We start from the raw sequence: 144,179 nt of genomic DNA, 5'->3' as shown, positions 1-144,179 counted from the left end.
TGAACACTGTCCTAAGATGGTGCCCACCTTATATACCTCCCTCTATGTGTGAGCCCAGGTGACTAGCAACCAATGGGCTCCTACCTATGCCCAGAGACCCACCCCTATCTGCTCCTACACCACTGGGTGTACTTTCCCCTCCCCACTCCAGCCAGGGACAGATGCTGTCGTGCCTGCACTTCTGTCTAGTGGGAGCACCGTTGAACTGTCCCTCGGAAATGGGGTGTGTGTGGTGCATGCAGCCTACCGAGTCCTGGTCCACACTCCATCCTTACCCAGGAGTGGAATATATCACACCTCTGGTTTGAGGTGCAATACCCCTGTAGCAGCCGAGCCCTCGGGGTGCTACATATGCATGTGTCTGATGATGTGTCACACACCACATGGCCAGATAAGGTTGTAAAATGTTAAAATGACATTTCCCAGTGAATGCATTTGTCTTTGTTGAAAGCAATGCAAAAGTGCAAAAACGCATCAAAAATGCTATATGTGAACATAGCCCAAGGTGTGGAGAAGTATCTTTGGTTTTGGTTATTTATTTTGCCTTATATACAAGTCATTACCCTTAATATATTTCCCAGGAAAATCCATGTTGTTTTTGTATGTTTTATTGTGAATCCGTAAAAGTGGCGTAATACTCTGACAACGTTGTTGATAGCAGTGACCTGGGAGTCAGAAATGCTTCAGGGGTCTTTCCCCATGCTGTTCCCATGTCATTTCAGCACTGTTCCCATCGATTTGGGCAATTTTTAGGCCCTCTGCAGACCGCCGGGGGGAGCCACCTGAAAAATGCTCGAGTTTCCCATTGACTTACATTGGGCTCGTTGCTTGGGTCGAGCACCCGAGTATTCCAATTTGCTCGACCCGAGCAACGAGTACCCGAGCATTTTAGTGCTCGCTCATCACTATTGTTTATATGTTCTTTTGCAAATGAACATATAATGGATGCAGGAGAGGTTTTCTTCTGATGACTTTTCCATGAAGGCTATATTTGTGTAGGTATCTCTGAACAGTAGAAGAATGTACGACATTTCCAGAGTCTGCTCAATCTTTCTGAAGGTCTTTTGCAGTCAAGCGGGGGTTACTGATTTGCCTCTCTAGAAAATTTTGCTTGGTCTTCCAGACCTTATCTTGACCTCCACTATTCCACTATTCCTGTTAACTGCAATTTCTTAATTACATTTCAAACCGAGGAAAGGGCAACGTTATATATAATTATATATACAGTAGAGACCAAAAGTTTGGACACACCTTCTCATTTAAAGATTTTTCTGTATTTTCATGACTATAAAAATTGTACATTCACACTGAAGGCATCAAAACTATGAATTAACACATGTGGAATTATATACTTAACAAAAAAGTGTGAAACAAATGAAAATACTGTATGTCTTATATTCTAGGTTCTTCAAAGTAGCCACCTTTTGCTTTGACGACTGCTTTGCACACTCTTGGCATTCTCTTGATGAGCTTTAAGAGGTAGTCACCGGAAATGGTTTTCACTTCACCCTGTCAGGTTTAATAAATTGGATTTCTTGCCTTATAAATGGGGTTGGGACCATAAGTTGTGTTGTGCAGAAGACTGGTGGATACACAGATGATAGTCCTACTGAATAGACTGTTAGAATTTGTAGTATGGCAAGAAAAAAGCAGCTAAGTAAAGAAAAACGAGTGGCCATCATTACTTTAAGAAATGAAGGTCAGTCAATGCGAAAAATTGGGAAAACTTTGAAAGTGTCCCCAAGTGCAATTGCAAAAACTATCAAGCGCTACAAAGAAACTGGCTCACATGAGGACCGCCCCAGGAAAGGAAGACCAAGAGTCACCTCTGCTTCTGAGGATAATTTTATCTGAGTCACCAGCCTCAGAAATCGCAGGTTAACAGCAGCTCAGATTAGAGACCAGGTCAATGCCACACAGAGTTCTAGCAGCAGATACATCTCTTCAACAAATGTTAAGAGGAGACTTTGTGCAGCAGGCCTTCATGGTAAAATAGCTGCTAGGAAACCACTGCTAAGGACAGGCAACAAGCAGAAGATACTTGTTTGGGCTAAAGAACACAAGGAATGGACATTAGACCAGTGGAAATCTGTGCTTTGGTCTGATGAGTCCAAATTTGAGATCTTTGGTTCCAACCACCGTATCTTTGTGCGACGCAGAAAAGGTGAACGGATGGACTCTACATGCCTGGTTCCCACCGTGAAGCATGGAGGAGGAGGTGTGATGATGTGGGGGTGCTTTGCTGGTGAGACTGTTGGGGATTTATTCAAAATTGAAGGCATACTGAACCAGCATGGCTACCACAGCATCTTGCAGCGGCATGCTATTCCATCCGGTTTGTGTTTAGTTGGGCCATCATTTATTTTTCAACAGGACAATGATCCCAAACACACCTTCAGGCTGTGTAGGGGCTATTTGACCAAGAGGGAGAGTGATGGGGTGCTACGCCAGATGACCTGGCCTCCACAGTCACTAGACCTGAACCCAATCGAGATGGTTTGGGGTGAGCTGGACCGCAGAGTGAAGGCAAAAGGGCCAACAAGTGCTAAGCATGTCTGGGAACTCCTTCAAGATTGTTGGAAGACCATTTCCGGTGACTACCTCTTGAAGCTCATCAAGAGAATGCCAAGAGTGTGCAAAGCAGTCATCAAAGCAAAAGGTGGCTACTTTGAAGAACCTAGAATATAAGACATATTTTCAGTTGTTTCTCACTTTTTTTGTTAAGTATATAATTCCACATGTGTTAATTCATAGTTTTGATGCCTTCAGTGTGAATGTACAATTTTCATAGTCATGAAAATACAGAAAAATCTTTAAATGAGAAGGTGTGTCCAAACTTTTGGTCTGTACTGTATATATTTTTTTTATTTTTTTTTGCCTAAAATACAAAAGAAATGTGTCATCTTCATCTTTAGGCCTTTTAGAGATCATTTCATCTTCAACTTACTTAACTGTTCACAATAACTTTAATTTTGACCAGGGGTGCCCAAACTTTTACATGCCACTGTAAGCTACTGCAATGCCCTGCACATGTAAGTGACATAGCGAATCGGAAGAACTATACTACATTTCTAATTGGAGGTATTTCCTAATATTATTATTATTACACTTACTACATATTGGGATAAGATCTTGGAGATGGGAATACCCCTTTAAGTACGACACTTTAAAGTTTGTTGAAATCATGTGACTTTTTCTCTATAAAGGTGAAAAGGACCAAAAAAAATAGGGCAAATTCATGGAACATTATGCACTCATTTTGATGAATTTGTTACAAAATCCTCTAGTGCAAAAAGACAGACGAAACAGAATTTATTTTTGTAAGAATAAATGCAAATGATGAATTGTCTTGACTCTAGAACATGATGTGCAGCCCTTTTAAAGGAGCTTCTGACGCGCCCCCTGGGACATATTCCTTTTTGAGGGGAATACCCGGCACCGGATCAGATGGGGGGTTGTAGTCTCCGAGCGGCTGTGACCCGGCCCGTGCCCAGGGCGTCAAGCTCAGTGTTATGTGGCAGTCCTACAGATGTTATTAAGAGTTCTTTTGTGTCGACTACGCCACCCGTTGTGATGCGGTCACTGTGGCCGCCGCTGCAGCAGGGTCCGCTGAGGCTGATGGTGGGTGCGCAGCTTGGTGAGATATCCCCCAACGGGAGGGGTATAGCCTCAGAGGGGACAGGTGCAGAGGATGGGGGTTGTGGTGGTGTAGTGCAGACGGCAGTGAAGACAGAGTCGGGTTGTGCAGTTAAGGGTGTTTACTTACTGCAGATGTTGTACTGGTCACTCCAGCTGCGAGTGACCACCCGAGCCGTGCTGCGTCCACCAGGTCCTGGATCCAGCCAACCCCCAAACAAGTCCGGAGCGTGGCCCTGAGCTCTCTTTCTGTCCCGTTCTCTGGCCGTCCCCACCAGTAATCCACCTAGGTCCAGCTCCCTCGGGCCTTCTGTTGGGACACCCTTGGCCCTGGGTTCCCTGACCCTTCATGTGGTGTGCCTTCGGGGTGGATGTGGTGGGTGACCGTGGCAGATGCTGCCCACGGTCTCCGGTCTCTGGCTGGGGAATGTTTTTACCCCCACCAGCTTGGGTTCCGGTACCCTGATGCCGACTCTTCACCCGGGGATTTTAGTTGGGATCTTGGAGTCCTTTTCTTCTGTGCCTCTGGGTCTCTCTCTTTTCTCCTCTCTCACTCTGGGTCTTTCTTCTCTCCTCTGCTCCTGACTTGTTCTCCCTGCATCTGACCCTGTTCTTAGTTGGTGCCCACCTTATATACACCCTCTATGTGTGAGCTCAGGTGACCAGCACCCAATGAGCTCCTATCTTTACCCAGGCTGCTCCCCCTATCTGCCCCTACACTACTTGGGATGTACCACCCCCCTCCCACTCCAGCCAGGAACAGACTCGGTCGTACCTGCACATTTCTAAGTGGGAGTACCGTCGGCCTGTTCCTCGGAAATGGGATGTATGTAGTGCATGCAGCCTACCGAGCTCAGTTCCACACTCCATCCTTACCCGGGAGTGGAATATCACACCTCTGGGTTGAGGTGCAATACCCCTGTAGCAGCCGAATCCTCAGGGTGCTACATTCCCCCCTGGTAAATCACAGCACGTCCTCGGGCTGTAAGACATAACACCAAAACATACAAAATTTTTTTTTTCCATATAAACATAATAAAACATATAAAACATTATATATATAAAACTTTTCATATAAACATTCTCGTAGTCGTTTCTTGTTTCAGGTTCCTCCTCCGGACACTGTGCAACGTGTGTCCGGGAAAAGTGCGACAGTCTCTTAGAAAAACTGGTTTTCCTATAAAACCGGTAGGGGGCGCTTTAGGAAGCGCAACTATATACAGGGGAAGTTGGCCGCTCTCAGTCCTCGGCCAGGTAAAGGGAAGGGAATGGCTGCTCACAGTCCTCAGCCTGCGGGATTAAGGGGTTAACGGGTAAACAGTTCACTCAGCTGGTCCCAACGGGGACTATATATATGTATCAACAGTTTCTTTGGTACCCGGTCGGGTAACTATTTACATCTACTGCTCTGGCGCACTCAACGGCGTCTTCCTCCTGCTCTTTGCTTGTAGCTGGTTGTAACTTCAGACCCGTCCGGGTCCTCTTGCTCCTCCTCCCCGCACTGCAACTCCTCCTCCGTCAGGCGGTGTACGTGGAGGGCGTAAGGTCCTTTGGCACACTTGTGCCGGGTGAAGGTGACCTCGTCCCCGATGTAAAGGTCACGACCTCTGTGTCCCTCCGGCAGGTGGGACTCAACGTCTCTGCGCGTGACAAAGACGTCGCCGGGGGTGTTGTTGTCTCTAATGAAGCCCCACCCATGCTGCTGGTTGAACTTTATTACAGTCCCGGTGGTACGGGGACTGTGCGCTGCACGGGGGTCCCTCCTGGTCCGGCTCTTCTGCTCGGCACTCCGTATTTGGGCCTGTTGTTCCCGGACCCGCCTCTCTCTCCGCTCCCTCGCAAACTCCTCGAGCTGTTGGCGGCAGCACTCAGCACGCTCCGCTGCAGCTGCCCTGGTTTCCTGAGTGAACCCCATTAGATCTTCTCCGGTGGGGTCCCACTCAAACTGCGCTTCCGCTAGCGGGGGCGAGATCCTTATTACGGGCTTCGGAGCCGGAATCAGGGGTGCACACATGGCCCCAATCCTCCTCTGGTGCTCCAGTTCGTAATACTTCTGGGGCCAGATGAAAGGCTGCCCGTCCGGCCACGTGTGCTGGGCAAACAGGTCCTCTCCCAGACGCGGCACCCCTGGTTTTACGGGTGCGGGCGCGGTGGTGGTGGCGCCCGGGTTGCCCAGGCCTTGCGGCCAGGCCTGGGGCACCTGGAAGGTGAAGGGCACCGTTAATACGGCGGCGCCCTGGGCTACCTGGCCTTGCGACCAGGCCGGAGGCTCCGCGGAGGTAGGGGGCGCTGTTGGTGATGCGACGCCCGGGAATTCTAGGCCCTGCGACCAGGCTGGTGGTACTTCCTGCTTGGTCACGCTCGGGGTCGAGGCGTGTGACGTCACAGGGGTCGCGGCGGCGGCTTCCGGTTGGGGCCTAGTCTGCGTCGGTGACATGGCGTTTTCGGGCACAGCAGGGGGACTTTCGGGCTCTGCGACGGGGAGCTGGGGCAGGTAAGCGGTGTCACGGCTTGGGGTATAGACGTCCCCTTTACCTGCCTCCATGCGTTCGGCTCCCTCCTCGGCGCCATCTCCGGCCTTGGGTCCTCCCGCGCCATCCTCAGAGGCGGTCTCCTTCCTCCTCTCGGCTGGGGTGCTCCGGGTCTTGGTTTGCTGGGCCATCTCCCGGCTCCACTCCGCCAATATCTCGCGCTGTACCTGGGCCATCCTCCGTGCGAGGCCCTCCAGGGCAGTCTGTGCACACTCCCGGTCTCGGGGGAGCTGTGCAAGGACCTCCACTAGGCCTAGTGGGGTCGTGGTGTCCAGCAGGCTCCTGACCAACGGGTCGGTGCTGCTCTGCTCTTCTTCCAGCAGGCTCCTGGCCAGCGGGCCGGTGCTGCTCTGCTCTCTGGACATCTCCGGGTGAGCTTCTCTGCTACTCTTCGTTAGACCTCTTGCCTCCGGGTGCGCTCGCTCCAGACTGCTCCAGGCGGCACCCATCTTCGTTCTTTTCTTTCGTCTCCTCCCACTTCGAGGGCGGTCCCGGGGCAACTGGGTGACTGTCAGCTCCAGGGGCGGTTCTTTCACGCTGACAGACACCTCTAGCATCACAGTCTCTGTTGGTGGGGGCGGTTTCCACTTTTGGCGCCATTTTCTGTCCTGGCCCACGATGGGAGGCGGCCTCCTGCCCTCCTTTGGCACGCCCATAATGGCGTCCGCTGCTCTTCTAAGGCGGGAAATCTTCGGATTTGGCGGGAAGCGTCGCCCAGTGGCGGGAAACTCTGCAGATGGCGGGAACAAGCTGGAAATGGCGGACAATCGGCTGGAATCGACTGGTGATGGGGTCCGATGGCGTGGACCCTCCGGAACCGGCGGGAGACTTCTTTCTGAGGTAAACTTGCACTTTTCTTCAGGCACGCAGTACCCGGGTGTTGTGGGCACGTAATCCTGCCGACTACGCCAAAGTTGACGCGCCCCCTGGGACATATTCCTTTTTGAGGGGAATACCCGGCACCGGATCAGATGGGGGGTTGTAGTCTCCGAGCGGCTGTGACCCGGCCCGTGCCCAGGGCGTCAAGCTCAGTGTTATGTGGCAGTCCTACAGATGTTATTAAGAGTTCTTTTGTGTCGACTACGCCACCCGTTGTGATGCGGTCACTGTGGCCGCCGCTGCAGCAGGGTCCGCTGAGGCTGATGGTGGGTGCGCAGCTTGGTGAGATAACCCCCAACGGGAGGGGTATAGCCTCAGAGGGGACAGGTGCAGAGGATGGGGGTTGTGGTGGTGTAGTGCAGACGGCAGTGAAGACAGAGTCGGGTTGTGCAGTTAAGGGTGTTTACTTACTGCAGATGTTGTACTGGTCACTCCAGCTGCGAGTGACCACCCGAGCCGTGCTGCGTCCACCAGGTCCTGGATCCAGCCAACCCCCAAACAAGTCCGGAGCGTGGCCCTGAGCTCTCTTTCTGTCCCGTTCTCTGGCCGTCCCCACCAGTAATCCACCTAGGTCCAGCTCCCTCGGGCCTTCTGTTGGGACACCCTTGGCCCTGGGTTCCCTGACCCTTCATGTGGTGTGCCTTCGGGGTGGATGTGGTGGGTGACCGTGGCAGATGCTGCCCACGGTCTCCGGTCTCTGGCTGGGGAATGTTTTTACCCCCACCAGCTTGGGTTCCGGTACCCTGATGCCGACTCTTCACCCGGGGATTTTAGTTGGGATCTTGGAGTCCTTTTCTTCTGTGCCTCTGGGTCTCTCTCTTTTCTCCTCTCTCACTCTGGGTCTTTCTTCTCTCCTCTGCTCCTGACTTGTTCTCCCTGCATCTGACCCTGTTCTTAGTTGGTGCCCACCTTATATACACCCTCTATGTGTGAGCTCAGGTGACCAGCACCCAATGAGCTCCTATCTTTACCCAGGCTGCTCCCCCTATCTGCCCCTACACTACTTGGGATGTACCACCCCCCTCCCACTCCAGCCAGGAACAGACTCGGTCGTACCTGCACATTTCTAAGTGGGAGTACCGTCGGCCTGTTCCTCGGAAATGGGATGTATGTAGTGCATGCAGCCTACCGAGCTCAGTTCCACACTCCATCCTTACCCGGGAGTGGAATATCACACCTCTGGGTTGAGGTGCAATACCCCTGTAGCAGCCGAATCCTCAGGGTGCTACACTTCCATTAAAGTATGTTTACTAATGAGTGAATTAAGAATGAATTAATCGTTGGTGGAGCACTTTGAAAGCCACACAAGCCTGAAGTTTTCCATTGAAACCTTTCAATAACAAAAGTCAACAAAGACCTTTCATCCATCGTAATATTACATTGAGGGAGAGTGTTTTAAGCTCCCATGGAAATAATAACTGCAAAATAAAAGGTATGTTTCTTATGTAATCATGAAATAGTCACAGCAACAATACTGGAGAATGGGGATTCTAAAGACTTTCCTACTGGAACCATTACATAAAAAATGATGTAACTGTGTTGTCAATGAGATACAACTAACTAAGGGAAACAGAAAGACAAGACTCCAATGGGCAAAAGAGTGAAAACACTTGCATTACTAAGTGGTTAACAAAAAGCACTGCCTGGTAAAACGAATACAGAGTTCTGCAGCACCATACTGATAAGAATTTGGCAGAAGAAGCACGAGGCTATGAATCTTCCTGTCGGATGTGAACAGTTCTGGCTGGTGGAGGTGGAATCCTGGTGTGAGGAATGTCTTCTTGGCCCACCCTTACGTCTCTGAACCTACGAAATCCTTTACACCAGGGGGTCACAGGTGGCTCGCGGATCCATGATGTGTGGCTCACGGCTGTCTGCCAGCTTGGTGCAATAGTACCAGGTCTAGGAAGCAGCTATGAAGTGCAGGTCTTCAGATGGTGACTTTTGTGAGTAGGCCCACATAGAAGGGAAGATCTGGATGCACATATACTGGGGATGGAGAGATATATTAAATAAGTGCTATGCTGAACATAGGATGATACTGCCAGATAGAGGGGTGCTTGATGATGGGCGTAAATGCTGAATGGGGTAAAGTGGGAACCCCTGGATGTAAATATACTGCCTCAGAGTGATTCCTATGGGAAAGTTTTGGCTGTCACTATACCAATAATGGGGGAACTGGGTGTTGCTCTGTAGAGCGGCATATGGCTCTCTAAGGTAGGAAAGGTTGGGGACCACTGTGTTAGACAGTAGGTATTTTGTAATCATTCTGGCTGTCCAAGTTCATTCCTTAAAGGGTTAATTCTGCTCCACTCTCAAAAGGTGAACAGGCCAGGTGACATCACATCTACTAATACCAGTGGCGAAGTGTGTGCGATCAGCAGGTATTGTGCACCTATCTCATTCATAACAATGGGCGAGGTCAGTGATACCTGCCATTCATGCGGACATCCCGGCTCGTACCGGTAGACATGATGTCATCGGCCCCACTTCCTTTTTGATGCTAAAGTGAGCGGAGCAAGAGTAACCCTTCAATGGCAACTGTTCACCCTATGGCAGAAGAACTCTTTTCAGCACGATAATGCACCATGGCACAAGGATCATATAGTCAAGGATTGGTTCCATTAACACGAAATTGAGTTCTCCAAGCTACTCTGGCCTTCAAAGTCCCATATTTTAAAGGACTTGTCTCAGGTTTGTAAATGGTTCAAATTACAGTGCTTGTAAAAACAAACGACTTTGCAATTTACTTCTCAAGAACTTGTAATTTTCTAGTTCACAACTCGTTGCCTAGGTTACCAGCTATCTCTGCAGTGGCCAGTTTCCTAGGCACCAAGTTTGTGCTTGCAAGCTTTTCGCTATTCAGCTTGGAAGTGCTTCTATGAAGCGGGCTGGATCACTGGATCCGGCTAGCTTTAGTTCCCCTGCCCCTGTCTGATGTTACAAACATCATTTGCTAGCAGCAATAAAGAGCAAGCAGTCTGGTCCAGTGACTCACCCATGCTCTGGCCCAAATTGTCAATCTTCAGGAGTTCAAAGTATGTCAGTACCTCCATTTAATTTGTGGCACCTGCATGGGGCAAAATTCCTGCAGAACCATTTCAACATGGAATGTCTGTAGTTCTGGGGTCTTCTCTGTACTACATACAATACTAATCAAAAGCTTGGACACACCTGTTCATGCTGTGGTTTTCCTTGATCTTATTAGAATGTGAATATTGTAGAATCAGAAAGATACATGAAAAGTCAATAGGACTTACCTGTATTCCTCATGAAATGGCTCCTTTAAATAATGTTGGTCTGAAGATACAAGGGTGCCAATGCTGTTGCAGAACGCCGGCCCAAAACTTAGTTTAATGAAGGAAACGGCATATCCATATTCCGATTGAAATGTAAAAAACTTCTTTATTTAAATATACATTAAAAAGGTATCAAAAGCATGTATTCCACATGATAGAAAAATTGACGTGTTTCTGGAATGTTAGCGTCCTTAGTCACCAAAGCAACCAATCATGTGAGACTATAAATGACCACAATACATTTATATAATATGTTACATAGACTACTGCAAAAATCGTACTTAAAATATGAAAGACAAATAAAGTTTAACATTCATACCATTAGGTTGTTTAACCTCTAATTCCAAAATCTAATATGCTTCCCTTAATAACAATTGTCTAATCCAGTTTCCACCTTTTGGTGGAATGTTTGACGCTGAGTCACTTTTCACCGGCAACTGTGAGTCAGGATAGTCAATTGAGTCCAAGGTCAATAGCCAGGAGGGTACATCATAAACCGAGGGATGAGACGAAGGCGTAGTCAGGTAACAGTCCAAGGTCAAAATACTGGGAGGATAGCGGATCAGAGCAAAAAGAATTAGACAAACGGATGGTTAGAACGAGGTTCAAGGTCAGGCAACGTTAGATCAATAAGCAGATCACTAGGCACAGGGAAAACAATCACACAGAGCTGACTCTATGGCTGACAGCTATGTGGGACTGCCAGCTCAGTTAAATAGTTGCACAATCAAGGGAATGTGGAGCATCTGGTGAGACTTCAGCATCTTCCAGTCTCAGATTGAATGGTCGAGCTGTCAATAAAAGCACAGACAGCTCAGCACGCCCCTGCAGCAGACTGGACAACTGAGCTGTTAATCACTGTGTCCTAAGACACAATGAGGGGTGGAATCAACACAGAATGAATAAACAATGGTATCTAAACACCCTCCAAGATCAACTTCTCCGAACAATTCAGGAGAAATTTGATGAAAAACAAAGGCTTTTCCAGCATGATGGAGCAAAAGGTAAAAGTGATCTATAAGTGGCTCGATGAACAAAACATTTAAATCATGGGTCTGGTCTGTAAGGAGATGGACATATTGCCCTTTTCCCCTTTGAAGAAATCAGTGTTGTGTATGATGTAGAGTTTAGTGAGTATAATGTCATGCGTTATTGTGATATGGTGTATTATAATGTTTTGCACTGTACTGTGAAGAAGCTGGGCTCTGCCCAGCAACAGACAGTGAGTAAAGTAACACATATTTACTTGTTAGGACTAGCCCAGAGAGGAAGGGTCTATATAGCAGGATCAGAGAGGACTTCTTGGTAGTGACTCAGACAGGGCCTAGCTTGCAGCTAGAGCAAACATTTGGTCTGAGTGCTCAGCAGGGCCGCATGCAGTGGGTGTTCTGTGGTAGGAGAGAAAGGAGATCGGAACAGAGATAGCATGATCCTGAGGAACAGACCAAGACAGAGAGAGAGTTACAGAGACGTAGAGAAAAGGACAGTTCCAGCTCAGAGGACTGACAGAGAGCAGAGTGACCCAGTGAGAAGGGTCGGGAGAAGGTACGCCTAGCAGCATGTCACCGAGTAGCTTACAGCTCTTAAAGGTCAGGACAGAATAGAAAGTGAGATGAAGTAAGTGCCCCAGGTGGTAGTTCCCTAAGGGTCAGGGAGCTTGAAGCTAAGTCCGGTCATATTGGCAAACCCTCTCCTCTTCGAAGAGAATCAGGCGCGGAACCGCGGGAAGAGGAAATAATTTTCACTGTACTGTGGTGCTAATCTGGGTGGTGGTTAAGGAAATGAGACCAGTGAAGGCAGGAATGTGTTAGGCCGAGGAAGTAAAGAGACTGTGTATTGAGATACTCTGTATTAATGAAGAAACTAACGAGAAGTTGTGTACCCGCTATCCTGTGTACATAGTTGCCATGCAACAGCTGTTTAATAAAGCATCGTTTGTTAGGAACTGGTGGTGTACTTTCATTAACTGGTTAAACATCTGGTCCTGGCAAACCAGCATCATCAGTTATATGTGGCCTGTAGCTCTCTCACAGAACAAATCTTCACACCCAGCCAGGAAACCCACCTTCATGAAACGTGCCGGGGCATAACAGACGAGTACCTCACCCATGGCTACCGCCCCATGACACATTACACGTCCATGGCAAGGAGACTCCCCAGATGTCAATCTCATTGAGAACCTATGATCAATTCCTCAAATAGTGGGAAGCCAAACAAACACACAGAAATTGTGATAAACTTTAAACACTGATTAGACACCAAGAAACTGATATCCAGCATGCCAGAACAAACTGCATAAGTTTTGAAAAATAGGAATCAACGTTGTAAAAATTGAGCCTTTGCATAAATTTGATCAATTTGTCAATAAAAGTGTAAAAACTTATGACATGCAATTGTACTTCAGTCAGCATAGAAATAAATCTAAACAACTCTAGTGACAAACTTTGTGAAAACCAAAATATGTGTCAGTCTCATACAGCCACGACTGTATATAATCTATACATACAGTAGTGTTCAAAATAATAGCAGTCCAATATGGCTAACCATATTAATCACTGTTTTTGGTATAAATTATAGTACACATGTCAAACAATTTACCAGTTGTTGCAGTAGATTCTAAGAAAACCAACAGACTCAGCATTCATGATCTGCATGTTTTTGAATAATGAGTCTGTGCATTTGAATAATTAATTGAAAGAGGTGTGTTCAAAATAATAGCATTGTGGAGTTCAATTAGTGAGGTTAATCATTCTGTGAAGGAACAGGTGTGAATCAGGTGGCCCTTATTTAAGAGTAAAGCCAGCACGTGTTGTACATGCATTTTTCCTTGAAAGCCTGAGAAATATGGGTCGCTTGAGACATTGTTCAGAAGAATAACGTACTTTGATTTAAAGTTGATTGGAGAGGGAAAAACTTATAAAGAAGTGCAGACAATGATAGGCTGTTCAGCTAAAAAAATCTCCAATGCTTTAAAATGGAAAGCAAAACCAGAGAGACGTGGAAGAAAACAGAAGACTACCATTCCAATGGATCAAAGAATAGCCAGAATGGCAAAAGGCTCAGCCAATGATCAGCTCCAGGATGATCAAAGACAATCTCAAGTTACCTGTGAGTACTGTGACAGTTAGAAGACGCCTGTGTGAAGCCAATCTCTTAGCAAGAAGTCCCCACAAAGTTCCACTGTTAAAAAAAAAGACCTGTGCTGATGCGGATGCAATTTGCCAAAGAACACATCAACTGGCCTAAAGAGAAATTAAGAAATATTTTGTGGACTGATGAAAGTAAAATTGTTTTTTTTGCATCCAAGGGCCGCAGACAGTTCGTCAGACGACCCCCAAATTCTGCATTCAAGCCACAGTACACTCTGAAGACAGTGAAGAATGGTGTTGCAAGCATCATGATATGGACATGTTTCTCTTACTATGGTGCCGGACCTATTTACCACATACCAGGGACCATGAAACAGTCTGAATATATTAAAATACTTGAAGAGATCATGTTGCCTTACATTGAAGAGGATATGCTCCTGGGCCTTTCAACTAGACATCGACCCTAAACACACCAGTAAATGAGCAAAATCTTGGTTCCAGTCCAACAAAATTGAGGTTATGGAGTGGCCAGCCCAATCCCCGGTCCTTAATCTGATAGAACACTTGTGGGGTGACATCAAAAATGCCAGGAGTTGGTTGACTCTATACAACGTACAGTGGTGGCCAAAAGTATTGGCACCCCTGCAATTCTGTCAGATAATACTCAGTTTCTTCCTGAAAAACACAAAAAGAATTGTCCTAAAGCCAATTTGGATATAATTCCACATCAAACCTAAAAAAGGGGGTGGACAAAAGTATTGGCACTGTTTGAAAAATCATGTGATGCTTCGCTAATTCGTGTAATTAGCAGCACCTGTAACTTACCTGTGGCACCTAACAGGTGCTGGCAATAACTAAATCACACTTGCAGCCAGTTAACATGGATTAAAGTTGACTCAACCTCTGTCCTGTGTCCTTGTGTGTACCACATTGAGCATGGAGAAAAGAAAGAAGACCAAAGAACTGTCTGAGGACTTGAGAAACCAAATTGTGAGGAAGCATGAGCAATCTCAAGGCTACAAGTCCATCTCCAAAGACCTGAATGTTCCTGTGTCTTCCGTGCGCAGTGTCATCAACAAGTTTAAAGCCCATGGCACTGTGGCTAACCTTCCTAGATGTGGACGGAAAAGAAAAGTTGACGAGAGATTTCAACGCAAGATTGTGCGGATGGTGGATAAAGAACCTCGACTAACATCCAAACAAGTTCAAGCTGCCCTGCAGTCCGAGGGTACAACAGTGTCAACCCGTACTATCCGTCGGTGTCTGAATGAAAAGGGACTGTATGGTAGGATACCCAGGAAGACCACACTTCTTACCCCGAGACATAAAAAAGCCAGGCTGGAGTTTGCCAAAGCTTACCTGAGAAAGCCTAAAACGTTTTGGAAGAATGTTCTCTGGTCAGATGAGACAAAAGTAGAGCTTTTTGGGAAAAAGCATCAACATAGAGTGTACAGAAAAAAAAAAGAGGCATTCAAAGAAAAGAACACGGTCCCTACAGTCAAACATGGTGGAGGTTCCCTGATGTTTTGGGGTTGCTTTACTGCCTCTGGCACTGGACTGCTTGACCGTGTGCATGGCATTATGAAGTCTGAAGACTACCAACAAATTTTGCAGCATAATGTAGGGCCCAGTGTGAGAAAGCTGGGTCTCCCTCAGAGGTCATGGGTCTTCCAGCAGAACAATGACCCAAAACACACTTCGAAAAGCACTATAAAATGGTTTGAGAGAAAGCACTGGAGACTTCTAAGGTGGCCAGCAATGAGTCCAGACCTGAATCCCATAGAACACCTGTGGAGAGATCTCAAAATGGCAGTTTGGAAAAGGCACCCTTCAAATATCAGGGACCTGGAGCAGTTTGCCAAAGAAGAATGGTCTACAATTCCAGCAGAGCATTGTAAGAAACTCATTGATGGTTGTTCGCAGTTATTTTGGCTAAAGGTTGTGCAACCAAGTATTAGGCTGAGGGTGCCAATACTTTTGTCTGGCCCATTTTTGGAGTTTTGTGTGAAATGATCAATGATTTGTTTTTTGCTTCATTCTCTTTTGTGTTTTTTCCTTGCAAGCAAATTAAATGAAGATAATAATACCAAAGAATTTGTGATTGCAATAATTTTTAGGAAGAAACTGAGTATTATCTGACAGAATTGCAGGGGTTCCAATACTTTTGGCCACAACTGTAGATGTGAATCAGTTCTAAAAAAAACTGTGGGTTTACAACTAAATATTAGGTTAGTGATTCACAGGAATGGTAAATCCTCAAAAAAAAGAGTACATACTGTGAGTTTGTAAAGACTAATGCAGATGTGGCGCCCCAGTGGGTCCACAGAGGTACTGCATCTCATCCAGAGGTGTGGTACCCCACTCTCAGGTAAGGAGGGAGCACTACCCGGGACCCAAACACCCACATCCAACACCACACCACTTCATTAGGGAAGGGCGAGATTGTTCCAGAGGGAGAGCACAGTCCCTGGTCCCTGTCTGGAGAGTGGAACTAAGTAGAGGAGGTGGGTGGAGGAAGTAGTTTAGGGGAGCACAGGCAGGACAGTATAAAAGGAAGAGAGAAACATCTAGAAGGAGTCAGAAGTTCTGCTCAGGGGAGCAAGAGAGAGTCTCCTGTTCCCGTGCTTGGAGCAGGAGTTTTGAACAGTTCCAGAGGAGTAGGGCCCCAGCCAGAGAGGGCCAGGTGGAAAGCGAGGAGAGGAGACCGGAGCTGTGAGGAGGGCTCCAGAGAGAGAGAGAGAGAAGGGATCCCAGGGGCACGGGGGGGGGGGGATTGCCGCCTCTCCCTGCAGAGGGCTGTGTGATCCCATCCATTCAGCTGCTGCAGCTCTGTGCTGTGTGAGCCCATCCATCCAGCTGCTGCAGCTCTGTGCTGTGTGAGCCCATCCATCCATCAATCCCAGCTGCTGCAGCTCTGTGCTGTGTGATCCCATCCATCCATCCCAGCTGCTGCAGCTCTGTGAATACAACACAAGTGTGAGAATGCTGGGCATCATAGTAAAGTTCAACCTGGACAAGGACTTCATCCGGGAGCCTCAAGTAGCCACGGACCTCTTCGTGAACAAGCGCGATGTGGAGTCCAACCTTCAGCAGGGACAACCGGGACGGGATTTGTACCCTGGAGGCAAGGTCACTTACACGCGCCACCACGGAGAACGGGGGTGGTACGCCCTACATGTGCATAGGGTGGTGGAGGAGGAGAGCACACCCCTGCCATCTGAGGCTGATGAACCAGCTGGGCCATCCAGTGGTGGACAAATGTTCCCACGGATGGAACACCATTACTGAACTGCACTAGTTAAAAGTTGAAAACCTGTAAATAGTTACCCGGAAGGGTATTGATATAATCATTTTGTGTCTTTAAAAGAAAGTTTTTGTTTGTTTTGTGTGTACCCGGTTAAGTTACAAGGACATTATAGGTTGTGGACAGTGAGCAGCCAGAACTTTTATTGTAAAAAGTTAGCACTTCTTAAGGTGCTTCTTATTGGTTTTATAAGACCACTGAACAAAAACCCGTTTGGCGTGGCCGAAGACGTGGTCCAACGAGTGGATCAGCTATGCCCTGCAGCCACGCCCAGGGCCTACGTTGTGGGTTTTCGGATGGGTCCCTCATATTGCACTTACACCAGTGAGATGGACACCATGATAAGGATCTCACTGCAGTCTGCTGAAAAATGTTTTATGTGTGAAAGAGTGTTATTAAAAGTGTTTTAATATTGTTTTATATACCTGATAGTAATATGTAACGTTCAAGACAAGTACCTCCCATAAAGGGAAGAAAAGTTATTTATGTACTGTTCTTCTATGTGGATGCATCCTAAAAATTTTTGCATGTCTTAAATTCTTGTTTTTACTCTGTTCCAGCCCGCGGACGTGCTGTGTTTAACGGGGGGGAGAGTCTCCTGTTCCAGTGCTTGGAGCAAGAGTTGTGAGCAGTTCCAGAGGAGTAGGGCCCCAGCCAGAGAGGGCCAGGAGGAAAGCGAGGAGAGGAGACCGGAGCTGTGAGGAGGCTCCAGAGAGAGAGAGAGAGAAGGGATCCCAGGGGCACGGCGAGTGCGGGTTGCCACCCGTGCGCCCGAATTCACGCTGACATGGAGAGATCAGGCCGCAGTAGGGGACCGGCCCCAGCCTAGTGGAGTACTTTAGGGCTCAGCTAGCAAACTGGAGGTTGCAGTACTTCATGTGCTGTAACCACATTCCACACACAATCGCCGAAAAGGTGGCCATATAGGACCAAGGGGACAGACAGGACGTCGCCCGACAAGGCCCGCGGCCACTGACTTGGGACACTGGGTGTGAGGCGCAGGGCAGGAGAGCGAGAGCCAGCGCAGTGAGACGACCTGGAGAGGTACACAGAAAGGGGTCCCGTTCAAGTGCTTCTTAGATACCTGAGAGTTGGCTGGATCACTTCCCTGGAGGACACAGGACGACGTGGGTGGTTATAATCCGGCGGTTGTAACCTGGAGCAACTTAACAACTGTGAGTAAAGCCTGAAGACAGCACCCCACTGTGTCCTTGACTAATTACTGCGTTACTTGCCCTCCACTACACTGTCCCTGCCGATAACATCTACCTCATAAAATCATCTATACTGCCCTGGGGTTTAGCTCTGCCCGTGGAGAGCTGAACCAACTCTCCTGCGTCACCATCAGCTACAGTGGATCTGCATCGCAGAGGCGGCCCCATATAGCCGCATACCACGGATAGCGTCACGAACATTATCCTCAAAAACTTTATTCCCCTTTTCTTTAATTATTTGACCGCCCGGGGCCACGGACCGGGTCACTGCCACCGTGACTACTCCGAAAAGGACCGGCCTGGCTATCTAGTACCCCACGGCCCCAGGGGGCGCATCACAGGCACTGCTATTTTTAGAACAGCCCAGTGTTCAATTTTTGCTATTTTCTGCAAAGTAGTTAAAAATTATATACATTTCTCTCCATGTTTTGAATTAGAAAACAATGTGCAATGTTCCCAATGCAAGGAAATAAAAACTAGTATAAAGATTTTGTGCTTAACTCGTGTTTTTGAACACGTTGCTATTATTTTGAACACTACTGTAGGTTGTGCAAAACTTTTAAGCAGGTATAGAAAAAATGCTACAAAGTAAGAGTGCTTACAAAAATGGAAGTGTTAATAGTTTATTTTTATTAATTAACAAAATGAAATGTCAAATGCAATGTCAATGAACTGTAAGGCGGCGGTGTACACACCGTGCAGTAACTGAGGCAGTGACCCAAGCAAGTCCAAAATAAACAGCTTTTATTCAGCAACTCACGGGTAAAACAGAAAGTCCTCCTTTTCGCAGCCGGGTTAACATGAGTCCATAAACAATGGTTGACGTGGGCAACGGCCGCGCCGGGCCGCTCAGAGCCTGACGGGTGCAGAGCCTTCCCAGGCATGGGTTCAGCTACTCACAGGTCCGCTGAGCTTTCCTGCTATCCTCCTAGCAGGTTCCAACATAGAACAACACTAATCCTTAATGCAGGGGTTTTAAAGGACCTGTGGCAAGAGCCACTGGAAAACCTGGGTTGGAGGGAGGAGGCCGCCCCACTGCCTCCTGTGACCTCCTCCAAGAAATGAAGGCCCTGCCGGGTTTTACTTAATCTGCCTTAGCCAGATAGCCTGACCAGGTCAATGCTCACCTTCATTCCTGCATTGCAGCAGCAGGTGAGTTTGTGACTGCAATGCACTCCAATGAGTTTATTAGGTCTCTGTACACATTCTAGGGATATATAACGTCCCTTGTATACGATCCCAGTCACTGCCTCACAGAACAAAAGATGAATCTAAATCAAATAAAGAAATCAATATTTGGTGTGACCATCCTTTGCCTACAAAACAGCATACATGTACGAGGGTCAGTCAATAAGTAATGCCTCCTCCCAATTATATTAGAACTCACTGATGGAGGTGCTCCACCCTCTGCGTTTACCTGGCGTCTGAATACTTTTCTTTTAAAATCCGCTTATAATAGGGAATATCTTTCTAATGAATTAAAACACTTTCTCGAAATTAATGACAATGGAGAAGTTTCTGACGAGACATTATGGTTATCGCAAAAAGCATTTATGAGAGGTTTATGTATAAAATTAGCTTCATGAGAAAAGAGACGCAGAGAGTGCGAAGTGCAATCGGTCATAAATAAAATTAAAATTTTGGAAAACAACCAAAAACAAAACAAATCCCTGGCAGTTAATAATGCTTTACTGGAGAGTAGAAATGACCTTCGGAAACTCTTATTATGTAAATATGAACATAATTTAAAACGGGTTAAAGCAAAATACTATGCTATAGGCGAAAGAGCAAGCGCTGTACTGGCCCGTAGAGTGAAAAAAATGACTGCTAAGGGGAGAATTGACCATTTGCTCCAGCCGAACGGGGATAAAATTTATGACCCAATAGAGATAGCCAATGCATTCGCGGACTACTATTCCCATCTGTACATTCTGAACATGGATCAGACCATCTGTCATCCCTCGCCCCCACATATAGAACAATTTCTAAAATCTATAAACTTACCGAAAATCTCACAATCCCAACTTGAATCATTGAACTCGCCTATACAGGTTGGTGAAATAAAGTGTGCAATTAAAGCATCTAAATTACACTCCACTCCAGGGCCAGATGGCTTTGCTAATGAATTTTATAAACTGCTCTCGGAGCAGCTATCCCCATACCTGCAGCGACTATTTTTACACTGGAGAGACAAGGGTAAAATTAACCCATTATTTTTGGAAGCGACTATAGTTACCCTCTCAAAACCAGGCAAACCCCCAAATAAACCTGAGAATTTTCGACCTATTTCACTACTGAACTGTGATCTTAAATTGTACTCTAAGATCCTAGCTCAAAGAATTAATACGGTCCTCCCTCAGCTGGTAGCACCAGATCAAATGGGCTTTGTGCCGGGGAGGCAAACCAGAGACGCAACTCGACGGGTTCTAAACCTGATCCACAGAGCAGAAAAATCTGGGGTCCCCAGTGTGCTCGTTTCGTTGGACTCAGAAAAAGCGTTTGATCGAGTACACTGGGGATACCTCCAAGCAGTCTTGACTAAATTCGGGTTAACTGGACACATACAAAAAAGATATAATGGCATTATACTCCTCCCCGAGTGCAAAGGTATTAGCAGCTGGCTTTAGTTCAGACCAGTTTCATATCTCGAATGGAATCCGCCAGGGGTGCCCATTATCGCCTGCAATTTTTGCATTGGTAATGGAGCCCTTGGCGCAGGAGATTCGCACTTGTAAAGATATCTTCGGAATAAAAATAGGGTCCGTGGCTCACCCAGTTGGTCTGTATGCAGATGACATAATTATCTCTGTAACACACCCCGAGACTTCCCTTCGAGCACTGCTATCCATTCTCTCTCGGTTCTCAGGAATATCTCTCTACAAATTGAACTCAACAAAATCAATGGCCCTTCCAATTGATTGCCCCTCAGAACTAATTTTTAGTTTAAAAAAATCTTTGCCATTTACATGGGCTAAAAACTCCATTATCTATCTGGGAATTCACCTAGTCTCTCCCTCAAAAAACTTAGTCACTAAAAATATTTCAGAGCTACTAAACTCAATCAAACCAGAGCTCAAAAGACTGAGCAATTTAGAACTTTCTTCGATGGCCCATATACAAACGTGTAAAATGACCTTTTTACCTAAAATCCTATACCTTTTAAGATGTATACCACTTCCCATACAAAAAAAACTACTGGACGAAATCCAAACTTTACTACTTCGTTTTATATGGGGTGGCAAAAAATCCAGATTCCAGAGCTCCTTGCTGTATTATAAATTGGGAGAGGGAGGCTTAGGACTACCGAATATCTACCTCTATTATAGAGCATGCACGATTGACGCTCTTAGAGAGTGATGGGACACTAAGTCCAATCTCTCCTGGGTTCAAATGGAAAAATCGGACACCAAATTTCATTCCACTAGACTCATGTTGGAAGCGGAATTCTTACTTCCGAGGTCTCAATCTTGCTCCCTCCCGACAGTGATACATGCCTTTAAAATGTGGAGAGAGTTGATTTTTAAAAAGATTATGCACATTCCGTTGAAATATATCTCGCTTAGGAGCGTTGATTTGGTGGCCCCATTCTCCTACTTCCGCCGTTGGGAAGATTACGGTATTTCTAATTTGCAATCTATTTTTTCAACTAGCTCTATCATGACGTTTGACGAATTATCCGCTATATATCAACTCCCCGGTAATCTTCACTTTTCCTATCTTCAACTGAAAAGTTTTCTTTCTTCCTCTCCAGCAATTGTGTCGCGGCTAGCTCCATCTACAATACAACACTTTGTTTTGGGGAAGAAAGGATTCTCTAGGGGTGTTTCAGTGGCATATAATTTCCTCAACTCTCCCCCTAATAATGCTAAACTTTCGTACATGGTTAAATGGGAATCGGATTTGGGCACTTCGTTTACACTTGATCAATGGCAATTAGCCTTATCATGGCCCCTTAAAAGTTCATCATGCATAAACCATTTAGAAATTGCAAAAAAAATCCAACTCCTTTGGTATTTACCACCAAACCGTATAGCTCACCTATCCCAAGATACATCCTCCTTATGTTGGAAAAAATGTGGAGGAGTAGGCACACTTCTGCACTCTTGGTGGTCATGTCTTAAACTAAATAATTTCTGGAAAGATGTATTTAAGATATTATTAGTGTTGAGCCACCCCCGTAGTGTTCGAGTTCGGTTCGGTTCGTCGAACACCCGTGTGTTCGCCGAACTGTTCGTCGAACTGTTCGTCGAACACCTTCGAACACCGTTAAAACCAATGGCAGGCAAACAAAAACACATAGAAACACATAGAAAACACCTTCAAAGGTGTCCAAAAGCTGACAAACTGCTCAGAAGACATAACTAACACATGGAAAAGTGACAAGTACATATAGTCATGCGAAAATAAAAGAGGTGGAGGAGTAAAAGGAGGGGGAGACACAGATATAGGCATGTCATGCCCTTCTAAAATCCAAAAAGTGAGAAGCCGACACGGCCAGTCCGCTCCTGCCCGTGCCACCTCCGTGTCGCCGGGTTTGTGCCAGAGCCGCGGTGAACCCTGACGGCCAGCCCCCCTCTCCCAATACTGGTGCCTGTCCGCTGGTGGGTCGAGCGAGCCCCCCTGTGGTGGAGGCAGCTCTAAGCTTTTTAATTTAAATTGTCTCTCTAATTTGAATGAATACACTTTAAATCCATTTACAAGGATCTATTGGAGGGCAAGTCTCATGCCAGCAGCCGCGGTAATTCCAGCTCCAGTAGCGTCCACTAAAGCTGCTGCAGTTAAAAAGCTTTTATAAGGATCGAGCTCGGCTGTCCACCGCAAGGCATCCTACTGCCAGTCCCAGCCCCTATGCCTTGGGGTGCCTCCTGATGCTCTTCACTAAGTATCCCATGGTCCCGAAGCATTTCCTTTGAAAAAATTAAGTGTCTAAACTACAGGTGGTGCAGCTTGCTTAACAGCCGGGATAATCCGCTGACTAGCAGACACTGCTACTAGGCACAAAGTATTTCCTGGGCTAGATGCAGTTAAAAATTTGTAATTAGATACTCTCGTTGGATGCTGAGAAAGCATTCCATAGAGTCTCCTGGCACGCCATATATGATTCTCTTAAAAAGCTTGGGGTAGGGGTCTAGGGGACCCTTTTATAGCCAAAATCACGGCCCTGTATCGCAATACGTCACCTAGGCTGAAGATAAATGGAACTGTAGCACCCTAAGGGCTCGGTTGCTACAGACGTATTGCACCTCACCCTGAGGTGTGATATCTCACTCTCAGGTAAGGATGGAGTGTGGATCAGGACCCGACACCTGCATGCATTACACCACATTGCCGTGGGGCAGGGCGACCAATATGCCCCTGAGATGGGCACGACAGTCCCTGTCCCTGGCTGGAGTGGGGGGAGGGAACACTGAGGAAGGGGAACCCTGTAGTGCAGGAGCAGGGAGGAAGCAGTTCCTGGGTGCATTGAGAAGGGAGTATAAAAGGTGGGCACCATCTTAGTTCAGTGCAGAGAAGTCTGAGCAGAAGTGGCAGGGAGCAGGGGCTCTGCATGAGCTCTGCTCCGGAGGCGGGCCTAGTAACAGAGGCCCAGGCCTGGAAGAGGGAGAAGGAAGGAAGAGGAGCGGAGAAAGCTCCAGGAACGAGGAATGAAGGGATCCCAGGGGTGCGGACGGGCGAGTCGCCACCGCACGCCCGAATCCACCTGCGTGGAGGGGTCAGGCCAAAGGGGGAGACCGGTCCCCGAACTAGTGGAGGCAGGAAACGACCCTCAGCTAGAAACCGGAGGCTCTGACATTTTATGTGGCGCAGCCCCTCGCTACACCCGCTAGGAAGGCACCACATAGGGTCAGGGAAACTGGCGCCAAGTTTACCAAGAGGAGGCCCGAGGCAGCCGGACAGAAGTGTTGGTAAGAAAGGCCAGACAAAGGACACACAAAGGGGGTCCTGTGAAGTGCTCCAAAGTTATCTGGGAGTTGTCTGAGCCCCTCACCTGGTGAGCACAGTACGACGTGGGCAGCCGTTACCTGCAGACGTGGTCTGGATAATAAGAACTGTGAGTAAAGGCCCTGAACTGCATCACTGACTCCGTGTCGTTACTGCTGCTGCCCTGCACCATCACCCCCATCCTCCGCATACACTGCCCTGAGGCTATACTCCTCCCGTGGGGAGTTATGCTACGCTCTGCTGCACCCACAACACCAGCCTCAGCGGTCTGCCCTGTAGCGGCGGTTCACTCTGACCGCAATCCACGGGTGGCGTAGTCGGACATTTAAACATCAAAACCACATAAATAGTTCCGCCACTGGTTTGACCGCCCTGAGCCACGGAACCGGGTCGCCGCCACGAAGACTACAACCACCAGCATCCACCAAAAAGGGTCCGGCTCCGGGTGTCCCAAGGCCCAGGGGGTGCATCAGAACATTTTCATCACCTTTCACAATCACCAATGGGACAAGGCAGTGATGTCCTCTGTCCCCTCTCTTATACATCCTAGTGACGGAGCACCTGCTCTCATCAATTCGCCATAACCCCAATATTAGGTGGATTGAGGTGGGAGGCACCGAGTACAAGTGCTCTCTATTTGCTGATGATGTCCTAGTATATATCACTCAATCACATATATCCATCCATGCTGTTATGGCTGAAATAGATCACTTTGTTACATGGTAAAATTTTAAAATCAATGCAGCTAAGTCTGAGGCCCTCGATGTCTCCCTCCCCAAATCCATATAGGATTCCATCCAGTCCAACTTTCCCTTTGCCTGGCCCTCACAGGGTATCAAATACTTAGGAATTCCTATTCATAGAGACCTCTCCCATCTATGTTATCTTAATTTTGGGCCCTTTATTGAACAACTCCATACAGACCACGGTTGGCAAGTTAGAACTGTAAGATTCACTACGTGAACCACTGGTGTTTTGTGGAAAAGCACATGTACACTGCGTTCCAAATTATTATGCAAAAAGTGTTTAGGAGTGATAAGGGAAGAATTTGTTTGTTTGTCAGTTAAACTCATTGATGGTGATGTGTGTCAGGGCTCTTTATATCACTGTAAGCAATTGCAGACACCTGTGCTAATTAGTTTGGCAGGTGTGTCCAATGAAAGGCAAGACTACTTAAGAAGTCTCTCTCACATTATTAAGCAGCCTACATTTTCTGCCAAAATGGGAAAGAAAAAGGATGTGTCGGCTGCTGAGAAGCAACAAATTGTGGAGTGTTTAGGTCAAGGCATGACTACAATCAACATTGTGCGATGATCAGGATGAAGTGTCTTGGCAATCAAGAAGTATGTAGCTGATTCACAGTACACACGTGTGCGTGCTGATAAGGGCAAATTGAGGACTCTTTCCTACAGGCAATTACGTCAGGTTGAAAGAGCAGCGGCAAAAAAGCCTTGTCATAGCAGCAGACAAGTTTTTGAAGCTGCTTGTGCCTTCAACGTCCCCCGAACAACAAGATGCAGGGTCCTTCAGAGGTTTGCAGCTGTGCATGCGCCATCCTGTCGACCTCCTCTATCCACTTCACACAAGCAGAAACGGCTCCAGTGGGCCAAACATTACATGAAGACTGATTTCAAAACTGTTTTGTTCACGGATGAGTGCCGTGCAGCACTCGATGGTCCAGATGGATGGAGTGGAGGATGGCTGGTTGATGGACACCCCACGCAAACACGGCTACAGCGCCAACAAGGAGGAGGTGGAGTAATGTTTTGGGCTGGAATCATGGGGAGAGAGATTGTCGTCCCCTTTAGGATCCCTGAAGGCGCTAAAGATGAACTCCATAATGTATGTGGATTTTCTCAAACAGCACTTCCTGCCATGGTTCAAGAAGAAGAACCGTGTATTTCACAGCAAGATCATTTTTCTGCATGATAATGCACCATCTCATGCTGCACATAAAACATCTGCATCTCTGGCTGATATGGGCATAAAAGGGGACAAACTTATGGTGTGACCCCCATGCTCCCCTGACCTCTACCCCATTCAGAACCTTTGGAGCATCATTAAAAGGAGTGTCTATGATGGCGGGAGGCAGTTCACATCTAAGCAACAGCTCTGGGAGGGTATTCTGTCCTCATGCAAAACAATTGAAGCAGAAACCATCCAAAACCTGACAAATTCAATGGACGAGAGAGTTCAGAAGCTCCTTTCGAACAAAGGGTCCTATGTGAAAATGTAACATCACCTAGAATAAAGTTTTGAGTTGAAAACTGTTTGATTTCAGTTTCTAACAACCTGCTAATGCTTATAATTTCAAAAATGACCATTTTTTTGGTCTTTATTAAAATGAAAAGGTTGATCGAAAAGTTTGGGGGATCTAAGAGTGTGGCAACCCAGTAGTCATGATTACTTCGAATTCTGACAATATGAGGGTCATGCTGCAGGTAGTGCAGCAAGAAGGCACTTATGTGCCTTGCGCATCTCGGAGCCCCAAAATTATTTTCCGGGCTAGATGCAGCTAAAAATTATTTTTAATTTTAAATCTGGTGAAGCTTTAGTATAGATGGCCTAATAGGATCAGTGCTGCACACTGCTACAAAGCCCAAATTATTTTCCAGTCAAGATACAGATAAACATGATTAGTAATTTGAAAGCTTAAAACGGTTGGTAGGGTGATTTTAACCAATCATCAAGCTTTTACTCTCCCCAGGATGACACAGGGGTAGAAAAGTCGTTTCGGATCCATGATTTGTTCATCTTTATGAACGTGAGTCTGTCTACATTATCAGTGGAGAGCCGCGTGCGCTTATCTGTCAGCACATCACCAGCAGCGCTGAACACACGTTCAGACAGAACGCTGGCTGCGGGGCATGACAAGATCTCCAAGGCGTAAGTGGCTAGCTCCGGCCATTTATCCAGATTGGAAGCCCAAAAAGAGCAAGGGTCCAGTGACACAGTCGTGGCTTCAATGTTTACTTGGAGATACTCCTGTACCATCGTCTCTAGGCGTTGACTATGTGTCAGACTTCTTGTCTCCTGTGGCCTTGCAAAGGATGGGCTAAAAAAGTGGTGAAATGATTCCGCAAAATTGATGTTACCAGCAGATACTGTGGTTCTGTTACGGTTTGAGTGCTGAACACTTGACGGTCCCACGGTTGGCAAGTTGGAACTGTGAGATTCACTACGTGCACCACTGGTATTTTGTGGAAAAGCACATGTAAGATTCTGCAACAGTCTCTGCTGATACTCCTGCATGCGTGCATCCCTTTCTATGGCAGGAATAATTTCTGCAAATTTACTTTTGTACCGGGGATCTAACAGTGTGGCAACCCAGTAGTCAGGATTATTTCTAATTCTCACAATTCGAGGGTCATGTTGCAGGTAGTGCAGCAAGAAGGCACTCATGTGTGTTGCGCATCCAGGAGCACCAAGTCCCTGTTGTGTTGGTGGCGAGGTAACAATCATGCTTCCTTCCTCTGTCCTCTCCCCCCAACCTCGCACAACAGAAATGTGATCAAGGTCTCCCTCATCTGATGAGTCTTCCATCAGTTCGTCCTCCACTTCTTCCTGGGCTCCTGCACCTTCCTCACTAGTTTGGCTGCTACCATGCGCCCTGGTAAAACCATCTCCCCCACCCTCACATGCCTGCCGCCTTGGTGCTGCCGACCGTCTGGACCTTGCAGATGTTAGCCCTTCCGCATACAACTCCTCCTCCTCTACTTCCTCCACCTCCTCTTGTGCCACCACCTGACTCCGAATTCTGTTTAACATGTGCTCCAGCATGTAAGTCACCGGAATAGTCATGCTGATAATGGCATCGTCAGCACTAAACATCTTCGTCGCCATTTCAAAACTATGCAGAAGGGTGCATAGGTCCCTGATCTGAGACCACTCCTCCAGCGTGATTTGCCCCACCTCTGAATCTCGTTGGCCCAGGCTATACGTCAGAACGTATTGCACCAGGGCTTGTCGGTGCTGCCACAGTCGCTGCAACATGTGCAGAGTTGAATTCCACCGGGTAGGCACATCGCATTTTAGCCGGTGAAGTGGCAGGCCCAACGACTTCTGTAGAGATGTAAGTCGCTGAGCTGCGGGATGCGAACGGCGGAAGTGAGCACGCAGCGACCGTGCCCTCTGCAGAAGGCCATCTAGTCTGGGATAGTGGGCTAAAAATTGCTGGACAACCAGGTTCAACACGTGAGCCATACAAGGCATGTGTGTGACATTGCCCCGGCGAAGGGCCGCACCCAGGTTTTCAGCATTGTCGCACACGGCCTTCCCTGGTTTCAGGTCCAGTGGAGACAACCATTCATGAAATTGGTTCTCCAGAGCTGACCACAACTCCTCAGCTGTGTGACTCACATTTCCCAGACATTTCAATGTAAAAACCGCCTGATGACGTTGAGCCCTACTGCCAGCATAGTAAGGAGGTGTGCAGGATCCCTTCTGCGCAGTTAGAAAGCTTGTGGCATGACCAGACAGGCTTTGGGTGCAGATGGAAGACCGAGAGGAGGTTGAGGAGGCAGAAGCAGTGGAGGAACTTTGACATAAAGAGGATTGACGCACAACTCGTGGGGACGGCAAGACTTGGACAGCAGCCCCTTGTCCTGCTGTCACCATAGTTACCCAGTGCCCAGTCAGCGACATGTAACGCCCCTGTCCATACCTACTCGTCCAAGTGTCTGTGGTGAAATGCACCCTGTCACACACAGAGTTTCTCAAAGAAGCGGTGATGTTATGTGCGACATGCTGGTGGAGCGCAGGCACACCTTTCTTTGAGAAGTAGTGCCGACTGGGCATCTGGTACTGGGGCACTGCGACGGACATAAGGTCTCGAAAATCCTCTGTGTCCACCAGGCGGAAAGGCAGCATTTCTGTAGCCAAGAGCTTGCAGATGGTGAAATTCAACCTCTTAGCTTTCTCATGGCTAGGAGGAAATGGTCTTTACTTGTCCACATCTGAGGGACCGAGGGCTGGCTATTGTGCTTAGACGGGGTTGATAAGGGTGTCCCCGGAAAACTGCCGGTCTGTGAGGAAGATGCAGGCGGACATGTTAGGTTGCCTTGATCCAAAGGTGGTGCTATCGATGTCGGACAGCGCTCAACACCAGCTGGTGTTACCACCTCCAAAGAAAATGATGACCTGCCAATCACGCTGGCTGTTGCGGGTAAAGAGGTGGCAGGTCTGCGCCCCAAAACAGGTGTGACTGCTGTCCCCCCAGTCACAGAGGATGAAGAGGCCGCGGATGCACAAGATATGGCAGACGGTGGTTGGCCCGGCCGGCTAGGCCGCATTGTAGCACACTGAGCTTCCCACTGCAACTTATGCTTCATGTCCATGTGCCGGTTCATGCATGAAGTACTCAAACTATGTATTTTTTGGCCTCTACTTAGCTTTTGCTGACAAATGTTACAGATAACACGAGTTGGGTCATCTTTATCGATCTGAAAAAATGCCCAGGCTATGCAAGGCTTAGCACCCATGCGACCTGAAGAGCCACCACGACTTGTGGTGAGAGGCAGAGTTGTGTTTGAGGATGCAGTTGTTGATGTGCTTCCAGTACTACGTCTCTGTCCAGGAAGGCGCAACCTGACCTCGTCGTCACTAGCATCTTCCTCCACCTCCTCTGCTGACCTCATCTCTTGGCTGACTGTGGGTTGACAGTAAGTGGGATCTCCGACCTCATCATCATCACCCTGTGCGTTATCACACCCGTCGTCCTCAGAGCCAACCTGTTCCTGCCCTGACAAAAAACTAAAGTTGTCGCTCCAATCAGGTATTTGAGTCTTATCATCGTCTTCCTCATTGTCTCCACCAACAGGAGTTACAGTTTGGGAATGAGGGTCTACATTATGGTGAGAACCTTCTGCGTCTGGTCCTGGATCCGACTCATAAAGATTCTGGGCATCAGTGCAGATCGTTTCCTCGTCTGGATTCACAGAAGCGCTGGAGTCGACCTCTGATTCCCAGGCTATAGTATGAGTAAACAGCTCTGCAGACTCAACTATCTGTTCTACCTCATACTCAGACGGGCAGCTGGAGATTTGGGAGCTGTGAGGAAGCAAGTGCGATTTGGGTGACACCTTTGAGGACTGGAGTATTTGTGATGTTGAAGTTGATGTGGAGGAGAGCCCACTTAAAGGAGCACTTGATATCCGTTGAAGCACCTGCTGTTTTTGTGCCTCATCTGGAATTTGTAGCGATTGGCGTGGCCGTAAGAAAGGGATCTTATCACATTGTCCGCTAAAAGAAGTAGACATTTTAGTTTGGCTGGAAGATGGTCTTTCTTCTGCAGATGTTACTGTTGCTTTAACACCTACCCCACGGACACAACCTTTTTTCCCCTTCCCAACACGCCTATTCCCCTTTCCACCAGCAGCAGGCCTTTTTCCACTCATTTTGGTGGTTAACTAATTCACAACTCTGGAGTTGTTTGCACAAAAAAACAATGGATGGTAACCGAGCAGAGCTGAGTGGCCAAACTGTGGTATTAGGCCAAAACTATTGGCTGGGTTAGATGCAGAAAAAAATTATTTTGAATTTGCAACCTGATGGAGGTCAGTATAGATGGATTAATAGAACAAGACCCACACACAGCTAGAAGCCCAATATTTTTTCAGAGGTAGATGCAGGAAAAAAATATATTCAGTTTGCAACCTGATGGAGGTCAGTATAGATGGACTAATACAACAAGTCCCACACACAGCTAGAAGCCCAAATATTTTTTCAGAGGTACTGTAGATGCAGATAAAAATTAGTTTTAATTTGCAACCTGATGGAGGTCAGTATAGATGGACTAATAGAGAAAGTCCGACACACTACTAGAAGGCCAAATATTTTTTCAGAGCTAGATGCAGAAAAAAATTATATTCAGTTTGCAACCTGATGGAGGTCAGTATAGATGGATTAATAGAACAAGACCCACACACAGCTAGAAGCCCAATATTTTTTCAGAGGTAGATGCAGGAAAAAATATATTCAGTTTGCAACCTGATGGAGGTCAGTATAGATGGACTAATACAACAAGTCCCACACACAGCTAGAAGCCCAAATATTTTTTCAGAGGTACTGTAGATGCAGATAAAAATTAGTTTTAATTTGCAACCTGATGGAGGTCAGTATAGATGGACTAATAGAGAAAGTCCGACACACTACTAGAAGGCCAAATATTTTTTCAGAGCTAGATGCAGAAAAAAATTATATTCAGTTTGCAACCTGATGGAGGTCAGTATAGATGGATTAATAGAACAAGACCCACACACAGCTAGAAGCCCAATATTTTTTCAGAGGTAGATGCAGGAAAAAATATATTCAGTTTGCAACCTGATGGAGGTCAGTATAGATGGACTAATACAACAAGTCCCACACACAGCTAGAAGCCCAAATATTTTTTCAGAGGTACTGTAGATGCAGATAAAAATTAGTTTTAATTTGCAACCTGATGGAGGTCAGTATAGATGGACTAATAGAGAAAGTCTGACACACTACTAGAAGGCCAAATATTTTTTCAGAGCTAGATGCAGAAAAAAATTATATTCAGTTTGCAACCTGATGGAGGTCAGTATAGATGGATTAATAGAACAAGTCCCACACACAGCTAGAAGCCCAAATATTTTTTCAGAGGTACTGTAGATGCAGATAAAAATTAGTTTTAATTTGCAACCTGATGGAGGTCAGTATAGATGGACTAATAGAGAAAGTCCGACACACTACTAGAAGGCCAAATATTTTTTCAGAGCTAGATGCAGAAAAAAATTATATTCAGTTTGCAACCTGATGGAGGTCAGTATAGATGGATTAATAGAACAAGACCCACACACAGCTAGAAGCCCAATATTTTTTCAGAGGTAGATGCAGGAAAAAAATATATTCAGTTTGCAACCTGATGGAGGTCAGTATAGATGGACTAATACAACAAGTCCCACACACAGCTAGAAGCCCAAATATTTTTTCAGAGGTACTGTAGATGCAGATAAAAATTAGTTTTAATTTGCAACCTGATGGAGGTCAGTATAGATGGACTAATAGAGAAAGTCCGACACACTACTAGAAGGCCAAATATTTTTTCAGAGCTAGATGCAGAAAAAAATTATATTCAGTTTGCAACCTGATGGAGGTCAGTATAGATGGATTAATAGAACAAGACCCACACACAGCTAGAAGCCCAATATTTTTTCAGAGGTAGATGCAGGAAAAAAATATATTCAGTTTGCAACCTGATGGAGGTCAGTATAGATGGACTAATACAACAAGTCCCACACACAGCTAGAAGCCCAAATATTTTTTCAGAGGTACTGTAGATGCAGATAAAAATTAGTTTTAATTTGCAACCTGATGGAGGTCAGTATAGATGGACTAATAGAGAAAGTCCGACACACTACTAGAAGGCCAAATATTTTTTCAGAGCTAGATGCAGAAAAAAATTATATTCAGTTTGCAACCTGATGGAGGTCAGTATAGATGGATTAATAGAACAAGACCCACACACAGCTAGAAGCCCAATATTTTTTCAGAGGTAGATGCAGGAAAAAAATATATTCAGTTTGCAACCTGATGGAGGTCAGTATAGATGGACTAATACAACAAGTCCCACACACAGCTAGAAGCCCAAATATTTTTTCAGAGGTACTGTAGATGCAGATAAAAATTAGTTTTAATTTGCAACCTGATGGAGGTCAGTATAGATGGACTAATAGAGAAAGTCCGACACACTACTAGAAGGCCAAATATTTTTTCAGAGCTAGATGCAGAAAAAAATTATATTCAGTTTGCAACCTGATGGAGGTCAGTATAGATGGATTAATAGAACAAGACCCACACACAGCTAGAAGCCCAATATTTTTTCAGAGGTAGATGCAGGAAAAAAATATATTCAGTTTGCAACCTGATGGAGGTCAGTATAGATGGACTAATACAACAAGTCCCACACACAGCTAGAAGCCCAAATATTTTTTCAGAGGTACTGTAGATGCAGATAAAAATTAGTTTTAATTTGCAACCTGATGGAGGTCAGTATAGATGGACTAATAGAGAAAGTCCGACACACTACTAGAAGGCCAAATATTTTTTCAGAGCTAGATGCAGAAAAAAATTATATTCAGTTTGCAACCTGATGGAGGTCAGTATAGATGGATTAATAGAACAAGACCCACACACAGCTAGAAGCCCAATATTTTTTCAGAGGTAGATGCAGGAAAAAAATATATTCAGTTTGCAACCTGATGGAGGTCAGTATAGATGGACTAATACAACAAGTCCCACACACAGCTAGAAGCCCAAATATTTTTTCAGAGGTACTGTAGATGCAGATAAAAATTAGTTTTAATTTGCAACCTGATGGAGGTCAGTATAGATGGACTAATAGAGAAAGTCCGACACACTACTAGAAGGCCAAATAATTTTTCAGAGCTAGATGCAGAAAAAAATTATATTCAGTTTGCAACCTGATGGAGGTCAGTATAGATGGATTAATAGAACAAGACCCACACACAGCTAGAAGCCCAATATTTTTTCAGAGGTAGATGCAGAAAAAAATATATTCAGTTTGCAACCTGATGGAGGTCAGTATAGATGGACTAATACAACAAGTCCCACACACAGCTAGAAGCCCAATATTTTTTCAGAGGTAGATGCAGAAAAAAATATATTCAGTTTGCAACCTGATGGAGGTCAGTATAGATGGACTAATACAACAAGTCCCACACACAGGTAGAAGCCCAAATATTTTTTCAGAGGTACTGTAGATGCAGATAAAAATTAGTTTTAATTTGCAACCTGATGGAGGTCAGTATAGATGGACTAATAGAATGATGCTATGCCCAAAAGATTTTACTTCACTAGGTGCAGTAAAAAAATTGGTATTCTATACACAGGTGGTATATCTTGCAACACAGATAGGCTACTCCACTGACTAACACACTCTGCAATAGGCCAAAAAGGATTAGCTTTGCTAGATTCAGCCAAATGCTGTGAAAAAAACTTGCACAGCACTGGCACAGACCTGCCTGGCAAAAACTGATAGGAACTCATGTAACCTAGTCCTGAAAAGGACTCCAATTACAATTAGTCTTTACTCCCACAACCTATCTATTTAAGAGCACAGACCTCCCTGATAAAAGTCGTAGGAAATGCTGTAACCTAGTCCTTAAAAGGACTGCAATCACAACTATTCCCTACTCCCAAGCTATCTGTATATTTGTGCGAAAATTGGCTTGAAATTAACAAGGTATAGCGCACACAGCAACAGCGGTGCCGTCTAACACGCAGCTGCAGCAGTGAGAAAATGGTGGCGACGGGGAAAATGGCTTGGTCTTATAGGGCAAGGACATGTGACATACACTGCCAATGACACATGCCCTTGCTTGTGTGAAAAAAAGCACTTCGCTCCGTGTGTGCGCTGCTGATAGGCTGACAGATTGCACCTCCCCACTGCAAATGCGGGAAAGAGAAAAAAAAATGGAGATCTTCATTGTTCCTGCAGAGATCCATCCCCTGCCCCTCCCCCCACCCCGCTGTACACTCAAACTGCGTATTAACATTAATTTTCATCATTACTGAGAAAAAATCCAGTTATGATTTTGGTGCACGAACAGTTATCGAACATAACCTCGAACAGCCGAATTTTTCTCAAATTGTTCGTGTTCGCCGAACGGCTCGAACACCGCCCAAAACAGCTCGAATTTGAGATTGGCGAACAGTTCGAGTAGAACAACGCTCATCTCTAGATATTATCACTCGGTGCGGGAAAGGACGTCCCAATGAATCCAGCATTGGCCCTATTGAACATAGGCATTACCGATCTCCCATACAAGAACAGATGGCTCTGTTCCTTTATATTAACCACGGCCAGACAAGCCCTGGCCTCTAAGTGGAAATCCCAATCTGCTCCATCAATGGACGACATCTGGTGGAGAATGGAATCATATAACTCTTATGAAATGATTCTCTCATGGGACAGATCGAAAAAAGATAAGACCCAACAACGCTGGTGTGCATGGCCGGAAATTAAAGCACTTTTTCATAACCAAAAATCTTAGAGGTACTTTGCTCACGGTAGTCACTTTGGAGAATACACCCTTTTTTCCTGGTTCCCCCCCCCCCCCTTTTTCCCTTCTCCTTTACTGAAAGGTTGGCGTATATTTTGCTGCCTTTCCTCTCTCTTTCCCCAGGTTCACGTCACTAGAAGTTTCTTGTTATTTTCTTTTAGATACTTTATGGTATTTTATATCGCATGTGATGTACCTGATACCCCTCTCTTAAGTTATGTTTAAAAACTTCAATAACACATCTGCATCTCTGGCTGCTATGGGCATAAAAGGGGACAAACTTATGGTGTGACCCCCATGCTCCCCTGACCTCTACCCCATTCAGAACCTCTGGAGCATCATCAAAAGGAGTGTCTATGATGGTGGGAGGCAGTTCACATCTAAGCAACAGCTCTGGGAGGGTATTCTGTCCTCATGCAAAACAATTGAAGCAGAAAACATCCAAAACCTGACACATTCAATGGACGAGAGAGTTCAGAAGCTCCGTTCGAACAAGGGGTCCTATGTGAAAATGTAACATCACCTAGAATAAAGTTTTGAGTTGAAAACTGTTTGATTTCAGTTTGTGATAACCTGCTAATGCTTATAATTTCAAAAATGACCATTTTTTTGTTCTTTATTAAAATGAAAAGGTTGAAAACTCTGCTGTGCATAATAATTTGGAACATGCATTTTGAGTGCAGTTTGAGTTTTTTATTTTTTTAAAAATATACTGTTATCATAGGCAGTTTGTACAAAAACCTTTCAATTGTACTCTAATAGTTATTTGACTGGAAAATTACAATGACTGCAATTCATATAGGTAATTTGGGAAAATATGAGAAAATATTATTTGCATAATAATTTGGAACACAGTGTATATACTGTGGCTGTGGGTGGTGGAGGATGTGGGGGGAGCTGCAGTGGCAGAGGAGCGGGGTACAGGAGGCAATAGCCTGCTGCTGCATCCCACACTGTGCCCGCTGCTAAAGAAAATGAATATTCACTGCTCCCCACGCCAGAAAATGAACATTCGCTGCTCCCCACACCCATGGGAATATTAATTTTCCTTGATAGCCCGCACACTGTACCTGCAGCGCAGCTCCTGGTATGTATGGTTCCCTTCATCCCTCATCTTGGTATGTATGGCACCCTTCATCCTTCATACTGGTATGTATGACCCTCCTCATCCCTCTTCCAGGTATGTATGGCACCCTTCATCCCTCATCCTGGTATGTATGGCACCCTTCATCCCTCATCCTGGTATGTATGGTCCCCCTCATCCCTCTTCCTGGGAGTGGGTTGTAGTGAATATTCATCATCTTTAATAGCGGGCCCACAGACTGCAGAGCAGCAGCAGGAGCCGCGCTGCAGGTACAATGTGCACGCTATTAAGGAGAATGACTGGTCACTACTCCCCACGCCCATAGTCCCAGCATGGGGAGCAGTGACTATTAAGGCAAACCATCTCAGTGTGAGGGCTCATGACAGTTATTACATGCACGGCTCACACAGTGAGATCACTGTTGGCAGCAGAGCAGGACGCAGCGCTGGAGGAGAGAGGAGCTGATTATAATTGTTTATTCTTTTTGTGTGCAGCGTGATGGGGATCAGGGGGAGCCAAGCATACCAGGATGAGGGTTGCAAAGATACCAGGAAGAGGGATGAGTGGGGCCATACATACCAGGATGAGGGATGAAGGGTGCCATACATACCAGGAAGAGGGATGGGGGGGCCATACATACCAGGATGAGGGATGAAGGGTGTCATACATACCAGGATGAGGAATGAAGAGTGCCATACATACCAGGATGAGGGGTGAAGGGTGCCATACATACCAGGATGAGGGATGAAGGGTGCCATACATACTAGGAAGAGGGATGAGGGGTGCCATACATACTAGGAAGAGGGATGAGTGGGGCCATGCATACCAGGATGAGGGATGAAGGGTGCCATACATACCAGGATGGGGATGTGGGGGGCCATACATACCAGGATGAAGGATGAAGGGTGTAATACATACCAGGAAGAGGGTTGAGGTGGGCCATGCATACCAGGATGGGGATGAGGGGTGCCATGCATATCAGGATGGGGATGAGGGCCACGTATAACAGGAAGGAGGGGGCCATATATACCAGGATGGGGGATATTAACAGAATTGGGGGACATTACCCCTATAACAGTGTCAGCAGCAGGCCCCCTCCCCCTTAGCAGGGCATCATAACTAGTGATGATCAAGCATGCTCATTGCTGGAGATTTACGAGCATGCTCGGACGAGTACCTATTATCTTCAGCGTGCTCGGGGGGTTAAGTTTTCGTCGCTCCGTGTACATGATTTGTGACTCTTCGACAGCTTTAATACATGTGAGGAATGCTGGAAAAACAGGCATTCCTCACATGTATTAAGGCTGTCAAACAGTCACAAATCATGTTCACGGAGCGACGAAAACTTAACCCCCGAGCTCGCTGAAGATAATAGGTACTCGCCCGATCATGCTCGTAAATCTCGAGCAACGAGCATGCTCGATCATCACTAATCATAACCACATTTTTTGCTTCAATTTTATTTTTCTATTTTCCTCCTCTAAAACCTAGGTGCGTCTTATGGTCCGGGGCGTCTTATAGTCCAAAAAATGTGGTAGTTCTTAATGACACTGGCTGTACGTTTGGAGTTGTTGTCCTGATGCAAAATAAATTTGGACAATCAGACATTTTCCTGATGGTACTGCATGATGGAAAAAAATCTGCTGGTATTTGTCAGCATTGAGGACACAATCTTGATCAAATCCCCACTCCATTTGTTAAAATGCAATCCAAACTTACAAGGAATCTTCACCATGCTTCAGTAATGCTGCAGACACCCATTACTGTACTACTCTCAAGCCCTTCGGCAACCAAACTACCTTCTGTTACAGCCAAATATTTCAAATTGTGAATCATTAGTCCAGAGCACCTGCTGCTATTTTTTGGTACCCAAGTTATTATGTTTTATTGCATAATTCAGTCACTTGGCCTTGTTTCTATGTTAAAAAATTTGTTTTGTAGCCCCAATTCTTCCACGAAGACCACTTCTGGCCAGACATTTCCAAACAGTAGATGGGTGCAGCTAGGTCCCATTGGTTGCTGCCAATTCTGAGCTAATGGTACTGCTGGACATTTTCCGATTTCAAAGCGTTCCACTTGATCCCTTATTGCTAATGCAGGATTGGGGTGCACATTACAAGCACCATGTCTACCTCATTATGATCCCCTGATGAACCCCTAGAATGAAGAGGGGGGGAATGTGTCAGAAATTTTGGGGCTATTTCTGATTCAGATAAGTGTGATAAGTGTGGTTTATTTATTTAAACATTCTACTTTACTAAAACAATTGCTGTGAATGAAGGGACTTTATTTCCTTTTAAGGCCATATATATTTATTATTATTGCTGGAGAGGAATTGAGAATCTGTCCTTCCTTTTCCTGGCCTCTGTACTTGACCATCAGGGATATTGTTCTAATGCTGATATTTTGATTATGAGAGGCATCGATGCAGGATTTCTGTGATTCACAAAATTTTGGTGATATCAATGCTTTAATATACTGTACTGTATCTATTGACAACTTCTTGCCCAATATAGTTATTATTGTGTTTAAATAGATATATTTACTAACCACTGTTTGCCTGCATAATATAGGTCCTCATTGCTGACCTCCATTAGGGGCTAATCTTTACTCACTATATATTCCTGTATACATTTTGTGTCCTTTTTCACGCTGTGTTGTGTTGCTCAGGTAGGCTTCTTTAGGGATAATTAGGGTCAGTCCATGGTGAGCGGGGGTGCCATATCTTCTACACTAGGGAGCCAACCTCCGTGGTCAGGTAGGGGTACCTTAAGGATAAACGAGGGACTATAGGGCACCACTCTTCCCAATCCTATGACCTTGAATTTTTAATTTTATATGTATGCTTGACCGTGATGTTTATATTTCCAGAATTTTAACATTAATCTAATAAAGGATATTTTTTAGTTGTTTTTTTTCTAGTTTTGGTATACCATGTTTTGATGTTCTCAATGCTGAGAAATACAGGCAGATATGTATTCATCATGCAATACCATCAAGGCGGCATCTGATTGGCGCCAAATTTATTCAGTAGTAGGATAACAACCCCAAACATACAGCTTGTGTAATTAAGAACTATCTTCCTGTAAAGAAGAACAGAGAGTCCTGGAATCTCAACATCAACAAATATGTGTGGGATTACATGAAGAGAAAGTAAAATTTGCACATCCTACATCCACAGAAGATGTGTTGTTATTTCTCCAAGATGTTTGGAACAACCTCCCTGCTGAGTTCCTTCAACATCTGTGTGCAAGATTAGCTAGAACAATTGATGTAATTTTGAATGCAAATAGTGGTCACACCAAATATTAATTTTATTTAGATTTCTGATTTGTTCTTTCACTTTGCATTTAGTGCACTGAAAAAAAAAAAATATTCTATCTTCTTATTGAAAGTATTCTTATTTTGCAGCATTATCCCACACATACAGTATATACACTGCTCTAAAAAACAAAGGGAACACTTAAATACCACATCCTAGATATCACTGAATGAAATATTCCAGTTGCAAATCTTTATTAATTACATAGTGGAATGTGTTGAGAACAATAAAACATAAAAATGATCAATGTAAATCAAAACTAATATCCCGTGGCGGTTTGGATTTGGAATGATACTCAAAATCAAAGTGGAAAATCAAATTACAGGCTGATCCAACTTCAGTGGAAATGCCTTAAGAAGACAAAGAAATGATGCTCAGCATTGTGTGGCCTCCACGTGCCTGTATGACCTCCCTACAATGCCTGGCCATGCTCCTGATGAGGCAGCGAATGTTCTCCTGAGGGATCTTCTCGCAAACCTGAATTAAAGCATCAGTCAACTCCTGGACAGTCTGTGGTGCAACGTGACGTTGGTGGATTTAACGAGACATGATTTCCCACATGTTCTTGATTGGATTCAGGTCTGGGGAATGGGCTGGCCAGTCCAAAGCATCAATGCCTTCATCATGCATGAACTGATGACACACTTCAGCCACAAGAGGCCTAGCATTGTTATGCATCAGAAGGAACCCAGGGCCCATTATACCTGCATATGGTCTCACAATGGGTCTGAGGATCTCATCCCTGTACGGAATGGCAGTCAGGGTACCCTGGCTAGCACATGGAAGGCTGTGCAGCCCTCCAAAAAAATGCCTCCCCACACCATTACTGAACCACTGCCAAACCAGTCATGCTGGAGGATGTTGCAGGCAGCAAATTGCTCTCCACGGCGTCTCCAGACTCTGTCATATCTGTCACATTTGCTCAGTGTGAACCTGCTTTCATCTGTGAAGAGCACAGGGCGCCAATGTTGAATCTGCCAATCTTGGTGTCCTCTGGCAAATGCCAATCAACCTGCATGGTGTTGGGCTGTAAGCACAACACCCACTTGTGGATGCCGGACCCTCATACCACCCTCATGGAGTCTGATTCTGACAGTTTGAGCAGACACATGGATGTTAGTGGCCAGCTGGAGGTCATTTTGCAGGGCTCTGGCACAGCTCCTCCTGTTCCTCCTTGCACAAAGGGGGAGGTAGCGGTCCTGATGCTGGGTTATGTCCTCCTACTGTCCCCTCCACGACTCTTGGTGTACTGGTTTGTCTCCTTGTATCTGCTCCATGCTCTGGACACTGTGCTGACAGACACAGCTACCCTTCTTGCCACAGCTCGCACTGATGTACCATCCTAGATGAGCTGCACTACCTGAGCAACTTCTGTGGGTTATAGACACCGCCTCATACTACTGTACCTCTAGGGGTGAGAGCAATAACAAAATGCAAAGGGGACCAAAACAACAGCCAAAAAGGATGAGAACAGAGAAATGGTCTGTTGTCATCACCTGCAGAAACACACCTTCATAGGGGGTATCTTGCTAATTGCCTATCATTTCTACCGGTTGTCTGTTCCATTTACACAACAGCAGGAGAAATTCATTCACAATCAGTGTTGCTTCATAACTGCACAGGTTGATTTCACAGAAGTGTGATTGACATAGATTGTGTTGTTTAAGTGTTTCCTTTATTTTTTTGAGCAGTGTATACAGTATATATATACAGTTGTACTCAAAAGTTTACATATCCTGGCAGAATTTCTCCTTTCTTGGCCTTGTTTCAGAGCATATGAATGATAACAAAAAAACTTTTTCTCCACTCATGGTTATTGGCTAGGTGAAGCCATTTATTGTCAAAGTACAGTGTTTTCTCTTTTTAAATCTTAATGACAACCAAAAACATCCAAATGACCCTGATCAAAAGTTCACATACTCTGGTGATTTTGGCCTGATAACATGCTCAGAATTTGACACAAATGGTTTTTGAATGGCTACTAAAGGTAACATCCTCACCTGTGACCTGTTTGCTTGTAATCAGATTCTCTATGGGGTTATTAAGGTCAGGCGAGTTTGCTGGCCAATCAAGTACAATGATACTGTTGTGTGTAAACCAGGTATTGGTACTTTTGGCAGTGTGGACAGGTGCCAAGTCCTGCTGGAGAATGAAATTTCCATCTCCAAAAAGCTTCTCAGCAGAGGGAAGCATGACGTGCTCTAAAATTTCCTGGTAGACGCTGCGCTGACTTTGGTCTTGATAAAACACAGTGGACCTACACCAGCAAATGACATGGCTCCCAAAACTGATTGTGGAAACTTCACACTAGACCTCAAGCAGCTTGGATTGTGTGCCTCGCCACTATTCCTCCAGACTCTGGGACCTTGATCTCCAAATGAAAATTGGAACTCTGGGACCTTGTGGAGTGTGTCAATGACTGCCTTCTGGACATCTGTCAAGTCAGCAGTCTTCCCCATGATTGTGGAGCCTACTGAAACAGACTAAGGGACCTTTTTAAATGCTTAGGAAGCCTTTGCATGTATTTTTTGTTAATTATATAATTATTAATTTACTGAGATAATGACTTTTGTGTTTTCATTGGCGGTAAGCCATAATCATTAACATTAACAGAAATAAACACTTGAAATAGATCACTCTGTTTGTAATGACTCTATATAATATATGAGTTTTACTTTTTGCATTGAAGAACTGAAATAAATTAACTTTTTGATGATATCCTAATTTAGTGAGATGCACCTGTAGTTGCGGTGGAGCGGGATCGCAGGGCTCTCCATTCCCTCCCTCCTTCAGGAACCATCGGTGGCGGCAGCAGAAGAGGTGAGATGCTGTGGGCTGATGTCTGGCCGGGGGCCGCGGCCTCTGTCTGGCTGGGGGATGGTGAGCGGCGTGTGCGGCCATCTTCCTTTAGTTGTAATCTACAGGAAAATGGCTGGTCGAGCCGGTGCATGCGCAGACTGGTAGCTCGGGCGGCCATTTTCCTGTAGATCAGTGATGGCGAACCTTTTACAGACCGAGTGCCCAAACTGCAACCCAAAACCCACTTATTTATCGCATAGTGCCAACATGATCATTTAACCAGAATACTGAGGTTTTAGTTTAGAAAAACAACTCATACAGAGAGCAGGCGAGGGGAACTGAAAGCAGCCACAAATAGGAGCAGGGGTATGAGACTGCAAATATAAAGAATATGCTCCCCCTTCCATCCTGGTATACAGTGCCTACAAGTAGTATTCAACCCCCTGCAGATTTAGCTGGCTGACACATGCGGAATTAACTTGGCATTGTGACATTTGTACTGTAGATCAGCCTGGAAGTGGGAAATGCACTGCAGCAAATTTTTTTTTTTTTTTTTTTTAAAAACGTTAAAAGTTAATTCAGAGTGTCATTTATTATTCAACCCCTCAAACCACAAGAATTCTGTTTGGTCCCCCTAAAGTATTAAGAAGTAGTTCAGGCACCAAGAATAATGAGCTTCACATGTGTGGATTAAAGATCTCTTTTGCCAGCCTTTTCTGACTATTTAAGACCCTCCCCAAACTTGTGAACAGCACTCAGACATGGTCAACATGGGAAAGACAAAGGAGCATTCCAAGGCCATCAGAGACAAGATCGTGGAGGGTCACAAGGCAGGCAAGTGGTACAAAACCCTTTCCAAGGAGTTGGGCCTACCTGTCTCCACTGTTGGGAGCATCATCCGTAAGTGGAAGGCTTATGGAACTACTGTTAGCCTTCCATGGCCTGGACAGCCTTTGAAAGTGTCCTCCCGTGCCGAGGCCAGGCTTGTCCGAAGAGTCAAGGCTAACCCAAGGACAACAAGGAAGGAGCTCCGGGAAGATCTCATGGCAGTGGGGACATTGGTTTCAGTCAATACCATAAGTAACGTACTCCACCGCAATGGTCTCCATTCCAGACGAGCCTGTATGGTACCTTTACTTTCAAAGCGTCATGTCAAGGCTCATCTACAGTTTGCTCATGATCACTTGGAGGACTCTGAGACAGACTGGTTCAAGGTTCTATGGTCTGATGAGACCAAGATCGAGATCTCTGGTGCCAACCACACACGTGACGTTTGGAGACTGGATGGCACTGCATACGACCCCAAGAATACCATCCCTACAGTCAAGCATGGTGGTGGCAGCATCATGCTGTGGGGCTGTTTCTCAGCCAAGGGGCCTGGCCATCTGGTCCGCATCCATGGGAAGATGGATAGCACGGCCTACCTGGAGATTTTGGCCAAGAACCTCCGCTCCTCCATCAAGGATCTTAAGATGGGTCGTAATTTCATCTTCCAACAAGACAACGACCCAAAGCACACAGCCAAGAAAACCAAGGCCTGGTTCAAGAGGGAAAAAGTCAAGGTGCTGGAGTGGCCTAGTCTGTCTTCTGACCTTAACCCAATTGAAAACTTGTGGAAGGAGCTCAAGAATAAAGTCCACATGAGACAACCAAAGAACCTAGATAACTTGGAGAAGATCTGCATGGAGGAGTGGGCCAAGATAACTCCACAGACCTGTGCCGGCCTGATCAGGTCTTATAAAAGACGATTATTAGCTGTAATTGCAAACAAGGGTTATTCCACAAAATATTAAACATAGGGGTTGAATAATAATTGACCCACACTTTTATGTTTAAAATGTAATAAAATTCAACTGAGCAACATAACTTTTTGGTTTGTAAGATTTATGCTTCTGTTCATAAAACCTACTCTCGAATGCAGTTTGAAGGCTCTAACTTATTTGCATCTTATCAAACCAGCTAAATCTGCAGGGGGTTGAATACTACTTGTAGGCACTGTACATGATGCTCCCCCTTCCATCCTGGTATACATGATGCTGCCCCCATCCTGGTATACATGATGCTGCCCCCATCCTGGTATATATGTTGCTCCCCCATTCTGGTATATATGTTGTCGTCTCCCAACTTTCATCCTGGTACATGCCCCACCCATGAATATGCTCCCCCATACTTGTATTTGTGCTGTTGCTCATCGCATAATAAAAACAGACAAACATAATAAACATTCCTACTCACCTTCCTTCCTCTCCCGCGCCGCGTCCTGTCCTGAAGCCGGCAGCTGATTTCAGCGTCCTGACAACGGGGCGAATGACGTCACTGCCATGCGCCCAGTCGCTTGTACGCTGACGCCGGCTGCTGGCAGCGTGTATTGCAGCGCACGGGTTTGGCAAGTTTGTGCGCTGCAATTGTGTCACCCTGGCCTGGATGCCACAAAATGTAATAAAGCTGTGTCTGAGAGCAAGGGGGAGGTTCTCTACTCAGGGGAACATTAGCATGCAGTACCTCCTGTCTCAGGCCAGTAGGGGGAGCAGGCTGCCCCTATAAAAGCTGGTGCTGGGGGCAGGGTTAGAGAGAACTTGAAGGCCTGTCTCAGGACTGAGACTTGTCCCAGAGCAGAGCAGGGACAGAAAGTTGTATTGCACTTAAGAGGAAGTGTGGCAGGAGGAGAGCCACAAGCCAGAGACAAGAGGCGAAGTGAGCCTGTCTTGGCAGATAGAGGACTTAATCTACCAGACTTTGGTGTCTGAGGCTGGGAGGATTCCACATCCTACAGCAGATAACCAGTCCGCAGGGGACTGTATATTCCTTGGCCTAAGAAGCCTGGAGGCCCTGCCACAACAGAAGGGACCAGCAAAGCCGTACCAGGCTGGGAGCAGAAAGGAACCCACGTCGCAGGCCATACAGGCGAGAATACACGGAGAGCTCGGAAACGTGGGCTGTTACCCTATAACGAGGAGATAGCCAGAAGGAGCACAGAAAGCACGGTAGGCCTACACCCTCACCCTGACCATGGCCAATTTCCCCGTTGCTCTCAGACATCCAGGTCCCCTCCTAGCTGGGACTGTTTGTGGGTCAATTTACCTGTTCTAGTAAAGACCCTGGACTGCAACCTGTTGTCTGTGTGCTCCTTGCTCCTCCAGCACTATCAGCACTGGGACTCTCACTACCATCACTCCCAACATCCACTACACTGCCCTGGGGCCGCACTCTTCCCGTGGGGAGTCACACCATCCCAGCTGCATACATCATCAGCCCCAGCGGTCTGCCTTGCAGCGGTGGTTCCTAATAACCGCAAATCCACGGGTGGCGTAGTCGGACATAATCAATAGCACATAACGGACTACCACTGGCCTGACCACCCTGAGCCACGGAACCGGGTTGCCACTACTACTCCCATCGATTCCCTACTGCCCGGATCCGAGTGCCCCATGGCCCAGGGGGCGAGTCACAATACACTTCAGCTAGATGTGTGTCAGAGAATGCACATCTAGCTGAAGTCGGTGGGCTCCAAGTACTCACCCGTCTGGCCCGGTCCTAGTGCCCTTAGGGAGGGCTCTGCATGCCCTCTCTGACATGCGTGCCATAGGTTTGCCAGCACTGCTGTAGATCACAGCTTCAGGAAGATGGCTGCGCACACCAGAAAGCACGCCGCTCTGCCACGCCGCTCTTCGGTCCCCAGCACCGGCCCTCAGCCAGGCACCGGGCCTCAGCCAGACACAAGGTCTCAGTCAGACACCGGGCCTCAGCAATCTCACCTCTTCTGCTGCAGCCGCCAGGTTCCTGAGGGAGGGAACGAAGGGTCCTGTGATCCTGCTCCACCACCACCGCAACTCCCCGCTGCTGGAACACCGGCTTCCTGAAGGACCTTGCCTCCTGTAACCCTCGCTTCACCGCCCCCCAGGTAAGATACCTATTCAGACTATAAGACGGGCCCCCATCTTATAAAAAAAATTTTTTTCCTATATTCCAGCCCAAAATTTGGGGTGCGTCTTATAGTCCGAAAAAATACGGTATATATTGAGAATGAAGTAAATATTGAGCACGTCACCAATCTAAGTAAATATACTGTAATTGTAAAGGTGCTATCGATATGAAATTCTCATCTGTCGGTAACAACCCATCCAATCCACACAGGCAAAGAAATCAAACCATAGATGTCCATAAATTAAGCTATGTGTAATAATGAGAAATGAAACAGGGAAAAAGTATTGAACACGCTTATTGAAATTTATTTAATACTTCGTTCAAAAGCCTCCTGTATGGGGAAACTAGTCGCATGCATTGCTCAGGTGTGATTTTGGCCCATTCTTCTACATAAACACTCTTCAAATCCTGGAGGTTGAACTCTGGGCTTTAATTCTTCTCATAAATTTTCTATTGGATTCAAATCGGATGATTGGCTGGGCCATTCAATCAGCTATATTTTCTCTCCCTGAAACCAATTGAGGATTTCCTTGGCTGTGTGTTGGGAATATTGACTTGCTGAAATGTCCAACCTCGTTTTATCTTCATCATCCTGGTAGATGGAAGCAGATTTTTATCAAGAATATCTTGGTTCATTTGTCCAATTATCTTTCTTACAACCATATGAAGTTTGCCAGTGCCGTATGCTGAGAAACAGCCCCACACCATGATGTTAACTTCACTGTTGGCATGGTGTTTTTGAGGTGGTATGCAGTGCCTTTTAGCCTCCAAACATGGTGTGTATTATAGCATCTAGAATTCAATTTTGGTCTCATCTGACCAGACAATATTCCCCCAGTATTTCTCAGGTTTGTCTAAATGTTGTTGAGCAAACTTTAAATGTGCTTCAACATGCTTTTTGTTCAGTAATGAAGTCTTGCGTGGTGAGTGTGCATACAGACCATGAAGGTTGAGTGTATTTCTTATAGTTTTCTTTGAAACAATTGTACCTGCTGATTCCAGGTCTTTCTATAGCTCTCCACGGGTGGTTCTTGGCTCTTGGACAACTCTTCTGATAATTCTTTTACTCCTCTGTCTGAAACCTTGCGGGGAGATCCTGTTCGGGACCTTTGTATGGTGAAATTATGTTCTTTCCACTTTCAGATTATGGCCCCAACAGTGTTCACTTGTGCTGTTTGACCTTTTGTTAAATGCTGTGAGTGAAAGCTCAATATAATCAATGAGCACAGTTTATTACAGCAGATCAATGGTTTGTAAACATTTGCCTTCAGGTACTGAGCTTTCTGACTTTCCTCTGTACTGTTCTTATACCACAGCCAGCCAATTAGGGTTACACATAGAAATGACTACTATAATACCTACAGTGCCTAATCGGAACGAAAATCATTATGGTCACAATAATTTTTATAAGAGGCTAGTGAATGGGGATGGGAGAAAAGGAATTACCCATTTTAGGGTCTCACATTGCTAGTATGACAGCACAGCACTATCCCCATTGTAACATAGTAACATAGTTTTTAAGGTTGAAGGAAGACTAAGTCCATGTAGTTCAACCCATAGCCAAACATGTGATCCAGAGTAAGGCAATAAAAAAAACCCATGTGGCAAACACTAAGCTCCACATTGGGGAAAAAAATTCCTTCTTGACTCCATACGGCAATCAGACTAGTTCCCTGGATCAACGCCCTATCAATGAATCTAGTATATATAACCTGTAATATTACACGTTTCAAGAAAAGCATCCATGCCCTTCTTAAGTTTTAGTAGTGAATCACTCACTACAACATCATGCGGCAGAGAGTTCCATCGTCTCACTGCTCTTACAGTAAAGAATCCGCGTCTGTGATTATGATTAAACCTTCTTTCCTCCAGACGTAGAAGATGCCCCCTTGTCCCCGTCTCAGGCCTCAGAGTAAAAAGATCTGTAGAAAGGTCTTTGTACTGTCCCCTCATATACTTGTACATAGTAATAAGATCACCCCTAAGCCTTCGTTTTTCCAAACTAAATAACCCCAAGTGTAATAACCTGTCTTGATATTGCAGACCCCCCAGTCCTCTAATAACCTTGATCGCTGTTCTCTGCACCTGCTCTAGTTCAGCTATGTCTTTCTTATACACCGGAGACCAGAACTGTACACAGTATTCTAAGTGTGGTCGCACTAGTGACTTGTATAGAGGTAAAATTATGTTCTCCTTATGAGCATTAATGCCCCTTTTAATGCATCCCATTATTTTATTTGCCTTTGCAGCAGCTGCCTGACACTGGCCACCAAACATGAGCTTGTCGTCCATCAATACACCCAGGTCTTTTTTCAGTGAAAGTTTTGCCCAGTGTTTTACAATTAAGCATATAATTATACATTTTATTTCCTCTGCCCAAGTGCATTACCTTACATTTATCCCCATTAAAGCTCATTTGCCATTTATCAGCCCAAGCTTCTAGTTTACATAGATCCTCCTGTAAAATAAAATTGTCCTCCTCTGTATTGATTACCCTGAAGAGTTTAGTGTCATCTGCATATATTGAAATACTACTCTGTATTTCCCCTACAAGGTCATTAATAAATATGTTAAAAAGAAGCGGGCCCAATACTGACCCCTGTGGTACCCCACTGTTAACTGTGACCCAGTCTGAGTGTGTTCCATTAATAACCACCCTTTGTTTCCTATCACTGAGCCAGTTCTTAACCCACATACATATATTTTCCCCTATCCCCATTGTTCTCATTTTATGTATCAACCTTTTGTGTGGAACCGTATCAAAAGCTTTTGAAAAGTCCATATACACAACATCCACTGCATTTCCTTGGTCCAGTCTGGAACTTGCCGCCTCATAAAAGCTGATTAGATTAGTTTGACAGGAACGGTCCCTCGTAAACCCATGTTGATATTGGGTCATGAGGTTATTCTTCTTCAGATACTCTAGTATAGCATCTCTTATTAAACCCTCCAGTAGAGGTTAAGCTTACTGGCCTATAATTTCCAAGTTCAGTTTTTGTCCCCTTTTTGAATATTGGCACCACATTTGCTATACGCCAGTCCTGTGGTACAGACTCTGTTATTATGGAATCTTTAAAGATTAAAAATAATGGTCTATCTATGACTTTACTTAATTCCTGCAGTACTCGCGGGTGTATCCCATCCGGGCCCGGGGATTTGTCAACTTTAGTAATTTTCAGATGCCGCCGTACTTCCTGCTGGGTTAAGCAAGTGACATTTAATGTAGAATTTTTGTTATCACTGATCATGTTTTCTGTCATGCGATTTTCTTGTGTAAATATTGTTGAAAAAAAATCATTTAGAATATTGGCTTTTTCCTCATCCTCATCCACCATTTCACCCAGACTATTTTTAAGGGGGCCAACACTATTATTTTTTAGTTTCTTACTATTTATGTAGTTAAAGAATATTTTGGGATTATTTTTACTTTCTCTGGCAATGAGTCTCTCTGTCTCAATCTTTGCTGCCTTGATTTGGTTTTTACAGAATTTATTTACATTTCTGTATTTATTTAATGCCTCATCACTACCTAATTGCTTTAGTTCTCTAAATGCTTTCTTTTTGTCACTTATTGCACCCCTTACAGCTCTATTTAGCCATAGTGGTTTCCTCCTATTTCTTGCAGGTTTATTCCCATAGGGTATATATTGTGCACAGGTCCTATTCAGGATGCTAATAAATGTCTCCCATTTGCTTTGTGTAGTTTTATGTCTCAGGATATCGTCCCAGTTTATTGCACTAAGATCATCTCTCAACTGTTGGAAATTTGCCTTCCTGAAGTTGAGTGTCCCTGTAATCCCTCTATTACACATCTTATTAAAGGATAGATGAAAACTTATTATTTTGTGATCACTATTACCCAAATGACCCCCAACTGGTATATTTGATATGCGGTCTGGCCTGTTGGTTAATATTAGGTCTAGCAGTGCCCCCCTTCTTGTTGGGCTGAACCAGTTGTGAAAGGAAATTGTCTCTCATAGTTGTCAAAAACCTATTACCTTTGCTGGAACTACAGGTTTCTGTTCCCCAGTGTATTTCAGGGTAGTTAAAGTCCCCCATAATAATGACTTCTCCTTGAGTCGCTGCTTCATCTATTTGCTTTATGAACATATTCTCCACTTCTTCCATTATTTTTGGAGACTTATAACAAACCCCTATCAGTAATTTATTATTTTTTCCCCCTCCCCTTATCTCCACCCACAGGGACTCAACATTTTCATTAGATTCACATATATTCTCACGCAAGATGGGTTTTAAGGATGATTTTATATATAAACACATACCCCCCCTCGCTTGTTTGTACGGTCATTTCTGAACAGACTATAGCCCAGTAAATTAACTGCCCAGTCATGGCTCTCGTCCAGCCATTTCTCAGATATCCCCATGACGCGCTCCCTGGGCCGTGGGGTACCCGGAGCCGGGCCTGTAGATGCTGGGAGTTGTAGTCACCGTGGCGGTGACCCGGTCCGTGACCCAGGTGGTCAATCCAAGGGTAGTAGATGTATATAGGTTATATAATGTCCGACTACGCCACCTGTGGAGTGCGGTTAATAGAGACCGCCGCTGCGGAACAGTCCTCTGAAGCCGGTGGTATAGCAGCAAAGGTGGTATAACTCCCCACAGGAAGAGTTAGCTTCAGGGCAGTGTGTGTGAATGATGGTGGTTGTGCAGGGTGTCGCGGTGCAGAAATAACCACAGAGTCCGTGCAGTCCCAGGGTCTTTACTGGTAGCAATTAGACAGGCCTGGACTGGAGTACTGGCTAGAGATAAGAGTCTGGTCAGTCTGGGAGCAAGCATAGAGCCCTCCTGGGCAGGTGGAGTTGTAGGCCTGCGTTCTCACTATTCTCTTTGGCTATTCTGCTTGTAGCTGTGATGTAGCCCATGTCCCTGAGTGTAACGTGCGGTGTTCACCCGTATGGCTGGCAGCTCGGGCCTTGTGGATGCCTCGCTCCTCCGTAGCGCTACTGGTCCCTCGGTGCTGCTGAGCCTCCGGGCGTCTGATGGGGCCAGGAGACCTGCAATCTCCTGCCCCACGGTATCTGCTGCTGGACCTGAAGGGTCCCACAGCCTCGGACTCAGGTGTCCGGTTCTCTGTGTGCTCCAGCTAGGACGAGCTATCTCCAGCTCCAGTCCCTAGCTCCTCTCTCTTCAATGTCCTAAACTCAACTCCCTGCACTGAACTAAACTAACCCCGCTTCCAGATCCAGTTGCCAAGGGGAGGAACTCCCCTTGCTGGCCTGGAGCCAGGAAAGTGTTGCATGTATAGTGTTCCTGACCAGGAAACCCCTGCTTGCTTCCAGACATGGCATTACCTCTTTTGAGGGAAGCAATACCACTGTGGCAACCAGACCCTCTGGGGTGCCACATTCCCCCCTAGTTAATTTCAGTACTCCGGGACTGAACATATATTTTTTTTTTTCAAAAGTAACAATAGCATTAACAATAACAGGCACATTAGAATATTTACAAACATTATAGTCCTTGATAGGTTACAGCATAATCTGCAACCAGGTGTCCATTCCACTGCGCAAGGTGTAATTTGAGGGACCCGTCCAAAACCCTCCACGGAGGCCCTGGGGTGGCTGCAGGGCATAGATGATCCAGGTGTTGGACCACGTCTTCGGCCACCTCCAACGGGTTTTTGTTCAGTGGTCTTTCAATAAGGGGCACTTTAACAAGTGCAACTATATACAATGGAGAGTTCTTTGGTTATTCACCGTCCATATCCTAAAAGTCCTTGTACCCTTTTTCGGGTAACTGTAAAAACACACATTAAACATTTAAAATTTTTCTATACTTTAAACTTTGCATTTTAAATTCTCCAACGAGCAGGGGGCTGACCTCTTGTACTTCTGGTGGATCTACGGAGTACACTATCTGTCACTGCTCTACCCTAGTCCCTTGTGTCTACCCCTGGTGTGGTGGGTTCAGCGTGGACTACACTACTAGTATTTTGAGGTGACACTGGTAGGTTGGGCAACTTCCTACGGATTCTTTGGCTCACCGTGGGTACGACAGGTTCACTATTAGCAGAGGGTAGATTCTCCTGGTCTGCTGTTGATGAAACTTCTGCCTCTGGGGCCAACTGTTCTTCCAACTCTTCTGGGACTTCTAGAGCTTCCTGAGGGGCTGGTTGGAGAAAGGTAAGGACTGGCACAACAATTGCATTGTTCACTTGTGTCCACGACCGGGGAAATTCTCCGAGTACTGTTTTGACCATTTCTTCCACTTCCTCTGTGGGTTGAGGGCTATCCTGGTCTTCTTTAGTGTGTTGTAATTGCTCGGGACATTTCTTCAAGTGTCCCAGACAGCATTCCATCAACTGTTGGAAGGTTCCTGGTGCGTTGCAGAGCCCGAACGGCATACAGTTAAATTCGCTGAGACCCATCGGGGTGGTGAATGCGGTCTTCTCCCGGTCCGCCTTTGCTACAGGAACCTGCCAGTACCCGCTAGTGAGATCCAAAGTAGAGAAGAAGTTAGCAGATTTTAATGCAGCTAAGGACTCTTCTATCCTTGGTAACGGGTACGCATCTTTGTGTGTGATACGGTTGACCTTCCTGTAGTCTACACACATTCTCACGGTGGGAATACAGGGTAATCCCATGACGGTGGAACACAGGGAGCTCGACTTCTTCCAGATCTTCTGGATCTTCCCCTACGTCCGGTAAGTTCGGCATTCTAGACAGGGCATCCGCATTGGCATTTGAGCGTCCCGCCCGGTATTTGATGGTGAATTCAAAGTTGGACAGGCGGGCCATCCATCTCTGTTCCAGGGCACCGAGCCTTGCAGTGTCCAGGTGTGTTAACGGGTTGTTATTCGTGTACACCAGGGGTCTCAAACTCGGCTGGGTATATGGGCCGCAAATGGAAAAAATTTGAATTTGGGGGGCCGCATTTTTTGTTCAATGTGACATTTTTAGTGATACCATTTTTTTTTGTATACACCTTTTGAACATTTTTGCCGTGTTTATTTTTTTATAGCTTGGGTCCTTATGGATGTGGTGATAATAAACGTGTACTTTTTTGTGTTTACTTTAGTTTACATATAAAACAGCATTTTTAGTGCCCAATATTTTTTCATGCTTTATTTTTATTTTTTTGATTTTTACAATTTTGTTTCCCGCAATTGGCCACATACAGTAAAATTGTCTTACAATTAGCATCATATAGTAATAATGGCAAACATCTTGTAGTAATGTCCCCATCTTGTACTAATGTGCCCCAACCAGGTCCCCATCCTGTGGCTATGTGACCCATCCAGGTCCCCATCCTGTGGCTATGTGCCCCATCCAGGTCCCCATCCTGTGGCAATGTTCCCGATCCAGGTCCCCATCCTGTGGCAATGTTCCCGATCCAGGTCCCCATCTTGTGGCAATGTTCCCCATCCTTGCCCCCATCTTGTACTAATGTGCCTCATCCAGGTCCCCATCCTGTGGCTATGTGCCCCATCCAGGTCCCCATCCTGTGGCAATGTTCCCGATCCAGGTCCCCATCTTGTGGCTATGTGCCCCATCCAGGTCCCCATACTGTGGCTCTGTGCCCCATCCAGGTCCCCATCTTGTGGCTATGTGCCCCATCCAGGTCCCCATACTGTGGCTCTGTGCCCCATCCAGGTCCCCATCTTGTGGCTATGTGCCCCATCCAGGTCCCCATCTTGTGGCTATGTGCCCCATCCAGGTCCCCATCTTGTGGCTATGTGCCCCATCCAGGTCCCCATCCTGTGGCTATGTTCCCCATCCAGGTCCCCATCTTGTGGCTATGTGCCCCATCCAGGTCCCCATCTTTTGGGTATGTGCCCCATCCAGGTCCCCATCTTTTGGCTATGTGCCCCATCCAGGTCCCCTCTTGTGGCTATGTGCCCCATCCAGGTCCCCATCTTGTGGCTATGTGCCCCATCCAGGTCCCCATCTTGTGGCTATGTGCCCCATCCAGGTCCCCTCTTGTGGCTATGTGCCCCATCCAGGTCCCCATCTTGTGGCTATGTGCCCCATCCAGGTCCCCATCCTGTGGCTATGTGCCCCATCCAGGTCCCCATCTTGTGGCTATGTGCCCCATCCAGGTCCCCATCCTGTGGCTATGTGTCACGGGTGTGTTGCCACGAAGATCGTCACGAGTACACAGCCTGACTTCTCGCAGCTGACTTGTTGGTGCTTTGTGTTTTCTCGGCAGTGAAGGAGTTAATTCTCTCTCTCTCTGGGCTAGCTGAGGTCCAGCCTCGCCCAGCTGCAATCAATGCTTCGTTAGTGAGACTCCTTTATATTCCTGCAGGTCTGTTTGTGAGGTGTCGGTGAAAGCTTTTCATTCAGACTTACAGAGCGGATCGTGGTGTTTGGAGTTGCTGAGATAAGTGTATTTGAAAGTGTTATTTCCCTTTCCTCGCTTTATCATTTATCTCCTTTCCCGTTGGTGTTCCCTCTGTTGTAGTTTTGTTGAAGTTGTATGCAAGGTGGTTTTGGTTTTTCCCTTGTACTGTCTCGTTCGTCTAAATACTGTGTGTGGGCATATTATCGCTGGTTCCCAATTGTTGTGATCGGGGTCCTTCTCAGGACTAGATTACTGTGGTGCAGGGATCCTCAGGAGGTAGGGGTTACGCTGGCGGCCTGGACCTCTGTACCTTTAACAGTACCTCCAGGATGAGGGATTAGTCAGGGCCCCAGCTTAGGGTCAGCTTAGGCCCCCTACCTCCAGTATTCTGTGACAGTGTGACATTTTCACCGACCAACTTAGTTTTTCTCCAGCTACCATGGATCCAGTAGCCGGTCTAGCTCAGCAGTTGCAGAGTTTGTCCATGGGGCTGGCGGACGTTAGGTCCAAGGTTTTGCATCCTCTGGAGCAAGCCGGACCAGAACCTAAAGTAGCTCTCCCTGACAGGTTCACTGGGGGGCGGGACAAGTTTTTTGTTTTCCGGGAGGCATGCAAATTGTACTTTCGGCTGCGGCCTCGGTCATCGGGCAGTGAAGAACAAAGGGTGGGAATTGTCATCTCGCTCCTACAAGGGGACCCACAATCTTGGGCGTTCTCTCTTCCCCCTAGCTCCCCAGTTCTCCAGTCAGTGGATAGGTTTTTCGCTGCTTTGGGACTCGTATATGATGACCCAGATCGGATCTCCCTTGCTGAGTCTAAGTTACGTAGGATTCAGCAGGGAGATCGTCCGGCGGAGGAATTCTGTTCGGAGTTCCGTAGGTGGGCCACGGACACCCAGTGGAATGACCCGGCTCTTAGGAGCCAGTTTTGTCATGGTTTATCCGACAAATTACAGGATGTGTTGGCACAGTATGACTCTCCCGCGTCACTGGAAGCCGCTATGGCCCTTGCTATTCGCGTTGACAGACGGCTTCGGGAGAGGTGCGGGATAACTCTACCCCCTGTAATGTCTCCACCTCTTACAAGGTCCCCTCATATGGTGGTTCCCCTGGTCAGTCCGGAGGAGCCTATGCAATTAGGAGGGACATCATTTCGGGGAAGGGGACCGGTGGTGCGCCATAAGACAGGAAGGTGTTTCCTCTGCGGGAAAAAGGGACATTTTATTGGGGGGTGTCCATCCCGCCCCTTGCTGAGTAAAGAGTCGTCGAAAAAACTGTTGATCCCAGGTTGTGTGGTGGACGGCAATCTGGGAGTAGGTATTTCGTCCCTAGGTTCGTCTCAGTTTCTCGTACCGGCGGAGGTGGTGGTGGGTACGAGAACTGAGAGGATATCTGTTCTTCTGGATAGTGGGGCCGGGGCTAATCTGGTTGATGCTCGGTTTGCCCGGGTTCAAGGTATGCGATTGAGTGAGTTGGCTAAACCCATCCCCATATTCTCGATCGATGCCATGCCTCTCGGTCAGGGAAGTTTTTTGCAAGCTGTGCATGGCGTAAAACTTCAAGTGGGGGCAATACATAAAGAACTGTTGTCTTGCTACGTGTTGGAGGGTCTTCCCACTCCTATAGTGTTGGGCCTTCCTTGGTTAGCTAAGCATAACCCTGTTATTAATTGGCAAACCAGAGAGATAAGCCAATGGAGTAAATTCTGTAATAAAAACTGCATGAACACGGTCATCGGTGCGGTTACTCCTTGGGTCTTACCTCCATTTCTGGCAGACTTTGAGGATGTATTCTCGGAGAATGGGTGTCAGGAACTACCTCCTCATCGCGAGTATGACTGTTCTGTAAAACTGCTCCCTGAGGCCAAGTTACCTAAAGCTAGGTTGTATAACCTTTCTGGTCCTGAGAGGCAGGCCATGAAGGATTATATTTCTGAAAGTCTGGCTAAGGGGCATATTAGACCTTCATCTTCACCGGTGGCCGCGGGGTTCTTCTTTGTTAAGAAGAAAGATGGAGGCCTACGCCCTTGCCTGGATTTCCGTGAACTTAATCGGATTACGGTCCGAGATCCGTATCCGCTCCCACTTATTCCCGATCTCTTTAATCAGATCGTGGGCGCCAAATGGTTCTCTAAGTTGGATCTCAGGGGGGCGTACAATTTGATTAGGATGAAGGAGGGGGATGAGTGGAAGACGGCTTTTAACACTCCGGAGGGGCATTATGAGAACCTTGTCATGCCATTCGGTCTGACTAATGCCCCGGCGGTGTTTCAACACTTTGTTAATGATATTTTTCGCCACCTGGTGGGACAGTTTGTTGTCATATATCTGGATGATATCTTAATTTACTCGCCGGATCTGGTGTCTCATCAGGAGCATGTTAGACAGGTGTTACAGATCTTGCGGGATAATAAACTGTATGCCAAGTGGGAAAAGTGTGTGTTCGCCGTACAGGAACTCCAGTTTTTAGGCTTCCTGGTTTCTGCGTCCGGTTTTCGTATGGACCCTGGGAAAGTGCGGGCAGTTCTTGAGTGGGATCGGCCGGAGAATCTTAAGGCACTACAACGTTTCCTGGGGTTTGCTAACTATTACCGGAAGTTCATTCGTAATTTCTCGTCCGTGGTTAAGCCTCTCACAGACATGACTAAAAAGGGGACGGATTTTTCTAGGTGGTCTGACAAGGCTTGTCAAGCATTCTCCTCCTTGAAAAAATGTTTTGCCTCGGCACCCATACTCATTCAACCTGATGCGTCTCAGCCATTCTTTGTAGAGGTAGACGCTTCCGAGGTAGGGGTGGGAGCAGTATTGTCACAGGGTTCGTCCCCTGGTAAGTGGCATCCGTGCGCCTTTTTCTCTAAAAAATTGTCGTCCGCTGAGAGGAATTACGATGTCGGCAATAGGGAACTCCTGGCCATTAAGTTAGCTTTTGAGGAGTGGCGCCATTTTTTGGAGGGGGCAGTTCATCCGGTCACCGTCATCACCGATCACAAGAACCTGCTATATCTGGAGTCCGCTAAACGTCTGAATCCCAGACAAGCTAGGTGGTCATTGTTTTTTACCAGGTTTAATTTCGTCGTTACATATCGTCCTGGGTCTAAAAATGTAAAGGCGGATGCCTTATCTCGTAGTTTCCCTGGGGCCGGGAATACGGACGACCCGATTCCTGTTCTTCAGGAGGGGGTGGTGGTTTCGGCAGTATGCTCTGAGCTGGAGGAGGAGATATTGGAGGCTCAGGGGGACGCCCCTGTTGGACCTCCGGGGAGACTGTTCGTTCCAGATCAGTTGCGACAAAAGGTGATCGAGGCACACCATAACTCAGTTTTTGCAGGACACCCGGGGAGTAAAGCAACTGTGGATCTCCTCTCGCGTCGGTTTTGGTGGCCTAACTTACATAAAGAGGTGGTAACTTTTGTCGCGTCCTGTGGGGTTTGTGCGCGCTCTAAGACCTCACATACCCGTCCGTCTGGGGCCCTCTTACCTTTGAAGATCCCGGAGCGTCCTTGGACTCATCTGTCTATGGACTTTATTACGGACCTCCCTCCGTCTTCGGGTAAAACGGTCATACTCGTTGTAGTGGACAGGTTCAGCAAGATGGCACATTTTATCGCTCTTCCGGCTCTCCCTAATGCTAAAACTCTTGCGCAGGTGTTCATTGGGGAGATTGTGAGGCTTCACGGGGTACCCTCCGAGGTGGTGTCTGATCGGGGGTCTCAGTTTGTGTCCAAGTTCTGGAAGGCGTTTTGTGCACGGCGGGGGATGCATTTGTCATTCTCGTCGGCTTTTCATCCTCAGACCAATGGTCAGACGGAACGTATGAACCAGAGCTTGGAGACATATCTTCGGTGTTTTGTGTCAGAGAACCAGGAGGACTGGGCTTCTTTCCTACCTCTGGCAGAGTTTGCTCTCAATAATAGGCGAAGCGAGTCCACTGGTAAGTCCCCGTTTTTTGGGGCATATGGTTTTCACCCCCAGTTTTGTACTTTCAGTAGGGGGGGCTCTTCGGGGGTTCCGGAGGAGGAACGATTTTCCTCATCTCTCGCTTCAGTATGGAGAGGGGTGCTGAAGAATCTGAATACTATGGGGAACCGATACAAACGTATGGCTGATAGGAGGAGAGTGTCTGGTCCGGACCTAAGTGTGAACGATCAGGTATGGTTGTCTACCAGGAATATTAAACTTAAGGTTCCCTCCTGGAAACTGGGTCCCAGGTTCATCGGGCCGTACAGAATCAGTTCTGTTATTAATCCGGTGGCATTCCGTCTTGACCTCCCCCCTACGTTTAAAATTCACAACGTGTTTCACAGATCATTGCTTAAGAGGTATGTGGCGCCGGTGGTACCGTCACCTTTACCTCCCCCTCCTGTGGTTGTCAATGGTAACTTGGAGTTCCAGGTATCGAGGGTCATTGATTCACGCTTTAATCGCCGGTCCCTTCAGTACTTGGTTCATTGGAAGGGGTATGGTCCTGAGGAGAGGATGTGGGTTCCTGCGTCGGATATTAACGCAGACCGATTAGTTCGGGCCTTCCACACGACTCACCCGGATAAACCTGGCCCTGAGGGTCCGGAGGCCCCTCGTAGAAGGGGGGGTACTGTCACGGGTGTGTTGCCACGAAGATCGTCACGAGTACACAGCCTGACTTCTCGCAGCTGACTTGTTGGTGCTTTGTGTTTTCTCGGCAGTGAAGGAGTTAATTCTCTCTCTCTCTGGGCTAGCTGAGGTCCAGCCTCGCCCAGCTGCAATCAATGCTTCGTTAGTGAGACTCCTTTATATTCCTGCAGGTCTGTTTGTGAGGTGTCGGTGAAAGCTTTTCATTCAGACTTACAGAGCGGATCGTGGTGTTTGGAGTTGCTGAGATAAGTGTATTTGAAAGTGTTATTTCCCTTTCCTCGCTTTATCATTTATCTCCTTTCCCGTTGGTGTTCCCTCTGTTGTAGTTTTGTTGAAGTTGTATGCAAGGTGGTTTTGGTTTTTCCCTTGTACTGTCTCGTTCGTCTAAATACTGTGTGTGGGCATATTATCGCTGGTTCCCAATTGTTGTGATCGGGGTCCTTCTCAGGACTAGATTACTGTGGTGCAGGGATCCTCAGGAGGTAGGGGTTACGCTGGCGGCCTGGACCTCTGTACCTTTAACAGTACCTCCAGGATGAGGGATTAGTCAGGGCCCCAGCTTAGGGTCAGCTTAGGCCCCCTACCTCCAGTATTCTGTGACAGTGTGACACTATGTGCCCCATCCAGGTCCCCTCTTGTGGCTCTGTGCCCCCTGTGCTGTTCTTCACACACATAAAAAAAAAAAAGATGATTCTCACCTGTCCTCCGTTCCCTCGGCGGCCTTCCTGCAGATGTGGCCCGCAGGCACCACAGAGTCAGACCCCTTGACGATCCCGACCTGGTCCAGGAGGAGCCGCCGACAGCAGCGCTGCATTGCCGCACAGAGACTGTCTCCCAGCACAGCATTTCCAATGCCAGCCGCCGGCCAATCAGAGGCCAGCAGCTGACATCAGCGTACGGCAATGACGTCATACTCACTGCGCCGACACGCAGATATCAGCTGCTGGCCTCTGATTGGCCAGCGGCTGTCATTGGAAATGCTGTGCTGGGAAACAGTCTCTGTGTGGCAATTCAGCGCTGCTGTCGGCGGCTCCTCCTGGACCAGGTCGGGATCGTCAAGGGGTCTGTGCCTGCGGGCCGCATAAAGCAGCCTCAGGGGCCGCATGCGGCCCGCGGGCCGCGTGTTTGAGACCCCTGGTGTACACGGTGAATTTGGAGGAGGCAAGGTAATGCTTGAAACGTTCGGTCACTGCCCACACTACTGCCAGGAACTCCAGCTTGAATGAGCTATAATTCTCAGGGTTCCTCTCCGTGGGCCGTAGCTTTCGGCTGGCGTAAGCGATTACCCGTTCCTTCCCCTGCTGGATCTGGGACAGTACGGCTCCTAGCCCGATGTTGCTTGCGTCCGTGTGGAGGATAAAGGGCTGGCTGTAGTCTGGATATGCCAGGATTTCATCCCCCGTGAGGGCCATCTTCAGCTGGCAGAAGGACTCCTCTTCCAGCTTTTCCCACCTGAAGGGCGGCTTCTGGTTTTTGGCTTTCCGAGATTGACCTATCAGGAGGTCCTGCATAGGGGCTGCCATTTTGGTGAAACCGGGAATGAATCTTCGGTAGTAGCCTACCAACCCGAGGAACTGCCGCACTTCCTTTATGCTGGAGGGTCTTGGCCAGTCCTTAATCACTGTGATCTTATCAGGGTCTGGAGCCACTCCGTCAGCACTCACCACGTGTCCCAGGTACTGCACCTTTGGTTTCAGGAGGTGACACTTGGAGGGTTTCACCTTTAGGCCATAGTTTGCCAGAGCTTCAAACACTTCTGCCAGGTGTTTCAGGTGGTCCTCGTAGGTCTTGGAATAGACGATGACATCGTCCAGGTATAACAGGACCGTCTCGAAGTTCCGGTGTCCCAGACAGCATTCCATCAACTGTTGGAAGGTTCCTGGTGCGTTGCAGAGCCCGAACGGCATACAGTTAAATTCACTGAGACCCATCGGGGTGGTGAATGCGGTCTTCTCCCGGTCCGCCTCTGCTACAGGAACCTGCCAGTACCCGCTAGTGAGATCCAAAGTAGAGAAGAAGTTAGCAGATTTTAATGCAGCTAAGGACTCTTCTATCCTTGGTAACGGGTACGCATCTTTGTGTGTGATACGGTTGACCTTCCTGTAGTCTACACACATTCTCATTGTGTTGTCTTTCTTTTTCACTAAGACTAGTGGAGCTGCCCAGGGGCTACAGCTGTCCCTGATTACCCCAGCCTCCTTCATGTCTCTTAGCATCCCCTTGGCGTGTTGATAGTGTGCAGGGGTACGGGTCGGTATCTCTCCTTTATGGGAGGATGGTCTCCCGTGGGGATGTGATGTTCTACCCCCTTTACTCGCCCGAAGTCTAGCGGGTGTTTACTAAACACTCTCTCGTACTCTTGAACCACCCGATAGACTCCCTGTTTTTGGTGTGAGGGAGTGGAGTCAGTACCCAAATGCAGTTGCTGACACCAGTCCTCCATTGGTTTCTTAGAGCCGTTACCTTCCTCTGGTTGAGATGGAGGCAAGGGTTCCACGGCCTGTACAGAGTTCTGGTTGATGGTGAACAATTTGGCTAGCGTGGCATACCGGGGCAGGTATACTTCTCTCTCCCCGATATTTATGATGCGGACAGGCACCCTCCCATGGCGTACATCGACCACCCCCCGTGCTGTCAAAATGGTGGGCCTACTGTCTGAGTAGACGGGTTCTACCATTGCTTGGTAGTCTATACCTCTTAGACCAATAGCTGCCCGGCACCAAATCATCATCTCACTTTTTGGGGGCATGGCAATAGGGAACGGGTCACACATTCTCACGCTACCTATCTCACCACCAGATAGTTCCACTTGTTGCCGCTTCATCAGTGCCCGGATCTCTTTTTGGAGCACACGCTGCTGGCTGGAACTGGCGTTCTTGGCAACCTGTTGCAAAATAAGAATCACCTCTGCAAGACAGTTTTCAATTACGTTAGTACCTAGAGTGATTTTTGGGTGACTCTCGCGACGGTCAATGTCCACAATGATCAGTCCTTGTGCCGGCAGTTCAACCTTACCAACCTTGATGGTCACCTCTTTAAATCCTATCTGTGGCACGGGCTGCCCATTGCTCGCGATAATGCTCAGGTCGTCATCTGGGTAGCGGGTTATGTCCGAGTCATTCCAGTACCGCTTGAAGAGCACGTACGGGATGGTAGTCACCTGTGACCCGGTGTCTAGTAGGGCACTCATAGGAATGCCATCCAGTACCACAGGCAAGACCGGACGTCCCCCTACATATTTATCACGCCAGTTCAATGGGCCTGATGATCTTATGCCTGGGGGTTGGCCCTCTACCCCAGGTTGTGCCCGTTTAAATGACAGTACCTTGCCATATGTCCGGGTTGATTGCAGCGGCGGCAGATGGGTTGTCCATCCTCGTTGTATCGGTCGCTGGGTCTTCCTCTGGCCGGTGGGGTCCTCCTCTGTCGATGCCACGGGACGTCCTCCGGTCCGGATGCCAGCTGGATCTTTCCTGGAGAAGAGACCTGCAAAGACTGCATAGTTCTGGTTAGCGCGGCAACGCTCTTAGTCAGCTCTTGGACCTGATGGTGCAGGTCTGTAGCCGGGTTATTGTTCAAAGCCTGCGCATCAGCTCCCACAGGCCCTGCAGACAAGGGCGCCGCGTCCTGGTGATAAGTGATAGCAGGGCGCCTGTGGGTCACAGCGCCACCTGGTGCCGGTTCTCGGAGCACCCGGATGGCTCTGTCCTTGAACTGTGCAAAGTCCAGGTCAGGGTCCTGTAAGGCCATTGCCCGCAACTGGGTTCGGTGGGCATTGCACAGTAGACCCTCAATAAATTGTTCGGTCAACAGCTTGTCTTCATTTCCCACGCTGTCAGGGTCTGCCTGCTTAATGGCTCTCAGGGCCTCTTATAGGTTTAGAGCATAGTCTCTTATACTCTCATGTGCCCGCTGTTTGCACCCGTAAAATCGGAGCTTTATTTCGGCTGAGGTGCGGGTGTCAAATGTGTCTTTCAGCCGGGCTAGTATTTCTCTGACAGTTCTCTTCCTCCTAGGTGGCCAGGACTTTACCTCCCTTTGGGCTGCCCCGATTAACTGGGCCACCAGGATGCTTACTTTTTGCTCCTCCGTGAGGGGGTATACCTGGAAGAGGCTATCCAGTCTTTCCCTAAAGTCACTTAGGGTATGTGACTCCCCTGAGTACTGGGGTAGCCAGGTTGCCCCCGGGATATAGGGCATGGTGAAAGGCATGACCGCAGCAGCGGTTGCGCTGGCGGCCGGTGTGGCGGTGGAGCTCCCCTTGGTGTCCGACATCCTCCTTCCCCCCTAGTGGACCGTGGCCTACCTTGCGATGCTCTTCTTCCGTAGGCCGCGGCTCCGCAGTCGATCGTCGAGGACCTGGCTTCGCGCTCCGATGACGTCAGCGTCGCTCTTCCTCCCTTCCAGGACCTTGCGCAGCGTCGGTGCGTGGGGCGGAGCTTCGGGTCTCGCGCGCTTTCGGCGTCCACGCCCCTTTTCTTCCTGCTCGGCGTCCTGAAGATGGCGTCCGATGGCGGGAAGCAGCTGCGGATGGCGGGAAGACGGCAGAAGACGGCGGGAAACGGTCCAAGATGGCGTCTGATGGCGGGAATCGGCTTCGGATGGCGGGAAACGACTCCGGACGGCGGGAAACTTCGCCACAGGTAAGTTACAAAAGTCTTTTTCAGGCACGCAGTACCCGGTGGTTGCAGGCACGAAATCCTGCCGACTACGCCAAAGTTGACTCGCCCCCTGGGCCTGTGCTGGGGAACCCAGAACCGGGCCTGTTGTAGGATGCTAGGGGTTGTAGTCTCCGTGTGGCGGTGACCCGGTCCGTGGCTCAGGGTGGTCAAACCAGTGGCAGTCTATTGGTATTGTAATTGTCCGACTACGCCACCCGTGGATTGCTTTCAGTGGGGACCGCCGCTGCGCTGCAGACCGCTGAGGCTGATGTTATATGCGCAGCCAAGAATGGGATGACTCCCCATGGGAGAAGTATTGCCTCAGGGCAGCTAGAGTGAATAATGGTAGTGATGGTGGGAGCGTCCCAGTACTAATGGTGCTGGTGCGGCGATGAAACACAGAGACGTGTGGTTGCAGTTCAGGGTCTTTACTGATGTTATAAGGCAGACCCTCCCGGGAGTACTGGCTAGTATAAGGGGCCTGGTCAGTCTGTGAGCAAGCAGGATCTCCCCTTGCCAGGCGGAGTTGTAGGCCTCCCCATCTATCTGCACTCTTCCTGGCTACCTTGCTGTAAGCGGTTACAAGTAGCCCACGTCCCTGAGTATATCGTCTGGTGCTCACCCGTATGGCTGGTGACTTGGGGCCTTCTGTTAGCCTCCGCTCCTGGATGGCGGCGCTGGTCCCTTCTTTGTGACTGAGCCTCCGGGCTTCTATGGCCAGAGGACCTGGAATCCCCTGCCGGCTGGTTTCTGCTGCTGGGTGTATATCAGTCCCCACAGCCTCGGACTCCGGTGTCCGGTTACTAAGTTACTCTGCCAGGGCGAGCTATATCTCTGCTTCCAGCCCCTGATCTTCTGCTCCTGCTCCTACAGAGCTCCTAGTTCTTGCTTTCCCTGTGTCTGCTGTCCTCCAGACCAGACTGCGTCTCTGTCTGGGACTTCACTCCCTAATCCCGCCCCAGACCCAGTTTATAAGGGCAGATTCCTCCCCTCCCAGGTCTGGGTGGGCCGTGTTGCATGCTTAGGGCTCCTGACCAGAGAAACCTCCCACTTGCTCTCAGACATAATATTTCTATTATTGTGGCAACCAGACCCCTGGGGTGCCACAGATGGACCTCTGCGCCTCCTGCAGGTTTAAAGCATAGTCCCGTACACTGTCCTGCGCCCATTGTTTGCACCCATAAAACTTCATTTTTATCTCAGCTGTAGTACGGGTGTCAAAGGTGTCCTTTAGGCGGGCCAGTATCTCTTTCACAGTCCCTTTGTCTCTGGCTGACCAGGACTTCATTTTTCTCTGGGCTCCTCCAATTAACTGGCCTATGAGGATGCTCACTTTCTGCTCCTCGGACAGGGGGTATACTTTAAACAAGCTGCTCAGTCTTTCTTTAAAGTCACTCAGGGTGTGTGACTCTCCTGAGTACTGGGGCAACCACGCCGCCCCCGGTATATATGGCATGGAGAATGACATTACCGCGGCAATAGCCGCGCCTGCGGCTGAAGTTCCCTCCATATTGGGCGTCTTCCTCCCCCCTAGTTAACCGTGGCCTACCTTCTTTCACTTTGCTTCAGTAGGCCGCAGTTCCGCAGGCGATGGTCTCCTTTGAGGACCTGGCGTCGCTTGCTTCTGACGTCAGCGCTTGCTGGGGCTCCTTCCAGGACCTGGCGCTGCGTCAGTGCGTGAGGCGGGACTTGGGCTTCGAGCGCTTCCAGCGGTTACGCCCCTCTTCTTCCCGCGCGGCGACCCGGAAATGGCGGACAATGGCAGGAAACAGCGGTAATTGGCAGGAAACTTCGCCACGGTATGTGACACAGTTCGTGAAGGCGCACAGTACCCGGTAGTAATGGGCACGAAATCCTGCCGACTATGCCAAAGTTGATGTGACCCCTGGGCCGTGGGGTACCCGGAGCCGGGCCTGTAGATGCTGGGGGTTGTAGTCACCGTGGCGGTGACCCGGTCCATGACCCAGGTGGTCTATCCAAGGGTAGTAGATGTATATAGGTTATATAATGTCCGACTACGCCACCTGTAGAGTGCGGTTAATAGAGACCGCCGCTGCGGAACAGTCCTCTGAAGCCGGTGGTATAGCAGCAAAGGTGGTATAACTCCCCACAGGAAGAGTTAGCTTCAGGGCAGTGTGTGTGGATGATGGTGGTTGTGCAGGGTGTCGCGGTGCAGAAACAACCACAGAGTCCGTGCAGTGCAGTCCCAGGGTCTTTACTGGTAGCAATTAGACAGGCCTGGACTGGAGTACTGGCTAGAGATAAGAGTCTGGTCAGTCTGGGAGCAAGCATAGAGCCCTCCTGGGCAGGTGAAGTTGTAGGCCTGCGTTCTCACTATTCTCTTTGGCTATTCTGCTTGTAGCTGTGATGTAGCCCACGTCCCTGAGTGTAACGTGCGGTGTTCACCCGTATGGCTGGTAGCTCGGGCCTTGTGGATGCCTCGCTCCTCCGTAGCGCTACTGGTCCCTCGGTGCTGCTGAGCCTCCTGGCCTGGAGCCAGGAAAGTGTTGCATGTATAGTGTTCCTGACCAGGAAACCCCTGCTTGCTTCCAGACATGGCATTACCTCTTTTGAGGGAAGCAATACCACTGTGGCAACCAGACCCTCTGGGGTGCCACACCCAGCATGTCATAATTATTTTCCAACAAAATTAATTCTAATTCCTCCATTTTGTTGGTGAGGCTTCTGGCATTAGTGTACATGCATTTTATGTATCTCTCTGTACCTCTATTCCTTCTTACTATATTGATTTTTCTAACCCCACCCCCAATTTCTTTATTTGTGCCCAGGTCACTACCTGCACTATCTTCCCCACCTATAAAATGAATACCCTCCCTTACAATCCCTAGTTTAAACACTCCTCCAACCTTCTAGCCATTTTCTCCCCCAGCACAGCTGCACCCTCCCCATTGAGGTGCAGCCCGTCGCTATCATAGAACCTGTAGCCAACTGAGAATTCGGCCCAGTTCTCCAGGAACCCAAACCCCTCCTTCCTATACCAAATCCTGAGCCACTTATTTATCTCCCTAATCTCCCATTGCATCTCTGGCATGGCAAGTGGTACAGGCGTTATTTCAGAGAATACCACCTTGGAGGTTCTTGCTTTAAGCTTGCAGCCTAATTCCCTGAAACCATCTTTAAGGACCTTCCACCTACCTCTAACTTTGTCATTTGTGCCAATGTGCACCATGACCACTGGGTACTCACCAGCCCCTCCCAGTAATCTGTCAACCCGATCAGCGATGTGCCAGACTCGAGCGCCAAGTAGGCAGCACACTGTTCGACGATCCCTGTCTTTGTGACAGATTGCCCTATCTGTTCCCCTAATAATTGAGTCCCCCACTACAGCACCTGCCTGGCCTGCCCTGCTCTCCAATTTCCCCCCTTACTGGAGCTGACACTCCTCCGGCTTTCAGAGGACATGCCTTGCTGCAGCAGTGCTACCCCTGTACTGACACCCCCCTCATCTGCCAACTTTGCAAACTTATTGGGGTGTGCCAGATCAGGACTAGCCTCCCTGGCACTCTTCCCTCTACCCCCCTTCTAACTGTCACCCAGCTAGCTGCCTCACTGTCCTGCAGCTCCCTACTACCACCCTCCCCCACATCTACCCCAGTGAGCAGCTGTTCAGTGAGCAGCAGACTCCTTTACATATTGTCTATGGATCTCAGTGTTGCCAGCTGCTCATTTAGATCCAGTACCTGGGCTTCCAAACGCACAACATGCACACATCTCGAACAGCAGTATGCACCCACGACCGGCTGCTCAAGGATTGCATACATGTGGTAAGATGTACACTGGATAGCATTGTCAATAATGGAGCTCATTTCCTAATGGGGATTGCACTAGACAGAAATGTTAAGTAAAAAGAAATGTAAAGAATTAATAAAATACAGACAGCAATTCAGTCCAAATTCCTCCCTTCCAAACTCCCTGAATCCAAAGTCACTGAATCACAAGTCACACACTTACTTCCGTTCGCACACTCAGCTCCAGTCACACTCAACTCGCTCACACTCGCTAAGGAAGAAGATTTAAAGAGTTTTTTTCCCCCCTTTAGCAGCAATCCAACCTACAGCTCAATGCACTTCCAAAGGACTGGAGGCCCCAACCAGCTGCCCCTTATAAACTCTTAATTATGACCCCTCACCCTTAATTAACCCCTTGTGAGTATAGCTACACCTCTGGATTTAAGTGCAATGTAGTTAACCCTTAAACACACATGTAGTAAAATAAGAGACTGTAAAACTGTAGAGAGAAAATAGGTTTTAAAAAGCCCAATAAAATTAAACAGGTAGAAAAGCACTCAGCAGTTCACAATACAGCAACTCACAGCAATTCACACAGGTATTTTCTACAGGATTTCCAAATACCTCTTCACTGAATCACAAGTCACACACTTACTTCCGTTTGCACTTCAACTCCAGTCACACTCAGCTCGTTCACACTCGCTAAGGAAGAAGATTTAAAGAGGGGTTTTTTTGTTTGTTTTTTTCCCCCCTTTAGCAGCAATCTAACCTACAGCTCAATGCACTTCCAAAGGACTGGAGGCCCCAACCAGTTGCCCCTTATAAACCCTTAATTATGACCCCTTCCCCTTTATTAACCCCTTGGGAGTAAAGCTACACCTCAGGATTTTAGTGCAATGTAGTTAACCCTTAAATACACAGGTAGTAAACTAAGAAACTAAAACTGTAGTGAGAAAATAGGTTTTAAAAAGCCCAATAAAACTAAACAGGTAGAAAAGCACTCAGCAGTTCACAATTCAGCAACTCACAGCAATTCACACAGGTATTTTCTGCAGGATACCTCTTCACTGAATCACAAGTCACACACTTACTTCCGTTTGCACTTACGCTCCGGTCACACTCAGCTCGTTCACACTCGCTAAGGAAGAAGATTTAAAGAGTTTTTTTTTCTCCTTTAGCAGCAATCCAACCTACAGCTCAATGCACTTCCAATGGACCACTTCTTAGTATACAGGTAAATGCAGAGTTTATATGGGTGTGTGGATAATTCATTGTCTAGATATAAAGTTAATCAAAGGTTTGACTCTGCTCCCTTCATACCAAGGCTCCTTAATTTTATCATAGCCAGGATTTCTTTCATGCAAAAGATTCAGTTTGCTGCTATGGGTCTGTATCGAAATAGCCTTACAAAAAGCAGACAATGGCTTGTAAGTGGCCATATTGTAACACCTATGATTTAAGGGGAATATGTCATCAGAAAATGATCTATTGTTTAAATCAGGTTTTTGTATTAAATCTGTTTTTGAAACATTTTTGCCAATGTTTTTTTTTCCCCATACCACAACCTATATTAACCCCTTAAGGACGGAGCCAATTATGTACTTAATGACTAAGCCAAATTTTACAATTCTCACCACTGTCACTTTATGAGGTAATAACTCTGGAACGCTTCAACAGATCCCACTGATTCCGAGATTGTTTTTTCGTGACATATTGTACTTCATTATAGTGGTAAAATTTCTTCGATATGACTTGCGTTTATTTGTGAAAAAAATGGAAATTTGACGAAAATTTGGAAAATTTAGCAATTTTCAAACTTTGAATTTTTATGCCCTTAAAGCAGAGAGTTAAGTCACACAAAATAGTTAATACATAACATTTCCCACATGTCTACTTTACATCAGCACAATTTTGGAACCAAATTTTTTTTTTTAGGAAGTTATAAGGGTTAAAAGTTGACCAGCGATTTCTCATTTTTCCAACAAAATTTACAAAACCATTTTTTTTAAGGACCACATTTGAAGTGACTTTGAGGGGTCTACATGACAGAATATACCCAAAAGTGACACCAATCTACAAAATTGCACCCCTTAAGGTGTTCAAAACCACATTCAAGAAGTTTATTAACCCTTCACATGCTTCACAGGAACTGAAGCAACTTGGAAGGAAAAAATGAACATTTAACTTTTTTTCACACAAATTTTAATTCAGGCCCCAAATTTTTAATTTTCTCAAGGGTTACAAGAGAAAATGGGACTCAAAATTTGTTGTGCAATTTCTCCTGAGCACGCCGACACCCCATATGTGGGGGAAAACCACTGTTTGGGCACATGGTAGGGCTCGGAAGGGAAGGAGCACCATTTGACTTTTTTGAATGTAAAATTTGCTTGAATAATTAGCGGACGCCATGTTGCGTTGGGGAGCCCCTGATGTGCCTAAACAGTGGAAACCCCCCACAAGTGACACCATTTTGGAAACTAGGCCCTTTAGGTAACTTGTCTAGATGTGTGGTGAGTACCTTGAACCTCCAGGTGCTTCACAGAAGTTTATAACATTGAGCCGTAAAAATAAAATTTTCACATTTTTCCCACAAAAATATTTTTCAACCCCCAATTTTGAATTTTTATAAGGGTAAAGGGAGAAATTGGACCATAAAATTTGTTGTGCAATTTCTCCTGAGTAAGCCGATACCCCACATGTGGGAGAAAACCACTGTTTGAGCACATGGCAGAGCTCAGAAGGGAAGGAGCGCCATTTCACTTTTTGAATGAAAATTTGCTTGAATGGCGACATGGCGGAAACCATGTCACGTTTGGGGAGCCCCTGATGCGCCTAAACAGTGGAAACCCCCCACAAGTGACCCCATTTTGGAAACTACACCCCTCAAGGATTTTATCAAGTGGTATAGTGAACATTTTGAACACAGAGGTAAGACACAGAATTTGATAACATTAGGTCATCATATTGAATAAGTTGCCACTAGTCTTGAGCGCAAGTGCTTGCTACTTGAGTTTCTATCGCGTACTCGGGTATGCACCATGTATCGTGGGTGCTCGACTGACATGCTCGAGTCTCCGTCATGCATGTTTCACGGTTGTTAGACACCCAAAAAAAAACATTCGAGGAACGCTCGTGTATGGCAGGCAATGCTCGCATGTTTTTTTGGCTGTGTAACAACCGTGAAACATGCGAGGACGAGGACTTGAGCATGTCACTCGAACACCCGCGATACTCATTGCATACCTAAGCACCCGATGCAAACTTAATTAGCGAGCACTTGCGCTCAACACTAGGCGCCATATCGCCATCATTTTTTTGTTCTTTACTTTTGAAAAAATCCCAACCCTAGCACAACCCTAGCCCTCATCCTAATTGTAACCCTAACCCTGAGCTAATCCTAATCCTCACCCTGGGCTAACTCTAACTCTGGGCTAACCCTAACTCTGGGCTAACCCTAACCCAGGGCTAACCCTAACCCTAACCCTGGGCTAACCCTAACCCTGACCCTGGGCTAACCCTAACCCTGGGCTAACCATAACCCTAACCCTGGGCTAACCATAACCCTAACCCTGGGCTAACCCTAACAAAAAATATATTTTTTCATTTTATAATATTTATTTACCTAAGGGGGGTACAAGAGGGGGTTTGATTTATTATTTTTTTATTTTGATCACTGTGATATGGTTTATTACAGTGATCAAAATGAACCAATAGGGGAAATTCCCTGTTGTTGCGCTAGATTTCTCTAGCAACATGCCGGAGCGCATATCATGTATATGATGTCAGAGGAGAGAGAAATGATTGTAAACCGTGGGCACACTTTTTTTTGTGATCGCCGTTATTCGGACCAGAAAAACCGGCCCTGATCATATTCTCCCAGGTCACAGCTACCCCTGGTAGCTGAGACCCAGGAGAATTTCCAACTCTGGGGGGCACTACAGCCTTATTCCTTAGCGAGGCATTTTCACAGCGCTGAGGAATAAGTACCCTTAACTGCCGCTGTAAAAATGCATTACGGCGTAAAAATGCATTACGGCGGTTGTTAAGGGGTTAAAAATAATTTAGAAATCTTTCAACTTTCATTCTGGCCACTGGGGCTATTCTAGATTTATTCATTCTGTTCTTTCAGGAAATCCACATCTACATTGGCAGCAACAGACTAACGCTGACCCCATCTTTTGTATTGGATTATCTAATGAGCGAGTACAAAGGTTACTGTGAATGGAAGGGGAGCAGGGGAGCTGTGACATCACCGTATGTTATCAGCTGTATATAGAAATGTTACCTGTTATTACAATCCTTCTGTTACAACCCTCCTGTTTGTTTTTTCCATCTTCTGTTTTGCGGTCACGTGACCATCTGCCTTTATATTCCAGCTCCGCCCTTCTGGCTGTGCTGGACTTCAGTGTTTGACTGTTTCTCTAGCCTGGTGCTTCGGTGCCTTTCTCTTTCAGTTCGCTTGGTCCTTCTGGGACCTCTAGTACCTTTTGTCAGTTTGTCTTTTTGTGTTCTGCAACTACTTTTCTGTTTAGGAGGTGTCCCATTTTTGTCCCAGTCCTTTTAGGGACCCCTCCCTTAATGCTATAGATCTTCGTTCAGACTAGCCGAGGACTAAGGCGGGTCTGTTCTCTAGGAACAGGCTGCCCGCCACATCGTAGGGATTCAGCTTAGTCTTACTGTAGGGACAACTTTCCTCTATCTTTCCTTAGTTCATGTTGCAGATCATAACAGTAAGTCCAGCCCCTGATTCGGGGATCAGTATGGTTTCCGTCCAGGATTTGGCTCAATGCCTGCAGGGATTGTCTCTGCAGGTGGCCGAGCTTCAGCAACACGTGAGTAGCTGTTCAGGAGCGCATTTTGTCAAACCCAAGATAGGACTGCCTGATGTTTTTTATGGTAAACAGCAAGATTTTTTTTCCTTTAAAAATGCTTGTTTGTTATATTTTCGTTTGAGACCAAGGTCCTCTGGGAATGAATCACAGCGCATTGGTTTTATTATGTCACTTTTGCGCAATGAACTACAGGGGTGGGCCTTTTCTCTCCAACCTAATGATCCGTGTTTAAGGTCTGTTGAAGAATTTTTTTATGCTATGGGGCTATTATATGATGATCCTGATCGAATCTCATCTGCGGAGGCAGAACTCAGGCGTTTGAATCAGGGGTCAGGTGATGTTGAAAATTATTGCACACACTTCAGGAGATGGGCCTCAGAAGTTAACTGGAATGATCCTGCGTTGAAATGTTTATTTCTTGCTGGTCTGAGTCTTGCTTTCCCCATGACTCACAATCCATAAATGTCAGCGGCTGGATGAAAGATGCAAGTGTCTGTCTGGATCCCAGAAACTCACTCAGCTTTTATGCACACACACTGATTACAAGCAAACAGGTCACAGGTGAGGATGTTACCTTTAGTAGCCATTCAAACCCATTTGTGTCAAATTCTGTGCATGTTATCAGGCCAAAATCACCAGGGTATGTGAACTTTTGATCAGGGTCATTTGGATGTTTTAGGTTGTCATTAAGATTTAAAAAGAGAAAACACAGTAGTTTGACAATAAATGGCTTCACCCAACCAATAACCACGAGTGGAGCAAAAAAATTTTTGTTATCATTCATATTCTCTGAAACAAGGCCAAGAAAGTAAAAATTCTGCTGGAATATGTAAACTTTTGAGCACAACTGTATATGCCTGTGGACTTGGCACCCATATTTTTATTTTTTTGCTTGCTGGTGCTGCTTTATTTTTCTTTTTTCTCCTCACCACCCAGCCACATTGGGAAGTCTAAATAAAGTGTCAGCAAAAAATGTGCCATGTTTCTCCATTTAATGTCTTATAGAATGACAAAAAAGGCCATTGGAGGGATATCTCTGAATGGATCATATTGAAAGACCATTTATCACCAATCTGTGGCTGTCCCTTAAGAAATTAATGGACAGCAAAGATCTGATGATATACCATGTTTCCCCGAAAATAAGACTTATCCCAAAAATAAGCCCTAGCATGATTTTTCAGGATTTTTGGAGTATGCTTAAAATATAAGCCCTACTCCAAAACTAAGCCCTAGTTACAGTTCATTAAAAATGTATCCAGGCAGCTAAAAAAGTTAAAAGATACAGCAGGACCTTTCATCAAAAAAAGCAGACACCCCCAAAAGAATCGCACTCACCAGACCCCAAACAATTAAAGTTGGCAAGTGCCGATGGTGGATGGGCTCTCACACACAGATCTGCGCCACTGTCAGGTCCCTTGCCATTCCAGCTACATTGCACTGCAGCTCCCATACACAGATCGGATACCAGTATCACTTCACTCCCAAGCTCGAGTGTTGTGGCTGCTTCCGGTCATCAGGGGGAGCCAAACTCTGTGGAACGCAGGGGGACCTGACAATGACGCGGGTTTCTGTGAGAACCCCTCCACTATCGTCACTTGTCTGTGCTAAACCATATATAAAAAGACTTCTTGTCTCCCTAAAGCATATCTCTGCTGGCTGAATTTTTGTTATGGTCAATGTCAAAGAGTAAATACGGTAGAATATAGCAGGACCCTTCATCAAGGAACGCAGACACCCCCAAAAGAAGCACACTCACCAGACCCCAAAGGCTGTGTGCCCACGTAGCATTTTTCAAGCGTATATGCTGCGGAATTTCCGCAGCATAAACGCTCCAAAAATGCTTGGTAATCCGCCCCCCATGGTCCTCAATGAGAAGCCGCACTGTCAATGCCCACGCTGCGGTTTTTTCCGCTGCGTTTATGCTCCGCGGAAAAATCCGCAGCATGTCATAAAAGTATGTGATTACAGTAAACGTAGTGCATACTGTAGTATCAATAGTGGCACACTGGAAACGTTTCATTTTTTTACCATAAATGTAGCAATAAATACGATATAATAACTATGATGTATAGTCATAAATAAGTTATAAAAGTATATCTTTATTACCTGCATCAAATATTACAAAAAGTTAAAAACAAGAGGAGTACTTTATAATTTATTCATGGCTACACCTCATTTGTGAATACCATAGATCTCCTTAACTTTACATGTATACCGGTATGATAACTGCCTGGACACTTTTTTACTTATTCTGCATTTCTTGGTGAATAGACAATATTATTATTATTTATTTATAGACATCCACCATTAATTTCAGTACAGTACAGTATGCACAGATAAACAGAGGAACAAGAAATATACTGTACTGGTACTGTACATTTTGACCCACAGGCAACATGAGTTCAAAAAGAAAGACTTATTCCATCGAATACAAGAAAGGAATCGTGGAGGACTCCCTGGTCAAAAATCTTATTGCTTTCTACAAAAAGTTGTTAGGTGTCCAAATTGTCCAAAAATGGCGACGAGAGGACAATATCCTCAGTCAACAAGTGTGCAAGGGAGATGTCAAGAAGTGCAAATGTGGATCAGGTAGGCAGACCTGGCGTCAGCACTCGGCGCACCCGGGCAAGGGCCGGGGCCCTGAGCAGGTGGTGGGGGGGTGGCCCACTCACCGTTGGGCACCCCGGCGTGCTATGGGATCCGTGAGTGGTGCGGTGCCAGCACCTGCCATCCCCCACTTGCTCAGGGCACCAGCAGCCGGCACAATACTTACCTCTCCCAGTGCCTCCACAGCAGCTCCGGTCTCTTCCGCGGCTGCTGCATTGTGAAGTCTCAGGTTTTTTTTTATATGCATGGAGGCATGGGGCATTATATGGGGGGGCAAGTGACATCCTGCATGGGGCATTATATGGGGGGGAACAAGTGACATCCTGCATGGGGCATTATATGAGGGGGAACAAGTGACATCCTGCATGGGGCATTATATGGAGGGTGGGAACAGTGACATCCTGCATGAGGCATTATAGAAGGGGACAAGTGACATCCTGCATGGGGTATTATATGGGGGGGGATAAGTGACATCCTGCATGGGGCATTATATGGGGGGGAAGGGACATCCTGAATGGGGCATTATATGGAGGGGGGGGGAACAGTGACATCCTGCATGGGGCATTATAGAAGGGGAAAAGTGACATCCTGCATGGGGCATTATATGGGGGGGAGCAAGTGACATCCTGCATGGGGCATTATATGGGGGGGACAAGTGACATCCTGCATGGGGCATTATATGGGGGAGGGGAACAAGTGACATCCTGCATGGGGCATTATATGGGGGGGGGGACAAGTGACAACCTGCATGAGGCATTATATGGGGGAGGGGAACAAGTGGCATCCTGCATGGGGCATTATATGGGGAGGGAGTGACATCCTGCATGGGGCATTATATGGGGAGGAAGTGACATCCTGCATGGGGCATTATATGGGGGTAGGGGAACAAGTGGCATCCTGCATGGGGCATTATATGGGGGGAAAGTGACATCCTGCATGGGGCATTATGTGGGGGCACAGCCTGCATGGGGCATTATGTGGGGGCCAGTATTCTGTATGGAGCATTATAAGGGGGCCAGTATCCTCTATGAATGGTTATATGGGGGCCAGTATCCTGTATGGAGCGTTATATGGGGACCAGTATTCTGTATGGAGCGTTATATGGGGACCAGCATTCTGCATGGAGCGTTATATGGGGTCCATTATTCTGTGTGGAGCAATATATTTGGCCCATAATGCTGTATGGAGGACTATGTGATGTCCATAATACTATACGGAGGACTATGTGGGGTCATTATTCTGTATGGAGCAATATATGGGACCCAGAATACTGTATGGAGGACAATACTGTCCGGTCTGCATTTTGCGCTGCGAGGATTAGCCGGTTTCTGAGATATTGTAGAATTTACAATAGATATTACTCATAGTAAGTGAAGTGAAATCTTCGGCATTGTACTATATCTATATGTCTGACATCGATCTTATGTGTTATTGCAAGATGGTTCAATGAATCCTGCATTGAGCAGGGGGTTGGACACGATAACCCTGAAGATCTTGCACGTTGAAATTAATCAGCGCTGTTGTATCCCTTGCTGCGCAGTTACTGAATGGTTAGTTCAAAGTTGAGATCTCACAATAACACAAGTGAATTTTGCATTTTCAGAGTGAGATAGGCCATAGAGGGTTGTGGGATTGTTAGCGGAAGTTTGCTAGAAAGTCTGGTCCTTTTGGGTGGAATTGGGGACACTTGTCACCATTTCACATTAGTATTTGTAAGCCAAAACCAGGAGTGGAACAATCAGAGGAAAAGTATAATAGAAACACGTCACCACTTCTGTATTTATCACCCGCTCCTGGTTCTGGCTTATAATACTGATGTAAGGAGCACTTGTATGCCGGTCTGTCTCGGTGGACACATTGGCACAATTAAAGTAATTCAATTCTGCTTCTTCGTGTTTAGAGTTGAATGGCTGGTAATTGGTTTGTTAAATTCACTGGGACACACAGGCAAAAGCAAACCAAAAAGTGAGAGGAAAAAAAAATACAAAGTATAAAAAAGCCGAAAATTAGACACTATGCAGTCTGAATAGCAGAAAAAGTGCAAGAGTCATGAGAAAAATTAGGACAGCAGACTTAACAGATAAAAATCAGTTTTAAATTTGTGTTATTATTTGAATGACTTATTCTGGATTTATTTCTTTATCATTCTAATTACAATCATGTTGAAATGTACATCTTGGTAATGACAGTAGTGTTTTATGCACCTTAATGCTCCAAATATTGGACACTCCAAATAGTCTTTTGCTTAATATACTGTATTTATGCTTGCTTTCATTATCATTATTATAGCAATTTTTCTTATTTCAATTTTTTTCTTAATGATATTTTGTAAGAATTATTAGCTAGGAAAGTTGATTACTGGTATCTAATTTTGAATGCCGCATGCATTTGAGATAATTATTGAGACCATTATATCTAACTGTTTACCAGATTACAACAATTATACAGCATATTTTTCCTCTATAATAACTTGTTATGATCGACATATTTATTTGTACTGGTAGCATGCTGATTATTATCTGTTAATTCTGCTGTCCCAATTTATCTCTTTATTCTTGTGCACTTTTCCTGCTGTTCAGACTGCATAGTGTCTAACTTGCGGCTTTTTTTGTACTTGGTATTTTTTTTTTTCACTCACTTTTTGGTTTGCTATTGTGTGTGAGTCCCAGTGATTTAAACAAGCCAATTACCAACCATTCAACTCTATACACGAACAAGCACGATTGAATTGCTTTTATTACTATGCCGATGTGTCCATCAGGACAGACCTTCATTTAAGTGCACCTTATATGCTATAAGCATCAGAAACGCACTGTTTTTCTATATGGACACTTTTGGATGCCTACTGAAATTAGAATATGATCTAATAAAGATTCAAGTTTTTAACTCCATGGAGCCTGATCTACCCTTTATTCACTTGCATTGCTGCTCTGACACAATGCGGATATATCAGACGTGGAAAGACATTGCTGTCTGTGACACCTTGGGGGTATAGCGGGGGTGTAGAACCGTTGCTGCGGTCTGTGACACCTTGGGGGTACATCGGGTGTGTAGAGCCATTGCTGCTAAGACACTTTGCTGGTATATCAGGCATGTAGAGCCATTACTGCTCAGACACCTTGCGGGTGTATCGGGCGTGTAGAGCCATTGCTGCTCAGACACCTTGGGGGTACATCGGACGTGTAGAGCCATTGCTGCTCAGACACCTTGGGGGTACATCGGGCATGTAGAGTCATTACAGCTCAGACACCTTGGGGGTATGTCAGGCATGTAGAGCCATTACTGCTCAGACACCTTGCGGGTATATCAGGTGTGTAGAGCCATTGCTGCTCAGACACCTTGGTGGTACATCGGGCATGTAGAGCCATTGCTGCTCAGACACCTTGGGGGTATATCGGGCGTGTAAAGTCATTACAGCTCAGACACCTTGGGGGTACATCGGGCATGTAGAGCCATTGCTGCTCAGACACCTTGGGGGTATATCGGGCGTGTAAAGTCATTACAGCTCAGACACCTTGGGGGTACATCGGGCATGTAGAGCCATTGCTGCTCAGACACCTTGGGGGTATATTGGGCGTGGAGACTCACTGCTGCTCTGAAAACTTGCAGGTAGATCAGGCATGGAGAGCCATAACTGCTTTGACACCTTGTGGGTATACTGTATTGGGCGTGGAGAGACATTGCTGCTGACATCTTGCGCATATATCGTGCGTGGAGAGACATTGTTGCTGTGACACATTGGGGGTATATCGAGTGTGGAGAGCCATAGCTGCTTTGCTATCTTGGGGATATACCAGGCGCGGAGAGCCATAGCTGCTTTGCTATCTTGGGGATATATCAGGCGCGGAGAGCCATAGCTGCTTTGCTATCTTGGGGATGTACCAGGCGCGGAGAGCCATGGCTGCTTTGCTATCTTGGGGATATACCAGGCGCGGAGAGCCATGGCTGCTCTGATATCTTGGGGATATACCAGGCGCGGAGAGCCATAGCTGCTCTGATATCTTGGGAATATACCAGGCGCGGAGAGCCATAGCTGCTTTGCTATCTTGGGGATATACCAGGCGCGGAGAGCCATGGCTGCTTTGCTATCTTGGGGATATACCAGGCGCGGAGAGCCATGGCTGCTTTGCTATCTTGGGGATATACCAGGCGCGGTGAGCCATGGCTGCTTTGCTATCTTGGGGATATATCAGGCGCGGAGAGCCATGGCTGCTTTGCTATCTTGGGGATATACCAGGCGCGGAGAGCCATGGTTGCTTTGCTATCTTGGGGATATACCAGGCGCGGAGAGCCATGGCTGCTCTGATATTTTGGGGATATGCCAGGCACGGAGAGCCATGGCTGCTCTGATATCTTGGGGATATACCAGGCGCGGAGAGCCATAGCTGCTTTGCTATCTTGGGGATATACCAGGCGCGGAGAGTCATGCCTGCTTTGCTATCTTGGGGATATACCAGGTGCGGAGAGCCATGGCTGCTCTGATATCTTGGGGATATACCAGGCGCGGAGAGCCATAGCTGCTCTGATATCTTGGGAATATACCAGGCGCGGAGAGCCATGGCTGCTTTGCTATCTTGGGGATATACCAGGTGCAGAGAGCCATGGCTGCTTTGCTATCTTGGGGATATACCAGGCGCGGAGAGCCATGGCTGCTTTGCTATCTTGGGGATATATCAGGCGCGGAGAGCCATGGCTGCTTTGCTATCTTGGGGATATACCAGGCGCGGAGAGCCATGGTTGCTTTGCTATCTTGGGGATATACCAGGCGCGGAGAGCCATGGCTGCTCTGATATTTTGGGGATATGCCAGGCACGGAGAGCCATGGCTGCTCTGATATCTTGGGGATAAACCAGGCGCGGAGAGCCATAGCTGCTTTGCTATCTTGGGGATATACCAGGCGCGGAGAGCCATGGCTGCTTTGCTATCTTGGGGATATACCAGGCGCGGAGAGCCATGGCTGCTCTGATATCTTGGGGATATACCAGGCGTGGAGAGCCATAGCTGCTCTGATATCTTGGGGATATACCAGGCACGGAGAGCCATGGCTGCTCTGATATCTTGGGGATATACCAGGCGTGGAGAGCCATAGCTGCTCTGATATCTTGGGGATATACCAGGCGTGGAGAGCCATAGCTGCTCTGATATCTTGGAGATATACCAGGCGCAGAGAGCCATAGCTGCTTTGCTATCTTGGGGATATACCAGGTGCGGAGAGCCATAGCTGCTCTGATATCTTGGGGATATACCAGGCGCGGAGAGCCATAGCTGCTCTGATATCTTGGGGATATACCAGGCGCGGAGAGCCATGGCTGCTCTGATATCTTGGGGATATACCAGGCGTGGAGAGCCATAGCTGCTCTGATATCTTGGGGATATACCAGGCGTGGAGAGCCATAGCTGCTCTGATATCTTGGGGATATACCAGGCGCGGAGAGCCATAGCTGCTTTGCTATCTTGGGGATATACCAGGCGCGGAGAGCCATAGCTGCTCTGATATCTTGGGGATATACCAGAAATGGAGATACATTACTGCTCTGCTATCTTTGGGGTATATATGGCATGAGACCCATGATAAATAATAGGAGACATACATATTAGCTGGACGTTGAGCGTTTGCGTTGGCTTCTGTCCTACCAGGCGATCAGCACATATGATTAGTTCCTTTATTTACCTAAGTACATGAAAATGAAGACTTGTTTGTAAACATTAATGTATCGCAGTTTTAATCCATCATATAAAGTCAATTTCCCATAGTAAAATGTGTGAATGGATGTAATTGACTTGTAGAGCGAGTCTTTTCAGCTTCTGCTATTATTACCACTTAAAACTCTACAAGGGACAAACAGCCAAAAATCTGAGTGGGCTTATTGATCTGTGATAAATTTAGGCATAGTGTGAGGCGTAAAGGGAGCAAGAAAGCAAACAGACAAGTTTGCAATCCTGTCACAGACAAGGCGACTGAACACATAAGTGTCTCCACGGTAACAAGAACGGCATCTAAAAATGTACAGAATATGCAGCAGGTGGTAATAGTTTGACTAGGAAAGCAACAGGCCCCCCAGAGGCTTCTTTCTATAGAAAACAGAAAGGAGTGTTATTTTTACCTTCCTTGCATAAACATGGCTCACAGCAACCGTCTCAAGTGATTGTTACAGCAAATACCAATGTGAACGCAGATTCCCACTTTTATCCAAGAAATGCCCACAGAATCGCTGCTAATAGAAAAGCTGGACAAACTATATAGGGATCCTCCGATGTGGTACCAACAGACTACACTAAAGAACTGCACCACAAATAATCACCTAACATGTGTCCTGTACATAGAGCTCATGCCATGTCCACCAGGGCATAACTGCAATCCAGAGAGGTGAAATCATAGAACAGTTCAGCATGTGATGTCCATGTACATGTGATTCCAATGATAAGGCTATGTCGACGGCAACATATTGGTTAATAGACTGGACCTCTACTCTAGATATATGGATGGCATCAAGGGCAGATCACATGCTCAAGGCCCCCCCCCCCCCCCCCCCCCCCATAACCCAGAATATGGAGCTACCGGCAAAATCTCCTACGTGATTCATAAAGCAGACTCTCGGGTTATCCTACGTGATTCATAAAGCAGACTCTCGGGTTATCCTACGTGATTCATAAAGCAGACTCTCGGGTTATCCTACGTGATTCATAAAGCAGACTCTCGGGTTATCCTACGTGATTCATAAAGCAGACTCTCGGGTTATCCTGTGTGATTCATAAAGCAGACTCTTGGGTTATCCTGTGTGATTCATAAAGCAGACTCTCGGGTTATCCTGTGTGATTCATAAAGCAGAATCTCGGGTTATCCTATTTGATGCATACAGCAGTCTCAGCATATTCTATGTGATGTATATAGAGCAGTCTCTGTGTATCCTATGTGAAGTATAGAGCAGGGTCTGACTGTATACTACTTTATGTATACACAGCAGTCTCAGTATCTCCTATATGTATACAGGAGTCCGTGTATCCCATGTGATATATATTACAGCAGTCTCGGTGTATCCTATGTGATGTAAGTATAGCAATCTCAGTGTATTCTATATGATGTATGCAGCAGTCTCGGTATATCACATGGGATGTACAGTGCATTGTGAAAGTATTTGGCCCCCTTGAACTTTTCTACCTTTTGCCACATTTCTGCCTTCAAACAAAGATATAAAATTCTTATTTTTTGGGGGAAGAATCAACAACAAGAGGGACACAATCGTGAAGTGGAACGAAATTTATTGGATATTTTAAACTTTAACAAATTAAAAACTGAAAAGTGGGGCGTGCAATATTATTCGTCCCCCTTTACTTTCAGTGCAGCAAACTCACTCCAGAAGTTCAGGGAGGATCTCTGAATGATCCAATGTTGTCCTAAATGACTGGTAATGATAAGTAGAATCCACCTGTGTGTAATCAAGTCTCCATATAAATGCACCTGCTCTTTGATAGTCTCAGGGTTCTGTTTCAAGTGCAAAGAGCATCATGAAGGCCAAGGAACACACCAGGCAGGTCCGAGATACTGTTGTGGCGAAGTTTAAAGCCGGATTTGGATACAAAAACATCTCCCAAGTTTTAAACATCTCAAGGAGCACTGTGCAAGCGATCATATTGAAATGGAAGGAGTATCAGACCACTGCAAATCTACCAAGACCCGGCCGTCCCTCTAAACTTTCATCTCGAACAAGGAGAAGACTGATCAGAGATGCAGCCAAAAAGCCCATGATCACTCTGAATGAACTGCAGAGATCTAAACCTGAGGTGGGAGTCTGTCCATAGGACAACAATCAGTCGTACACTGTACAAAGCTGGCGTTTATGGAAGAGTGGCAAGAAGAAAGCCATTTCTCAAAGATATCCATAAAAAGTCTCGTTTGAAGTTTGCCACAAGCCACCTGGGAGACACACCAAACATGTGGAATAAGGTGCTCTGGTCAGATGAAACCAAAATCGAACTTTTTGGCCACAATGCAAAACGATATGTTGGGCATAAAAGCAACACAGCTCATCACCCTCAAAACACCATCCCCACTGTCAAACATGGTGGTGGCAGCATCATGGTTTGGGCCTGCTTTTCTTCAAGAGGGACAGGGAAGATGGTTAAAATTGATGGGAAGATGGACGGAGCCAAATACAGGACCATTCTGGAAGAAAACCTGTTGGAGTCTGCAAAACACCTGAGACTGGGACGGATATTTATCTTCCAACAAGACAATGATCCCAAACATAAAGCAACATCTACACTGGAATGGTTCAAAAATAAACATATCCAGGTGTTAGAATGGCCAAGTCAAAGTCCAGACCTGAATCCAATCGAGAATCTGTGGAAAGAGCTGAAAACTGCTGTTCTCAAATTCCCTCCATCCAACTTCAATGAGCTTGAGCTGTTTTGCAAGGAAGAATGGGCAAGAATTTCAGCCTCTCGATGTGCAAAACTGATAGAGACATACCCCAGGCGACTTGCAGCTGTAATCGCAGCAAAAGGTGGCGCTGCAAAGTATTAACTCAAGGGGGCCGAATAATATGGCACGCCCAACTTTTCAGTTTTTAATTTGTTAAAGAAGTTTAATATCCAATAAATTTCGTTCCACTTCACAATTAGTGTCCCACTTGTTGATTCTTCCCCCCAAAAATTAGAATTTTATATCTTTATGTTTGAAGCCAGAAATGTGGCAAAAGGTAGAAAAGTTCAAGGGGGCCAAATACTTTCACAATGCACTGTATATACAGCAACGTCAGCTTATCCTTATGTATACAGCAGAATATCAGTGCATCCCATGTGATCTATATACAACAATCTCAGTGCTTCCTTATGTAAAGTATATACAGCAGTCTCTCTGTATCCTACATGATGTATACAGCAGAGTCTCGATGTATCCTAAATGATGTATACAGCAGCATCTCAGTGTATCCTATGTGATGTATATATCAGGCTCTGTATCCTATATGATGCAGCCTAAGCCTGTCTTGCGTGCTATATAACTGATCCTATACTAATGATATATTAGTGCAAAATGAACCCTTTGCTATGATTGGTTGATATGACAGTTTTTCTTCATCCATATCTTTAGCTGAATGGGAGGACAAATAGAGGGACTACAAAAGGTGAAGCTGAATGGGGATGGGTTTGGCATCTGAGAGCTGCCAGAAGGGATTTGATGACTGGTGATGTCAAGGACTGACTAGACTGGTTGTCACCAACTCCCAACCTCCTATACTAAAGGGGGAAAATATATAGATGTAAATGAGGCGAGATTAAATAATTTTAAACAGCAAAAAATATTGATAGTGAGTAATCATAATATGTGCAAATAAATGCTGCAGTGCTTCTTTAAATTAATAATACTGTAGAAGTAAAACAGGTCACAGTGAGACAAAACGCAAAAACAGGAACATGTTTAATTCCAAACCAGAAGAAACAAGAAACATGGAACTTGCAATGCTTTATAAGGAGGCAAATGAGTTTTTCTTATGGGATAATAATGCAGTCATATGTCCCGTCTTCACAAAGAAAAAATGGGAAGAGCCAGCATCTTGTCTGTAGAGTGAATTGGTAGCCGTGTCTCTGGCGCTACGGAAGGGGCAGCCTGGTTCAGACAGGCAGAACGTAAATCAGAACCAGCGAAGAGGTGAGGGGGAGCGAGGACCTGAGAACATGGTAGTGTCTAACACACAATCTGCTGAAAAGAAGATGATAATGGAACGGTTCCCCACCACCTACATCACAATTACTTATGTTCTGCCTCGGTGCAGCCACTACCTGGAAAGCATCCAGATAGAGAATCAGCGTCACATCACTACTCCTAATTCCACTGGAGAGAGCAAGGCGATCATGTCCAGTAAACTGAGACCATTGAGAGAAACCCTGCAGCTCCTGACAAGCTCTCACACAAACATAGCTGAGGCAGCCTATGGGAAGGTAACGTAAGCAGGTGGTAATGTCTCTGCAGTATGATCTGATCGCCCTGCATGGTTCTGTGCAGACGGCAGGGCCAGGAGTGCAGGAGCGCGCAGTGCTCACATGTTGGTGCTGAGCCGGGATTGACTGTTAGCTGGCGTCAGTTCTCCTTGGCTTCCTTCCCTGGGAGGTGACTAAATGGAGAGAGATCAAAGCCTAGTAAATGGGTGATAAAGGACTACAAATAAAGGCATCTCATGCAAACACAAATGAAACACTGAGGTTCACACATGGCAGATTTTGTGTCACTGTTAGTGGATTTATGAAAGAGAGCAGACATTTCAGCAACAATTCTGCTATATGTGAATAAACCCCAAAGAAGGGTTGTCTGAGAACTGAAGAACTTAAACTGGTGCTGGAAATGTTATAAAACTTTATACAAAAAAAAAAAAATATATATAAAACTACTACTCCTGCACCTCATTAATTTTCTTTACTTTTCCAGAACCAATAAAATGCTGTACATTCATGTGACAAATGCACAGGATCACTGGCTTTAGTGGTCCTGTGCTCACAATATGTAATTCCCTTATGGCTCACTGAATTTCAATTTAGTGATAAAGATAAAAAAAAAAAAAATCTTCAAGTATACATCTAGTTTCAAAGAACTTCTGACATGTCAGAGACAAATTAGAAGTTCTCATCACTTGGCGTCCATGTACTGTCTACCTTAGACATTATGGCTAACAAAGGAACTGTAGCAGGGTCACTGAAGCACATGTTAAAGGGGATTGATTTCCGGTACTAAGGAAAGGCAGTGAATGTCAGATGGGTCGGCATCTGATTCCCTGCATTTCTGCTGGTTAAATGGCACTGAGCTGCAATATCAAGTATTACCACTACCAAAAGGACAGAGCTGGGACTAGTAGGCCACCAGCTTTCTTGCCCAGGTGCACCTTTTTTTGAGTCCTATTTAGTCTTACATTTTCAGACCAGCGTACCTTGACATGTATCTGGTTACGCAGGACAGCAGCTCGTAGGATCATTGCTTTGGCTCTTCTCTGAAACTCTCTCCCCATTTGTAATGACTTCTCAAATGTGGTGCTGCGCTGGTCCACGTCTCGTGCATATAAGATCTGTAAGTAAATAGGCAACATAATAAGGATCATGGTTTGAGACCCTGAAAATGTTCTGAAAAGTTGCAGAGGCCCGTACCTTGCTATGAGAATCGATGCGAGCATTTATTAACCCTTCAAGGATGAGTTGAGTCAGTTCGTCCTCAAGCAAAGACACCGTGGTATTAAATGCAGTGGCCATTTTATACATGTCTGCTGATACATATGGGCTGAAATACTGAGAGATATACAAGGAAACAGTCAGCAGGTACATTTATAGTGTACTGTAGTACATCACAATAGTCACGTAGTACATGCGGCTCTACAGGAACCTGCATGGAAGGCATACGGCAATGTAAGCACAGGACTGGCAGATTAAGTATTGTTGTATTGCTCACAGAATACACTCACGTTAATTTATGATGGCCCCAGGCAGGTGTGATCGTAAAAATCTGTTTTTTTTTGTTTTTTTTTTTTAAGTTCCCACTCAGGAAAATTCGCTCCCGATACTCGACATGCTGGCTGTCGTGTGCATGCACCTACCTAAATGGAGTGTCTCCCTTGTACACTACACAATGCAGGCACAAACAGAAGTGAGGATACAACTATGGGGGTACAACACACAAGATCCACCATCATAGAAATATGGAGGGCAGGAAATTCTGCATTGCAATATAATGAAGGAATAATCTGATATTATTAATCTATCTAGCTTCTTCCCTTTTAAAGTACACTGTCACAGCAATGGCAAAGTTTGAAAACGCCTAACAAAAAATAATCAATATAATGTGCTTCATCCTAAGGTCGTGTGCTCAGACCTGGCACGACCAACTTCCAGCCAAACCCCATTTATAACATGGCACCTAGTTACAGTAGCCCGAGACCTTTTTCTCTTCCATGCAGGTAATGTGTTATTACAAGGGGAGCACCCCCAATGACAAGTTATGGCAATGGTCCAGGATTTTCGGAAACATTGTATGAAAGCTCTATGTACCCTCCCACCCAATGTGAGATTAGCAGTTAGTAACGCTCCTGCAGAACATGAGCCCTCAGTCGCCTGCCAATAAATTGAGATATAAAAACAAATTTCCACAGACTACTCTCGGTTCTAGAAAATAATAATAAAAAAAATAATAGCAGCTCTCCATTAGTGAATATACTTACTGTAGGAATCCATACAGAAGAAGCCGGCCTGGGAGTCCCTGTATGTGAATTATCGTGTATCATGCTCTAGGCGTGGGCTGGGAATTCAGGGCTGTGGAGTCGGAGCCCATTTTGGTGGAGTCGGTATAAAATGGACCGACTCCTAAAATATATAATAAATTGGGTACAGTAGTCCAGTGCAGTTTGTGGGGAATATTTTGTCATAAGAATTTGGGAAAGTTATGAAATATCCTATAAATGTCTGTCCTATTCCTGATCTAAGGGTCTAGACTTTTAGCTGAGATGAATCTGTGCTACAGTAAATTTATCACTTAAACATGGGCCATGTATGAGGGAGTCGGAGTCATGGAAATTGAGGAGTCGGAGGTTTGGCTTACTGACTCCACAGCCCTGGCTGGGATTACACTTGTATGGTCAGGTGGATCTAATGTATACAATAAAGACAAGCATTTCTTGGTCAGCTGTGTATTATTTCTGTAGTTTCTGAATGGAGTGTAAGGAACTACCAAATCATCACGGATTTTATACTGAATTTGGTAGTGTTTTGCTTTGCACTGTTCATATTTTAATCTATTCACATTAGGGTCATAGCCGATAATCCATAAGCATAGCCTGATTATGAAAGCCCTGTGGACCTCGGTTAACCATTTGATTGCCAAAGCAACCAATAATTGTGTCACTGGATACACAAAAGTCCCTTTGTTTAAAGAAGTATCCCCATCCCAGTTAGTGATGTTACTTAATTATCACTGTGCCATGTCTGGGACTCAAGAATGACAGTGCTGCTTCACAGTTTTATTCTGCACAGCACCACTCTCTGCCACCGAGCTCTACATGGAGCTCGCCACACTCGCACAAAGCCAAGCTGCAGTGGGGCAGTGACGTACTGCCACAGTACAGAAGGTAGATCTGTGAAGGGGACGCAGTGCAGCTGCATTGTGGCCCTTCCTTTTCCAGGTTCCCTGGGAGTTCCATAGGTAGTCTGCAAGTGATCATTACATTATGGTATATCCTAGCGATCTGCCATAAATAACTAAAATGGGAATACCCATTTAACACTATCAGGCACCATGTCCATTATCCTAAATCTTCAGCTACTTTAGGAGCAGACCTGTATAAATGCTAAAAATATAATGGCATAAAGAGGCCATCATAAGGAAATGTGACTCCGGTCCTACGCCTTGGATTATGGTGTGGGGTGGCATAATGTATGGTAGCCAGACCCCCTCTAGTCTTCAACATGACAACACCAGGCCTCATGTTGCTCGTGCTGCTGTGAGCAGCCTGTGTGGTCTACATGTCTCTGGACTTGTCTCCCATTGAGCACATCTGGGACTTTATTGGTCACCAATTGGAAAGAGATCTGCCAGCAGTGGATCTTGATTTACATGCCCAAGTGCACATGGTGTGGAGGCACATTTCTCAGACAACCATCAATAACCTCATTGATAGCAGCCTAGACATGTAAGTGCAGGAATTTCTGTGTGCGGTGGTCATACTCAATGCTGAATAAATTGTTATGTTTTGAAAATGTTGTTTCCATATTTTCATCATTTGCATATCATTAACATGTCTATCCATCCTGTGTCCATAATTCCACAATTTTTCCTTCTTGCTATTGCAGTGTCAGTGTTGAGGAGTTTTTTTATATGTACTTATTAAAGTAAAAATATAACTGACGATAAAGTGACTTTGAAACTAAATATAGCAGTGATAACAGTCTTTGCTTAAATTGAATCCCTGATGAGCAAAGCACAGACATGAAATAATGCCTACCGTAGGGCAGAAATAGGATGACAGGAAGAGAAATACAAAGTAACAGCAGGTGATCTGAATGAAACATAGCATGGAGCAGACACAGCAGGCAGCAGCAGAAGTAACATGAGGAGCAGCAGGCAGCGGAAACCCAGCAGAGAGCATCAGAATAGCAATCAACTTGTGTAGAGGACATGAAATCCAGAAGAGAACATGATAGATACCTGTATAAGAGCACGGTTGCGGATCTGAGTATATAGTGTGCGGACGTGAGGAGCGAGATACATGTCCAGAAGCAGGTTATCCTGATGGGAAATAATTCACAGGTATAAATTGACAATATGCAACATACTGTAACTCCTGCATGTAACGTGTTTAGTTCAGTTAAAGAGGTAATAAACAGAATACCCCCTCACTGACAGGTACTACAGGTGCTGGTGAACAGGGTCATAAAAAGGTGAAAACCACCTAGTAGGCTTGTATGGCACATACTCAGTCTATGTTGTCAAGGTGGTAGATGACAATACCTAGTACACTTGATTTCAGACCTTATCTTTAATAGTGTTTAGGGGAATCTGTCAGTAGAATGAACCCTCCTAACCTGTCTATATGGACATGTAGGTCATAGAAAGCTGAATAAAATGATACCTTGATATCTGTGATCTGATGTCTTATTTCAGAGAAATCAATATTTTTCTCAATATGTAAATGAACCAAGATCTATGGGCTGGACACAGATCTCCCTGAGAATCTGCCTCCAGAGCTTATTTTAAATGAATGGGGGTATTACCAATGTAAGACATGTAGATCAGGAGAGCAGACTGTCAGTCATTACATGGCCCACACTGGTAATGCCCCCTTTAATTTAAAATGATCTCTGGAAGCAGATTATCAGAGATATATGTGTCCGGCCCAGAGATCTTAGCGGCTCATCTACATATTAAGAAAACATTTTTTGGGACATCTCTGGAATAAAACATTGTATTCGCAGACAGCATCCTTTCATCTAACTTTCTATGACCTACATGCCCATATAGACGGCTTAGGAGGGCTCATCCTACTGATAGGACGCAAAACCACACAATAAAAGCTTGTCCTCCACTCACCTTCATTTCATCCAACATCTTTAGACAGGATGCATACTTGGACTCATAGAATTTGAAGATTATATCACGGACTTGAGGCTCCAGCTCCAGGAACAGTTTGAAAGAACTACAAAAGAACAAAATGGTATTATTTAGCTCCATAATGAGGATATGCACCCATCCCACACTTCATAAACCTCAAATGGTCACCTGCTAGAGATGACATTCCTTTGGAGCTCTTGACGGTCAAAAGTGGCCAGGGCACAGAGACCACCATAGACTGCAACATTACTAGAGGAAAGAAGCTGCGGAAAGGAAGAGGAAAAAGCAAAATAAGGTGAAATTGAGGTGAAGATATTCTGACAGTCCCATAAACTGCTATGTGAACTTACCTCTGGAAAGTCACAATGATCAAACGATGCCAGTAGAAAGCATTTTGCTGCTTGCTTATATTTTCGAGCTGCGAGCTCCGCCAACCCTGAAAAAACAGGAAATGTTATCAAGTTTCTTTGGTGTCTAGAAATGCAGGACAACCTACTCTCCTGATTGAGAAATAACAATGTCCACTGTGGTCGGCTGCCACAAGGAATCACAGCAGCCTCTGCTAACGATATATTAACAATATATGCTGCTGCCAGACAGCACATCTACACTGGTGATGGTGCATAGAGGCCAAGGATTTCAATATTCGTATTGGACTACTTAAGGGGAGTAAGAAGCCTCACAAAGACTCACTATATACAGCGTTAGCCCCCCCGCATAGCCTCCGTATATACAGCGTTAGCACCCCCGCATAGCTTCCGTATATACAGCGTGAGCCCCCCGCATAGCCTCCGTATATACAGCGTGAGCCCCCCGCATAGCCTCCGTATATACAGCGTGAGCCCCCCGCATAGCCTCCGTATATACAGGGTGAGCCCCCCGCATAGCCTCCGCATATACAGGGTGAGCCCCCCACATAGCCTCCGCATATACAGGGTGAGCCCCCCACATAGCCTCCGTATATACAGGGTGAGCTCCCCACATAGCCTCCGTATATACAGGGTGAGCCCCCCGCATAGCCTCCATATATACAGGGTGAGCCCCCCGCATAGCCTCCGTATATACAGCGTGAGCCCCCCGCATAGCCTCCGTATATACAGCGTGTGCTCCCCGCATAGCCTCCATATATACAGGGTGAGCTCCCCACATAGCCTCCGTATATACAGCGTGAGCCCCCCGCATAGCCTCCGTATATACAGGGTGAGCCCCCCGCATAGCCTCCGTATATACAGCGTGAGCCCCCCGCATAGCCTCCGTATATACAGCGTGTGCTCCCCGCATAGCCTCCATATATACAGGGTGAGCTCCCCACATAGCCTCCGTATATACAGCGTGAGCCCCCCACATAGCCTCCGTATATACAGCGTGAGCCCCCCACATAGCCTCCGTATATACAGCGTGAGCCCCCCACATAGCCTCCGTATATACAGCGTGAGCCCCCCACATAGCCTCCGTATATACAGCGTGAGCCCCCCACATAGCCTCCGTATATACAGCGTGAGCCCCCCACATAGCCTCCGTATATACAGCGTGAGCCCCCCACATAGCCTCCGTATATACAGCGTGAGCCCCCCACATAGCCTCCGTATATACAGCGTGAGCCCCCCACATAGCCTCCGTATATACAGCGTGAGCCCCCCACATAGCCTCCGTATATACAGCGTGAGCCCCCCACATAGCCTCCGTATATACAGCGTGAGCCCCCCACATAGCCTCCGTATATACAGCGTGAGCCCCCCACATAGCCTCCGTATATACAGCGTGAGCCCCCCACATAGCCTCCGTATATACAGCGTGAGCCCCCCACATAGCCTCCGTATATACAGCGTGAGCCCCCCACATAGCCTCCGTATATACAGCGTGAGCCCCCCACATAGCCTCCGTATATACAGCGTGAGCCCCCCACATAGCCTCCGTATATACAGCGTGAGCCCCCCACATAGCCTCCGTATATACAGCGTGAGCCCCCCACATAGCCTCCGTATATACAGCGTGAGCCCCCCACATAGCCTCCGTATATACAGCGTGAGCCCCCCACATAGCCTCCGTATATACAGCGTGAGCCCCCCACATAGCCTCCGTATATACAGCGTGAGCCCCCCACATAGCCTCCGTATATACAGCGTGAGCCCCCCACATAGCCTCCGTATATACAGCGTGAGCCCCCCACATAGCCTCCGTATATACAGCGTGAGCCCCCCACATAGCCTCCGTATATACAGCGTGAGCCCCCCACATAGCCTCCGTATATACAGCGTGAGCCCCCCACATAGCCTCCGTATATACAGCGTGAGCCCCCCGCATAGCCTCCGTATATACAGCGTGAGCTCCAAGCATAGCCTCCGTATATACAGGGTGAGCTCCAAGCATAGCCTCCGTATATACAGGGTGAGCTCCCCACATAGCTTCCTATATACATTTTGAGCTCCCCACACAGCCTCCTATGTACAGTGTGAGCTGCCCACAAAACCTCATATATACAGTATGAGCCCCCCCCACGTAGCCTCCATATATACAGTGTGAGCCCCACATAGCCTTTAAATAAGGTGTGAGCTCCACATAGCTTACTATATATAGTGTGAGCTCCCCGCATAGCCTCCATATATACAGTGTGAGCTACCCACAAAACCTCCTATATACAGTATGAGCCACCCAGTCTACTATACACAGCGTGAGCCCCCCCCCCACATAGCCCCATATATACAGTGTGAGCCCCACATAGCCTCCTACATATATACAAATATCCCATACAAATGGAAAAAAAAAAAAAAAAAAAAAAAACACAACATACTCACCTCGTTCCCATTCCCCCCGGTGCTCTGCTCCTGTCTCCTGTGCACAGTCTCAGCAGCAGCACGACAAAATGACATTATTACTTCTGCTGACTGGCACACTGATTGGTGGAAGACGGAGCCGGTGGCCATGTCCTCCGCCAATGTATTCACTGCTGTCTGCATCCTGAGGGCTGTGTCGGAGAGTTGATGGCGGACGAAGGAAGGCATGGTGCAGCATGTGGGCCACTGTTTCAGGCCTTCAGCTGTCTCGGTTAGCGGGCCGGACTGGAAAAACCAGAGGGCTGGATGTGGCCTGCGGGCCACAGTTTGCCCAGGTCTAAACTAGGGGTATAACGAGAATTTTAAATCCCCAGGAGTTTCACAGAATGTTTCAATATTGGGCCATGCAAATTAAAAATACAATTTATTAAGCTAAAATGTTGTTTTAAACCCCAATTTTTTATTTTAACAATGAGTAAAAAGAAAAAAAAAGCACAATACCAATTTGCTACACTTCTTCTGAATGTAGCTTAACATTTTTGTACCCCTGGACACAACATAAACCATATGAAAGTTGCTGAAACAACAAAAAAAAGGGTCCAAGAATACAAATGTATGACATGGTGTAAGTAGTGTTGAGCCACCCCCGTAGTGTTCGAGTTCGGTTCGGTTCGTCGAACACCCGTGTGTTCGTCGAACACCTTCGAACACCGTTAAAACCAATGGCAGGCAAACAAAAACACATAGAAACACATAGAAAACACCTTCAAAGGTGTCCAAAAGCTGACAAACTGCTCAGAAGACATAACTAACACATGGAAAAGTGACAAGTACATATAGTCATGCGAAAAGAAAAAGAGGTGGAGGAGTAAAAGGAGGGGGAGACACAGATATAGGCATGTCATGCCCTTCTAAAATCCAAAAAGTGAGAAGCCAACACGGCCAGTCCGCTCCTGCCCGTGCCACCTCCGTGTCGCCGGGTTTGTGCCAGAGCCGCAGTGGACCCTGACGGCCAGCCCCCCTCTCCCAATACTGGTGCCTGTCCGCTGGTGGGTCGAGCGAGCCCCCCTGTGGTGGAGGCAGCTCTAAGCTTTTTAATTTAAATTGTCCCTCTAATTTGAATGAATACACTTTAAATCCATTTACAAGGATCTATTGGAGGGCAAGTCTCATGCCAGCAGCCGCGTAATTCCAGCTCCAGTAGCGTCCACTAAAGCTGCTGCAGTTAAAAAGCTTTTATAAGGATCGAGCTCGGCTGTCCACCGCAAGGCATCCTACTGCCAGTCCCAGCCCCTATGCCTTGGGGTGCCTCCTGATGCTCTTCACTGAGTATCCCGTGGTCCCGAAGCATTTCCTTTGAAAAAATTAAGTGTCCAAACTACAGGTGGTGTAGCTTGCTTAACAACCGGGATAATCCGCTGACTAGCAGACACTGCTACTAGGCACAAAGTATTTCCTGGGCTAGATGCAGTTAAAAATTTGTAATTAGATACTCTCGTTGGATGCTGAGAAAGCATTCCATAGAGTCTCCTGGCACGCCATATATGATTCTCTTAAAAAGCTTGGAGTAGGGGTCTAGGGGACCCTTTTATAGCCAAAATCACGGCCCTGTATCGCAATACGTCACCTAGGCTGAAGATAAATGGAACTGTAGCACCCTGAGGGCTCGGTTGCTACAGAGGTATTGCACCTCACCCAGAGGTGTGATATCTCACTCTCAGGTAAGGATGGAGTGTGGATCAGGACCCGACACCTGCATGCATTACACCACATTGCCGTGGGGCAGGGCGACCAATATGCCCCTGAGATGGGCACGACAGTCCCTGTCCCTGGCTGGAGTGGGGGGAGGGAACACTGAGGAAGGGGAACCCTGTAGTGCAGGAGCAGGGAGGAAACAGTTCCTGGGTGCATTGAGAAGGGAGTATAAAAGGTGGGCACCATCTTAGTTCAGTGCAGAGAAGTCTGAGCAGAAGTGACAGGGAGCAGGGGCTCTGCATGAGCTCTGCTCCGGAGGCGGGCCTAGTAACAGAGGCCCAGGCCTGGAAGAGGGAGAAGGAAGGAAGAGGAGCGGAGAAGGCTCCAGGAACGAGGAACGAAGGGATCCCAGGGGTGCGGACGGGCGAGTCGCAACCGCACGCCCGAATCCACCTTCGTGGATGGGTCAGGCCAAAGGGGGAGACTGGTCCCCGAAACTAGTGGAGGCAGGAAACGACCCTCAGCTAGAAACCGGAGGCTGTGACATTTTATGTGGCGCAGCCCCTCGCTACACCCGCTAGGAAGGCACCACATAGGGTCAGGGAAACTGGCGCCAAGTTTACCAAGAGGAGGCCCGAGGCAGCCGGACAGAAGGGTTGGTAAGAAAGGCCAGACAAAGGACACACAAAGGGGGTCCTGTGAAGCGCTCCAAAGTTATCTGGGAGTTGTCTGAGCCCCTCACCTGGTGAGCACAGTACGACGTGGGCAGCCGTTACCTGCAGACGTGGTCTGGATAATAAGAACTGTGAGTAAAGGCCCTGGACTGCATCACTGACTCCGTGTCGTTACTGCTGCTGCCCTGCACCATCACCCCCATCCTCCGCATACACTGCCCTGAGGCTATACTCCTCCCGTGGGGAGTTATGCTACACTCTGCTGCACCCACAACACCAGCCTCAGCGGTCTGCCCTGCAGCGGCGGTTCACTCTGACCGCAATCCACGGGTGGCGTAGTCGGATATTTAAACATCAAAACCACATAAATAGTTCCGCCACTGGTTTGACCGCCCTGAGCCACGGAACCGGGTCGCCGCCACGGAGACTACAACCACCAGCATCCACCAAAAAGGGTCCGGCTCCGGGTGTCCCAAGGCCCAGGGGGTGCATCAGAACATTTTCATCACCTTTCACAATAACCAATGGGACAAGGCAGGGATGTCCTCTGTCCCCTCTCTTATACATCCTAGTGACGGAGCACCTGCTCTCATCAATTCGCCATAACCCCAATATTAGGTGGATTGAGGTGGGAGGCACCGAGTACAAGTGCTCTCTATTTGCTGATGATGTCCTAGTATATATCACTCAATCACATATATCCATCCATGCTGTTATGGCTGAAATAGATCACTTTGTTACATGGTCAAATTTTAAAATCAATGCAGCGAAGTCTGAGGCCCTCGATGTCTCCCTCCCCAAATCCATACAGGATTCCATCCAGTCCAACTTTCCCTTTGCCTGGCCCTCACAGGGTATCAAATACTTAGGAATTCCTATTCATAGAGACCTCTCCCATCTATGTTATCTTAATTTTGGGCCCTTGATTGAACAACTCCATACAGACCACGGTTGGCAAGTTAGAACTGTAAGATTCACTACGTGAACCACTGGTGTTTTGTGGAAAAGCACATGTACACTGTGTTCCAAATTATTATGCAAAAAGTGTTTAGGAGTGATAAGGGAAGAATTTGTTTGTTTGTCAGTTAAACTCATTGATGGTGATGTGTGTCAGGGCTCTTTATATCACTGTAAGCAATTGCAGACACCTGTGCTAATTAGTTTGGCAGGTGTGAAAATGAAAGGCAAGACTACTTAAGAAGGCTGTCTCACATTATTAAGCAGCCTACATTTTCTGCCAAAATGGGAAAGAAAAAGGATGTGTCGGCTGCTGAGAAGCAACAAATTGTGGAGTGTTTAGGTCAAGGCATGACTACAATCAACATTGTGCGATGATCAGGATGAAGTGTCTTGGCAATCAAAAAGTATGTAGCTGATTCACAGTACACACGTGTGCGTGCTGATAAGGGCAAATTGAGGACTCTTTCCTACAGGCAATTACGTCAGGTTAAAAGAGCAGCGGCAAAAAAGCCTTGTCATAGCAGCAGACAAGTTTTTGAAGCTGCTGGTGCCTCCAACGTCCCCCGAACAACAAGATGCAGGGTCCTTCAGAGGTTTGCAGCTGTGCATACGCCATCCTGTCGACCTCCTCTATCCACTTCACACAAGCAGAAACGGCTCCAGTGGGCCAAACATTACATGAAGACTGATTTCAAAACTGTTTTGTTCACGGATGAGTGCCGTGCAGCGCTCGATGGTCCAGATGGATGGAGTGGAGGATGGCTGGTTGATGGGACACCCCACGCAAACACGGCTACAGCGCCAACAAGGAGGAGGTGGAGTAATGTTTTGGGCTGGAATCATGGGGAGAGAGATTGTCGGCCCCTTTAATATCCCTGAAGGGGTAAAGATGAACTCCATAATGTATGTGGAGTTTCTCAAACAGCACTTCCGGCCATGGTTCAAGAAGAACCACCGTGTATTCCACAGCAAGATCATTTTTATGCATGATAATGCACCATCTCATGCTGCACATAAAACATCTGCATCTCTGGCTGATATGGGCATAAAAGGGGACAAACTTATGGTGTGACCCCCATGCTCCCCTGACCTCTACCCCATTCAGAACCTCTGGAGCATCATCAAAAGGAGTGTCTATGATGGCGGGAGGCAGTTCACATCTAAGCAACAGCTCTGGGAGGGTATTCTGTCCTCATGCAAAACAATTGAAGCAGAAACCATCCAAAACCTGACACATTCAATGGACGAGAGAGTTCAGAAGCTCCTTTCGAACAAGGGGTCCTATGTGAAAATGTAACATCACCTAGAATAAAGTTTTGAGTTGAAAACGGTTTGATTTCAGTTTCTAATAACCTGCTAATGCTTATAATTTCAAAAATGACCATTTTTTTGGTCTTTATTAAAATGAAAAGGTTGATCGAAAAGTTTGGGGGATCTAAGAGTGTGGCAACCCAGTAGTCAGGATTACTTCGAATTCTGACAATATGAGGGTCATGTTGCAGGTAGTGCAGCAAGAAGGCACTCATGTGTCTTGCGCATCTCGGAGCCCCAAAATTATTTTCCGGGCTAGATGCAGCTAAAAATTATTATTAATTTTAAATCTGGTGGAGCTTAGTATAGATGGCCTAATAGAATCAGTACAGCACACTGCTACAAAGCCCAAATTATTTTCCAGCCAAGATACAGATAAACATGATTAGTAATTTGAAAGCTTAAAACGGTTGGTGAGGTGATTTTAACCAATCATCAAGCTTTCACTCTCCCCAGGATGACACAGGGGTAGAAAAGTCGTTTCGGATCCATGATTTGTTCATCTTTATGAACGTGAGTCTGTCTACATTATCAGTGGAGAGCCGCGTGCGCTTATCTGTCAGCACACCACCAGCAGCTCTGAACACACGTTCAGACAGAACGCTGGCTGCGGGGCATGACAAGATCTCCAAGGCGTAAGTGGCTAGCTCCGGCCATTTATCCAGATTGGAAGCCCAAAAAGAGCAAGGGTCCAGTGACACAGTCATGGCTTCAATGTTTACTTGGAGATACTCCTGTACCATCGTCTCTAGGCGTTGACTATGTGTCAGACTTCTTGTCTCCTGTGGCCTTGCAAAGGATGGGCTAAAAAAGTGGTGAAATGATTCCGCAAAATTGATGTTACAAGCAGATACTGTGGTTCTGTTACGGTTTGAGTGCTGAACACTCGAAGGTCCCACGGTTGGCAAGTTGGAACTGTGAGATTCACTACGTGCACCACTGGTGTTTTGTGGAAAAGCACATGTAAGATTCTGCAACAGTCTCTGCTGATACTCCTGCATGCGTGCATCCCTTTCTATGGCAGGAATAATTTCTGCAAATTTACTTTTGTACCGGGGATCTATCAGTGTGGCAACCCAGTAGTCACGATTATTTCTAATTCTCACAATTCGAGGGTCATGTTGCAGGTAGTGCAGCAAGAAGGCACTCATGTGTGTTGCGCATCCAGGAGCACCAAGTCCCTGTTGTGTTGGTGGCGAGGTAACAATCATGCTTCCTTCCTCTGTCCTCTCCCCCCAACCTCGCACAACAGAAATGTGATCAAGGTCTCCCTCATCTGATGAGTCTTCCATCAGTTCGTCCTCCACTTCTTCCTGGGCTCCTGCACCTTCCTCACTAGTTTGGCTGCTACCATGCGCCCTGGTAAAACCATCTCCCCCACCCTCACATGCCTGCCGCCTTGGTGCTGCTGACCGTCTGGACCTTGCAGATGTTAGCCCTTCCACATACAACTCCTCCTCCTCTACTTCCTCCACCTCCTCTTGTGCCACCACCTGACTCCGAATTCTGTTTAACATGTGCTCCAGCATGTAAATCACCGGAATAGTCATGCTGATAATGGCATCGTCAGCACTAAACATCTTCGTCGCCATTTCAAAACTGTGCAGAAGGGTGCATAGGTCCCTGATCTGAGACCACTCCTCCAGCGTGATTTGCCCCACCCCTGGATCTCGTTGACCCAGGCTATACGTCAGAACGTATTGCACCAGGGCTTGTTGGTGCTGCCACAGTCGCTGCAACATGTGCAGAGTTGAATTCCACCGGGTAGGCACATCGCATTTTAGCCGGTGAAGTGGCAGGCCCAACGACTTCTGTAGAGATGTAAGTCGCTGAGCTGCGGGATGCGAACGGCGGAAGTGAGCACACAGCGACCGTGCCCTCTGCAGAAGGCCATCTAGTCTGGGATAGTGGGCTAAAAATTGCTGGACAACCAGGTTCAACACGTGAGCCATACAAGGCACGTGTGTGACATTGCCCCGGCGAAGGGCCGCACCCAGGTTTGCAGCATTGTCGCACACGGCCTTCCCTGGTTTCAGGTCCAGTGGAGACAACCATTCATGAAACTGGTTCTCCAGAGCTGACCACAACTCCTCAGCTGTGTGACTCACATTTCCCAGACATTTCAAAGTAAAAACCGCCTGATGACGTTGAGCCCTACTGCCAGCATAGTAAGGAGGTGTGCAGGATCCCTTCTGCGCAGTTAGAAAGCTTGTGGCATGACCAGACAGGCTTTGGATGCAGGTGGAAGACCGAGAGGAGGTTGAGGAGGCAGAAGCAGTGGAGGAAAAATGACATAAAGAGGATTGACGCACAACTCGTGGGGACGGCAAGACTTGGACAGCAGCCCCTTGTCCTGCTGTCACCATAGTTACCCAGTGCCCAGTCAACGACATGTAACGCCCCTGTCCATGCCTACTCGTCCAAGTGTCTGTGGTGAAATGCACCCTGTCACACACAGAGTTTCTCAAAGAAGCAGTGATGTTGTGTGCGACATGCTGGTGGAGCGCAGGCACACCTTTCTTTGAGAAGTAGTGCCGACTGGGCATCTGGTACTGGGGCACTGCGACGGACATAAGGTCTCGAAAATCCTCTGTGTCCACCAGGCGGAAAGGCAGCATTTCTGTAGCCAAGAGCTTGCAGATGGTGAAATTCAACCTCTTAGCTTTCTCATGGCTAGGAGGAAATGGTCTTTTACTTGTCCACATCTGAGGGACCGAGGGCTGGCTATTGTGCTTAGACGGGGTTGATAAGGGTGTCCCCGGCAAACTGCCGGTCTGTGAGGAAGATGCAGGCGGACATGTTAGGTTGCCTTGATCCAAAGGTGGTGCCATCGATGTCGGACAGCGCTCAACACCAGCTGGTGTTACCACCTCCAAAGAAAATGATGACCTGCCAATCACGCTGGCTGTTGCGGGTAAAGAGGTGGCAGGTCTGCGCCCCAAAACAGGTGTGACTGCTGTCCCCCCAGTCACAGAGGATGAAGAGGCCGCGGATGTACAAGATATGGCAGACGGTGGTTGGCCCGGCCGGCTAGGCCGCATTGTAGCACAGTGAGCTTCCCACTGCAACTTATGCTTCATGTCCATGTGCCGGTTCATGCATGAAGTACTCAAACTATGTATTTTTTGGCCTCTACTTAGCTTTTGCTGACAAATGTTACAGATAACACGAGTTGGGTCATCTTTATCGATCTGAAAAAATGCCCAGGCTATGCAAGGCTTAGCACCCATGCGACCTGAAGAGCCACCACGACTTGTGGTGAGAGGCAGAGTTGTGTTTGAGGATGCAGTTGTTGACGTGCTTCCAGTACTACGTCTGTCCAGGAAGGCGCAACCTGACCTCGTCGTCACTAGCATCTTCCTCCACCTCCTCTGCTGACCTCATCTCTTGGCTGACTGTGGGTTGACAGTAAGTGGGATCTCCAACCTCATCATCATCACCCTGTGCGTTATCACACCCGTCGTCCTCAGAGCCAACCTGTTCCTGCCCTGACAAAAAACTAAAGTTGTCGCTCCAATCAGGTATTTGAGTCTTATCATCGTCTTCCTCATTGTCTCCACCAACAGGAGTTACAGTTTGGGAATGAGGGTCTACATTATGGTCAGAACCTTCTGCGTCTGGTCCTGGATCCAACTCATAAAGATTCTGGGCATCAGTGCAGATCATTTCCTCGTCTGGATTCACAGAACGGCTGGAGTCGACCTCTGATTCCCAGGCTATAGTATGAGTAAACAGCTCTGCAGACTCAACCATCTGTTCTACCCCATACTCAGACGGGCAGCTGGAGATTTGGGAGCTGTGAGGAAGCAAGTGCGATTGGGGTGACACCTTTGAGGACTGGAGTATTTGTGATGTTGAAGTTGATGTGGAGGAGAGCCCACTTAAAGGAGCACTTGATATCCGTTGAAGCACCTGCTGTTTTTGTGCCTCATCTGGAATTTGTAGCGATTGGCGTGGCCGTAAGAAAGGGATCTTATCACATTGTCCGCTAAAAGAAGTAGACATTTTAGTTTGGCTGGAAGATGGTCTTTCTTCTGCAGATGTTACTGTTGCTTTAACACCTACCCCACGGACACAACCTTTTTTCCCCTTCCCAACACGCCTATTCCCCTTTCCACCAGCAGCAGGCCTTTTTCCACTCATTTTGGTGGTTAACTAATTCACAACTCTGGAGTTGTTTGCACAAAAAAACAATGGATGGGAACCGAGCAGAGCTGAGTGGCCAAACTGTGGTATTAGGCCAAAACTATTGGCTGGGTTAGATGCAGAAAAAAATTATATTCAATTTGCAACCTGATGGAGGTCAGTATAGATGGACTAATAGAACAAGTCCCACACACAGCTAGAAGCCCAAATATTTTTTCAGAGGTAGATGCAGAAAAAAATTATATTCAATTTGCAACCTGATGGAGGTCAGTATAGATGGACTAATAGAATGATGCTATGCCCAAAAGATTTTACTTCACTAGGTGCAGTAAAAAAATTGGTATTCTATACGCAGGTGGTATATCTTGCAACACAGATAGGCTACTCCACTGACTAACACACTCTGCAATAGGCCAAAAAGGATTAGCTTTGCTAGATTCAGCCAAATGCTGTGAAAAAAACTTGCACAGCACTGGCACAGACCTGCCTGGCAAAAACTGATAGGAACTGATGTAACTTAGTCCTGAAAAGGACTGCAATTACAATTAGTCTTTACTCCCACAATCTATCTATTTAAGAGCACAGACCTGCCTGATAAAAGTCGTAGGAAATGCTGTAACCTAGTCCTTAAAAGGACTGCAATCACAACTATTCCCTACTCCCAAGCTATCTGTAGATTTGTGCGAAAATTGGCTTGAAATTAACAAGGTATAGCGCACACAGCAACAGCGGTGCCGTCTAACACGCAGCTGCAGCAGTGAGAAAATGGTGGCGACGGGGAAAATGGCTGGGTCTTATAGGGCAAGGACATGTGACATACACTGCCAATGACACATGCCCTTGCTTGTGTGAAAAAAAGCACTTCGCTCCGTGTGTGCGCTGCTGATAGGCTGACAGACTGCACCTCCCCACTGCAAATGCGGGAAAGAGAAAAAAAAATGGAGATCTTCATTATTCCTGCAGAGATCCATCCCCTGCCCCTCCCCCCACCCCGCTGTACACTCAAACTGCGTATTAACATTAATTTTCATCATTACTGAGAAAAAATCCAGTTATGATTTTGGTGCACGAACAGTTGTCGAACATAACCTCGAACAGCCGAATTTCTCTCAAATCGTTCGTGTTCGCCGAACGGCTCGAACACCGCCCAAAACAGCTCGAATTTGAGATTGGCGAACAGTTCGAGTCGAACAACGCTCATCTCAAGTTGTAAGGATTTACATTATTGTCCTAAATGGAGTTATGGGTTCCACAGATCAAAGGCTGGGGGCACTGGATCACTGCCTTCACCCTCCGCTGTGAGCAGGTAATTTAAGCAGGTTATTTGACGGACAGCAGACATGGGGTGTGTACGAATAGTAATTAACAAGTAGCTAACAGTTGATGGAAGGGCAAACTTCGACTGTGTACATCCTCATTACCAAAGAGGTGCTCATCAGTGCAAGGTGAAGATATTTGCCCCTAAGGCAGACAGTAGAACTCCATATCAGAGACCTCACACGGCAATGGAAGTACGATATTTCTACACAATATCTAAAAAAAAAATTCAGAGTTTGACACAATCGATGGATATACCCATGATTGGAGAGCATATTCGGATCTGTGGCTAAAGTTGCAAAAGGTTTGGTAGCTGGCAACCCACAGGAACGCAATAGCTCCCTGAATTATGCATATATAATATTCATGCATGCTTGAAGGATGTTTGGCAAGATTATGATTATGGCTGTATTGTTTCTCTAGAAGGAAAATATGACCAAAAGCAGAAATATGGCCTAAAACTAGATTAGAATCAAATCTAATCAGCAGTACTCCTCTTACCACAGCTGAGGAAGGAATGATGGGTCTGGTTGACCCCTTTATAACATGTCATCTACCGAATATCCGTGTCAGACCCCAGGATAAGCAATAAGTATTGCAGATCTGTCCATATTTCATGCGGTGTTCTACTCCACAATCTCTCAATGATCCAATTCGTAAGACGTATCTGTATTTTAGCCCTTTTATTTTATACGGTTTTTACTTTTATGTATTTTTATTATTTCCTCTCTTGTAACCTTTTTAAGCACGGTCCTTTTTTACATATTAAATCTAAAATTTTAGTTTGTTCCTTGCTGCTTTAAAAGTACCCACAAACCCTGGAGAGGGAGAGTATAGCTTGGTTGTGTTACCCTGTGAATGCCAGTGTGCAAGAAGCATACCTATCAGGTGCTTGGGAAAGCTGTGTGGCCCAGTGCAGGTGTCCCGCTGGCCTATCAAAAAGGGTAGCAGTGAAAAGTATGGTGTAGGAGTGAGAACTGGCTTTGGGGTGCGCTTAGCCTATTCTCAGCTAATTGCGATGGACGAGTGAGTGTGGGAAGCTGAACCCCCCTTTACGGTAGCATTCATGGCACGTGTATCATGAGCGAGTGCTCATGACAAATTGGTGTTAGCGGTAGTGCTGTTCATGACAATCATGTTACAACATATAAGTAATCCAGAGACGGCAGATGATGGGGTGGATGAGGTTTGGGGGGGGGGTGGGGGGAGAGAGAATCAGGCCTCTGAACTATCATCAATTTATCATAAAACTTTTTCAACTTGCTAACACAATACCAAACTTTTTCTTTCTTTATGCTCCATACTAACAGACATGCTTCAACAGCTAAGTCCACATTCTGCAAGTAGAATTTCATTTCAAGCCTTCAGGAGGGTAAGATCTAAGCGATAAGATGTACTGGAGAGACAGGATTTGCAGCATTTAATGAGATAGCCAAGTAGTGTCGCTATCTTGTAGAGATAAAAAGAAGGAGGGCCAGGAGACGAGAACAATAGCTAGCATAGTCCAGCGCTTTTCATCATTATTGTGGCATTCATACAAGTGTTAAAGAAGGAATTCTACTGTCACAACAAGGAAACAATTTCTCAGTGCAATCAGAGACCCAGATTCACAACAATGGACTCAAATAACAGGGTTATTGGAGGTGTCCTCCAACGGTATGCGCCACAATTATTATAATATTACTATCAACTGGGATCGCTTTTATATCATTATTTTCTTAAAATGTTACCTAAACATTCCCAAAATTCATCTCATACATAATCAATAATATCTCGGTAGACAAAGCTCCCCCATTTTTTATAGCTAAGTTCCGTAATCAGGTTCATGTGCTAAAAGACAGAGCAGAAAATAGCTCACATTGGAGCCTGCTGGTGGCCATGGCATTACACATGGGTGTACTGACTACTATGGGTCTAAGAAGAAATGTTTCTCCTTGTGGACAGTGTCAAGCAATATAAGGGGACCTATAGGCCATGTAATGCTCCTCTTGGAATTTAAATATACAAATATCTTCTTCAGAAGGAGGAAGACTTGATCTCTGGCGCCACCTATTGGATGCAGCAATCCTAAAAGTCAATATCGACCCATTAACCAGCCTTGCCACATGACTTAAAATAAGAAACCAAACCAGAAACTCCATTTGCAGACATGTTTCGGGGTGTTGCCTCAGTGCAAAAGCAGGAGATCTGACTTAGCTAGGTGAGAGGATTCTGATTGGAGGTCCAAGGGGGAACATTTCTCATTGTGGAGAGTGCCAAACTGGAGTAAGGAGACATATAGGCCATGCAATACTCCTTGACCACCGTGTAATGCTTCACTCCCCAAAGCATGACTGCTTTTATCACAATGCAGGTATCTGGTAAAGCAGGACCTGAATTAATTAATGACGTTATAAGAGAGGACAAACTGTCCACATAAACCAGGATCAAGTTAAAGGTAGAAGGTCCATGATTAATAGATCTCTTGGCACATCTGTGAGTAAATACCGGTGTTCACCAAGTAATAGATTTGCAGAACCTTTGTATAACAGTGGCCACATCAGTAGTCTGTGGCTGCTAGACCAGAGCTCTTCGAACCTATTGCCATCAGCCAGCATCCCCGTTGCTTCTTCTGATTAGTAGGCGTAACGATGATGACGTGCTGGGCATATTAATCAGAAAAGGAGGCAGGGATGCCAGCAGCTAGGAGGAGGTTTGAACGGCTCTGGTACAGCAGACATGGACTAGGGACTAGTCCTCTTTTACTACTCCTGGAAAAGTATGAACAAGTTGATAATGGGTTGTTACCTTTCCTGTTGTCAATGGGAGAACTCAATAGTTCATACTGCCAAGGTGAATGGTACCACCAAGTTATCGAATATATTTCCAAGCATAATAATATGGGAGAAGCACAATGCAGAGCTCTCCATCACTACTGTGGAGTTGGCAATTCATACACATATTAAATAATTAATTCATCTACTGTCAGAACAAGGAAACAATTCCACCAAAGAATCAGATTGGTGAATACATGTCAGAAGAGCGGTGAATGCTGGGAGTGTCAGCTTTGTGCTCTTTTGTCTTTAGTTGTGGGGCACTGTCCATTTATTTCATGTAGGTAATACTAACCTGCAGCACACTTTAGTTTGGTTAGCACAGACTGAGTCTGACTGTCTCTTTCTCCTCGTTGCTGAAAAATACAAAAGAAACAGGAGTCAGAGAAGTGACATGCCTGGCCTAGTCTAAACTTAAAGGGGTTGTCCATCCATGGGGACTTTATTTTATTTTAAACCTAACGCATGTAAATGGGGCAAAAAATCATTTTTGCAATTGGGTTTCATTAATAATTTTGCACCATTTCCCTTCCAGCTGCTGTATTACACTGTGTATTGATGGCTTCAGAATGAGATTACTGAGAATCTGTGGGTCAGCCTGCAAGGATTATGTAACTCTTATTGATCTTTATTGGTGACAAAGAAATCATGCTTCCCTGTATGATAATGCAGACTCCTGCTTCCATTCAGCCAGCAATGACTTTAGTGCATCTTACTATTAACCCTTTCTTCGCAGTACAACCCATAACCTTTGTTAAAAAGTACTAAACATCCCAAAACGTAGCTGCATTTAAATTAGGTGTGTGATATATTTCCTAAAGCCAAAGCATCTGTCAAGAATAGTCACTAAATGGTAATTTAACACTTTGCGCACCCGACCATGTATGTATACCGTGCATATCAGATGCACATGGATAGAGCAAACACAAGCGCTAAGTCTGCTCCACACACAGCGCATGCTGGGATCTCCGTCGTTTAACCGCTTAGATGCAACAGCCGCAGTTAAGTGATTAGATCCTTGGAGAACTACATTTTGTCACCCATCAGCCCCATCCTGCGACATGATTATAGGGTTCTGGTGGGTAGCAATGGCAGTCAGGTGCCTGCTGAAAGAGCCTGCCACAATTATCCTAATACTCCTATGACACCCAGTGCAATGTGAAAGTATTGCAGTGTATGGTACAAGCAATCAGATGAACAGAGGTCTAAAAGGGAATCTGTCAGCAGGTTTTGCTATGTAATCTGAAGACAGCATGCTGTAGGGGTTAAAACACAAATTTCAGGGATATCTCTCTCATCAAGCTTGAGGTTTTGTTTGCCCACAGTGTTTGTTTTAGCACCAGGAGCTTATCATTGCTGGGACACAGCAGCACATACATGCTAGCTCGGCACACCTCTGCTGTGATAGACGCCTCACTGTCTATGGACATTGTATATACAGAGCCTGGTGTGGGCGGGGGCAGCTTCCTCAGCTCTGCTGTATTGCTAAATCTAAAAGCTCTGATTGTGTCAGAATGGTTGCACCCAATAATCTAAGTGACACATCATTGGAATCATCTTCTCTTTGCCTACATCAGGCTGCTGTCAGATGAGGTAGCAAAAACCTTCTGACAGATTCCCTTTAAGAGGAAGCATTGCTATGCCTGCGTTGTGCACTGGGGAACAACTTAACAATATGCCATCCCTTATGAGTTGCAAAGACACATTTGAAGGCAATGTGCACCTTTGGAATCTAATTGCTTTCACAGCCCAAAATAAATATTTTCAATAAGTCCTAATAAAAATTGATTGTTTCTACAGCTCAGATGCAAACTTTGGATATGTGTGCAGAGTAATCCTGCAGCCTTATGATTCCCCACGTGTTCCCTACTTTGGCTTAACATAGGTTTGCCAGAGGACAGGTAGAAGGGAATATGACTGCAGAATCAGACTACTCAGAATGTGTTTACTGTCGGTTACCATAGAGACACATAGCCTGCATAGAAGCTGTGAGCAAAAAACAGTAGGAAATTGTGTTTCATTCATTCTAATTTTATATGCATAGAGGTTAAACTTTTTTTTTTTTAGCAAAAACGGACAGTGTCTTTAATACAATATAGAGATAGTCAAACTCTTGTTTGTATGCCGCTATAGGGGCTCACCTCAGCAATTTCTGGTGTTGACTCCGCTTTACTGACATAGCTGAGGACGTGAGACCAGTTCTGGAGGTACACGCTGACCTGTAGACGTAGAGAACAGAAGAAATGGATCAGATTGTAACCCTGGCTATAGAAGACACTAGCCAGACAAGCTCTTGGAAGGATGTCAGCATGCAGAGGAAACGTAAATGGCACAGATAGTGGTATGATGATGGCAGGTTGTCACCTTGATCACATTCAAGCACATGTTGATGACGTGCTTAGCACTGGTACAGTAGTCTCTAGCACGGGAATAGCATTTCAGTGCATTGCTTAGGTCACCACAATCCAAGTAATGATCCCCCAAATCATCATGGCCCCTCCTGGAAAAATAGGAAAGTTTCAACAAGAAAGCAGTAATACAAGCCTTACTCATTTCTGCACCGCCTACATTATAGACAAACACCGAGGCTGGGGTTTATACGGCCACTCTTGACCATGACACAGGTGACGGGGCCAGATAAGAATATATGCTGCTGATACATAGCATCTTAATGCAATTGAGAAGAGCCACATTGTGACCCCAGGTTCTGCGAATGCGACAGGCAAGTCACAAAAAGGTGAAACCAGTTAGATTCTTTTGTGAGTTGTTTGCCGCAATGTGACCCATTCACTTGCATTATGCTGTAGTGTAGCGTAACAGCGATCTTATGCCAAGCCACCGGTGTGGTGCCCAAAGTCACCGTGTGGTCCCTGCCTAACTGAAGGATGTGCTCCTTCACAGATCACATATCTATCTTTACTTAGCTAGTACCGAATGCTTTCTTTGATGGAATTCCCCTTATAGTTCTTCAGATCAGTGTCCAATTTTTCCAGTTTCAGAAGAGCTTTTTTCCGAGTTGCCTCCACCCAGGCAGTGTCCAGTGGAGGAGGGTCCAGCGAGCCCTCGGGTAAAGCATCCGGTGCATTTTGCAGTTCCCTGTAAAAATACACAATGTGAGTGCTGAAGAGATAGGAAATACTACAGGTGGATTGAGAGCAGGCAGTGACAATAAAAAGGATATACATTTAATAGGCAGAAAAGGGGTGTACAAAAACTGTAGGGGAGTCGTGAAGCAGGTGACACAAGGGGATGCTCACAGATTGAGCTTTTTTTCTATGACCAGTGAAAAGAAATATAAAACTGAAGAATACCATTTTATAAAAAGAGACAAGTGAAAAAATAAGGGAGATAGAAGGGAGGATTGGAGATTCTACAGACGATCTTTATCCTAATCACCTGGATGCCTCCGTCAGCTTCCGATGGATCTCCTCATACACGTCAACATTAAAAGTTCGCTGTACAAATGATAGAGCCATTTTTAGAGCTTCAACCCGCAGCTGAGGGCACCGATCTGCAATAAACTGCAGCCTCTCAATACGCATGAGGCCACTGTAGCTAGAAGCATACTGCTCCAGATCCTGAGGAGACAGAGAAACCCACATGAGGGGCAATTGTGGAAGTGCAGCAGAGTGAATAGTCAGCATTTTTATAAACGCCGTGCTGTGCCGATTTTGCTTCGGCTATGGTCAGTGATGCGGAGGCAATATGATTCTACAGCGCTGGCTCCTTCACTGTAGATAGATACCTAGGAGACAGCACAAACCAATGAGCGAAACCGATTAGTCTGCATTATTCTCCAATACTAGAACTATTGTGGTTTTTTATGCAAAATTGGAGGTACACTTTAAGGCTGGACAAGTTGTGAGTATACACGTACCAGGGTAGGGTTTTCCACCACGTAATTGATATCCGGGACATTCTGTTGGTCATCTTGGGGGTCAGCATCAATCTGCATGGGCTCCACAGCCCCCTGGTGGTACAATACAGAATTAGGTGATGTCAGGAGCTAGGCCATACTTCTGCTGATGTTATGTACAAATCAGCCATTGCATTGTCTATGTATGGGCACAGCTATACTGAGCTTTCTACAGGTGCTTCTGTCCCTCCCTGATACCTCAAATAGTGCGTAGTTGCATTGGCCGGTGCTCAGGATCCATTCTCCGGAGGCACCTGGCATGAAGTCATCTGTCCCTGACAAAGATGGGGAGCTGGAGCTATTCCTCAGTTGTTCCTGACTGTCTGAATTCTCCGACACTGACCCAGAGCTTACCTGCTGAAAGCAAACACAGCCGTAACATTCGTCTGCTTGTACTACTGAAGACACCATATGCTTAAAGGACAATTTCCAGGAGTCAGTGAGGGTGTAGCATTTTTTTGTGGTCCAATTATTAGTACTTTCACAGAAATCAATGAAAAAACAGTCCAAAAACACAGGTACCATTATTTTCTAAACACACTGGCTAACCGTCTCCTTGCATTTCTCAAGTCCTGTTAAAGGAATATTCCATAAAAATAACAAAAGCCACTTAAAGAGAAGCTATCATCAGAAAAGACCTACTTTTAACCCAATCCAGACATGGCTATTTTCCGGTTTTGCATTTTTCCACCCCTTCTAAGAGCCATAACTTTTTGCTGCATGTGATGCAGACGTGCTGCAGATTGCTGCCACATATCCACCCTTATGGGGCTCCAATCAAGGAAGCAACATACCCTACAGAGAGAGAAATCATCTTTGCGGCTGCTTTCTGCTTCAGCTAGTAGATAGAACCTGGACAGAGGATCCCCCTGACATTAACTCACAAGGTACTAATAAGGTTTTGAAAATGGGTTTTCACAAATAGTGACTATTGAGCTACCCAGGACAGTCTATCAAGGGAGTAACAATTGCTTATCTTACACCCAAGTGAAGCACCATCCAATTAAGTTCTTGGAGACATATAAACCATAACCTGGCTTTTAGTCTTGCTCCATCAGGGTGAGGTGCCAGGAAACAAAAGGAAGCGAAATAGGGTTGTATCTGATTAAAATTTTAAATAAAAGAAAGGTTATGCTAACCTGGTTAAGTTGTGATCTCACAACAATTACAGAGCATGTAATCCAAGGTGCTGCAGGTCCACGGGTCCTAGGATCAGATACAAACTTGAAGGAAAAAAAATGTGTATATCCCACGCTGCTGGTGAATGAAGGGCAATTCCAGGTACACACAAGAAGGGTATGTGGTTTTCTTAGTATTTTCAACGTGTTTCTGTTTTTTGTCCTTAGGAAGAAGTAAGTTACTTTGAAACGAGTTGCCAATAAGAAAACCACATACCCTTCTTGTGCATACCTGGAATTGCTCTTCATTCACCAGCACTATCCACATTTTTTCCTTCTTCAAGTTTCCATCAGGATAAAGCTGTGACCACTTGATTCTGATGACAGATAAATAGTAAAGGGTTTATCAAGATACTCCAAACTGATAATCTATCCTTACAAGCTGTTCGTACATGACTGAGAAGAGCAGTGATGCCCAGTATAGCAGCGCTGTCCCATTCAAGTAAATGGAGAACTCTGCAATACCTTGAGTCCCCCTCCTATAAATACATCCCCAGTAACTGCTTACATACCCAGATAAACAATAAAGAGCATCTCCATGAAGACCGATAACCTGCTAAATGTTATATTCAATAGTAACATATTCACTTACAATTATGTGTGGCCACAACAACTCATAAGGTTCAGCCTGTATTAGATCTTCTTGAGATAACCCCTTTCATGTATGTTCACACACATGGGATTTGCTGCAGAGCTTGTGACTGTCCCATACATCACATCGAGGCGTGCAGAAATTAATGCACATGCTGCAGACACAACCCCACACACCTGTGGAATGGATCCTTCAGTGGTAAATGATAGTCTCAGGCTAGGGCTACACAAAGACACGTGTCGCTGGACATGTTTGTGCCAGCTCACAAATGATGGACTATGGGGTCATCGGGACCCACAACGTAACTTTGACCCTGTAAACGTCAAGGAAAGTGAATTGCACACAGCCAGCCACATTGTAGACAGGTTATTTAGAGGCAGAGCTAAACTTATCATGTAACTGCAAGTCACTGACAAATCACACGTCACCATATAGCTCTAGCTTTAGTCCCCTATTCAGCAAAGCTTTTACGCCAGAATTCTGGAGTAAAAAGCTCTGAATTGAAGCAAAATTGTTATGCAATGCGAGGCTGTGCAAACATTTTGCGACCTTTAACGCCATTTTTGCCCACCTCTGAAAAAATGGACAGAGATGGGGTGAGAAAAGGGTGTGGCGACCCCCGCTCTTCAAATTGATGTGTGACGGCATTCCTTATGCCACAAATCTTAGTCCCGTCTCTAACTGGAATAGATTTATGGTGCACGTCACTTCGGACCTCGCCTCATTCATTAAAAGGTGTGTGCCTCTAAATGAATCAGGCGCCTCACATTCCACCTGTCCCCTCTTCAAGACCAGAGAGAAAGATGAATCGGGGCATTTACACTGCAAGATAATCGTAAACGAGTGTTGTTAAAAGTTACATAGGTAGAATAAAGACCTAGGTCCATCATGTTCAACCTCCCTCCCCCAATTGTATTTTGTGTCACTAAATTAACTGTAACCCACATTGTTATGTGCACTGAGGAAATCATCCAGCCCTTTTTTGAAAGCTGTTATAGTGTCGGCCATCACTACCTCGTGGTCGGCATTGCACAGTCCGACTGCTCTGACCGTAAAGAACCCTTTCCTGTTTAGCTGCAGGAATCGCCTTTCTTCTACGAGTAATGAGTGCCCGCTGGTCCTTAGTATGGTCTTTGGAAGGAATAAGTCATGGGCTAGACCTTTGTACTGACCACACACATATTTATACATGTAAATGAGATCCCCTCTGAGGCGTTGTTTTTCTAAGCTAAACAAGCCCAACTTTTCCAACTTCTCATCATATGAGAGGCCTTCCATCCCTTGTAATATTTTAGTTGCTCGCCTTTGAACTGACTCTAACTTTTGAATTTCCTTTCTAAAATGTGGAGCCCAAAACTGGATCCCATATTCTAGATGTGGCCTCACGGGGTAACAAAAGTGATTGTTTCACAATTATTTTGGCATGTAAACAGGCTGCCCACACCCTATGAACAAGCAAATTGCTGGTTCATCGGGTGAAATGATCTTCTGTGCTACATAAAAGATCATCGTTATCACTGGTGCATCATTCTGTTTAAACAGGACTCTCACTTTCCCGAGAACTATGGCAGCCTATGTGCACTCAGTGATCTAGTATAGATTGGTCAGTAATCATCGATAACATTGATATGCCATTTAAACAACTGCTGATTGATAAAATTTAGCTGATCAGCAGTCATATCATACCGCCGGTCAGATGGTTATACAGACCCTTCGTTTTTCAGTGTCTGAAACTTTTTATAGCACAATTGATTGACCAACTCTTTCCCGATATTGGACGTACTGGCATATCTAATGACAGGTCCCTGTCTTTAATGCAGGATAAGGATTTGAGCCTGAATTTTTCTGGCAGATGATGGCTGTGTGACATCCCAGAATCTGTCTCTAAAAGAATTTACAGTGCAACACCGCATCCTACCCTCAGGACACTGATGGGTTGCTATGGCAGCTGGGGTTCTGCTGAAGGCCCCCCGTGACTGCCATAACAGTGATTCTATGAAGACCTTATGAATTGTAAATGCACAGCAATATTTATATAACTACATAGACTTCTTACTGACTACAGAGTCAAATATGAAAAAAAAAAATGTAAAACTGATACTTGCAAAAGGGGCAATAAAGGGTTAAATAAAAAGATACACACTACTATATATATATATATATATATATATATATATAGTAAAGACCAAAAGTTTGGACACACCTTCTCATTTAAAGATTTTTCTGTATTTTCATGACTTTGAAAATTGTACATTCACACTGAAGGCATCAAAACTATGAATTAACATATGTGGAATTATATACTTAACAAAAAAGTGTGAAACAACTGAAAATATGTCTTATATTCTAGGTTCTTCAAAGTAGCCACCTTTTGCTTTGATGACTGCTTTGCACACTCTTGGCATTCTTACTGCCAAATCGCAGGCAGCATGAATCAAAGCTAGGCTACTCAACTGGAATCAGGTATATTTTTCTCTGAAACGCTCCGACATTTAAGAGAGGATATATTTTAAAGATCCGGTTGGCTTCTCCCAGCACTGCTAGAGGTGACTGAGAGATCTCTCACTATGACAGGTCTCTCCCAATCACTTGCTAGGAGAAGCGGACTGGGGGTGGAGAAGGACTAGACTATGGTCCCTGGCTGGACCTGTAAAGTATAGGCTCTCTGAAATGCAGGAGTGTTTCAGAGAAGAGTATACCTGGCTCCACTACTCCACTACTGCAGTCAGGCTCTGATTCATGCCAACAGCTTGGGCTGAATGAATCAAGTGAGAGGTTCCCTTTAAAGAAAACCCGTCAGGAGATTCATATTGCACAGGCAAGATCCCTTGATATGTTTTACTATGAAGTGAGCAGGGAATGGAGGAAAAAGTCATCTGGGCTGGTCTCTGATGGCCTCTTCCAGCCACGATTAGCTCAATTGACATCTCTATGGCTTTACATATAAGGGAGAGATCTGTAAATTAAGCAGAGATGTGTTAGAAGATAGTGGGGGCCGCCTGAATACCTCTTCTCTCCATTCAGGGTTAATTTCATAGTCAAGCATAGGTGTCTGTAACAAGGTCTCAAACTGAGCCACATTTATGAAAGATTAAGCTTTCGTCCTGATTTTTCATATTTAGCAGCTACTTGAATTGCCTGCGGATTGTTGGGTGTCTGGTGGACCTCCCACCGATCGTGCTGGAGACCTCAGAGAAATGTGAGCCACACATCTACCAGGCCATGGTAAGGCTGGAATGGATAGATCAGTCTTCATAGATCAAGTGTAACTGGATTGGCAGAAAGCATTGGGCATGTCATGCAGACGTGATTGACCAGCGAGGGTCTGGGAGCCGAGACCACCCCAGAGACATGAACATACAGAAGCGATCACCTGACACCACACATGGCTCCATAGACTGTCTAGAACTGCATTACACAAAACTTTGGATATCTAGGACACGTCCAAAATTAAAGTCAAATTATTCTGTAAGTCAGGCTGAGCCCAGCATGCACAGACTACTGGTCAGCCCATGTGTAAGCCTATACAAATACTCCTATTCCCAAGCAGTGCTAAGACCTCTGGAAGGAAAGCACAGCTATTATTACAGAGCAGCAGCTTCCTTTATATAGTGGTCAGCCTATGAGAGCAGTCACCGGCTGCATTCTCGGCTCTATAGTAAGCAATACACCCATACATGGCAGTCTATCCACCACGGACTATCAGGGTGCAGGTGACAGAGCAGAAGTGACAGGCCGGCACCTCGCACCCACGTGACTATGGCGGACTGTCACAAGTCATGCAGGACGGCCTCTGACCTGCAGGTTGAAAACTTGCACTTGCACCGGGAGAGGCATCTTCCCCTCGTTTTCCGTTGCTCCGGCCCGGACCCTCAAGCTACTTCCGGGTTACGCGCTGTACACTTCCGGCGCAGGCTGTCAAGAGACGAGCGTCGTGACGTCATAACGTTAAAGGCCAACGGTTAGAGCGAGTAGGAGCAGTTCCAGTCACGTGATATGAGCTGCGGCAGTTTCGCACAGGGATGACGTCACTGGTCATATCCCGGCAGCTCGGCGGTGTGTGCCGGGCTTCCTGAGCAGGAGAGGGCGCTGTGTGCTTGGACGGAGCTGCGGCCGGCTTCTCCGGTGTGGAGGTGCAGGAAATATGGTTGACGTCACGGCTTTCTGCTCTGACGTCACGAAAAGTTCCACTTTTTGCCCATTCCCACATTGGAGTTTAGCCTCCTTACTGCCCCCTATTGCTTCTTATTGAGCGCTGACCCTTATATACATAGAGCCACCTGCCATGATCCAGTGCCCCTCTGTGCCAGTTTCCATAGGAGTCAATAGCCCTGGCCATGCTTCTCCTTTGAAGTCTATGGGAGTCACAGAAGGACTTTCTTTCCGAGCGTTGATTGCGTTTTCTCATGTGTAAGGTGGGAATAATCCCGTTTGTGCTGACTGCAGAGACGTCATTGATGCTTTCTTGTCTGCAGTGTGTGCAATGCCGAAGCTGGCGGAGCGGGGCCCATCCCCCGAGGGCTAAAGAATGAAGATCTCCTGTATAGGGCTGGCCAAGACCTGCTTCCTGCTCTGCCTGGGCGGCTGTGTCCTGTTCTTCCTGCTGCTTCCATGGATGAAGCAAGGTTTCCTGACGCTTCACCCGCTCCTGCCCTGTAACATCTCCAGCAGCAGCCAGTACCTTCAGTCTCCTCTGGAAGTAGTCAGATCATCTCCACATGGCCACAGTGGGGTCCTCCAGAGAGGGAAGAACCACCATGCACAAAGCCAGGAGGACACGGCTTACCTACAGGAGCCGCTGCACCTCAAAGACGTATTCATAGCCGTGAAGACCACCAGAAAATATCACCGACGTCGTGTAGATCTCCTCCTGCAGACCTGGATCTCCCAGGCCAAGGAGCAGGTGAGGGACACGGGGCCCAATCATCATTTGAAGTTTTTCTTGTTTTAAAAGGCCCTTTTTTCTTTTTTTGTTTTGTGACAAATTCATCCAAATGGCACACACCTTTCATGAGTTTTGTTCAAAAGCGAAAAGACTTTTTTTTTTTTTTTGTCAGATGCCATTTTTGTGACTTTTTAGCACAAAAAGTTGCAAAAATTGTGCTAACATTTCTGAGGTACATAGCATCACTCCATGGAGGAGACTTGAGCACATTTTCAATACGTTTTGCAACTTTTTAAAAACGTGTGATTGATAAATTAGGCAAAAAGCTATGGAAAAACCCTAAATCACATATGTCAAACTCTGGCCCACTGGCCAAATCTGGTCCTCAGGGTGAGTATATTTAGCCTGCGACACCAGGCAGGTCCCCCGAGTATATTTGGCCCACAAGGCTGGTCCCCCGAGTATATTTGGCCCACGACACGAGGCGGGTCCTCCGAGTATATTTGGCCCACGTCACGAGGCGGGTCCTCCGAGTATATTTGGCCCACGACATGAGGCGGGTCCTCCGAGTATATTTGGCCCACGACATGAGGCGGGTCCCCCCCGAGTATATTTGGCCCACGACACCAGGTGAGTCCCCCAAGTACATGTGGCCCACAACATGAGGCAAGTCCCCCAAGTACATGTGGCCCACGACACCAGGCGAGTCCCCCAAGTACATGTGGCCCACGACATGAGGCAAGTCCCCCGAGTATATTTGACCCACGACACCAGGCGAGGGCCCCGAGTATATTTGGGCCACAACATGAGGCGGGTCCCCCGAGTATATTTGGCCCACCACACCAGGCGAGTCCCCCGAGTATATCTGACCTGCGACACCAGCCGGGTCCCCCGCCCTACATCGCACTTTCAATGATCTCTGCATCGTAGATGCCAATAAAGTTGAAAGCAATGAAGGAGGAGGGAGCGTCAGCTGATGTTGCCTCTCCCATCATTCCCCTTCTGCATCTGACATCTCAGCGCAGCAGACGCCATGATGTCGTTACAACACGCCCACTGTACCGAGATATGCAGAGGATCTGATGACACCATGAAGAGACTGGAGCAACGGGGGATGGCCCGAGGTGAGTATTTATTTTTTAATGTGGGGTCTATTCTACTGTATGGAGGACTATGTGGACCCATTATACTGTATGGAGCACTTTGTGGTGCCATTATACTGTATGGAGGACTATGTGGGGGCCATTATACTGCATGCAGCACTGTGTGGGGGCCATTATACTGCATGCAGCACTGTGTGGGGGCCATTATACTGCATGGAGCACCTAATTTTACCACAAAAAACTGGGAAAACTTATTGACTCGAGTATAAGCCTAGGGTGAGAAATGCTGTAGTTACTGGTAAATTTTCCCATCCTGGCATGCATTTCCCCCTCATCCCCAATCCTGGTATGCATTTCCCCCTCATCCCCAATCCTGGTATGCATTTCCCCCTCATCCCCAATCCTGGTATGCACGGCCCCTCAACCCCAATCCTGGTATACATGGCACCTCATCAGTACACACATGAAAAAAAATAAACACTTCTACTCACTTTCCCTCCCTCTGCTCCAGCGCTGCATCCTGTTCTGCTAGTAGCTGATCTCAGCATCTGAGCAGCGCATGACTTCACTGCCATGCGCCCTCAGACACTGAGGTGAGCTGCAGGGATATTCACTCCTCTCCACGCCGGGACTATGGGAGTGAAGAGAAGTGAATATTAATTTTATTTAATAGCACACACTGCAGCCACGGCTTCCTGCAGAGGCTCGGCCATCCTGTGTGCCCGCTACTAAAGTGAATGAATATTCACTCCTCTCCATGCCCATGGGAGAGGAGTGAATATTCATACTCTCTAATAACGGGCACACAGGATCGCTGAGCCGCTGCAGGAGCTGGCGGCTGCGACTGACAGTGTGCGCTATTAAGGAGAAAGAATATTCACTCCTCTCCACTCCCATGGGGGTGGAGGAGAATGAATATTCATTCTCTTTAGTAGCGGGCACCCAGGATCGCCTAGCAGCAGCAGGAAGCCAGCTTCTGCCTGTGCCCCGCTCCTCCGCTATCGCTCCCCACCATCCACCGCTGGAATGTAAGTATATACTCGAGTATAAGCCTAGGGGGGCTTTTTCAGCATAAAAAAATGTGCTGAAAAAGTCGGCTTATACACGAGTATATACGGTAATTAAAATGTACTTTGTTCGTGGGACAACCCCTTTTAAGTTTGTTTCCATATGAAAAAGATCATCTTTACATTTATTGATACGGAAAAACATACTCAATTGTAGACATTTTTTTAATAAATATCAAGGTTGGCCCTCGACTTTTTCCAAGCATTTAATTTTGGCCCTCTGTGTATTTGAGTTAGACTTCCCTGCCCTAAACGATGCCCACAGTGGTGAACTAAAAAAATATATAAAATGGAAAGATACATTTTGTGCAAACAGGAAACATTCTTTGCAAAATGCGAAAAACTTGATAAAAACAGGTGCTAATGACTCGCCCCCTGGGCCGTGGGGTACTCGGTAGCCGGGCCGGTCGTTGCTAGAGGAGATGTCACAGTGGCGGTGACCCGGTCCGTGACCCAGGGCAGTCAATACAAGGGGATTTATAGTTTTTATGTTTAATGTTCGTGACGCCACCTGTGATATGCGGCTATACGGAGCCGCCGCTGCGGAGCAGGTCCTCTGGAGCTGTTGGTGACGCAGCAGAGTTGATTCAGCTCTCCACAGGTACAGCTAAGCTCCAGGGTGGTGCTGTGATGGTTCATGATGAGGTAACTGTTGTTGTGCAGTGTGGTGCAGGGGATGATGGCGCAGCAATAATTCACAGAGACAGTGGGGTGCGGTCTTCAGGGTTTACTCACGATTATCACGTTGCTCCTGGTTACAACTGCAGATTATAACCACCCACGTCATCCTGCGTTCACCATGGGAGGGGTTCAGCAATCCCTCAGGTTATTCAAGAGCATTTAACGGGACCCCTTTCTGTATGCCTTTCTCAGTCGTCTTCCTGCGCTGGCTCTCACCCTCCTGCCCTGTGCCTCGCAAACAGTGTCCCAAGCTGGTAACCTCAGATCTTGGCGGGCAACCTGGAGTTCCCTGGATCCTGTGTGGCTACCTTTTTGGCGATTAATTGCGGCTGTGGCAACTACACACTGGAAATGTAGAAGCTTCCAGTTTCTAGCTGAATATTGCAATTCCCACTAGTTAGGGGCCGGTGCCCTCTGCGGCTTGATCACTCCACGTCCTGGTAGATTCGGGCGTACGGGTGGCCTCCAGCACTTCCTGTACCCCTAGGATCCCCTCGTTCTTTCTGGAGCCTTCCTCTCTGCTCCTCTCTTCAGTCTCACCTCCTGGGCCTCTCTCACTTACGCCCGCTCCTCCCGAGCAGAGCTCCTGTTCCTTTCATTGTCTCCTCACTGACTGAACTGTTCTTTCAAGATCGTTCCCTCTTTTATATCCTCCTTCTCAAGTGCTCCCCTGATCTTCTTGCTCCACCCACACCCACTACATGGTTCCGCCCTCCAGCCAGGGACTGTGCTCTCCCTTAGGGGCAATCTCGCCCTTCCCTCTGAAGTGGAGTGTAATGTATGCAAGTGGTTGGGTCCCGGGCAGTACTCCACCCTTACCTGAGAGTGAGATGCAGTACCTCTGTGGCGACTGAACCTGCAGGGGCACCACACTAATACAACAATGAATAGGGCCCATAGTGTTTGTACAGTATCATACTAAAATATCATGTTGTGTCCTCACAGACCTTCATCTTCACGGATTGGGAAGACAAAGAGCTGCGGCAGAGAGCGGGTAAGAGTTCAGACTGTGCTGATAAACTGCACTACATGACTAAAATTCTCCATGTATCTGAATATCACACCTACCCACTCAGCAAGTCATCAACTTTCCACAGGAGACCTCTGGGGCCTGAGAACTGGGCTCTGAGATAGAATAGAGCCGTGGCCAAACACCACTGTGCCATTCACAGTCTATAGGACTCCTGGACATAGCAGAGTTCAGTACATGTGTTTTACAGCCCCATTCACAAGTTGGACCAACCTCTTTAACCCCTTAATAACATCTGACGTACTAATACGCGTCTGTGCCCTGGGACTTAAGAGCCAGACCCGTATTAGTACGTCATCGCGATCGCGCGCGCACACAGGCTGTGCGGGCGCGATCGCCGCCGGGTGTCAGCTGATTGTCACAGCTGACACCCGGTACTATGTGCAGGGAGCGGTCCTGCACCGCTCCCAGCACATTAACCCCCGCGATGCTGCGATCGAAGTCGATCGCGGCATTGCGGGGGCAAGGGGAGGTGATCGGCGATACCTCCTCTTCCGGCTTCCAGCGCAGTCTGCAAAGGCTTCCCGGGTGTTGCCATGACGACCCGATGTCGTCATGACAACATCCGGGTCACCAGAGAGCAGGAAGATTGCTTGGACATGCGCAGTGCATCTCCAAGCAATCTTCACACTGTGCACTTCTGACAGCCTTCATGGCATAGGGATGGTGCTCCATTCCTGTGCCATGCAGGCGATCAGAAAAAAAAAAGTGAAAGTCCCAGAGTGGGACAAAGTAATAAAGTGTATAAACTGTGTGAAAGTGGAAAAAAAAAAAAAAAAATGGGCAAAAAAAAATATAAAAAATAAAATTCGTAAAAATGAAAAAGTGAAAAAAAAACAACACTTTTTCATTGTTACGAATCAATTTGTGAAGCACCTGGGGGTTCCAAGTGCTCACTATGCATCTAGAAAGGTGCCTTGGGGGGTCTAGTTTCCAAAATGGGGTCACTTGTGGGGGAGCTCCAAAGTTTGGGCACAGAGGGGCTCTCCAAACGCAATGTGGTGTCCGCTAACAATTTGAGCCGATTTTCCATTCAATTTGTTAGCGGATACCATGTTGCATTTAGAGAGTCCCTGTGTGCCCAAACATTGGAGCTCCCCCACAAGTGACCCCATTTTGGAAACTAAACCCCCCAAGGCACCTATCTAGATGCATAGTGAGCAGTTGGAACCCCCAGGTGCTTCACAAATTGATTCGTAACAATGAAAAAGTGTTTTTTTTTTCATTTTTACGAATCAATTTGTGAAGCACCTGGGGGTTGCAACTGCTCACTATGCATCTAGATAGGTGCCTTGGGGGGTCTAGTTTCCAAAATGGGGTCACTTGTGGGGGAGCTCCAATGTTTGGGCACACAGGGGCTCTCTAAACGCAACATGGTGTCCGCTAATTATTCAAGCAAATTTTACAATCAAAAAGTCAAATGGCGCTCCTTCCCTTCCGAGCCCTACAGTGCGCCCAAACAGTGTTTTTTTCCCCAAATATTGGGTATCTGCGTGCCCAGGGGAAATTGCACAACAAATTTTGCGGTCCATTTTTTCTTGTTACCCCTGTGAAAATAAAAAAAATTGGGTCTAAAGTAACATTTTTGTGAAAAAAGTTAAATATTCATTTTTTTCTTCCACATTCAAAAAATTCCTATGAAGCACCTGAAGGGTTAATAAAGTTCTTGAATGTGGTTTTGAGAACCTTGAGGGGTGCAGTTTTTAGAATGGTGTCACTTTTGGGTATTTTCTGTCATAAAGACCCCTCAAAGTGACTTCAAATGTGATGTGGTCCCTAAAAAAATGGTTTTGTAAATTTTGTTGGAAAAATGAGAAATCGCTGGTCAACTTTTAACCCTTATAGCTCCCTAACAAAAAAAAATTTTGGTTCCAAAATTGTGCTGATGTAAAGTAGACATGTGGGAAATGTTATTTATTAACTCTTTTGTGTGACATATCGCTCTGATTTCAGGGCTTAAAAATTCAAATTTTGAAAATTGCAAAATTTTCAAAATTTTCGCCAAATTTCCATTTTTTTCACAAATAAACGCAAGTGATATCGAAGAAATTTTTCCACAATCATGAAGTACAATATGTCACGAAAAAACATTCTCAGAATCAGGGGGATCCGTTGAAGCGTTCCAGAGTAATTACCTCATAAAGTGACAGTGGTCAGAATTGTAAAAATTGGCCCGGTCATTAACGTGCAAACCACCCGCGGGGCTTAAGGGGTTAAAAGTGTGGAGTTGTTTTTTCATAAACAATTAGGGCATGTTTAAAAAAAAAAAAAAAAGCATGCCAAAATTTGATCAGTGTGTGTCCAAGTACCGGGGCTTCCCCTTAGGCTTGTGCATAGGACTGATTTTCTTGTACAAGTCCTATCCATGCTTTTCACAGATGGCACTTGTACCTATGTTATTCTATGGGGCTATGCACCTGTCCACATATTTTTTAATTTATTTTTTGACACTTAAGAAACTTATGCAGATTTTTCTGACTGTATTTGTCACCCTGTTAAGGTTCACAGTGAATGCAGCTCTTGTGCTCCTGTCTTCATATAGGATTCATGGTCTGTAGACACGTGTCACTAATAATTTAATGATTTATTATGGTTTTCTAATGTGTTCTTAAAAAGAAAAGTTGTCTGTCCTTGATTTTATGAGAAGCTGCCCAGAAAACTAATCAAGTTGGCAACCCTGCTATGGTTGCTCATAGATGGCATTAGTGTATACAATCCTTGTGCTGTCCGTGATTAGCATTGTAGTGGATAGGAGAAGCTTTGTCACTTCTTTATCTTCACCATACGTAAAAATCACTGATGACACTCGGATCCAATACACTGATGCTTGGACTGTCTTTTTGAATACATGAACAAACGCAGACGTCTGAATGAGGCCTTAAGCAGTGTCCTGTGGTCACTCTTTTTTGAGACGGCCGTCTCTTCTCTGCAAACAGGACAGGATTGGTGGGGCCCAAGCAGAAGGATTTCCTTAAGAACATTTTTAATGCATTTCTCAGCAATTTATGTTTGGAAACTGACTCTCACATCCGTACCTCTTCTCTTGCCTTTTGCAGGGAATCAGATGGTGAACACTAACTGCTCTGCAGTCCACACTCGCCAAGCTCTTTGCTGTAAGATGGCAGTGGAGTACGACAAGTTTGTATTGTCATCCAAAAAGTAAGAAGTGATCTGTAGTGTGGACGCAAGGTCATTTTGTGTTTAAACAGATTATCACTCTCTTTATTTGATTATTTTTGCAGATTTTTATTTCCTCCCTAAGTCTCTTTTAAGACTATGGGCTGTATTGATTACCTTATATTGGTTATTACCCAGCCTTCTCAGAACTCCTTATAAAAGTTTGTCATTTTTCTTACTGGAGTCTCCTATCCTGTGACAGTTGATGCTGCACAAAATTGTAGTATAATAGTATCCAGCCCAAAGAATAGGGACCAAATTATTCATCTAATTATTTGGTTATGCAGGACTAATATAGATAGAAAATTAGTCCTACAGTGTCCTACCCGGACCTATTTACCAGATAAGTTGATAATTACTGATGGTTGGATGTCCCACAGCTGGGACCTACACCAATTAACAGAAGTGAGAATTGTTATCCTTGTTGGGGAACTTTTATCTGTGTTACATAATGGTGCGACAGGTTGGAAGCCTGACCGCCGCTCTATTTTTTTTCATGGCGCTGCCGAGTGCTACGCTCAGCATTCCCATAGTAAATGAATGGAGTGCAGGTTGAATATGTTAGTTTGAACACACACCATTCATTCATGTAGTGAATGAGAAAAAAATACAGGTATGGAGAGATGGTAACCCCCAAAAAATATGCAATTCTATCTTTCTTTTTTAAATTTTATTAAAGGCGTTAATCTTGCAGTAAAAGCAACCTGGCAACATTTGTTACTGCAATATTTAACATATATAGGATAGTTTTTTGGTTTGTTTTCTTTATTATCTTTTTACTGGCTTAGAAAAAATTCTGACCATTTGTCAAAGAAAAAACAAAACAAACAGAATAAACATTTTTCTATTGTGGTAGATCAAATTTTTATGGACAATGCAATACTGAATATGTATATTTTATTTTTTAGTCCCCATAGGAGACTTAAAATTGCAATAGTTTGTTTGCTAATATTATATAATACAGTATTGTTATATATAGCAATAATGACCGTTTCCTATGACGTCCACAGTGTGGATGTCATACAACCCCTGGCAAAAATTATGGAATCACCGGGCTCGGAGGATGTTCATTTAGTTGTTTAATGTTGTTGAAAAAAAGCAGATCACAGACATGGCACAAAACTAAAGTAATTTCAAATGACAACTTTAGGGCTTTAAGAAACCCTAAAAGAAATCAAGATAAAAAATGTGGTACTCAGTAAGGGTCATTTTTTTCAGACCAAGCAGAGGGAAAAAATTATGGAATCACTCAATTTTGAGGAAAAAATTATGGAATCATTAAAAACAAACACACAAAACAACACTCCAATACATCACTAGTATTTTGTTGCACCACCTCTGGCTTTAATAACAGCTTTCAGTCTCTGAGGCATGGACTTAATGGGTGACAAACAGTACTCTTCATCAATCTGGCTCCAACTTTCTCTGATTGCTGTTGCCAGATCAGCTTTGCAGGTTGGAACCTTGTCATGGACCATTTTCTTCAACTTCCACCAAAGATTTTCAATTGGATTGAGATCCGGACTATTTGCAGGCCATGACATTGCCCTTATGTGTCTTCTTTCAAGGAATGTTTTCACAGTTTTTGCTCTATGGCAGGATGCATTATCATCTTGAAAAATGATGTTATCATCCACAAACATCCTTTCAATTGATGGGATAAGACTGTCCAAAATATCAATGTAAACTTGGGCATTTATTGAAGATGTAATGACAGCCATCCCCCCAGTGCCTTTACCTGACATGCAGCCCCATATCATCAATGACTGTGGAAATTTGCATATTCTCTTCATGCAGTCATCCTTATAAATCTCATTGGAACGGCACCAAACAAAAGTTCCAGCATCATCACCTTGCCCAATGCAGATTTGCGATTCATCACTGAATATGACTTTCATCTAATCATCCACAGTCCACGATTGCTTTTCCTTAGCCCATTGTAACCTTGCTTTTTTCTGTTTAGGTGTTAATGATGGCTTATGTTTAGCTTTTCTGTATGTAAATCCCATTTCCTTTAGGCAGTTTCTTACAGTTCGGTCACAGACATTGACTCCAGTTTTCTCCCATTCGTTCCTCATTTGTTTTGCTGTGCATTTCCTGTTTTGGAGACATATTGCTTTAAGTTTCCGGTCTTGACGCTTTGATGTCTTCCTTGGTCTACCAGTATGTTTGCCTTTAACAACCTTCCCATGTTGTTTGTATTTGATCCAGATTTTAGACACAGCTGACTGTGAACAACCAACATCTTTTGCAACATTGCGTGATGATTTACCTTCTTTTAAGAGTTTGATAATCCTCTCCTTTGTTTCAATTGACATCTCTCGTGTTGGAGCCATGATTCATGTCAGTCCACTTGGTGCAACCGCTCTCCAAGGTGTGATCACTCCTTTTTAGATGCAGACTAACGAGCAGATCTAATTTGATGCAGGTCTTAGTTTTGGAAATGAAAATTTACAGGGTGATTCCTTGATTCTTTCGCTCTGGTTGGTCTGAAAAAATTACCCTTACTGAGTACCACATTTTTTATCTTGATTTCTTTTAGTGTTTCTTAAAGCCCTAAAGTTGCCATTTGAAATGACTTTAGTTTTGTGCCATGTCTGTGATCTGCTTTTTTTCAACAACATTAAACAACTGAATGAACATCCTCCGAGCCCGGTGATTCCATAATTTTTGCCAGGGGTTGTAGGAAGATAAACAAGGCAGAGTCAAGGGTCTTAAGACTGCCCCTGGCTGCTGTGGCAATCCCTCGTCTCCCTGCAATCACATTATGGGGTGTTGATGGACGTCTGAATACCCAGGCTGGATTTCGGTGCTTAAGTGCCGCTCTCAGTGATTGACAGTGGCATTTAAGGGTTATCAGCAGCAATTGGCGTACATGTCAGTCGCTGTTGTTTAGACACAGATGAAGACATCTACCCTGTGTGGAGCGTGCTCTTATCATGCTCATGGGCCTACTCCACACACCCTGACACGCTCCATGATGTATAGATCTGATTAGTTAAGAAGCTATGGAATTGAATTCTAGAAGTTTGACTTGCAAAGATGACTTTGACTTTTGGTATAAAATGCTCTTTAGTGTCTAATGGTACGATATAAGTAGTCTACATAGTAGGATCTCGCTATAAATGTATAATGCTGTCTATTGTTTCTTGTTCCAGGTGGTTCTGTCATTTGGATGATGACAATTATCTGAACTTGAGGGCCCTGATAAAGCTTCTCTCTGCATTCCCACACAACACTGATGTATATGTAGGAAGACCCAGTCTAGATCACCCGGTAGAGACCCTGGACAGCGTAAAAGGAGATGGTTCAGTAAGCAGAAATAGATATTAATGTCATGTAGCCCTAAAGAGGTTGTTCTGAACTCTTCCGTAATGGTTCTTCTTTGGATAGGTCATCGGTGTCTGAGCAATGGAGATCCTAACCTGAAGTCCCCAGCTTGGCTCCTTTTATTGTTTGTCCATGCATATTGTGTGACTATGTTGTGTTCACCTTATTAAAGTGCCTGTAGTCCGGGTGGATAGTAACCTCCAGCCACAGTAAAGTCTATTTTAATTCTTGGTTAGCCCAGTTCTGAATAAAGTACTATACAGTAGCTGTATTATGCTGTGACTTGTCATGTGTTCATTTTCAGACATCTCTTAAATTTTGGTTTGCTACTGGAGGTGCAGGCTTCTGTATTAGCCGAGGACTTGCCCTGAAGATGAGTCCCTGGGCTAGGTGAGTGGGTTGAGTGTGTTAGACCATCTTGGTTGTTGGTCCTCCAAAAATGAATAGAATTCTAAATTTTTCCCCTTTCCTTTAGTATGGGGAACTTCATTAGTACAGCAGAGAAGGTCCGTCTACCGGATGACTGCACTATTGGGTATATTATTGAAGGGATGCTGGAAGTAAAAATGCAGCACAGCAATCTGTTCCATTCACACCTAGAAAACCTACACAGTCTTCCACAGAGCTCTTTACTTCAGCAGGTAGGTAGCTTTGCCCTCACCTTTATAGCACATGACTGTCATAGACTACGTTTAGAACAAGTTTATGGATACACAGGGCGGGTTTAAATATGGCTTCCCTTCAAATGAATTAGCTCTGGCTTCTAGAGGTCCCTCTCTTAACCAGACTTATATCATTTTTTTATTGGTGCTTGCATGTTGGCAAATGAGGCCAGTTATTATCAGTAGCACGTTCTCTATGCTTATGTTAAATGAAATGTCAGAATAAACATTTAAATAGACCCTTTTTAATAGTCTTCATGTAAGATGCAAATTCAGTTATTGTCCTGAATGTAATGGGGCCTGATTTAAAGGTTCTGATTAGTTTCTAAATTCTGATTGATGTGATAGTTGAGAATATATAAAGCTAGGTCCAAAAATATTTGGACAGCGACCGAATCTTCATGATTTGGGCTCTGCATGCCACTATTTTGGATTTAAAATGAACCAACTGGGCTGCAGTTGAAGTGTAGACTTTCAAGTTTAATTAAAGGGGTTGTACAAAAATATCAAGTGAAACGATTAGGAATTGCAACCATTTTTCTACAAGGCATCCACATTTCAGGGGCTCAAAAATAATTGGACAAATTAACTTTATCATAAACAAGATGTTAATTTTTAATACTTTGCAGAGAATCCTTTGCAGCCAATGACTGCCTGAGGTCTGGAAGCCATTTATGTCACCAAACGCTGGATTTCTTCCTTTGTGATGCTTTGCCAGGCCTTTACTGCAACCGACTTCAGTTGTTACTTTTTTGTGGGTTTTTTTCCCTTAAGTTTTGTCTTAATCATGTGAAATGCTGCTCGATGGGGTTGAGATCTGGTGATTGACTCGACCATTGCAGAATATTCCACTTCTTTGCCATAAACTTCTGGATTGCTTTCACAGTATGTTTTGGGTCATTGTCCATCTGTGCTGTGAAGCTCCGTCCAATCAACTTTCTTCCTGCTTTGATGCATTTGGTTGAATCTATCACCCTGAACACTACAGACTTCATCAGTCTGCTTCTGTCTTCAGTCACAAAATCAATAAACACTAGTGACCCAGTGCCATTGGAAGCCATGCATGCCCAAGCCATCACACTGCCTCCGCCATGTCTTACAGAGGTTGTGTTGTGCATTGGATCATCCATACTTTTTTTTTTTCCCCGTAATTCTGGTACAGGTTGATATTAGTTTCATCTGTCCAAAGAATGCTCATACAGAACTAGGCGGCTTCTATAGATGCTTTTTGGCAATGTCTAATCTGGCCTTTCTCTGTTTAAGGCTGATTAATGGTTTGCACCTGGTGGTGAACCCACTGTATTTGCTCTCCTGAAGTCTTCTCTTTATGCCAGACTTAGGTACTGATAAACCAACTTCCTGGAGAGTGTTCTTCACTTGGATGGATGTTGTGAAGGGGGTTTTATTCACCATGGAAAGGATTCTAGGATTCTACAATAATCCACTGTTGTCTTCCATCGATGTCCATGCCTTTTTGCATTCCCAAGCTCACCGGTGCACGCTTCTTTTTTTTTTTTTTTTTTTTTTGTGCATAATGTACCAAACTGTTGATTTTTCCAGTCCCAACATTTCTCTTTGGTGGATTTCCTCTTTTTATTTTGCCTAATGATGGACTGTTTCACTTCCATTCAGAGCTCTTTTGACCATATGTTGTGGGTTCACAGCAACAGCTTTCAAATGCAAATTGGCTGCAGACTTTTTACCTGCTTAATTGATGGATTAACAAGGGAAAAGCCCATTTAGGCTATTTAAAGAGCTTTTGACATAATTGTCCAATTACTTTTGGTCCCTTGAAAAAGAGGCAGCTACATATTAAAGAGCTGTAATTCTTAAACCCTTACTCCTATTAGGATGTGAATATCAAATTAAAGCCAAGAGTCTGCACTTTAAGCCCATATTGATTATAAAACTGTATCTTGAATATATTTTGGTAAGCAGCTAAAATGCAAAAACTTGTGTCACTGTCCAAATATTTCTGGACCTAAACAGAGTGGACCCACAGACTGGAAAGTCCTTTGTACTTTAGACAAGTCTAAGCTGTAAGTGATCTCTCTCTAAACAGCAATAATTCAATGTATAAGTAATAATCTAATCTAACTTTTGATAGCTCCAAATGCTTGGTCTACAAGGATTCATTTTAATCTGTACAGAATTTTTCTTTTCCAGGTAACTCTAAGCTACGGTGGTCCTGAAAAGAGAAGGAATGTTGTAGTTGTAGCTGGGTACTTTAACCTGGAACAAGATCCTACTCGGTAATTCAAGTCCGGTTCTATAAAGTAGACTTGTACACTTTGTTAATGTGCTTAACTAATATATCCTCTTTCCTGCAGGTTCAAATCTGTCCATTGTATGTTGTATCCCGACACAAGCTGGTGTCCTAATAAGAAGAGAAGCTGATGTCCCCTTTAGGCCACGTTCACACGTTCAGTATTTGGTCAATATTCTACATACCATATTTTTCGGACCATAAGACGCACTTTTTTCCTCCAAAATTTTGGAGGAAAATGGGGGGTGCGTCTTATAGTCCGAATGTTGGGGGGGGTATCGGTGGAGGAGCGGGTCACAGGAGGCAGCAGCCGCCCGCTGCAGCCTACACTGTCCCCGCTGCTAAAGAAAATGAATATTCACTCCTCCCCACGCCCATGAGAAGTGGGGAGCACTGAATATTCATGCTACTTAATAGCGGTATACAGTGTAGCCGCGCTGCGGCTGCTGCTGCTGCCTGCTATCTCCTGTGCCCGCTGTTAAAGGGCATGAATATTCAACCTCTCTCCACGCCCATGGGCGTGGGGAGGGGGTGAATATTCCTGCCCTTTAATGAGCGGGCACAAGAGATAGCCGGCAGCAGCCGCAGCGCGGCTCCGCTGTGTGCCGGCTATTAAGCAGCATTAAGTCACTGCTCGCCACGCACACAGACCCGGCGTGGGGAGCAGTGACTTCCGGCAGCTGATCTGTCCTTGTGAGCCGCGCATGGCAGTGACATCATGCGCGGCTCACATGGAGAGATCAGTGCAGGCAGACAGCGAGGAGAGAGAAGAGAGGTGAGTATGAGTGTTTATTTTTTTTTTATTGTGCAGCCTGATGGGGATTAGGGGGACCATGCATACCAGGACAGGGATGAGGGGTGCCATGCATACCAGGACAGGGATGAGGGGTGCCATGCATACCAGGACAGGGATGAGGGGTGCCATGTATACCAGGACAGGGATGAGGGGTGCCATGCATACCAGGACAGGGATGAGGGGTGCCAGGCATACCAGGATAGGGATGAGGGGTGCCATGCATACCAGGATAGGGATGAGGGGTGCCATGCATACCAGGACAGGGATGAGGGGTGCCATGCATACCAGGACAGGGATGATGGGTGCCATGCATACCAGGACAGGGGATGATGGGTGCCATGCATACCAGGACAGGGGATGATGGGTGCCATGCATACCAGGACAGGGGATGATGGGTGCCATGCATACCAGGACAGGGGATGATGGGTGCCATGCATACCAGGACAGGGGATGATGGGTGCCATGCATACCAGGACTGGGGATGAGGGGTGCCATGCAGACCAGGATTGGGGATGAGGGGTGCCATGCAGACCAGGATTGGGGATGAGGGGTGCCATGCAGACCAGGATTGGGGATGAGGGGTGCCATGCAGACCAGGATTGGGGATGAGGGGTGCCATGCAGACCAGGATTGGGGATGAGGGGTGCCATGCAGACTAGGATTGGGGATGAGGGGTGCCATGCATACCAGGACAGGGATGAGGGGTGCCATGCATACCAGGACAGGGATGAGGGGTGCCATGCATACCAGGACAGGGGATGATGGGTGCCATGCATACCAGGACAGGGGATGATGGGTGCCATGCATACCAGGACAGGGGATGATGGGTGCCATGCATACCAGGACAGGGGATGATGGGTGCCATGCATACCAGGACAGGGGATGATGGGTGCCATGCATACCAGGACAGGGGATGATGGGTGCCATGCATACCAGGACAGGGGATGATGAGTGCCATGCATACCAGGACAGGGGATGATGGGTGCCATGCATACCAGGACAGGGGATGATGGGTGCCATGCATACCAGGACAGGGGATGAGGGGTGCCATGCATACCAGGACAGGGGATGAGGGGTGCCATGCATACCAGGACAGGGGATGAGGGGTGCCATGCAGACCAGGACTGGGGATGAGGGGTGCCATGCAGACCAGGATTGGGGATGAGGGGTGCCATGCAGACCAGGATTGGGGATGAGGGGTGCCATGCAGACCAGGATTGGGGATGAGGGGTGCCATGCAGACCAGGATTGGGGATGAGGGGTGCCATGCAGACCAGGATTGGGGATGAGGGGTGCCATGCAGACCAGGACAGGGAATGAGGGGTGCCATGCAGACCAGGACAGGGAATGAGGGGTGCCATGCAGACCAGGACAAGGAATGAGGGGTGCCATGCAGACCAGGACAGGGAATGAGGGGTGCCATGCAGACCAGGACAAGGAATGAGGGGTGCCATGCAGACCAGGACAAGGAATGAGGGGTGCCATGCAGACCAGGACAAGGAATGAGGGGTGCCATGCAGACCAGGACAAGGAATGAGGGGTGCCATGCAGACCAGGATTGGGGATGAGGGGTGCCATGCAGACCAGGACAAGGAATGAGGGGTGCCATGCAGACCAGGATTGGGGATGAGGGGTGCCATGCAGACCAGGATTGGGGATGAGGGGTGCCATGCAGACCAGGATTGGGGATGAGGGGTGCCATGCAGACCAGGATTGGGGATGAGGGGTGCCATGCAGACCAGGATTGGGGATGAGGGGTGCCATGCAGACCAGGATTGGGGATGAGGGGTGCCATGCAGACCAGGATTGGGGATGAGGGGTGCCATGCAGACCAGGATTGGGGATGAGGGGTGCCATGCAGACCAGGATTGGGGATGAGGGGTGCCATGCAGACCAGGACAAGGAATGAGGGGTGCCATGCAGACCAGGACAAGGAATGAGGGGTGCCATGCAGACCAGGATTGGGGATGAGGGGTGCCATGCATACCATGATGGGGATGGGGACCACATATAAAAGGAAGGAGGGCGGCATATATACCAGGATGGGGATATTGTCAGAATTGGGGGACATTACCCCAATCCCAGTGTCAGCAGAAGACCCCCTCCCCCTTAAAAGTGCATCATGACTACATTTTTTGCTTAAATTTTTATTTTTTTATTTTCCTCCTCTAAAACCTAGTTGCGTCTTATGGTCCGGTGCGTCTTATAGTCTGAAAAATACGGTAAGTATTTGTAAGCCAAAATCAAGAGTGGAACAGTCAGAGGAAAAGTATAATAGAAACAAGTCACCAATTCTGTATTTATCACCCACGCCTGGTTTTGGCTTACAGATACTGAGGTAAAATACTGACCAAACACTGAATATGTGAACGAGGCCTAAGAAGTGACCCCCAGCCTGGAGAACCTTATGTCTTCCACTGTGAAATGAGAGACTACTTCAGAAGTTTCTGGATTACGTTTTTATTGACCCATGCTCCCAGGAAAGAGCAGGCTCTCTCCATTTCTTAGCATTTTCTCAATTGCTTTGAGAAACACAATGTTTAAAGGGATTGTGCCACGAACACAAGTATGTTTTAGTCAATGGATCATGGAAAACTAATTAGTTTCACAATTGGATGTGTTTAAAAAAATATTGCTGTCCTAAGACGCTTATAAATGCTCCCATGCCGTACCATGTAGAGATGCTGCAGCTGATGGTCATGCATACTCAACTTCTGGCAAGGGAAAAAGTGTAAGTGAATATACTGATGCCATGGGCAAGGACTCTTCCAGCTGTTCCTATGTGTGAGTTTACTCATTTCCCTGCCTGCTTGTTTTGTCAAAGGTGTGTGAGTTTCTGCTGTTTCACTGACCCTGTGAGCTAATCTAAACAAATGCTTTTGTGGCGCTGGTAAGAGCCGGCGAGGGACGGCACTGGGCTAATCCCCCTCTCCAGCTATCGTCCCTACTCTGATCTACTAAGTATGTTACCTCTGCAACACCATAGTGCGTCAGAGTATAATTTACCTGGCTGCAATCGTGCACTCTAGCAAATGAAGTTTGTCCAAAGTCAAGACCCCCTTTAAAAAGTTTTTATCAATATTGCTATGTATATGGAGCATATGGCAGGGATTGTCACTATGTTCAACCCTTCATGAGCCACTTTTGGCTTTAAAGGGGTTGTCCGGTCAATAGTGATAAGTCTGCAGTCGATCTGTATGACTGCAGGCTTATGAATCCCCCCACCTTCCCCAGTGCTCGCACCGTGCGCTGTAGGGATTTGCTGGTTTGAGACCCAGGACTGGAGGCTATGCATGCGTTATACATACCCCGGACAGTTGACTTGGCCTTGCTCTCCATATACTTGTATGGAGCGAGGCGGCGCTGAATGGCTGGGGGTATGTATAACTTATACGTCCTCCATTACCGGGTCTGAAACCGGCGAATCCCTGCAGCGCACAATGTCTGCGCTGGGGGGATTCATAAGTCTGCAGTCACACTGAGTGGACTGCAGACTTATCACTTTTGACCGGACAACCCCTTTAAAATATTTTTTTTACTATGAGATGAATTGCTGTGATAAATTCAGTACCATACTTTGAGGGCTTTTAAGACTTCTCTCCTTTAAATGTCGCAGTATTTCACGGAATCATATTGTTAGAGGGTGTACCCATTGCAATGTTTTGTGACCTGATCTACAATGCCTATAGTTGTCAGTCCAGTTTAACTGTCCCTTTCAGGCTCCTGGGGGGGGCCCAGCAGGACAATTCCAACTAACTAGTTGACATGTCATGAAGTCCTATTGGGAAATGCTGGCCTTGTGTGTTCTGGGTATGGCTCTATGCACTTATTGCGCTCTTTTTCTGTTGGTACTAAGCTTTGGATGATATTTTGTATATAATTTTTGCCAATTGTTTGTATTTTAATTGTATTGTAATTTATTAAATTTGGACATCTGTACAACATTCACTGTTAATAAAATGTGTATATTTTTTCAATTGTCAGAATTTTTTTTAAAAATGTATTAAAAGTTTAAACTCTTAATTTTACATTTGCTGATAGCAAGACTAGATCGCCATGCTCCTACATAATAGCACAAATATTGCTGTACGATCTCCACCTATAACATCGTTCGCAGACCAATGACTCTTAGGATTTTGACCCTGGTTATACTTTTCTATCACTGCCAGGTGACACTAAGGTAAGAAACATAACTCAGTCTTATCGAATTTTTAACACCCTTGGTAGCTATATATTATTTCTGGTACTGCTGTGATATTTAGCAAGAGTCTTCCATTCTTAATCCCTATCTATTTGAAGCCAGAACATTCCCCGCACTTTCATATCTAACTGCTATTCTATTTTTTTCCCTACTTCCTCTTTGATAATGCTTCATTTGAGATTCCAATTCATGCTGGGAAACTCTAACAAAGCGTCATCAGGGTCACTGCAGGGCTAGTTAATGTGCGATATACGCGCTCTCTTTTGCAAACACGGATCAGTAGTAACGAGCCAGCAACAGAGCGGTGTAAGAATACCCGGCGTGCAGAGACCAGCACCGCCCCCGCAAATGAGGTCACTGGTCTTTGCACGCCGGGTATTCTCACTCTGCTCTGTTGCTGCCTCAATACTGTTGAGCGAGCTGTCACTGTGCACATCGCACAGTGTGTAGGGACTAGCCCAGCCCCTGAAACGAGTGTCACTGATTACCCTTTGTGTTTTGCCAAGTTTTTGATACTAAGGTTCGGATACGGCTTTAAAGAAGGCAACCACTTGCGATATAACACAATTTTGTTTATAATAGTATATGTTAACATACAAAGGTTAAGTACATATACTCACATTATCACCAAGGAGCTTTTAAACATCATCAGTTTGGAATATCAGAGAAGCAATTCACCACAGGGCAATAAACCCTCACCATTCAAAAGCTCTCTGGGGTTACATAAGTAAACTTCAGATAAAAGTTAGACAAATCTTTGTTTTACAATAACAAACAATAAACAGACTATTTGTGGTAAATGTTTCAGACAATGTGAATAAGCGGTTCTCAAGATGTTGTTACTGTTAACATTGTCTTGTGTCTAAACATCAAGTAAATACAAGGTAAAGTAAAACAGAATGAGCCTTATCTATCTGTGAATATATAACCAAAGCAGACCAGTGCTCATTTGAATACATTTTGTATATTTCAATATGGACTCAAAATAGCCATTTTTATATTCACACTACACTTTGTTTCAGGGTGGGGGCACGGGCTGTGACAGTGACCGCAGCCTCTGCTCTCTGATGACTATTCGTTTGAGTATTGCAGCATGAACTGGGATTCTCAAATGAAGCGTCGTCAAACGAAGTAGGGGGGGGGGATAGAATAGCAGTGAGACAGTGTAGTTAGGGAAAGATGGGCAATTTTCAGTCCAAATATATTAGAAAATAGTTTAGATTATGGCATCAAAAGGATATGGATTAAGAATGAAAATGACTTTGCCTTCAGATCATCCCTTTTAAGTTCCTATGATGAGTATTTGGTGAGTTTTTGATATTGCATTTCTGCACCTATTAGGATATGTTCCCACTATGAGCTTTTGATGAGTTTTTGATGTTGTAGATTTTCTGCAACTACTAAGCAAATTAGGTTACTTGCGTTTTTGAATTATTATTTTATTTTTAATTGCGTTTTGACCCTGCGTTTTTGCCTCTTGTAGGTATGTCATGTTTTAAATAAAGCTGCTTTGTTTCTGTTACCTCCTGGTTTTTGCCTTTGACAATTTATTGCTATAGTCGTATGAATTTTGATGCGTTTACGACACGGAAATGCACTAAAAACGTATGCATGTTTTACTTGCGGGTTTTCCGCATCTAATGCAAGTCCATCGGAAAAATCTGCACATAACACTCAGGTTATGTGCCCACGATGCAGAAATGCTCAGGATTTTTCCTGAGCGTTTCTGCATCTCCCTGGCAGAAAAAACGCATGCGGATTGTACATGCGGATTGTCCATGCGTTTTCCTGCCAGGGACATGCGGATGTGAAGCGTTCTTCACATGCATTTCCGCATGCGGGTTGACAAGCGCTTTCCAAGCCATTTTAGCATCACTTGTCAACTTGGTCACACTATATGAATCCATGCAAACAGCATGGATTTATATAGTGTGACCCGAGAGAATGTCAAAAAATAAATATATACGTACCCTCTGATGGCCCCCGGTGTCCTGCTTTCCCTTGCCGGCAGCGGTACACTGCACTGAAGGACCTGCCGACGTCAGCGTCGCGTGACCCGTCACATGACTATGACGTCAGCGCAGGTCCTTCAGTCCATCGCGAACTGCCGGCATGAAAGGATGGGGGCCGCCAGAAGGTAAGGATATATATATATTTTTTTTTTTTTACAGTTTTCTATGGTACCTGGGTCCGGAGGAGAGTCTCCCCTTCTCTAGACCTGGGTACCATCCGCACATTAGAACGCATGGAATGCTCATCTACATATACAGTGATGCTTAATCCATGCGATCTAATGCAAGTCAATGGCGGCGAAAATGCAGCACTTCCGCAAAATAATTGGTAGTGCTGCTTTTTTTTTCCGCAGCGGAAATTTCCGCAGCATGTGCACAGCACATGCGGATTATCATTGGGGAACATGGCAGCCTTCTACCAAGCGTTTTTTAAGCGTTTCTGCAGCGTTTTTGCCACTACGGAAACGCTTAAACGCATCGTGGGCACACATCCTCAGCGTACCCCCAAGCGAAATTGACATTATGTGAATTCGAAACACGCACCATAGGTCGGTTTACACAGAGTTAAAAAAAAACAAAAAAACAGTTGGCATGAGCTTCTCTAACTTCCATCCACTTTGCTGGAACTGTAAAACGCTGCATTTTTGACACAGTGAAAATACACAGCGTCAAAAAACTTATTGTGAGCCAGACAACATAGCTTTAGATAAATTGGGTTACTTGCGTTTTTTTTATTTTTTCCATTGCGTTTTTAAGTTTTTTTTTTTTGTTTTTTTTCTACGCTGCAATTTTTATATTTTTTGGGGATAGTTATGTTTTATAATTAAAACTGCTTTGTTTTTGAGACTTCCTAATATTTGGGCTTTGATTTAAATATGTTAATGAAGTCGTGCAAAATATGTGTGGTTTCTTTAATGCACTTCCGCTACACAAACGCACTAAATGCATGTGTTTTTTCTGTCACGCATGACAGCACCAAACGAGGGAGGGGATCCGCCCTTCAAGGACAGGAAACCTTCAAGATAAAAAGGGCGGCGCCTCTCTCCGCATCAGTGGTCCTGTCCTTGATGGGGGACCTACTAGCTTGTTGGCGGCAGAAGACTTAAGATGGAGCTTACCCTGGCTGGGGTCAGTCGATCAGGGCAGGGCACAGTCTCTGCTGCAGGCGTCCCCGTGGATGCTGGAAGCGCCACGGAGGGGGCCCGATGGAGTCTCGTCGCGAGCGGGCGGAGGTTTGCGGCACTTGCATGGTTGCCGGCATCCACGCGTCCCAGGGGTGACGCCATGGAGCGTGACCGGAAGTGACGAATCCGGAAGACGCGCCCTGATGACACACACCGGTACCACCGATGACTGGATGTTACTTCCGGGGGAGGTACCGGAAGCTGCGGGGCAACGCCGGCCGGTGATCGCCCAGGCACAATGGTACTTAAGGGTACACACTGCTCTCATATCGGACACATGCAGCACAGACATCGCTCACATATCGGACACATGCAGCAGAGACATCGCTCACATATCGGACACATGCAGCACAGACATCGCTCACATATCGGACACATGCAGCACAGACATCGCTCACATATCGGACACATGCAGCACAGACATCGCTCACATATCGGACACATGCTGCACAGAGAGGTCACACACCACACAAATGTAGCACAGACAATACCACTCACATACCACACAAATGCAACACGCATACCACTCACATATTAGATACAGGTAGCACACACAATGCTCATATATCAGACACATGTAGCATAACGCACAGCGCTCGCATATCAGACACATGCAGCACAAACGCACAGCGCTCGCATATCAGACACATGCAGCACAGACACGCTGCTCACATATCAGACCAATGCAGCACAGACACGCCCCTCACATATCAGACCAATGCAGCACAGACACGCCGCTCACATATCAGACCAATGCAGCACAGACACGCCCCTCACATATCAGACCAATGCAGCACAGACACGCCGCTCACATATCAGACCAATGCAGCACAGACACGCCGCTCACATATCAGACCAATGCAGCACAGACACGCCGCTCACATATCAGACCAATGCAGCACAGACACGCCGCTCACATATCAGACCAATGCAGCACAGACACGCCCCTCACATATCGGACCAATGCAGCACAGACACGCCCCTCACATATCGGACCAATGCAGCACAGACACGCCGCTCACATATCGGACTAATGCAGCACAGACACGCCCCTCACATATCAGACCAATGCAGCACAGACGCGCCGCTCCCATATCAGACCAATGCAGCACAGACGCGCCGCTCCCATATCAGACCAATGCAGCACAGACACGCCGTTGTGTGATATGTGCATGATGCTTTTGTGATATACATTCATGGTGTGTTTGAGGTGTGTATTGTGATTGTGTGATATGTGTACCTGGTGCTTTTGTGACGGGGTGTGTGTGTGTGTGTGTGTGTGTGTGTGTGTGTGTGTGTGATGTGCCCCCAAAATCACAATACACTGTTGCTACAATACACTATAAAGTAAGGGGATGTGGTTGTACTGCAACCAGCAAGTTTATGGACCATGATACACAAGTATCTGTGGGATAATAGCGTTTTTTTTTTTACATAACAAGTTCCATTTAAGTTTGTGGGTGTAACGTGAAAAAATATGGAAAAGTTCACAGGTTATGAGTACTTTTTCAAGGCACTGTAAAGCGCACACACACTGCTCTCATATTACATACATCACGCACATACACCACTCACATATCAGACACATGCAGCGCACTCCTTTCACTCAAATATCAGCCATAAAGCACACACACTGCTCACATATAAGACTATGTAACTAGAAGGAATATAGAGCGCACATAGGGTCTTATCCAAGATAAAAGGAATATATGTGAAAGATAAATCAAATTCACTCACCTATTAGGGTTGTGTAAGACACAACCACTGTATTTAGCATTGGCGGCTGCTGCAAACCCCGATGCAATGATCCTTTGTTGGGTGAAGAGAATGGGGCATCAAACTGCGCTGCTCGCCTGTCAGAATTATGTACCAGAGGAATCCAAGTCGATGTAATGATAAAATAGACTTTATTTCTACGCGTTTCGTGGTGATCACACCACTTCCTCAGGACAGTCTCAGGACACTACAATACACACAACTTGTGCTGCAGAACACTACAATACACACAACTTGTGCTGCAGAACACTACAATACACACAACTTGTGCTGCAGAACACTACAATACACACAACTTGTGCTGCAGAACACTACAATACACACAACTTGTGCTGCAGAACACTACAATACACACAACTTGTGCTGCAGAACACTAAAATACACACAACTTGTGCTGCAGAACACTAAAATACACACAACTTGTGCTGCAGAACACTACAATACACACAACTTGTGCTGCAGAACACTATAGTGTACAGAGGAATTCTATAATACACATAACTTGTGCTGCGGAATAGTATAATATTCACATCTTGTGTTGCAGAATAGTATAATATACACCTCCTGTGCTGCAGAATATTATAATCCACACAACTTGTGCTGCTTAATATTATAATTCACACAATTTGTGCTGCAGAACATTATAATAGACATAACTTGTGCTGCAGAACACTATACCGTGCTGAGAAATTCTATAATACACACAACTTGTGCTGCAGAATAGTATATAATACACACGTGTTGTAGAATAGTATAATATACACATCTTGTGTTGTAGAATAGTATAATATACACATCTTGTGTTGTAGAATAGTATAATATACACCTCCTGTTGTGCAGAATATTATAGCACACATCTCTCATTCTAAGGAATTCTATAATACGCAACTTACGTGCTGCAGAATATTTTAATAAACATTTCATCATAGTACACGCATCAGCTGCTACAGAACCTAAAAATACACACATCAGATGCTGCAGAACCTTATAGAAAACTGACAAAAAGAATGGGGCTATGTTATATCAACTAATGTGTGTCCCCTTTCCAGCAGCTGCGCCTCTTTCTATACAGTCCACTTCACCATGTTTAGCAGTACCTTACAATAGAAACCTCAGATACTTGAAATACGTTTTTAAAGATGAATGAGTTTCATATAATATAAACGTCTGACCTCTAAGTTTTGGAGCTACATAGAGCAAACTGGGCCTCCGTTGTGATGTCACCACAGAATGACATCACAATGAGATGCATTCTACATGAGGCCTCAGCACTGAGATCACTCCCCATTCCTGCAGCAGATCTATCTGAGGACATTGGATGTACACAACGTCAGGAAGAACACGAAGGAAATGCCATCATGAGATGACAGCGGCATCGCGATCATCATAAGCAGCCGCTGGTCTTGACCTTATCAGCCACCATATTATTTGTCACATTTTTTTAACTAGACTGAGGAAATTTGTTGAAAAGTGGAGAACAATGATTAGGAAGTCTACGGACATCAACAGGTCAGTGGCTCAGAAGTGAAATAAAAGCACTGGGGGAATTTATGAAGACCGGCATGTTATACACTGGTCTTATACCAAAACCCTGCTGGATTGAGGTCTGCAAAATGAATTCGGTCCATATGTAGGCTGTCTGTGCACCAAAACGTACAAACTCCCTCCGCTATGAGCTGTCTGGATTTCAGCTACAATGGATACCTATTATGTAGAAAATGTATTTAACCCTAGAACGCATACCTGGGGCCTCGCAGGCCCGCCCTGTTAATTGTTTTCTATTTTCTGCAAGATTACTTTAGTTAGAATTTTGAAACTCTAGGTATTCTTCATGTATATAGTTGTTTGTCATTTTTAGTGTTGAGTGATACCTTCCGTTATCAGGAAATATCGGATCGGATTGGATCAGGCCGATACCCAAAAAGTATCGGATATCGCCGACTCCGATACCGGAAACCAATGCAAGTCAATGGGACACAAATATCGGAATGAAAATAAACCCTTTCTTTCCTTGTAGGTTAATTCTACATGAAGGAAAACAACTAACAATAATGTAGAATGTATTGGGGGAGGTGGTTGCCCAAATCGGTGGGAACAGTGCTCACAGTGAAACATGAAAAGCCGGCAATTCAGCAGCGGCATACACCGGTACCCGACAATTTAGAACAGAAAGAATAGAGCTTCACACATAGATTAGATAGTTAGAAACATGTCAGTCACATATATAATAAGTACAGTGACAGTGTTGCTTACTGTACTTGTCATTTAGTGTAAAGGATTTATTTAAAAAAATATTAGTGTTTTCATGCACCGTCTCTTTAAAAAAGCTGGCCGGCAAGTCAGCAGCGGTACCCGACAATTTAGAACAGAAAGATAGAGCATCACACAGATTAGATAGATAGAAACATGTCAGTCACATATATAATGAGTACACAGACAGTGTTGGTTACTGTACTTGTCATTTAGTGTTAAAATAAAGGATTTATTAAAAAAAAAATTGGCGTGAGGTTCCCCGTAATTTTAGTCTCTAGCGGAGGTTAAGCAGACGGCTGGGGCAGATGTTTGAAGCCTGGGAAGGGGGTAATACCCACGGAGCTTCCCAGGCTACTAATATCAGCCCCCAGCTGAATACCTAGCCTTTACTAGCTATTAAAATGGGGGACCCCCAAAAAATGACTATTTTAATAGCTAGCAAAGGCTAGGCAGACAGCTGGGGGCTGATATTAATAGCCCAGGAAGGGTGCCATGAATATTGGCCCCCTCCCAGGCTAGAAACACCAGCCGTCAGCCGCCCCAGAAATGGCGCATCCATAGGATGCGCCAATTCTGGCACTTAGCCTCGCTCTTCCCACTGCGCTGTAGCGGTTGCAGTGGGGTAATAGGGCTGGGGTTGATGTCAGCTTATAATGCCAGCTGACATCAAGCCCAGGTTAGTAATGGAGAGGCGTCTATAAGACACCCGCATTACTAACCCCATAGTGAAAGTTAAAAAAAGCACAAACACCCAGAATAAAGTCCTTCCCTATATTGTTGTGTCCGGTCAGGTACAAATAGGCAGCTGGTGGTTGGGGGCAGCCCTTTCCGGCCTGCTGTACCTGGCTGGACATAAATATAGGGCGAAGCCCCACATCAATTTTTTTTAAATTATTTCATGAATTTCCTGAAAAAATTGACGTGGGGCTTCGCACTGTATTTGTGTCCAGCCAGGTACAGCAGGCAGGAACGGGCTGCCCCCAACCACCAGCTGCCTATTTGTACCTGGTTGGACACAACAATATAGGGAAGCCCTTTTTTTCTTAATTATTTCATGAATTTTATGAAATAATTAAAAAAAAAAATTTGTGGGGCTGCGCCCTATTTTTGTGTCCAGCCAGGTACAACTAGGCAGCTGGGGGCTGGAATCAGCAGCGCAGGGAGGCCCAAGCTTTCTGCCCCCCCCCCCCCCCCCCCTGCTGCAAATTGCAGTCCGCAGCCGCCCCGGAAAATGGCACGTTCATAGAAGCACCATCTTCTGGCGCTGTACCCAACTCATCCAGGGCCCTGGTGCGGTGGCTCACTGGGTAATAAAGGGGTTAGGGCCAGCTTGGTATTATCAGCTGGCCCGAAGCCCGAAATTCATGGGGTCACGCCAATATTAGACATGACCGCCATGAATTTCTAGTAAAGTATTTAAAAAAAGCACGACGCCCAGAATAAAGTCCTTTAATTGAAATAAACACACAATTCTTTATTGTTCTAAATTAAACCATACCTAACATCACGCCCATTCCAGCTGAAACCAACGATCTCCTGCAATAAAAGAAAAATAATAAACCAACATCATCCTTACCTTTCAATGGTTCCCAGGACTGCTCCAGCTCTGCTACATCGAGATGACAGGCTGGATCGCAGCAGAAAGCTGCCATTCAGCCTGTCATGCTGCAGGCAGACACTGAGAAGCGCAGGCATGCTTGCACTCCTTAGTGTCAGGCTGTGACGGAATCCAGATGAGCCGAGTCTCTCACGCTCACCGCATGCGCAGGAGAATTTTCCCACGCTGTCAGTGACCTGCATGAGGTGAGCTGAGTTCATTGTCGGCTCATCTGGATGCTGTCACAGCCAGACACTGAGGAGCGCAAGCATGCATGCGCTTCTCAGTGTCTGCCGCATGGCAAGCTGGATGGCAGCTTTCTGCTGCGATCCAGCCTATCATGTGAATGTAGCAGAGCTGAAGCCGTCCTGGGAACCATGGAAAGGTAAGGATGATGTTGGTTTATTATTTTACTTTTATTGCAGGAGATCGTTGGCTTCAGCTGGAATGGGCGTGATGGTAAGTATGGTTTAATTTAGAACAATAAAGAATTGTGTCTTTATTTCAATTAAAGGACTTTATTCTGGGTGTTTGTGTTTTTTTTAACTTTGACTATGGGGTTAGTAATGGGGGTGTCTTATAGACGCCTCTCCATTACTAACCTGGGATTGATGTCAGCTGGCATTATAAGCTGACATCAACCCCAGCCCTATTACCCCACTGCCACCTCTACAGGACAGTGGGAAGAGCGATGTACATTTTTGTGAGAAAATTGTCAGTTTTATGAAATACCTGGTGTCTGTACAGTGGTGGATTAAGAGAAGCCAGTGCCCCAGACAGTTTAGAAGGTGTGGGCCCCCCAGGTAACCGATGTATCACGTGACCTGTCATATGATCCCTTTTTGATAGATCATGTGAGAGGTCATGTGAGTAACA

General features: G+C 46.0%; 2 protein-coding genes across 3 annotated transcripts; one reads left to right on the top strand and one right to left on the bottom strand.

The window, feature by feature from the left end:
• Window positions 1-84,229: 84,229 nt before the first annotated feature.
• On the bottom strand, window positions 84,230-115,233 carry GPS1 (G protein pathway suppressor 1). 2 transcript variants are annotated; one of them, XM_073684149.1, is made up of 15 exons: window positions 115,082-115,207; window positions 109,712-109,870; window positions 109,475-109,567; window positions 108,994-109,175; window positions 108,529-108,693; window positions 107,962-108,097; window positions 107,739-107,816; window positions 105,893-105,953; window positions 90,258-90,343; window positions 90,076-90,170; window positions 89,887-89,992; window positions 89,005-89,085; window positions 85,962-86,099; window positions 85,748-85,882; window positions 84,230-84,940 (listed from the first exon to the last, which is right to left on the bottom strand). In XM_073684149.1, exons 1-15 carry the CDS (start codon window positions 115,118-115,120, stop codon window positions 84,866-84,868), a joined length of 1,629 nt encoding a protein of 542 aa, XP_073540250.1. In that variant the 5' UTR covers window positions 115,121-115,207; the 3' UTR covers window positions 84,230-84,865. The 2 variants fall into 2 exon arrangements, with proteins under 2 accessions (XP_073540250.1, XP_073540252.1); XM_073684151.1 differs by lacking the exon at window positions 109,712-109,870 and having other exon boundaries at window positions 115,082-115,233.
• RFNG (RFNG O-fucosylpeptide 3-beta-N-acetylglucosaminyltransferase) lies at window positions 115,194-134,257 on the top strand. The gene is made up of 9 exons (XM_073684152.1): window positions 115,194-115,416; window positions 115,759-116,186; window positions 119,965-120,013; window positions 123,106-123,208; window positions 126,385-126,538; window positions 126,861-126,946; window positions 127,032-127,197; window positions 129,385-129,470; window positions 129,549-134,257. Exons 2-9 carry the CDS (start codon window positions 115,812-115,814, stop codon window positions 129,613-129,615), a joined length of 1,086 nt encoding a protein of 361 aa, XP_073540253.1. The 5' UTR covers window positions 115,194-115,416; window positions 115,759-115,811; the 3' UTR covers window positions 129,616-134,257.
• Window positions 134,258-144,179: the final 9,922 nt, after the last annotated feature.

Source organism: Phyllobates terribilis, unplaced genomic scaffold, assembly GCF_046119375.1.
Source record: "Phyllobates terribilis strain yellow unplaced genomic scaffold, ASM4611937v1 Scaffold_5__5_contigs__length_657084704, whole genome shotgun sequence".
In the NCBI taxonomy this organism is placed as follows: domain Eukaryota; kingdom Metazoa; phylum Chordata; class Amphibia; order Anura; family Dendrobatidae; genus Phyllobates; species Phyllobates terribilis.
Note: the sequence above shows the minus strand (reverse complement) of the source record. Positions and strands in the feature narration are given on the sequence as shown.

Bases quoted from the DNA above. Each gene is read 5' to 3' on its own strand.
- GPS1 (XM_073684149.1), bottom strand. From the start codon at position 115,120: ATGCCTCTCCCGGTGCAAGTGCAAGTTTTCAACCTGCAG. The intron at 108,098-108,528 runs GTACTAGCTAAG...CTATTTTTCCAG, and splicing joins TCCATCAAAGAAAGCATTCG to GAGGGGCCATGATGATTTGG. The intron at 107,817-107,961 runs GTGACAACCTGC...CTACGTCTACAG, and splicing joins TGTGCTTGAATGTGATCAAG to GTCAGCGTGTACCTCCAGAA.
- RFNG (XM_073684152.1), top strand. From the start codon at position 115,812: ATGAAGATCTCCTGTATAGGGCTGGCCAAGACCTGCTTCCTGCTCTGC. The intron at 116,187-119,964 runs GTGAGGGACACG...GTGTCCTCACAG, and splicing joins TCTCCCAGGCCAAGGAGCAG to ACCTTCATCTTCACGGATTG. The intron at 126,539-126,860 runs GTAAGCAGAAAT...GTTCATTTTCAG, and splicing joins GCGTAAAAGGAGATGGTTCA to ACATCTCTTAAATTTTGGTT.